Here is a 114,880-nt window from a genome sequence, read left to right as displayed (position 1 = left end):
TTGGACTTAGAAAATCCTGGTTAAAGTTTTGCGTGCAAGTATATACAGCTATTACTAAAAGGCATATGTATTTGAAACCTATTTATTCTTTTTCTAAATCAATTACCAACCTCACTGGTACAAGTCCCATAACTCTGACATGTATTTTGGGCAAATTATGCACCCTTTTGGACTTAGAAAATTCTGGTTAAAGTTTTACATGCAAGTTACTATCTCCAAAACTAATGCAGATATTGAATTGAAACTTCACATGTGTCTTCGGGGTTATAAAACTAGTTGATAGCAGCAAGTCCCATAACTCTGACCTTCATTTTGGTCAAATTATGTTCCTTTTTGAACTAAAACTCTTTTGATATTTAACCTTGTTGGGTAATATTTTCCTGCTTCTGGGACAATATTTCGAATAGTTGAGCTTGGCTGTCTTACGGACAGCTCTTGTTTAGAAAGATGCTAAATACTAATAAACGTAGCCAACTAGTACTTGCTAGAAATCTTAAAAATATCTTTTTTTTGCCGATATTCAAAGCAAACATTAATTTATGCTATATTGTGCACCCTTATACTTTATCCTACTACAATATGACCTATAATTGTGTCGGTGTGACGTTAACCACCCTTCAAAAATAAAACAAACACACATCTTTGACTTAATTGTTAAGGGCATTTTCAGCAAAATTTAATGCGCAGCCTATTGCGCAGCGTCCGATCCGTTATTTGAGATTCGGGTTTTCGTTTAAGTAATAGAAAGTTGCATTATTTTCAGACGGCATCGAACAATTAATGGTTGTGTACTTTAAGTTGGTAAAAAGCGAATTGGTCGATTTCGGAAGGAAAGGCAAATACATTGGAAAACAAGTAAGATGAGGGAAGGTAAAGAAAATGTAGCTTGTTCATACTTAAGTATGCTTAAGTGTTCCGTAGGAAATGTGTGTATAGTACAATATATCTGAAAACACACGCACACACATACACGGAATGAAACAATGCATGTGAATAATAGGTTATGGCCTCTGGCAAAAATGAACAAAAAAATCTAGAAATATCATTTAAAAATATCACAGAAAAAAGCATGGATACCCATGATTTTTTATGGTTCCTTTCTGATGTACATGTCATAAGCAACTTATATAGTTAAAAAGAGAAAAAAATTGTCCATTGAATGAAAAAATATGATAAAAAATGTGTAGTGCTGTATCCAAGAAATTTTCTAAAAAATAGAAATTAAAGAAAACATTTTCATGCAGATTTAGGAATTCATAGTAAATAATAATTATTTTAGTCAGTTACGCATTGATCCATTTACTGAAGGGAAAATTTAAGAAAATTCAATCATTACATTCATTTATAGTATCCTACAGTTCGTGGTTCTCGTATTTGAATTACAATTCCAAACTGATCATGCACTTATTCTGTTCATCACATAAAGAACGAGTACGGTGACACTCCCTTATGATCGCTAATAGAAGTGACAGAGCACATATTGAAGTAGATATAAGTAAAAAGAATCTGTCCACAGCAAAACATTCTAGGAAATGTCCTCGATTGCAATTGAAATATGGACTTTATTTCCATATCAACAACATTCTGTTGTATTTTCAAAACAGCTAAAATCAGTAAAGAGGATATGTATCAGCAGGTTTTAAAGAAGGTTCAATATCCTTGTACATAAAAATATAAATAATGAATCATAAACATGAATATGTGTGAAACGGATCCTCAAAGATAGAGCAATTTATGATGACAGAGCTTAAAGTGTCTTTCTATGAAATATGTATAAATCCCTAAACTTCTATTTAATGTCATTATTGGTGGTATGGCAAAGGCATTTGTTAAAGATATTTCTGTTTTTCCATGAAAGATAGTGAAATTAGTTTTCGAAACTTTGAATTTTCATAAATATTTGTTTACTATTTTATAAATCATAAATCTGGTTTCTAATGTGTTAAGCCTTTTCACTTAAATTGTGTTCATCACCAAACACTAATGCTATGAATTTTCACATAAATATTTTTATTGCTTTTATGTAAAATCTGTTTAAAAAGTGTCAAGGATTTTTGCAATAAATGTACATGTCCGAAATAAATGAAACCCACTTATGTATTAATTTTGTACATCTTCACATATTAATCATATACAACAGTCACACATTAATCTTAAACACATTCACGCATTAATCATATACACCTTCACACATTAATCATGTACAACATTCACACATCAATCATGTGCAACGTTCACACATTAAACATGTACAGCATTCACACATTAATCATGTACAACATTCACACATTAATCATGTACAACATTCACACATTAATCATGTACAACATTAATCATGTAGAACGTTCACACATTAATCTTGTACAACGTTCACACATTAATCATGTACAACATTCACACATATACTGCTGTGTTCGGTTTGGAGGTGGCTGCATTCTTGGAATGTAAATTTTCATATTAAAGTTTTATTTGTTTTAACGTTTGTTTGGATGAATGTTTAATTAATGTAGAACGTCTGCAGTGAAACCCATCCACATCTTTGGGATAACTCGCCCGGGATGCACATTAAAATCGGAAGGTGAACCGAGCTTTTCCAGATAATGCTAATCAGAAGATACATTCGAACTATAACTTAACCTGTACTAAAATTTGCTATTTTCAAACGGTTACCAACATTCCATTTCTTAGCATAGCAGACGCTACCATGGTTTCCAACTCAACGAATATGGGATAAAAAAAAAAGGTCACGTATTTCAAGAAATGCCCTTGGTTCAAAGTCAATGAAAAACATGAAAAAGTAAGTCAACCTACATGTTCATTGTCGTAATAGGCATAGATCTCTAGCAAAGTTGAAAGCCAAAAAGGTTTCTGTCGAACAAACCAAGGCTGCAGAAGGTTCAGGTAACTATATTGGTACAAGCATTAACCTCATTAGTGCAAAAGGTGCTTCTTTTTGCTTACCTAACTGATTTATGTAGTTTAAACGCGTAAAAACGAATTATTATCCCGGATCGGTGACGTATCTGAACACTGATAAGGATTCGTTAATTCTGAAACTGATGAAGGGGATTAGACATAATGAGATCTGAAGTACTTATTATTTGTTTTTTGATGAAATATTCTCAGATTTAATTATTATACAGAGGTAATAAAATACTAGCTATTTAGATGCAGTGAGTTCTGTATTGACGTTTGTCACGTTGAAGTTTTTGCGTTTTGTTTCAACCTCGATGTTGTTTTCATGCCAGTTTATATAATTGTCTGGAACAGTTCGGTTGATGAACTGTAGGCTGTTACTAAGGTGTATGTTATGTACTATTTATAGAAATAACTATATGAGATACCAAAGACGTATTTTGTTAAATGTCAAGGAAACATTCCTAGTTCTAATTCTTTCGTGTCAGTATAAAGTTTATTGTAGTAAAGATGTACATTATGGTCTACGATTTTATGCTATTTATTCATACTTTTTTACAATATTTATTTCGCTTATTGCGGCCACCACTGACAATTCTCCAAGCAACGTGTAGAATACAAGTTATTGAAAACAAGAACATAGAGGATATTTGTTTGTTTTTAGTGAATATGGAATATATCCCACTGAGAAGTGAGAAAATTTCAAATTTTTTCACGAGCGCGTAGCGCATGAGAAAATGTGAAAATTTTCTCACTTCGAGGTGAGATATATTCAATATTCACGAAAAACAAACAAATTTTCTTTTTATTTGATGCTCAATTACGTTGAGATGTGCATTTTGCAACTATTTTAATCTCAGCGCGAGAAACAGACGCGCGTAAACAGACATGACGTCAGACGTGCTGTGACGTTATAAAGACGCATGCAACATAAAGTTCCATTTTGTTTTATTTTTTGCTGCATTACGGTATGAAATTCTCTTTAAGTAAAATAATTTGAATCGAGAAATATATTATAAAGAACAAAGTGCGACTACAGTTTTCATCCTGTTTTAAGCAAATAATTTAAAATTCATACACAATGTAATGAGGGGGCGGAGCTATATCTCTCACAGTGTGAAAATATAGATTTCATATTTTCACAGTGTGGGTGATGAGATATGGAAATATTTAACTGATAGAATACAGTATTTCATTAGTTAGCATAAAATAAATAAGTTTACATAACAAAGTTTCATACATATTGACGGCTTCAAGAAGATTAGAGTATTGTGGTAAAATCCAGACTAGATTATAAATGCGGATAAGAGCAGTGTGCACTGCAGCTTCCGCAAACGTCAGTCTACTATTGAAACAGCCGATGCTGCGATTGTATTAAAACCAATACAAAATAAGCCAATATGAATGGTTGCATAATGTCTGAAAAGAGGTTGTACTTCATATTCAGAATACCCTGAATGCTTTATGAAGTCATAGGTCAAACAAAGGCACAATTTCTTGTCAGTCTTATATCTATTTACTCACACAGAGGAAGCTTTGATAACTTACCAAAAATGCTTGACATAAACCTGCCAGAAATGTTGGTTCAAACTCGAGGCTGTTTCATTTTTACGCCCCCACTTTTTTTTGTGGGGGGTATAGATTTGCCCTTGTCCGTCCTTCCGTCCGTCCGTCCGTCCGTCCTTCCGAGAATGTTGTGTCGCGCGCAGCTCCAAAAGTATTTGACGTAGAGTCACAGCACTTTACAGAAATGTTGGTCTGCATGTGTAGTTGTGCACCTGGGGTTTCGCGTCCGGATTCATTCAGTCGTGTAGGAGTTATGGCCCCTGACTTTGTAAAAAATTGTCATTTTAATGTTGTGTCGCGCCTAGCTCCAAAAGTATTCGACCTAGAGTCACAAAACTTTACAGAAATGTTGGTCAGCATGTGTAGTTGTGCCCCTGGGGTTTTGCGTCCGGATTCATTCAGTTGTGTAGTAGTTATGGCCCCTGACTTAGTAAAAGATTTGTCATTTTAATGTTGTGTCGCGCGTAGCTCCAAAAGTATTTGACCTAGAGTCACCAAAGTTTACAGGAATGTTGGTCAGCATGTGCAGTTGTGCAACTGGGGTTTCGCATCCGGTTTCGTTCAGTCATGTAGGAGTTATGGCCCCTGACTTAGTTAAAAAATGGTCATTTTAATGTTGTGTCGCGCGTAGCTCCAAAAGTATTTGACCTAGAGTCACCAAAGTTTACAGGCATGTTGGTCAGCATGTGCAGTTGTGCACCTGGGGTTTCGCGTCCGGATTCATTCAGTCATGTAGGAGTTATGGCCCCTGACTTAGTTAAAAATTGGTCATTTTAATGTTGTGTCGCGTGTAGCTCCAAAAGATTTGACCTAGAGTCACCAAAGTTTAAAGGAATGTTGGTCAGCATTTGCGGTTGTGCACCTGGGGTTTCGCGTCCGGATTCATTCAGTATTGTAGGAGTTATGGCCCCTGACCTAGGAAAAATTTGTGTCCTTTGTCATGTAGTGGGGGCATCTGTGCCCCATGGACACATTTCTAGTTTATTAAAACTTTTATTTTTTTCTATAAGAAATTACTGAACTTAGTGAGATCGGAGTAAAGATCAAATGTCAGCTAAACAATATGTCACGTTTGCTTGAAGTCTGTGCAGGTACAGGTAGATCAGGTCCGGGCTTCCGATTATTTTTCTGTCTGTTCCGCACTTTGAACTTATTCCGAATATTTTTGTTATAAAACAATGTAGCCATGGGAATCAAGTGCGAGAACACTGCGGAGCTGGTACATGGTGTTTTGGTACAAGAGAAATGGTGGCATTGCTCCTAAAATGTACAGTCTTGAGGTCAAGGATTTTCCTGAAGTACTGAGACTATATCACGTGAATCGTATCAGAACTGAAAACAACTGAATGAAAAAAAAAAAAAACCAATTATTAAAGTTGTTCCAATGTCCGATTTTTGAAGATTAGAAAAGCAGCTATTTCACGCGTATCTGAAATAACAGAAGGAAACATTTATAATTGTCGAGTTGATACCTGAAGTAAATTAACATGCAAGATTTTGAATTATTTTAAGCGCTAAAGTCTCTATAGGAACAGCAACGTTCCGGGAACTCATCCTCCATGAAACGAAACACTACAACGATGTATGTATGCATGTGTAAATGATAAATATTTGCACAAAATTCATAGACAGAAGGACAAAGCAAACACCTTTAAGAATAATAATTATGAAGAAAACACATTAGGAAAGCATATATAAAAAATTAAAAAAGAATAATAAAAGAGTCATAAGTATCATTTGTGGTACTTTGTCGGCGTCGAAATTGGCACTGACACCAGAATCTACGTCCGCGTGACAAAAGTTACCGGGACAAGTCCAGTCATGCTTTACCGTCACACAGTCTGACATATTTCACAAAAGCCTTAATACATATAACAAAGTTATTTCTCCTTTTTAACTCTTTATGAAAGTTTTGCATGTAAGCTGGTTTCTACGGTCACTAATATCCCTCGTTCAGTCACCCCCACCACAAAGACAGAACAATAGTTGTCTTTTTTGTAGTTGATTTTTGTCGTTTTGTCGTTCTTTGGCGACAACTACAACGAAAGAGGTCGACTTAAGAAACATCGAACTGTTGTCCTTTTGCGGGGTGACTTAACCAGACAGAGAAATAAAGATTTAGAGAACAATGTAGTGTTTTGCCCCCACCAACGCATTATTTTCTTATTTATCAGTATGTAGGTCTTTCGCCCCTGGGACAACACAAACCATCGACATTATGGGATGGCCTTATAGAGACAGGTGCAATAAATCTGCACACAATGGTAACTACGTTTTCTTGTCCTTGTGCCATGATAGTACAGGTGGGGTCTTTATGATTGACGGTGATGGCAGAGTCTTATTCTTACTTTTGTGTTGTTATTACTACACTCGTTTGTGTTAATGTGTAAATGTGCTCAGCCTTTGTATACTTATTATACATTTACACTTGCCGATATTTCCGTGAGGAGTGCTGTATGGGTAGCAGTATTCTTTGAATGTGTTTTTTTTCTGTTTGACTTTTGTTTTGTTTTTTATATTTTTGTGAACGTTCCGTGTTTAAGGTGATTTGTCATGAATACTTTTAACTTCACCCGCAAAGACGTAGCCAGGGGTGTTGCGACCGGTTCGAACGGTATCCACACTTTCAGTGAAGTTAGCAAGTTTTTGTATACTTTTGTGTATTTTTCCGACTCGCTTCGCTGACAATCTTGCATGTATTTTCTATGTACGTTGTCACCTGTGCAGATAATCTGCATGCAAACTTTCTGTCACTACTTTACAAAGACTTGCGGTAGAAGTTTGAAGAATCAGTGCATACAACAATATAATACAGGCCATTGATGGAAATAAAGAAGTCAACAATACGCCCAAAAGGTTTGCTATTCTGTCTTGTCATGGCGATGAAATGACGCCGGGAAGGGTATAATCGATGGTTCTCCCAAGCAGTTTGAATCATTTAAAGGTATTTTGCCTGACATGCGAATGATATATTAATTAACAGATACAATGTATTTGAGAGCGATTCTTTATCATAACCGAAACATATTCACTAATTAAAGAGATGTCACTTCACAGGTGGTCAGTCTATCTTAGAAACATTTAAAATTTTGTAATTTTTAGGCGTGCCGTATTAAGCACGATTTTATGACCTCGTATGACCTTATGCCGCCTGAATAATGTACCAATCGGATTGCTTGGTAAGGTATTCTTGGTATTTTCAGCCATAATGAGAGATTTTGTAAGAGTGGCGCTGATTGGAGGAAAGGCTGAAAATGCTTCACTCTGAGTCATGTGTGACACTGAGTGAAATGACAACGCGTTCGTCATCTATAACCTCTATAAGTACATCACCATCGGGTTGTATGCCGTATGCGTACCACTTGAACAGGTGTGCGTAACCAAATATTCATCTGCTCATCCGGACATATTTCTGTTTTGTTAAGTTTTCTTGTTAAGTTATTTCTGTTTTGTTAAGTTTCCTTTCCTTAAGTTTTGTTTTTACAAAAAGGTTATTTGTTTTATACAGTCATTAACTCTTTACCTGCATTACAACAACAATTTCTAACAAGTGCAAATCATTACTAACCTGCAACAACATGTCCGATACTGTTAAATCTTAAATTAATCTTTCCGTTGAAAACAGTGCTGTACATATTCTGAATGATAGACAAATTTGATAATAAGCTGAAGTAGGGTAAGGGTTCATGTTGCTTCCAACAATTCCAGAAATAAAGTATAGAACGTATTTCAATATTGTTTGCTTACTGTTACCATCTTTTAAGCACCAAAGGCTCAAAGTGAGCTTTTGTGATTGTTTGGTGTCCGTCGTGTGTCCCTCCACAATTTCTAAACACAGTCTTCTTCAGAACTACTGTCCTCATTTATACAAAACTTCAGAGGCCCCTTTCAACATTGCCAAAAGATTTAAAATACAGGTTTCTGCCCATATATATCTTGTGCTTCAGTTACATCACGCCGAACATCTTTTTAAAAGATATTTCTTAGTGAAACTCCTAATCCTATAAGGTCTCAGATATACGTCAAAATGCACGAAATACATTCCAGATCTTAAAAATACTCTTTGGGGAAGGCCCCACAGACCTATTTGCACCAGGGTAAACCCCCTCCTACCTACCATCACTTGCCCTTTCACGGCACATGTTCGCATCCTCCTATAAACAATTATGGCTACGCCTACGACACGAATGCAAGCTGTAACTCTGACTCAAAACGGACGAATGCTTTGTTTTTATTCACCGATTAAATATCGTTTACAAGCATACAAAGATGTAGATATTGAATTCTCACTGATATATATGCTGAAATATCAAACCTTTGCCAAAATATGGCCGAATAAAGAAGCTATTTTGTCTTTGTCATGTTTTTCCTTCTTACAACGAAATTCGCTCGTTTGAAAATTCTGAACATTTATGTGTATTATTGTGATTTTTTTAAATTAAGTTGAGACAGTAAATAATAATTATCATAAGAATTACATGGGTTTGTTGACATTGAGTATGTTATAATTAACAACACATAATTGTAAATGTCTCAGAACTTTCGATAAGTATATTTCGCGGAAAAACTTAAAAACTACAGTATACAGTGATGAGTAGGATGCTATTCTAATATTTTCTTTGACAATTCTTTTTTCTGTTGTAAAGAAAAGAAGTTAATATCTTTATTGTTGATTAAAACTGTATAGAGGATATACATAAATCAACTCGTTTTTGTTTTTGCCTGTTTTAGCCCGCTGTATTTATTTTGTACTTCAGCTTTGATCTTTGAAGTGTTCAGTTTGTTTGATTTGTATACAGTGAGTCATGTAACTTGGAATTTAAACATTCGACAGGTGCTTCCTCTTTCTGCTGACATATCAATTTACTTATTATAGCAATATATATGTACAAACTTAAGTGCAAAAAACCCAGATAGTTACGGATATAGATAGTAAGTCTAAGATTATTTTGTCCCATATATATCCAAGAGTAGATAACGTGAGAGGAAGGCAATATCAAAGTAGAGTGCAAAACGATTAAATGCAAATATTTACCTTTTTGTCACATTATTATATGTCATATTGTAACATACAAGGTATTTATGGTATGAAATAATTCTACAGTCCAAGAGAGGATCTGAACCCACAGCCATGAGTGGCAAGTCATCCGGGGCCGCTAACCCTAGTCGTTTGGCCATGGCTGAGTGTATCTTGCATATTATATTTATACTTAAACAATAGTTTGAAATCATTGTAACGTAATAAATTTAACTTAAAAAAAAAACGCGCTAGTTACATAAACATGGGTGAGTAACCAGAAGCACGACCACGTCCGTTCTTTAAAGTTATGACATCGTTAGATAAAATGTTTAACGAATGCACTGTATACACTGTAAATGTAAGTGTTAAGGAACTGAACACGCTTTGAACGCCAATTTGCAACAGATATTGAACGCGTCTTTGCGTTCAAAATCCTAATACTAGTGTTCAAATTTTTAACACTAGCTGCTCAAAGAAAGAACGCCCGGTGAACAGTTAGCTGTTCTGTTGTGGAACACCTTATGAACAGCCAGGTGTTCTTTTTTAACACCAGACATGTTCTATTTTTTAATGTTAGTGTTCAGATTGGTAACACCTACAGTTCCGTAAATGAACAGTCTGTGAACACCCAGGTGTTCTTTTGTTTAACTCCGGACGTGTTCAATTCCAATGCAACAGATATTGAACGCCTAGAACATGTTCAAAGACATGGACGTTAAGAATATGAGCATTAGTTGAACATACTGCATTCAGTTTTGAACACTGGATAAGAGACATGTTTTTGTAAGGGATATTTGTTATACATAATAACATTTACTGCTGAAAAAAAAACTTTATTTCAAAAAAACATTTTGAAGAAAAACTACCAACATCATGTGCAACTACTTAACCTGACAATTTTACAAGCTTTTTATGTACATGTATATTGTTCTTTCGTTGTATTTTAAACATACCTGAAAAAAAAACTGTCATAAAAACATAAAAGAAGATATTATGCTTTGAACATAATTTCCTGTAAAAGTGTTCCCTGTCCCAAAATTTTTTGAAACTGTGTAAAAAATTACCATAATGAAAAAAATATTGACAGAATTTTGTACTCCTGCAAATAGACGATGGTCAAAATCCAAGTTTCAAAGATAAAATGGTACTTAAGAAAAATTCAGAATATTTTTTTTAACAAAAAGACACTGGCACATGACTATGACTTTTTCCCAAAGCAAATAAATCAGGTAAGGTTGGAAATACTAGTTACAAAATTATTTCATCAGTGGCACAAAACCAGCATTTCAACCAGACATAACCTTGACAGACTTATACAATAATATAGAAAGATATACTATTATTTTATTCTTGCATACAGCTCAGAACATAAGAAAGTACACATTTATTTATGAATTACTGTAATATGCAATATTATATATATACAATTTCATTTGTAAAATGTTAAAAACCTGCTCAGTCCCAATTGCATTTAGAAAATACCAACATGTCTGCTCAGAACTAATAGTAACATTTTGAGAATGTCAATCAACTTGTTCGGTAACAATAAACTTGTCCATTTTGTAAAATATGTCCCTGCTCAGTACCAAAAACATTATTTTGAAAAACCCAGTAATATCATTTGAAAAATGTCAATCTATCTGCTGCAGCTCAGAAGAGACCAGTGGTATTAGCATTTAATACTGAAAACTATTCTCTATCTTGAACTGCTGCATTTGATTTCAGCAAAATACAAACCAGAATGATATTTCAGAAGGAGTGACTGCTAATTTTATTATCCTCCCAACACCTTAACCATGTAACTCATTTATTTAAATACTGTTCTATACTTCTCACAGAAAAAAATGATTTTCTTAACTTTCATTTGTATACTGTTCTTCAAATACAAATTGCTGCAAGAATCCTAAAGACATTGCTTAAGAATGATATTCAATGTCGAAAACACAGAATGTTGCAAATAACTGAACTGCAAATAACACTGTACTCTCCCTATTGCACCTAGTGGCAGTACAATTTCCTACTAAATAGGCTGTCTCTGCTTTGTCATTTCTGGTAAATATCACTAATTTTGGAGGAGTGTTTTCTTTTACCTCCAATATGACCTCAAAGTCCTGTTCTTTAACAACCTGGCAAAAGAAAAATGGATTTCATTATATAAACAGCATTTAAATTTCTCAATATTGGAGCATTAATAAAACTAATTGCTGTTTTAAAATAGGTACAGAGATGGATATTTGAATGTTGTATAAACCTATTAAATGCGAAATAATGCTTTATATTAAAATTAGGTATATATGCTGATGTAAAATATTATACACCTTATTCATGAAAATCAGTAATTCAACTCAAACTTCCAAAGGCCACGCACTGTTTTATAATAGCAGGTTCAAGTCCCAGCTAAAGGTTCAGAAAATCATACTAGCACTTAATGAGAGTATTGTTCAATCATTCTAGCGTACTAGATTGTTTAACAGAACAGAAATATCATCTAACTTTAACAAACAAACCTCAGTGATCACTTTAGGAGTCTGGAAATGACATATGCCCTTCTTATTCCGATCAAACTTTGTTTCAACTTTTGTTCGTTATACGCTTTATGTAGAGCTATCAGACAGTTTCATTGTTTGAATAAGCAGCCAATTGCACCTGCTCAAGATGTGACCTAAAATAAAAGTTAAAGTATTTCATGTTCTTTAGTTCAGCATTTGCAATACAGCGACAACAACAACAACATAAGTGCTGCCTGTTTGAATTTACATGGAATATCTATCTAGTAAACACTATAGATCTGGCGGGTGGAACTTAAACATAAATTATGAACAAAGTATCCAAGCAAAGAAGATATGCAAATAGCAGAAAAATTACTTCATAACACATTATTCCGGATTATCCTTCCAGTTTCCTGTTTCCGCCAAACTTGAGACGCTTGTTGATGACGTATTCACGGTACTGACAGACGCTTTCTTGAAAAATTCTATTTTTAGACATAACACCGGCGTTCTAAGATAGAACATGCAATGAATGCCCCTGTTCATATAAAATGTCCTGTCAATGTTTTTATATAGTAATTTCATTTTTATGCATTCACTGAAACTTCAATTAACAATGTATCGGTAAAATAACTTACCCCTAGTTCATTAAAACTCAAAACAGTAAAATATGTCTAGACTTTTCTTGGAAGGCGATCGAATATTGAATGCTGGCGTTCAAATCAAGCGTTCCAATCGTACACAGAACACTTGTACTAAACATCGGTGTTCAGAGTATAACACGTAGTGTTCCAAAATTGAATACAGATGAACGCGTCCGGTGTTCTCTCCATTTACAGTGTAGACGTTATGTTGAGGATAACTGTCTTATATAAAAAAAATAAATAAAAGAAAGCAAGAAATATCTTTAAAAATGATGGTCGGCGAATTGTAATAAGACAAGAAGTTTATGAAGTTTTCATATCATTTGTGTTATTCTATCATCTATCTAACATTTTTCAAAAAGCAAAACTAAACACCACACGTTTCGCAGGGGTGCAATTTTGTTTCGTTTATTCAAGGAGTTGTTATATACCATGTCTTATAGCTCCATGGTTTATCCTACGACGAATAATTACAGCAGTGGTCTTGAAGACACGAGACTAACGGCTAATCACACCCTTATTAATGCGCTTCGTCTGTCATTTCTCTTAGCGTTGCACAATAAGCAGAGTGAAAAGAAAAGTCAGGCAGAGTGTTGTGTAAATCGTTAAAGCATAGCAAAAGTTCCTTCTAGGGCACATCTATATAAATACATAATGATCATCTTGTAAAATTTTGGTTGCAATGTCTGTTTTAAGTATTGGTCATCAGTGTGTGGAACCCCAGGATCGGACACAAGGACAAGACCATTCTACCTTATTCCGTATCCCCACGTTTAAGCGCCCCCGGGGGCGTTACATTTTGCACCAAGGGTGCGTTTATTTCATTACCAAATACAAAAAAAAAAAAAATCTATAAAATGTTGAAAAAGAACTATGTTGTTTTCTAATACCGAAAACTGTCAAGTCCGCTATTTCCAAAGTATTTACGCAAATAAGTTGTTAAATCCTACAACAAAGTAAATTCGTTACCACTTTCAGTTGAGTGAAAACGGCAATTAAGAGTAAATACGGCAATTGTTTTCGCATATTGACCATGCATTCCAAGGTAACGACGTATGTTAACCTTTGTAACAAATAAGATGTTTAGCATGTTTAAAAAAAGTCACTTTTCCATCCTCGGGTTTAGTAATATGTAATCCGCGGAGCGCGTTCAGTCAGAGAGTCGCCTCAATCAGGAAAGAATGATTTTAGCGTCAGAGGTTATTTCTAAGGTCACGGAGTTTGATTGGCCAGCTTGTAATTACAACAGCTTTCTATGTCAGTTGCTCAGTCAAGTGTGACTTACCAATTCAAAGTGTTCCTTCAGAAGGAACAATAAATTATCTATAACGCGTTATCAAGTAGTCTGATTTGCAAACTTCAGTCACGTGGCATGGGTCAGTCCAGGTCACGAATTCGTTCTTGGACGGCGTTCGCCGAAAAATGCAACAAAAACTATCAGTTCTTAAGTATATGCTCATAGTGCGGCTTATAGCCGATATATGCATCTGTCGACAGCGTTATGAACAAAAGAGCTACTTAAAGAACGTTTTATATCTATTTACTGAACACATAACTTATTCTGCAGAGCCTTATTATAAAAAGTGAAAGGACACCGATTCTTTGATGTACACCATCGATAAAACCTTAAATGTTGCTGTCGGCCTACTGCATTTCTATACCCACGAGGTCAAAGACTCGAGAGGCATTCAGTGTTTGAACTGTGCGTTTTTCCGTCACAATATATTGTGTTCTCAACTCCTGCTACAACTTCCATCCATTTGAAACAGAACTTGGTATACACAATCTACATGAGGCGGATATAAACATTATTATTGAGACTCGGGTTATTTTGTCTGGACTTATTGCTCTTTTTCGGAGTTTGTAATGTTACAACTTCATCGGCCCCCATACCTTCCCCCTTCTTCTTCCACCTGTGTAAGCAAATCTCTTCAATAAAATAATATTAAATGGACTCGATGACCTCAGAAACATACGAGCTGAAATATTCTGATGTTAACACTCTGTGCAAGATAAATATGAAATTCATGCACCAAAAAAAACCCCCCAACACACAATAAAACTTCAATAAGAATTATATCAATAAAGACTTGACTCACACACACCATTACAAATATTTCCTATTTTCAACAATAAAAGGGCTTTACCCAAAGTTTGAATTGATAATCCAAATATCATTTGATAGACTATATTGCAAAACGAAAAGTAGAGGAAAAAATGAACTGTTTAAAAAGATAACGGACATTGCAGTGTAAACATATTCAAGATGAAAAATTCAAAATTGTGGTCACTATATCATTCACAAAGATAGGACCAAAGCAGACATACAAATCCGCCAATGTGAAATGAGATCTTATTCGATGTATCAGAATAGGAACAAAATCAAGCATTCTAGCAGATCTGTAAATGTTTACTCACCTGTACATTAAAATTAACATTTAGCCTGCTAAATTTCTAAATTGGACTGTTCAATCATTCAATTTGGGCAGTACCATTTATTATTCGAAGGGGAGCTCACTGAAAATTTACTGACTGAATAGCAAACAGTGCAGACAAAGATCAGGCTGGTCTTTGGTCTGCACTGGCCGCAGAGGCAGAATCACTTGCCGCCAGCAGGCTGAAGGTTAAGTACAATATGTACTTTCCTGGCGAAGGACACAAAAGGTGAAAGGCCCAAACTACATTTAGATAAGTACGTAGAACCTCATCAAATGTGTGCACACTACACATCACTTCAATATTTGGATAAACTGCAAATAAGTTTTGAACAAACAGACGGACATAATTTCTGACGGACAGATGTACGTAGCAAGAACACTATTTTCAAACAGTCATTTATCAAGTAAAATAAGTAAACAAGGAGCATATTTTATCATCATCACAATACATGTTATTCGACATGTCATGTTAGGTAAATGGGGAACAGATTTTAATTTAGAAGTACTTAAAATATCTCAAATACTTCCTCACTTGAATACTGGATTGCTCAACTAGACTATATGTGTGGCGGGGATTGTTTAACATCTGCAGTAATTGCACACCTACAAGGTCAAAAGAACAGCTTGGCTTGGCTACCTGAACGTGACAATGAATGTAATGATCTTGTTATTAAACGTGTTTTTTTGGTGAAACAATTTCTTTGTCTAATTTCCTCATGATTAAAAGGAATTTCTGACTGTAAACATTATTTAAGGGATGGACTCCGTTAAACACAACAAACTGTTTGGTATTCTGGTTTGCAAGTAGATCAAATAGATTTAGTTGGAAATCGTGTGTTGGCATATCAAAGTCATGGATATGACGGTTACGAGAAATGGTGTTGTTTTTATAATATCTTATGTTTTTCATTTTTAAAGTATTATACTACGAAAGATGCACGTAAAATCAACTATTTTACACCTTTTTAAATATTTCTTTAAAAATTAATTAAGTTCAAGAAACATTTTCATTACACAACATTACTGCATGATACCTTTGTAAAACTTGGAATTACTTCTCGTTAGGTGAACCATCTACCATTTACATAAACAAAAAATGCCATGTAACTGAAACCATAGGAATAAATTGTAAATAAAAAAATATGCGCAAATCAAATCATATGGAATCGTCAACGTTGAGCCTCAATGTCTTTGCAGAAAGGAGAACATTAAGAAAATACCATTAAGAGCCGATGAAGCATTGCAGTGGACAAATATCAAACAAGTCCATCATTTTGGGGTGGTTTTTTTTTACTTGATTATTAATAGAGGGCCCCACCTGCCCAGTCAAAAAAGGAAAGTAAAGTGACCAACGGTAACACCATGCAGTGAGTCGCAGAACATAAACCGCCATATTTTCTTCCACTTATACGATTGATAGTTTAAAAAACCTATTGATCGGAATTGGCAATGCTCAAACATTTTACGAAGACATCTCCATATCAAATCAAGTTATGATATACGTTGCTGCAAAAATGTCTTTTGATTATTGTTTAAATAATCCTAATTCAGAATAACGTTGGTAAAATTTAGCCAAAGATTTCCGAAAGCCTTTTGGCTGAAGAAGGTTAATGTCCTCAGTATGTCTGCAGGCTCTGGCAAATATCTTACAAGGGAACATCTTAACAAAAGATAGAAATTGATAATATCAGAATTAAAGTATCTTCTCTTGTCAAATATTCTGTACGTATAGTTCCACTATGAATGGAGAGCTTAAATATGTAAGCCGTGTTCGCATTATCCTCAGTAATCAGTTAGACGTGAGTAAAACTGAGATGGTCATGCAAACTGCTGTTGCAAGTGACATGTCTGTGACTGATGTCAACAGTACTTCAAAACACTTGGGTCTTAGAAGATTGGAGCATGAATTATAATTTATTTACTGTAAAAGTAGAATCTAGTTGACACTTGTAGTGCCTACAACGCAGAAATTGCAAACTACGTACATGACCAGTCATGTAATTTGTCTTCAGCTGCTAAAGTACCAATTTTATTTCAAGGTTCGACAGTAGCTTGCATTCTTTTATATCCTGAATAGGTAATAGTGGCCACAACCTCTTTACGAATTAGTTTTGTTTTATTTAGTTACAGGTTTAGTTTAGTTTAGTTTAAACAGTATTTATTAACATATCATGTACATAAATCAATGCATACATGACATGATGTTATTATGGTTTAATACTGAAAGAATATCTTCTTACTCTATTTGATTATTTACAATTTATGCATCGTAGTGTGTTTGTGCATCATTTTGATTAAACAATTTTGAGATACAAACAAGCCTTTGATGATTGTTAATCGACAAAAGGTTTTAGCTGTTGACTCTTTAAAATATCTTTATTGCTTAAATCTTGAACTATGAACTGAAGTAATATGTTAAGTTTTCAGCTGATAGAATAAGTTCACAATGAGTCATTAACATGGAACTTGTTTCTTCCTGTTTGTATTGCGGTTTTACCTTTTTAACTATTTTTGCTGATATGTCAGATTTAGTAGAATTAGTGTATCTGCATATAGATTTAGGATGATTTAGTACAGTCTGCTCTATGATCCGTGAGTCACATTATTTACAGGCACTGATCAGTGTAAGTAAATACTGCACACAAATAATAAAAATGATAAATGGGGAATCCGGATTTTCAGATATATTTTCATCAATGTGTATACCCAACTACAGCGGAACCCCTGATAATCAATGTAGTGTCGGATGAAAAAAAGGTAAGTGTTAAAAAGAAATTCAGATGTCACTGAAGTAAAGCGATTGACAATGGCGATGGCTTTGATGTCTGAGAAATTCTTTTTTGCTAGTAGTTCGTTTTCATTGCAACATCAGTCAGTAAAGTGACTTTCGTCGAGTACTGTTACTCATTTCCGTTTAGTGTGCGTTCGTTTTCTTTGATAAATTGTTACACATACGCACACGCACGCGCGCGCATGCACGCACGCACACACGCACGCACGATCAATATTAAATGCTAACTGAACGAAAAAAAAAAGATTAGCACTATTTATATTTGGACTACTTGTGACTAGACCAGCGGAGCCTTTACTGGTACAGCCTTACTCATTTGACTTATCGGGATGACTTATTTGATGATCTGGTATTTTATAGTTGTCATCCCTCTAAGCGACAGTCAAAAGTTATCACGCTGTCCTGAGACGTCCTATTATTTGGACTAATGTCAGACAAGCTGTATTTGAACCAGAATGTCTTAAAGGCAGTAGCAATAATTGAGAATGAAACAAAAATAGCATGGCTAGAATTATGAAAACTCTCGGATTCCCTAAGTATTGTTCTTGCGTGTAAATAATGTGACTCATTGGTCATACAAGCATACTAAATCTGTATCAACATACAATATGTTTCAGTCAGTTCGCAAGAGTTAACTGCCATGATAACAAAAATAAAATAGTAAAAAAAAAGTAAAATGCGAACACAAACGGGAAGTTTAAATTACTCATTGTATACATATCAAACAAACTTAACACTCAACAGATCACATTTGTTTCACAGTTCAATAGTTAAGCAATAAAGAGATTTTAAAGAGACAACAGATTCTCTTCATTTATTGAACAATGCAATATCGTCAAGTGCTTGTTTGTAGCTAAAATGTGTTTAATGAAAATGTAAAAGCACTCTTAGATACATACATTTACACCATAACGTAAACTAACTACTTTTGTGCTTGGTTGCATACGTTTGGTAAATGTAACTAAACAAAAAAAAGTGAGTCGCGCCATCAGAAAATCAACATAGTGCATTTGCGACCAGCATAGATCCAGACCAGCCTGCGCATCTGCGCAGTCTGGTCAGGATCCATGCTGTTCGCTTTCAAAGCCTATTGCAAATGCACTATGTTGGTTTTCTCATAGCGCGGCTCAAGTATGATTTCTGTTTTCATATGTTGGAAGTGTGGCTGGCCACTTCGGCCTATGTTCAGAGAAAAACTGAAACCATTGAATGGCATACAATCTGCCCATGTAATTAAAATGTTCTGGAAGCATTTTAGAAGCTAGATACAAACTACACAAAAAACATCTGAAGTCAATCGTAGACAGGGTTCTTGTACCATTTGAAACTACTTTAAATGTCATTTTTGTTTTCAATACGAATTTGAAATACAATATGACAGTTTTAGAATACACCGACATTCCTCGTTTGGTTTCCGGGCTCTCGGGAAATTTTGTTTTGAATAGAACATCGTCAAATATCTTTCAGAAAATTAATTTAAAGTGTCCGCCTTTAAAACATCATCTTGACAGATACTACAAGTTCATCGGGGTTTAGTTTATTTGTGGGCTGCCTTATTGTTGACAAGACGAAAAATTGTCACTGCCATAGTTTTACGACGACCATACTTAGGAACAAGAATGATTTGGGAAGCAATCAAATTTTAGATAATTTTCAGTTTCTTCAAGCAAATAATACTGTTATCAACATTTATATGTAATTGGTACCTAGTTTTTATACAGTTGTCTGTCCCATAAAAGCTCTTACATAGAAGTCTTTATATGATAATCAAAACAATACCGAATTTATGTATTGACTTAATTTACCAACTGAACTCTCGTGTAATCCTATCTTAGTGTATGTGATTAACTTAACAGGTTGTTTTCTTGGTTAAAGACCATCCCTTAAATATTGTGCCGTTAGAAACTCCCCAAAGTCATGAAAAAGTCTGACCAGTTACTGTGCCACTAAAACCGCATCATTTTGTATTTGTTATCACGTTCAAGTAGCCGAGCCTTAACCCTGTAACAGAGATCAAACAATTCCCACAACCAGATTTTTTTTATCATTTCCAGAATATGGCTTAATTGAACATTCGAAATTTACAGTGAGGTGTTATATCAGAATCTGATTAAAGGTCTATAATTTGAAACAATCTCTTCCCATATATACTGTACTTGACATCATAAATCGAATAACATTTGCAAAAATGTTATCGCAAAAAAAACTCAGAGTTGCAAACGGGTTCTTCGACACAATTTTCTTCAATTCCACAGACCCTGTGGTGCAAATACTCAGAGTACTCTGCAGATCTTTTACTAAAATGTTTTACAGGGACATGGTTCTAAAATCAGAAAACATTACTTAAACTTCGCCCACAAACTAGTTTACGAGGCATCTGCCTTATTCATGACAATGCATCTGCACACAAGAGCAATATTGTACATAATACTTGAGGACCAGCAGGTCAAGCAATCGCCATACCCTCTATCTCAAGTCCCTGACGTTTTTTTTCTCTTTCTTTTGTGAAACAAAATGCTGGTCGGGCGTCTTTGCAATTCAAGAAGCGCCCTTGGTAGCGTAGAGTATCAGAGTCTGTAAAGTATATTAAGGGCAGGCTACTCTGTGACTGATAGACGATGGAAAATGCTTTTCTGCTGAGGGTGACTATTTTGAGGGACTGGTGTAAGCAATATGTTTAAATATAGGTTTTTATATATTTTATCCCCTCGTAATATTGACTGCAGCTCATTTATCTTTAAACCGTCTCCATAGGTAAAATGTCATATTTGTTTCATAGTTTTTTTTAAAGTGTTCAATTTGTTTGATAAGTTTACAATGTGTCATTGCCTTTGGACATGCTTTGTTATGGACATTTTTTCGGTTTTTACTGACTTGACAGTTTACCCGTGTATATATCGAGATGGACAAAATGTTAGCAGGCCAAGCACTGAAAGCCACCTTTCAACTTAATAAATATTTGTATAAGTTCACATCTATCTCGCCAAAACATATATTGAATCTTTATGATAAATTAGTAACACCGGTAATGAATTATGCCTCAGAGATATGGGGTTTTAACAAGGGTATACATATTGAAAGAGTCCATCTTTGTTTCTGTAAAAAGTTGTTAGGAGTTAAAGTTTGTTGTCAAAATGCTTTTGTATATGGTGAAACTGAAAGAGTGACATATATTACGCACAGATATTTACATATTATAAAATACTGGTTAAAATTGTGTCAGTGCGAAGAGTTAAGATATGCACGACAGATGTATGTTCTATTAAAAAATGATATTGAATTACACCCTAATCATATAAATTGGGTACATAGTGTTAGAAATTTATTGTCAAGGTTAGGTTTTTATGAGGTGTGGTTAAACCAAGGAGTTGGGGACAATAATATATTTTTACAAACCTTGAAGGTTCGTCTTTATGATATAGTTAAACAAAATTGGAACGACAGCTTACAGGGATCCTCTCGTGCCTTATTTTACAGAACAATAGCTACTTTTACTTTTCAGAAATATTTAAATGATGTCATTGTTGAAAAACATAGAATAAGTATGTCTCGACTAAGAATGTCATCACATAGACTAGAAATAGAAAGTGGCAGATGAAGAAAACCTGTAAGCGTCCCTTTGGATCAAAGAAAATGTTTATTTTGTAATGTACTGGAGGATGAATACCATTTTATTATTGAGTGTTCTCTATATACAGATTTAAGGCATCAATACATTAAAAGATACTATTGGTTTCATCCTAGCTATATCAAATTTATGGAAGTAATTAAAACTGAAAATGTTACTGATTTAAGAAAACTTTCAGCGTATGTTTACAAGGCGTTTGAAAAACGAAACTTGATTTTTAATTCAATGTAGCAGTCAGTAATATATGTTAAAAAGTCTCTATTATGATGTAACACTTGATATTTGTCATAATGTTAAATAATGCTCTCACAGTCTCTCCCTCTCTCAAAGATATAACATGCATTTGGTATGAAGTGTTCATCTTTTGATATATTTATTGTCATCTTGCTTACACATCTTGTATAGCTGCATTGTTATTTCTTCTGTTATTATGTTATATTGATGCATGTACGTGGGCCAGAATTGGCTTAATACATAATAAAGTTATATATATGTATATATATATAAGACTATTGTGCGATCCGTGAGTCACTTTATTTGCATTAGTAAACACTGAACAAAATGTGATGCAATCTGCAATCAATAAACATGAAATGCTGTCCTAATTCCAGGACAAATTTTCATCAGCGCGTAACCAATGATTTACCCGTAGTGGCATTTTTTCACCCTTGAAATGCCTCACAGTTGAACATTCTATTGTCACTTAGCTGACAGGTCACAAAGTATGTTTACAAACGGATATTCCATATTGGATAAAAATATAGATTATCATGCCATTATTGTGAAAAATCGGTTTCTAGTCAGTGTCTATAGAAAGCATTTACGCTAGTGAAACATTTTAAGAGTAAATTCAGTAAGGTGTAACGACTAAATTTTGATAACAAAACTAAGTAGATTGAATTTATTGTTACGTATATTTTAATTCAAATATCATTTGATAACTTTTAAATAAATGATGTAATAGTATTAAAGCTGTCAAAGGGTCGATCAGGGGGAAATCGGTCATTCGGAATATGTAAAATATTTACTGAATTTATATGGCAAAACAACTGTTTAATTCCAGGTGACTCTCCGAGTCTTCAGGTTTAACATCATACACACACACACAGTACTAAATGCACTTGTCTTTCAGAAGTAATGATTGTTCAGTTCAAGGTTAGGGTCTGCAATACAGACAAACAAAATAAAAGGTAAGGGTAGATTTAGCACCCCAAACACAGCCATAGAGCCATGCATCGCAAAGTAGGCCCACAACGAAAAGAAACTAGAACGGAAAAATATAGTAGACAGGTTGCTTCAAAAATCCAACAAGTACATTTTAATTACAAAAATGTATATGCAAAATACAAAAAGGAGGCTAAGGGGTAGATAAAAGTGTGTAACCTATACATAGAGGATCGTAGACAGGATTTTTTTCTCTCAACCAGCTTATCTCATGTTTATGTACCTTTGCATTTATTGCAGTCGACTATTACAGTCAGTTACCGTATTGTTTATATTTCTGTAATTTCCGGTGACCTTTGTCTAGTTTCCAGACATCCTCAGGAATCGTTCATTATTAGGCTAATTGATATGTTTTGCTGTAATCTACTCCACGACTTTACAATTTGGCCATAGAACGTGAAATCTTGAAGTATGAAATTGTTAATCTTCAAAACATAATGGGTTTTTTCATACAACGTGAAATCTTGAAGTATAAAATGATTAACTTGACGACTTTCACGATTTCTAGCTCACCTGAGCACAAAGTGCTCGGAGTGAGCTATTGTGATCGCTGTCCGTCTGGCGTTCATGGACGTTCCTTGGATGGTCTTCTTTAAACAAAGAATTGAATTCCATACAGAACTCTGGTTGCCATGGCAACCAAAAGGAAAAACTGTAAAAATCTTCTTGTCCAAAACCACAGGTCGAAGGGCTTTGATATTTGGTATGTAGTGTCTAGTCGTCCTCTACCAAGATTGTTCAAATTATCCCCTTAAGGTCAAATATGGCCCGCCCTGGGGGTCATATGGTTTATATAGACTTATATGGGAAATACGACATATTCATACCCGCCAACACGTAAACTCGACAAATATATTTGTGGTGTCGGCGCCCTCTAAACGTCGTGTTTTCGTGACAAATGTGTCGAGTTTTCGTGTTGTCGTGTTTTCGCCTCGCCAACACGACATGGAAGAAATCATCCACGATAGTTTGGTCACCTCTCATCTATTGTTCATCTGTGACTGTCTGCCCGATGCGTTCACTTAGCTGAAGTGAAGCCAAAATTTTGTAAACATGAGTCAGATTACCGCTTGTGCAGGGATGAGACCTGGCGCTAACTGTAACAGTATGAAAGTCAAATAGAAACACGCTACATAAACAGGACTAATGCTGTTGCTGCTAGCCATTATACGAGAATACAGGTCAAAGATTAAGGAAATATTTGTGAAACAATGACAGTATTAAGTAAATATTGTTAAACATTGTTTGGTTGCACAGATATAATACAGTCTTGAACAAAGCTCACTTTATTTTGCGGGGTGCAGAAAAAAAAAAGATAAAAAGGCTTTATCTTATGCACTATATCTATAAAATGGCTCTAAATAAACAAAAAAGAAACGCTATTCCATAAAAAGCATTTAATATTTGCAATGTTGCAAAACAAATTACTTTATAACATAATTGTGGTAACGTATCACATGCTATATCAAGCAATGTAAACAAACACTCGGAATATGAGTCATATATAGTTTAAAAACACATGACTAACGCAACATCAAACATTAATGAATTTTCATAAAATGAGTGTACAATTAAAGTGATGCAACTATGTAAAAAATGGAAATTGTATATTGCACGCCAATTTAATGCGATTCCATTGCAAATGTAGAATGTAAATGTGGTATGGAAAAATGAGATTTCTACCTGTACATAGACAAACCTGTGATGAAGCAGCCAAAGAATAATCGAGATAGACTAAAACCTTAATGGAGCTTCTCAGGAAATCTTCCTGAACCAACTACACTCAAAAAATGTTCTTTAGAAGTTTTTTTTCTCGTCCGCGCTATAAATTTATTTTCTGGAATATGTTGAAATTAGATTGCCATAACGAACTGACTTGAATGACATGAACGGTCTGTACATAAGACATGTGTTCTGTTCGGTCGATGCATAATACACAATATTAAAGAAATATTTTCTTTTAAAGCGTAGGTTCTTTTTTTCAACATATCTCGTATTTGAAAGTGCAACGTCTTGAAAGAAACGAAATTGTATCTACTTAAGATATGTGTGCTGTATTACAAGGGAATGCCTGTACAATGTCTTTTTCATAGCTGTAAGTTAGACCAAGCTATACTTTTTTTGACGAAATATTATTGTGATTTGGTTGTATCTACCAGTTTTTCTGACTTCACAATAATCATACAAGTAAAATAAATATAGTACACATTACGTAAATAGCAAAGGTTGAGAAATGAATATAGAATTACATTTAACGACAAAAAATGACATTTGGAATATAGATTTGACTTCCTTATAGCGTCATATCATGCATTAAAAACATGCACTGATTCAGAAACGTTACATAAATGTCTATGGACGGATACAAAGGTTCACCGTGTGTTAAATTCAAACCGTTGCTCTAAAACGTTGTAAGGGTTTTACGGTAGAATAACAATATGACCGCTGACTATGTCTACAAGAATGTAAGTGCCGCATCTTTTCGGGAAGTCGCATATTTAGAATAGTTTGTTCTCTTATCTTTGGGAGGTACAGTGGCTTCCATGATAAAAACAGGAGTTCTAAAAGCACAGGGCTTGGCTCTACTGAAAACTCAACGAATGTGTCGCACAATAACTGCGCAGCGGCGAGTGACTGACCGCAAAATCGATGCTGTCAGTTGTGACTGTGTCTTGAGTTTTGTTTGTTTAGTTCTTTTTTTTATATCTCTTTCCGCACTTTCTCCGGAAAGAAAACGAAACGAGTTCTGCAAAAAGTCTTCATAATGTTCTTGTATTTCTGGGACGAGTCCCCTCTTCAATTACAGTCAGATACTGTTGTGTAGTGGGGAGGTGCGTCTATACCGGTACTGATCTGTACTTTACGTATGCATCCGTTCATCTGTCCGTCCTTGCTCTGTAAACAGAAGATACATCTACATGAAATTTTTATACTGATGTCCAGCCATAAAAGCACTATATTGTATAGTAAATCCGGTTTGTAAGGTAATTATATACGCAAACGTGTAATTATTTCACTCCTATATATGAGCCGCGCCATGGGAAAACCAACATAGTGAGTTTGCGACCAGCATGGATCCAGACCAGCTTGCACATCCGCTTTCAAAGTTCATGCAATTAGAGAAACTGTAAGTGAACAGCATGGATCCTGACCAGACTGCGCGGATGCGCAGGCTTGTCTGGATCCATGCTGGTCGCAAAGCCACTATGTAAGTTTTCTTATGGCGCGGCTCATATGTAATTGTGACCTAACGCTATTGAGATATCGATACAAAATGTCAGTATGAACAGAATAACAAAATTGGTCATATGTATAGAGAAAACGTGTGTTCTAAATCTTTTTATTAAATATCCATTAAAAAGTCGACTTAAAATTACGCAAACAGGACTTCATTAAGTAAGATCAGTAAATAATGAAAACCATTTGATGTACCACGCCCTATTTTATTCGATTTGCAATATTAAAGATATGTAAAAATATTATCTTAAATTACAGACATTAAATTAGGGCCGCGTTTAAGCAAACAGTACAAGTTAATTCTCAAATTATTTTTCACTGCAAAATAGGGTTTGATAGATGCAGCCTACTTTTTAATGACATTGAAGTACGTCCTTGTATTAATTAGATTATAGGCCTATCACACGTATAATATAATAGTTCGCCGTAATGTTATTTTATTTTCTTGAGAGACTTAAAAAATTCCAGTGTATTTTCCGACCTTTCTAAAATTGCCTTAGCACATGATCCATATGAAAATAACTAATCAAATATAAAATAACACAAACTCTCATGAACTAACTTGATCTATTAAATGCGGTTTTAATAAAAACAGATGTTTCACATTGTTTTCAAATGATTTGTAGACATCATTAACAAGTGTTTTAATATTAGGCCCCATTTGTTTTGTTTAATGAGATTATTTAAGGAAATTACTTCAATCTGTTAATTTATAATTTACGTTCTCTGCGAGGAGATTGGTAACTAACTAACTATATGTGTTTTCCCTTGTTTTCTTGCTATCAGAAAAGAACCCCAGCCAATTATAAAAAAAACTTAAAGAAATTACTCAAGAGCGCGTAAGGGTAATATCATATTTTGAGACCTTTATCGCACGTGTTTAACCTTTAGCCTGCTGGTGGCAAGTGATTCTGCCAAAATCAGCCTGCACGGATCATAGTCTGCACTGTTCGCTATTCAGTCAATAAATTTTAAGTAAACACCCCTCTGAATCATAAGTGGTACTGCCCAAATTTAATGATGGACCGGTCTATTTTCGAAATTTCGCAGGGTAAGCGTTAAACATACGAAGCTGAATCAGAGAATACTAGGAAAATGAAATTAATGGGGATAATAAGCCAGCTACTCGCTAGGTGGCGATGGTAAAATAAGGGGTAAACAATGCTGACCCAGATTCTTATCTCAAATGGATTCTTAGTGGACATCAAAATATTTTGGATGGAAAGTTATACAATTACAGAGAGAATTAATAAAAAGAAGGGCATCAGTCAAAGGCAGAAAGGAAGATTTGTTAACAAGGTATATTTTTATGTTGTTATAATTGAATAATTCTCAGACAAATAGTATTAATCCATTTAAACCTTGAGAAACCAGTACACAGAAGCAAATTATTATATCTTATATTAAATACACGTAGGCCATGGTGTGCATTGCAAGTTTTATTGGTGCTATCTTTATTGCATCTCATTATTTGTAGATTTAGTGATGTTAATATAAAGCAATAATACTGGAGAGTAGCCCTTTGGTTAACATTTTACAGGTTAATGATTTATGCTAGCACTATATCTTGTTTGAGGAATTTATGGTGTCTTTCTTTTTCTTACTTTCAGACTTGAAGCATATGACAGAAATCAAGATTTCCGGAATGAACCTATTCTCCTACCAGAACCTCAGGATTCAGACTGGTCCACTGAAGGGTTTCATCAACTGCAAGCAGACCATAGGATCCACTTCCCTAAATTGGGAAGCAATATGAAAAAAACAGCAATTAAGAAATTTGAAAAGCATACAGAATATAGTGTCAACAACTGCGGTTTATTTACATGTAGAGAAAGTCCATATCTGGCTGCAACACCCAGACAATAGTTGAGGTGAAATGTCCATATGCTGGGAAAGAGGCAATTATCCAACCTTGAAATTTTTTTCCATACTTGGATTATACGGACGAAAAAATGGAGCTAAAGAACTTCAAACTACTATTATCAGATACAGTGACAGATGTATATATATATTGCTTCTTCGTTGTGTATACATTCAAGGATATGTTTGTACAAAAAGTTGAACTAGATCATGAGTACTGTAACACACCATTTTACCAAAGCTAGAACTGTTCTACAAAATGTATCTGTGGAAATATATAGCTGAACATTTGTGAAATAACATTGATGATGATTAATGTAGACATTTGCAGTACAATATGATATTCAGTCTATGAAATGCTATTATGCATTTGATAAATAATTGTTTGTAGTTGAATTAAATATATAACAGTCCAGCATCAATAGTTCATATTTCTTGGTATTTCTGCACAAAACAATAATAGTTATGCAAGTTTACCAAAAATACAGTTACCGAAATTAGCTATGTTGAAGTACACAAATGTAATCCTTGATTAAGTTTTGTTTTTGGCAAGTTCAAGATCTTAATATTTTGAAACAATATCGTGTTTACTGGGTTGCCACAGTCTTGTCTTTTTCCCAGGATCTGCTATTTTTACCGCTACTCTCCATAAATCCTTTAAATGTTGTTCTTTTGGAAAATGAATTCCTCCATAACCCTTACATAGTGGTACACAACAATACTGAACCATAATCAAATTCTTATTAGTTTCATCTATGAACTACTCAAAAATCCTTTAAATAAATGTATTTAAGTACTTATTTGACTATTTTCTAAAATTTTATTTTGTTCTGGGTCAAATACCAAGGAAATTGCAAATTAATTAGTGTTTAGGGTCAAATACCTAGGAAATTACAAATAAATTAGTGTTTATTATGCAGAATCTCGACTACATTCTATAGTAAATCTAAGGTCAGACAAGATAATGTTTACCCTTTATTTCACCAGCGCCCTCTGTGGAGATATCCAGAGGTAACTCTGTTCTTATTATCCCCATTGGTATGAGGAAGCTGTGATATGTACATGAATTTTCGTCGGCATTCAGTTGGTGTTCCGTAAAATTATGTCAAATAGACGACGGAAAACACTTCAATGCCCACTGTGACCGAATTCTCAGGCTGCTGCTACAAACGGTCTTCAATAATTGACCAGTTAATATTTATATGATCACTAAAGTTTTTGTCTTAGATAAAGGACCAGACCTTTTAATGCATGTAGTTTTAAAAAATATCTGTTTATTTCCACAAATGTTACCTTGTTAGAACTCAAGCAGTGCGTGCTATGTTCTCTGAAGGTTATTTGATATAATGCCGTCTTTATGAATTGTTAAGTTTGCAATATTTGATTGATCAATGCCGTTTCAAAGATGGAATTAATTGCACTTGTACTGAAAGGATATCAATTAAGTGGCAAAGAAATACTTTTCTATAGTAATCAATACACTCAATTCATAAGTCAAAAATAATTAAATTATTTTATTCCAGTTTATTCAATGCGAAATGGTTTACTTTGAAACAGGAGTTCAATCGGATGTTTTGACATCTTTGAAAGTACACTGGGTATGACATTCTAATCAATATGTAATACGGTTACGAAAATGTTGTTGTTGTTCTTTTTTGATGTTGTTTTTCAATTAATATTTATTATTGCGTGGGCAGGTTATTGTGTCGATTCTGTTATGAACGTAAACTTGATGCGATTGCGCTTTGTTGTTTCATATTAAAGGTCTACAGTCTAAAGGTCTCTGCCACACGGGTTACAAATATTGGCACTGTCGCTTTTTCTTTACTGGTGCTGAGAAAAAAAACAGGGGAGAGAACAAGCGCGCGAGTTCTTTTTTATGTGATTGCGTGTGTAGTTGTTATGCTTCACCTTGTGTGTTTCAACTGAAAATTAAATTTTAAGATGTTTCGCTACATTTGTAAAGTATAGATGCATTTCACCTTTTTTGCACATTTTTCAATGTATACGTTCTGTAACTCTGAGTTGGAAAATGTAAACAAAATAATTATTCTCATTATTTTAATATTTAATTCCTTGGGTGCGTGCAGACGCACGCAAGTATCTGGAACAGTGCTTTAATGACACTTCCTGCCAGACATACATTCCTTTCAAGTCTCTCTCCTGCTGTGCTCGTATATTTTATAGTTCAAAGCAAACACGCCGACTGTTTCAAGGTTTGTGACCACCAATAAAAATTCCATCCGCAGACAAACAGAAAAATAACACTCTTAATTGAAAGAACAATTAAACTTATTGCACTGCTGTTACATTCTAATAGTCGGGTGCATATATATATACAACTAGGTCAAAGCCATTTATCTCTGGACAGTGTATCTTTGAGGACAGTTTTCTTTGAGGTACATTACAAATGAGGACGTTTTCAGACGTAAGCAATAAAGAACGACAAAAGCTTCTGTTTTATTAATATTTTTAACCAACAGCTAACGATGCCAAACAAAAAATGTGTTTATGTACGATTGGTCATTTATCTGCTTGAATTGTACTTTTTCTATATTTTTCAAAGTATGCATTATACATGTACGAAGAAAACCTCTTACACATGCTACTCGAAAGTAAATTACGGGGCTATTTATGTATGCTACAGCTTAGGAAAAAAATCAGTACTACGGTTTAGAAAAACAATTTCATAGAAGATTTTGGCAATACCTTGAAACATGTGTCGAAATGCATGTATTAAAATGCATAAACCGTTTACATTGACTCACCTTTAGTTCGTTTACGCTTACTGAAGAGTCATGTTCGGGATTAGTGTTGCCGAAGTTAATTGAAGTGAAACCCCCGCAACCAACATAATACTGTTCGAAGAACTCTATGTCATCAAGCATAAACAGTCCCTTCCTATGTTTCCTCTGAAACTTTATCTGAAAATAAGTAATTCCCAACCGTTATTGAAATATATATTGTATACTGACCATAATAATGTTATTATGTTGCAAACTCAAGTAACAAAACATGTAGAGCCTTCACGGTTCATTTTGATTCGAAATTTTGATTTGATATACACTCAGTTCCAAAAGAAAGTGTGCACTTAGTTTTCTGTTATTTTTTCTCGGTTATTTTCATGAAAACTTATAATGTTTGGTACCAAAATTTAAATCAGTTCGTAAACAAATTGGTGTGCATTTAAGATTTTGAGTTATACCTGAGTGTATGAAAAAATGAAACAAAAACGTCGGGGAATTTTTTGAAATATTTAAACTTAAAAAGTGCACACTTTCTTTTGGAACTGAGTATATGGAGGTCTGAAGTGGTTATGGTGGCTAACAGAAACGTGAAGTTTAAACGTGAAGTTTAAAGTTGAATGTTTAGATAAATTCTGTCCCCGAGTGTCGGAATTACAAGATTCCCTTCGGTGATTATTTCTAACAGTGTCTTTACCTTCGAGCTGATTTTTTAAAATAACATATTATCAAAGTTTTGTAATGTTCTTGTTTGTTTGTTTCAAACATTGTTAGCTTCTGTAAAAGGACACAGAGTCTCAAATTACATACTTTATGCCATTCCCCGTCATCAACCCTGAACGGAATGGTAAGATCCGCATATGACGACTTGCACCGTATCTTGAACTGCAGATAGCCGTCGTGGATACCACCGGACACCATGTCATACAGGTCATTCCGACGTACGGCGTAAAACAGTGTGGCGTTACCGGAAGTTGTCTTGAACTCAAACCTTAAAGCGTGTCTGAAATGGTTGATAATGAAAATATTCTTTAGCCTAGGATATTTGTTTAAAGAAAAACACATATTAATATATTTTTGAGAGCACTGAAGTCCAGCTTGGAAAGTATATTTTTCTAAGGTGTATTTATTCTACAGTTTCGAATAAACTTTCGTCTGTGTGTGTGTGTGTGTGCGTGTGTGTGTGTGTGTGTGTGTGTGTGTGTGTGTGTTATGTTGTAATGGTAGCTTACGGATCCAATAAATGCTTAAGAGACAAAATAAACTGACAAACTAGTGTTAGCTTCAGTTGAAAACAGACCGCATCAAAATTATTAGTTTCGTATATACCGTGCACATGTAACATTATTTCAGTAAGATTGTTCTACACGTATTTTCATTTTGTTGCCCTCATTTGAGTGCATGATTATATATGATGTACTATTTGTGAGTGTTTTTGTCTCATGTATTTGCAAATTTTACAATATGCAAACTGAGAGTATTTGAAATAAACTTGAAACTTTGAGCCTTCAACACTTTCGCAAGTTCAGTGCGTGTAATTCGCTATTCAGTATATGTCGTTACTTTTTTTAAAAGTCTTCAAAACAAAATTACAAAATTAAACTACAGGATTATCAGCGATTAATTTATAAAACTGGCGCCTTTTTACTATTATTTAATGAAATGTGTTTTCATCTCCAATCACACGACGTTTTTTAATAACTTCAATAAAATTATTAGTTTCGTATATACCGTGCACATGTAACATTATTTCAGTAAGATTGTTCTACACGTATTTTCATTTTGTTGCCCTCATTTGAGTGCATGATTATATATGATGTACTATTTGTGAGTGTTTTTGTCTCATGTATTTGCAAATTTTACAATATGCAAACTGAGAGTATTTGAAATAAACTTGAAACTTTGAGCCTTCAACACTTTCGCAAGTTCAGTGCGTGTAATTCGCTATTCAGTATATGTCGTTACTTTTTTTAAAAGTCTTCAAAACAAAATTACAAAATTAAACTACAGGATTATCAGCGATTAATTTATAAAACTGGCGCCTTTTTACTATTATTTAATGAAATGTGTTTTCATCTCCAATCACACGATTTTTTTAATAACTTCAATACCATTTCATCATTCAAAATCAAATAAAACATTGAAGAATTATGTCTCTCTTTTGACAACAAAATTGTTCCGCTTTTCGAAGGTTAAGTACTTAAAGATATAAAACATAAAATTGCGGTTTATGTACAGTTTATGAAGTGAAAAGATATAAAGGCGAACGACATACATTAGGTATCATTATACATTTGAAACAAATTGTCCGCAAAAAAGTAAAGGATGGGATGAAGAATTTTGGAAAAATATAATTTTCATTATTAGATCTAATCCTTAAAACTCGTATGACTTTGGAACAATTTTCATCAAAATTATGTTAATGTGTTTTTCCTGGATTTCTGTAATCGACGCTAAACCCGAACGAACCACAGCAGTCGGAAGTAGAAAACATTGAGACAAAATGTCGATTTTGTGAAAACTTTTATCAATTGTCGACACATATCGTTTCATAATATGTACACTTTTTTTTTTTTTTTTTTTTTTTTTTTGTTGTTTGTTGTTGTTTCAGAGAAAAATATTTGGTTCAAGAACACACTTACCCGTCATCGAAAGGTTCGGACAGAGAATCTATATACACATTGCTTTGTTCTATAGGCTCAATTTTCACACCATGTCCTGACTGAATGTCTATTTTTGAGGTCTGGAATGAAAAAGGGAAAGTTTGCCTGAGCACTGATTTTTTTTTCACAAAGTGATAAATCGGACAATCAGACACAAAACCCGCTTTAAATTTGCCAAAACGTTACTCTAACACAATATTTTTTGTCCCTCTTATTTGATTTTAAACTAAATCTACTTTATTTTAATGAAATGTGATGAAATCTTTTAAGCTTGAAAAAAAATCCCTCTTAAGTTCAATTCCCGGTTACTAGTATGAGGTGACACAAAGGTTCGAATCCGCGGACTTAGGAAAAGAGCAGTCAAACCAAGAGCTTTCAGACTGCCTGGCTCGGATTGCTCGGATGCGCAGGCTGGTCTGGATCCATGCTGATCGCAAACGCACTATGTTGGTTTTCTGATGGTGCAGCTCAATTATGAAGTTTTCATGTTACGTCACCATGTGCTCCAAATATCGTGAGTGACGTTTATACAGTCGCAATAATATATCCACTAAAATGTTGACTAATTTACAAATTTAAATAAAACGTTTTTATTCATTTAAGGAGTTTTTAACAAAAAGAAGTTATATTATATATTTTATATGATATATGTCATAAGTATAATTTAACCCCACGCGCAGTAGTAACTTAAGAATACTTTAGAAATTACGGATATAATATACAATAGGCCTTGTCATAAGTTTCATTCATTAACTGCGTCATTTTAAAATCAAACTTAAATGTTACACATATTAACGATAAATCGTTAAAAACAAATTATATCTTTTTGGAAGGCCTGATTTCCCATTTCAAAGAAATCGCAATCCTTAATTGTTCATGATCTAAAATAAGAATAATTACCCTCACGTTACATCGTATGACGTATTTTAATTTTGTAACAATATTATTTAACCTTCTTCCTCAACGGCAGTGACTATAGAAACTAAAGTAAACTTTATATTAGATTATAATCATGTGTCATTGCTATCTTTCAAAGTAATCAAGTAAAAAAACTTCTGACTAAAATTAAGATACTTTGTTTTAAACTAACGCTCGTCACCATCCGCTTGATTTGTAATTTACGAACCCAATCCACAGAATGATATTTTGCTTAATGCAACCTTGAATCCATTACACACCATTAACATTTTTCATTGATAAAATTGCCTAAAATTGCATATCTTTATTCAAGTGCACGTTTCAATTAAAACCGTTTAAGTTAATAGCCCCCTTTGATATTTGAGCCGAATTTAAAATAAAAACGATATAGAAATTATTGCAGCAAATGTTATACAATCGATAAATATTGTTGCAGCAAATGTTATACAATCGATAAATATACAAATATACAGAATAAGCAAAATGAGACATATATTCAAAACACATACATGTTCTTAAAGTCAAACAAACAAACAAACAAAAACTTTTTATTTGTAAATAATGTTAGATGGAATACAGTGACAGTGACCGTATCATATATATTCGCATAAAAAGGATTGAAACTGCAAAATATAATAATAAATAAATAGATAAACTGCAAAACAGAATAATAATATATAGATAAATAAGATGTGTAACTTTATTTATATATATAAATATAAAAATTATATGTATATGAGTTACGTGAACCGATACAATAACTGAGCAATACAGAATTTGCAGTAGATGAATATATAAACGAAAATGATGAATGCGTGGTTAAGACAAAAATAGAATAACCACAACTTGCGAGAATAACTTATTTTGGAAGTAAACAAAACAAAACAAAAGACTTACCCCGGTGCATTTAAATTTAAGCGAGCGGTCTCGACGAAAACTTCTGGCCTCACTGTACATGACGATGGTGAACAACAATATATATACAAAACGCCTCATTTCGCAGATACACGTGAAAATGTTCATATTCAGTTAACTGTAAATGTATCAAAGTCGGTAACTTCTGAATTCGAATAGTACCAAACGTTTAAAATTGATATTTCAAGTGTTATTTACTGTCAATATTGTACGTTGCTTCTGTCGTCAAAATATTAAATTTGATTGTCTTTTATTAAATAAGTCTTATATCGAATATCTAAATAAATGCAATATTTATTTATCTATTTTCCGATGTAATGTAACTAGCGACTACTGTTTTAAAGCTCAGCGTTTTCCACTTAAATACACCTTTCTTCACGCACCTGGTATTTCAAAATACTTCACTCATTCATAAAATTTACCTTATCGGTCGGGAATTACTACTATACTACGATAAAACTTGACGTTGTGTTTTTTTTTCTCATTTTGAGCATGCGCAGTGGGGTATTGTCTACCTTATATGGATTATCTATAGTTTTAATATACGTTAAATGATGTCATCAAAATGTATTAAATTATTCATAAAATGAGACAGAGTTTAAAGTGAATGACCCATAAGTTCACGATCAGATAACAAGGGCATGTAAATAATTTATTTACTTTAATGTACATAGGCAGATAGCAAGAATGCAATATACCATCCTTGTTTGGTTTATCAATCACATATGCATACAAATAACAGTATATCTATTATTACATTTTGTTAGACTAGTAGAGAGTAAAACATAATGTTTACAGGCAAGCAAAACAGATTGAACGGGAAAAAAGAGAGCGGAGCGAACGATGGTTTCCTTAAACTTTCATACTGGTTTGTGAAATTGCAGGAGTATTAAGTATAACAAGAGCTCCGCCAAGCGCGAAAGGGTTATATCAGAGGAGGACGGAAGCAAAATTTAAAGATTAGTTTTTGGGTGCGAGTTGTGTTGAGGAGGATGGGGATGGGGAAGCAAGGTGTGTGTGCGGTGGTGGTGACTGGATATTCAAGGTCAATAAACCAATAAACTAATGAGTGCGTGTGTGTGCGTGTGTGTGTGGGCGGGGGGGGGGGGGGGGGGTGTAGATTGTGGCAGTCTGCACATCGTGTAATCTCAACCTGCCTATACTCCAAGTTTAAAGTCAATACCTTAAATATTTATAAGTTATCCTCTGGACACGAAATATGGTGGGCAAATTTGACCTTGACCTACCGCCCTTGGCCATGCACTCTGCACGTCATCTCATCACGACCTACCTACATCCCAAGCTTGAAGTAATTACCTTGAATGGTTAATAAGTTATGCTCCGGACACTTAATTTGACGAACATATTTGAACTTTGAGCTCAAATTGTGATCTTGACCGCAACGATACAGACCAGGTTCATGTGCTCTGCATGTTGTCTCATCACTACCTACTTACCTACATGCCAAGTTTGAAGTCCATACCTTGAATGATTAAAAAGTTATGCTCCGGAACAGAAAAATCACGAACAGATTTGAACTTTGGCCTCAATTTGTGACCTTGACTTTTGACCTACGGACCTGGTACATGTGCTTTGCACATCGTCTTATTGCCACCTTCTTACATGCCAAGTTTAAAATCAGTACTTTCCATGGTTATTTAGTCATGCTACGGACTCAAATATGTTGACCTTTGAGGTCAGTTTGTGACTTTGACCTATATACAGAGCCGGTTTTAGCGCAGAGAGCAAATCGTCTCATCGCCAGGTACCTTGATGCCAAGTTAAAAGTCAATATCTTTAATGGTTATAGGGTTATGTTCCGGACACGAATTATAACGGACATGCACGCGCCATCAAACAGTACGTCTATTTTTTTTTTCAAAACGGGCGTTAAAAAATCGAAGTAAATAAGAATACATCGGAGAAAAAATCTGGAATTAAATCAGAACTTTTCATCAGAAATAATGAGTGTATTTTTCAACTGATTTGTTCAACATCGAGAGCTTTAATATCCAGTGAAACGTAATTAGAACAGATGCAAGTTGAATATCCTGTCATTGAACTGTCTCGATCGAGCTAATTGTTGATGGTTCAAATATCCATCACATTACAAAAGAAGAAAAAAAGATTCATTAAACCACACGGTCTTTTATCTTTTTATAAATAAAACTGAATTATAGTTAGAAGAGGTTGTGACGACGAATTAGCCTATATATTTCTGTGTGGACGTTGAATGGCGGAACTGAGAGAAACAACTGAATGCACTTATTAGACTTAACTATATAAAACAACATTGTTTACATGATACGTTTGCAGATGTATGACCCGCTTCAGAGTGCAGTTTTTGTGTTGGTTTGGTGCAACTTCTTTTGAATAATCCACAATGTCTTTTATAGTAATAAATGACTTGGTAATTAAAACAGATGAGAGGACCGAAATAGCTGCAAATAAGAATAAGTTCTTATGTTATGGGTAATGCACTTAGGTTCTCTTGTTACAGATAATGTACATAAGTTCTCTTGTTATGGTAAATGTGCATAAATTCTCTTGCTATGGGTAAAGAATACAAGTTCTAATGTTATAGGTTATGTACATAACTTCTCTTGCTATGGGTAATGTACGTAAGTTCTAATGTTCTAGGTAATGCACATAACTTCTTTTGTTATGGTTAATGTACATAACTTCTCTTGCTATGGGTAATGAACATAAGTTCTAATGTTATAGGTTATGAACATAACTTCTCTTGCTATGGGTAATGTACATAAGTTCTAGTGTTATACGTTATGTACATAACTTCTCTTGTTATGGTCATTGTACATAAATTTTCTTAATATAGGAAATGTACATAAATTCTCTTGATATCAGCTATGTACTTAGAGATAGATTCTTCGCCAAGTTTGACTCCTCAAAGAGATTCATTTTGGACATTTCCCTTTCTTTTGGTGGAATAACCAATTAGATGTGCAATTTTCCAGACAGTTCTTGCTATATTCTTCTGTTCATATTTTCTCCAGAAGATACCCTTCAATTAAGAAACTATAAGGTACGAGTCATTAACAGTGAATACGTATACGTAAAACAAGCGTGTATAAAAGGAGTTTCAAACCTGGTGAATCAGCTATCAGTGAAAAAACAAGATGGGTATGATCCCTAAACACAAACTAAAAAATTGATTACGTGGCATGTATTATCCCAATTAAATGAAGAATCGTTTCATTATATTGTTTTCTACTTACATAAACCTGCTGATTAAACACTCATAGATACTCTTCAACTATAAGTCACCTTTGATTATTAGTAATCAGTGAGGTTACTCACGTTGTACAGTAGTTCTACTTCGCAACACAGCCGTGTTTTGCAGTTCATTAGTTAATGACAAGAGACAAATTTTAATTGCACCATGGTTTGTTAACTTACCGCTCAGGTGTTGTTAACTTATTTCCTGAAGTCATCTGATTGATTTGATGAATCAGACAGATCGATACGTTTGTAACCAATACCCAATATACACTTGATGAACACTACAAACACAACAATGCATGTTGATGCAATAATAGTGGAACTTTATAGTTAGTGTCTATGACTAGAGATTGGATAACATATACGGTAAAACATTAACATCTGTGTGTTTCCGTAAGACTTGAAGCAGATGGCTAGACATTTTACAATATATTAGAAGGAATCATACAAAAATCAAGTTCTATATTTATAATACGACAGCCAAGACAGCTATAGAATATGTTTCTTACTTGAATTCCAATGTTAAGGAGGTTCCATCCTTTTGTATCACAACGGAGTTTTCTTCTCAATACTTTTGCATCCACAAATCCTTTTAGATTTACTAGTGTGGCATGTGGTTTATAGATATGCATTCATTGTAATATTATCATTTTCTCGTCCTTATTATCTTTTCAGACTTGTATAATGCTGGTATCATGGTAGGTCAAAATGTGGAAATATCAATTAAGTAAAATAATTTTTTTAACTAATTGAAATTAGAAGCAAAGCTCCAAATATTGCATTGTGATTATCAGTTTAATGATCTATAACACAACTACCTATATTCAGCACGCAAATTCATTTAAATGCCACACAATGTTTTATTGTAAATAACTGTACACTATATCATTCGGTCATTATTATCATAATAGTACCTTCATCTGCGGTATTGTATCCGGCTTAATTTAATAGTGGATTCGCTAGGCCGGATCAACGAGAGCCGACGACATTATTACAGATGGAAATACAGTTTTAATGACCCCTTGTGTGAGTAGTCCCACTAATGAATATATTTCTGTATCTTACGGGAGTTGCATAAAGGTTGTGTATTCGTTTGTGAAATACAAGCACTATTTCAGACAGAAAATTCGAGGGTATATAATAAACAGTAATACATACTACAAGCATACAAACTATACAAAAGGGTAGGACTATAAATTTTAATATATATACACAATATTCATAGACAAAATTGATAAACAAAAAGAAACATGAAAAAAAAAAAGAAACACAAATGCGCTTTCATGTAACGTCGACTGTATACAACTGATCAAAAACCACCTATATTATGTTACATAACAACTGGTATCTTTTTATGTCTTTTAATCTTTTCACTTCATACTACTAGTAAATTAGAGGACCAAAAAACCCGTTTCCAAGATTTTGTTTTTGTGTAAAATAACAATCACAATCCGCTCCCGAATGCAGGATTGAAATACATGTGAATTTGATATTTGACCATACGACAATATCCAGTACGCTGAACAGAATAGCTTATCCGCAATTTGATATATATATATTTTTTTTCGTATCAAGAGAAACATTTAGAAACATAGTGAATGATCAATTCAATTTAATTAGTTTATTATCTCAATTCATGAAAACATGACATAATGAGGCAGAATGCATACTGTACAATACTTACTTGCTCAGAATAATATTACTAAATAACGTATTATCGTGCCCTATCTGAAAAGAGCATTTAACATGTTTGAGATATTTAACCACATTATGTTATCCTCTGTATTCTTAAAGAACGTATTCACTTGTTTTCTAATATCAGAACTTTTATGTGCGTTTTCTAGGACTTGTTCCAATTTGGACAAGGTAGTATAATGAACAATATTATAATTTGAACGCTTTCTGAAATTTATTGTGTTGAATTTGTTCACAACACTTTGTCCTAAAGGTAGGCTAAAGATCAAAAATGTATTTTCCGAAATTTCTAATTTCTAGGATATTGGCAAAATAGCAAAGGGTGGCTTAGCTCTTTTTGTTTAGTATATCATCCATCACAAAAATATACCGACCATAATAACTATTTGAAAACATTAATCTTATAGCCTCATACATTTCGAATTTACTTTACAGCAGTACGTGGGATTTCGAGATCTATCACCACAATATTATTGTCACCGTAACAACCAACAATAAGTTTATCCTTCTCACTATCGTAACATAGATACTGTGGCTGGCTAACAGTTACTAATTCACCGAGACATTTGCCATCACTTTCAAACATCATGATATTATTTGAGGAGAATCCAGCCACAAATACGACATCGTTACTGGATATGCATGCAGCTCTTATCCCTTTAAGACTTGGATCTGCCAGCATCGCCTTCACATTCTCATCAGCGTCCAGACAAGCAACAATGTTATCAAAGTCTGACACGTACACGAATGTTCTATCACTGCAAACTGGGAATATCTTGGGTCTCACAGATGACGGAAACAAGTGTTTCCAAAAGGTGTCATCCTTGAGGCTTTTCAGCTTTGTGCCGGATGTGCTGAATATATTCAAGCCATGTACAGTGTAACTCCATAATGTATTAGCAAAATATATAAAACCAAGATAATCTCCATAGTCTATATCAAATGTACTAGTCTTTGACATACTTCTACCAACTGACACAAACTGTACCTTGTTGTTTACCTGTTTTATAGCTACCTCATTTGTACCAATACAACAAATTCCTGTAGGTTTGGAATCCAGGTCAAGGTGGTCACTGACTTTATACTGGTTGTCAAGCCTTTTTAGCCTGTAGTTCTTATAATCTGTCAAAACAATAGTTCCACCTGGTAGCTGACATATTCCATATATACAACATGTGTTTTCATCACCAGACACTCTCACGTTTACAACTTGTTTTGATTTAACACTAGGTGGTAGCTTCATGCTTTGTGTTGTCTGACATCTCTTTTCTTCTGTTTGCACCAGGGAAGTAGCTGTCAAAATTTGGTCGATCAAAACGTCATTCTCTTTGAATGTGATTTTCTTTGATTCATACTGCACTGCATCACCAAGAAGTGTTTCAGCTGCACGTAAAACTCCTTTTTGCAGCTTTTGTTGGACAAACTGTTCGCTTTTGTCAAACTGCTTCAAAGAACACAGTTGTCGTCTGCAGTTTTCTACCAATGAAATATTCTCATCAATGGTATCCCGCTCATTTTCTAACTCTTGTTTAAGATTAGTGCGTGCTGCGTTGACTTTTACTGTTGTTTCTCCAGCAAGTTTTTTAACATGCTTAATAAGCTTCTCTTTTGTTCCTTCAACATTAATTAGTATGTTATTACTTTCCATCTCAATACTTTTGACGTTTTCATTTTTGTTTTGTTTTGTTTCTGCCAATTTCTTCGCCACATTTTCAACTTTTGCAACTGTAATGTCGTCTGGCTGCACAGAAAAGCGTTCAACTGCTTCTTTGATTTCGAATACATTCGGACATGATCTGAAAGGTACACACGCAATAACTGTACAACTCTCTGATATGTATAGTATTAATAAACATCTTTCTTAAAATTATTGCAATTAACTAAACCGTTTAAATTAATCAATGACGAAATGAAATCAATTTAAAGTATAAAATATATCACATTTTACGTACATCAAGCTAGAAGTTATAAACCATTATTCATAAATTGCACAAGACTTTATAGAGGTCGTAATTAAAACGTTAATGGACATTGGCGCTTGAAGATAACAACACAGATTTCTGATGTATGTTTGAAAAAATCTTTATATACGGTGTGTATGACCATTTAATATGTTCCATTTTGAAGTAAACAGATTTGATAGGTAAATCGGTAAATGTTAAAAGTGACAACATTAAACTGAACAAACCTGTGATCTTTAGCAATGCACAGAGCACAGTAAACCATGTCATGTGATCCGCAGTACATCTCAATATCTCTTTCCACATGAGCTGCACACTTTTCTCTTTTCTTCACTACTCCCACACTGGTTTCAACAGTATGTTTGTGCTTCTGGAAGTCTTTTTCAAGCAGGATATGCTTCTTCGTTGCGGAAAACTTTTTATGACATTTTGTACATGCTGCACAAAGAAATTCCTTACATTCCGGGCAGTATTTCACTGCTTCTTGATTGCTGCCGTCTTCTGTGCACGGTGTGCACGTGTACTCAAATTCTGCATCAGAACCCCGCACTGAAACATTGTAACCACCTCCTTCTGCCATCAGAATACCTTCTTTTATCTTCCCAAATGTATACTGAAGTAAAAAGAAAAAACATAAGATGAATAACATATGCCTGGTACACACACGAAACAAGAAAGCTATTGTGAACCTAAATCGCTCATCTGAGTTCATTGTTACGAATTGCACGATAGACATTGCACTGTTTACTAGAGATTTTCGTATTGATTGTTTAGATGCAGAGGCCACAGCAAAGAGTTCTGAGTGTACTCCATAATCCCAACGGACCAGAAAATATAGCAACACTGAGTGAAATTTTTAACTTTCCTGTATAGCCATTTGGGAAAATTAGACCCATCGTGAAAATAACCACAAAAGCCGTTAATAAGTTTTGCCAGGTAAATTTAATCTGCTGTCGAGACTGCTCGCTAGTTTTCGGCCTACTCCGTATTTTAGGCCGATGTCGAACAAGAAATCCCTTCTTCGCCAATGTACCGTTACATAAATACTTTTGGATTTAAGGAATATTGTCAAGTCCAATTTACAGTGATTGTAAAGATCAATTAGAAAATAAATTGGAACTAATCGGAACCTAAATGTTATTTGGTGGATTAATCAGAATACCTTTATAACGCTATTCACAACAAACACATTATTATAAAACCGAATAATCACTTTGCAAAAATAATTTCTGCTATGCTTTTATAATACTATTTTTTGTGTAATCAAATAACTGTACATTTATAATTATGTCGTGAGCGGTGTCCATCTAGCTTAGAATATTATGCCAGAAGATCGAAATTCAACTTCATAACTTGTCGAATTTAATCCCAAGCTACCCCTGAAGATAGAAAAACGTCAAATTTCAAAATAGCTTTTAATTTCGGGCCAGTTCAATGACCGAAATTCATTATATTCCAACAAATTTCGCTTCCTCGAAAAGCCAGTACTGGTGTCATATGAGAAGTCATAGTCGTGACCCGAGTGGGGCTCGAACCCACGACCCCTGGGTTGAGCGACCGACACATTATCCACTAGACCACTGCTCCCCTCAAAATATTTAAATTTCGATCTTCCTGCTGGCTCTTATTTCATTTCTGCCTCGAAATTCATTGATTTCTTTTGATTTTAATTTTGATTTCCGAGTTTTTATGCGAAATTCAATGTAAGCGAAATGCAACGTCATTCTTTCGAAAATTTGAATTTCGATCTTCTACTTCTAACTTGCCCACAATATACCGCCTCAAATTTCAGAGTTTTGAAACTTAAGGTTTCGAAGTAGGCCTTGAGAAACAAAAATCAAACAACACCAAATCATGGAAAGAAAGAGTTGTTTGACATGAAAATTGAAAACTTTTTCCGATTATTTTAAGTACAAAAGGCACTCATTTTCGAAGGGAGACAACTTTTTCCGATTATTTTAAGTAATCGTCGAGAAAAAGTTCTCTCCCTTTGAAAATGAATGCCATTTGTAAAGAAATAAAGATAAACAATTGCTGAAAACTATGTTCCACCTTGTTATGTGAAGTTTCACCACTCGCACGCTATTGCAAATGCATCAAAACGAACATGTGTAACAGTTCTTTGAAAATGGTGAGTTTTTAAAGGCGTTTGACAGTACGGAAGTGGGGCCCCTATAGGCAGGCATTCTCTGAAATTCAAAGTTTATATCAGTATACTGACACTTGTTTCGTAAAGTAATATACATGTTTTTACATGCTGTTCAATTTTAATGTCAAACAAATGTTTCTTTCTATGATTTGGTGTTGTTGATTTTTGTTTCTCAAGGCCTACTTCGAAACCTTAAGTCTTTTTTCTTTTTACACGCTCGAAATTCAATCCAAGCTCGAAATCAGTTCCTTAAGATTTTCATTTTCGACAGACTCGATGTTCAATGCTAGCTCGAATAAAACTCTGAACATTTCAGTTTCGAGCTTCGAGCAAGATCCAATTTCGATGCAAACTCGAAATTCTTCTTTTTGAAATTCTGAATTTCGATCCTCAAACTGTGTAAAATTGACTATTGGCTGTAAACAAAATTATATTATGGAGCGTCCACTGATTTATAAATCCGTACATGTGTGCAGATTAGCGGGTGAGAAGAAATCAGTCTTTACCGTTAAGAAGTTTAAATCCCGTAAGAATTGACGGAAATATACGAGAATGTTCGAGTCTTTCCGATAACGAAAAAAAACCTATACTCATCTACAAAATGCTTAAAAAAGACCATTTTCTTCTTCACCTAGAAAACTGAAGTTAATATGAAACAATAGCTAAATGAATATAGATTACTAAGTCGTTTGCAATGGTCTTCAAGGGCAAATAAGAATCTATTTATTCTTTGTCAAACAGAAGAAATTTCAGCAAATTTTCCATATTTTACTATGTATCTAATTGCAGACAGACAGACATAAAGTATACGCAAAAAGACCATTTTCTTTTAAATTCATTTCAAAAATAAAATATTCATAAGAAAGATAATACATTAAATATTATCACATCGTTTGCAAAGCTAAAGTACCCATAATACTTTTTCCATAAATTTAAATAAAGTAAAGGGCTCCTTCTTTGCGCTATATAAAATATTTCCACTCGTGCGAAAAATCGATGGGTCTAATTTTCCCATATGCATACAATCGCGTGGTTCTGGTAGCTATAGTTTTGGCATGTAGAGAAACGTTATAGGACTAGGGTAGGATATTCTAACAACTACTTTGTGAAAATATTTGAATAGCCAAGCATTGTTAAGAATTAAATTATTAACTCTTTCTTTTAAACTCTAGAGAAAACCAATCGTCCTCACCGATGACACTTTTTGGGTGCAATGATTTAAATAGGGGTTCTATGAAATTATTTCTGCAGGGATGCATTTAAATTTCAATAGTTTGCTTCACAATTCTGTGTAATCCTACTCTATTGTGAAACGTTTTCTATATAACCGTATACTAGAGGAGAGGAAAATTTCCCCATCCTGGGCAGCTGCTTTATTAGAATCATATAGCATTTAATTGGTTTTTGGAAAAGAGAGTCACCTAGTGATTACTAGTATGTTTAAGAAGAAAAATATCTGCAGTTTTCTAAGTAGCTATTTCGATCGGTCAGTTGCAAATCAAGTCGCCTTTAACTATTTTGGACAGAGGTTCTATCGAAGTAAACCATTGTCTTTAATGGGTGATAAAATGATCGTCCTCATGACGTTGAAATAATACTGGCCCATTGGTTTGAGAGAAGAAGCAAGCGAAAGACTTGCCCCCCCCCCCCCCCCCGCCCCAACCATTTTAACAAATTTGAGATATGACATTATAATGATGCTATAGATCAAGTTTGATGAAAATTCAGCCAGTGGTTCATTAGAAGATTTTCTATTTTTAACTCTTAACTATCCTAAAATGGTCCAAGCAATTCCAGCTGAATTTGGGAGAGGACCTTACAATATTGATACAAAACAAGTTTGACGAAGATCCATGTGAAGAAGCTGTTTTAAAGATTTTCTATTTTTAGCTTTAGTGACCCCTTGAAGTAGCCAAGCTCACGAATTTTCACAAAACTGAACGGGGTCCTTATAACGAGGCTACAGACCAAGTTGTATGAAGATCTGTCAAGCGGTTCATGAAAGACGTCGTTTAAAAGTACTTCTGTTTATAGTTCTAGTGGCCCCTAAAAAGGGTCACGACCTTCCATTTGAAATTAATTTGGAGTAGACCTTATAATAATGATACAGACCAACATTATAAATAGGATCCATCAAGCAGTTCATGAAAACAAGTCGTTTAAAAGTATGTCTATTTTAAGCTTTAGTGGCCCCTAACAGGAGCGCTTATTGTCCACGTTTTAACAAATTTGGAAAAAGACCTTATAATGATGCTACAGATCAAGTTTGATGAAGATCCATGTGAAGAAGCTGCTTTTAGGTATTTCTATTTTTAGTTTAAGTGGCCCCTTGAAGGAGCCAAGCGCATGTATTTTCACAAAACTAAACGGGGGCCTTACAACGAGGCAACAAACCAAGTTCGGTGAAGTTCTGTGAAGCGGTTCACGATAGACGTCGTTTAAAAGAACTTCTGTTTATAGTTATAGTGGCTTTTAAAAAGGGTCACGACCTCTCATTTGAAATTAATTTGGAGTAGACCTTATAATAATGATACAGACCAACATTAATGAAGATCCATCAAGCAGTTCATGAAAAGCAGTCGTTTAAAGGTATGTTTATTTTTAGCTCCAGTGGCCCCTAGGAAGGGCTAATTGCCCACGTTTTAACAAATTTGGAAAAAGACCTTATAATGATGCTACAGATCAAGTTTGGTGAATGTCTAATGAGAAGAAGTCGTTTAACGGCTTTCTACATTCTAAGCTCTGGTGGCCTCTTAAAGATGTCCAAGCTAAGTTGTATTCAAGTTAAAGCATAGCAAAAGTTCCTTCTAGGGCACATCTATATAAATATATAATGATCATCTTGTAAAAGTTTGGTTGCAATGTCTGTTTTAAATATTGGTCTTCAGTTTGTGGAACCCTAGGATCGGACAGAAGGACAAGACCTTTCTATCTTATTGACATTCCGCATCCCCGCGTTTAATCAGGGAGTCAGTGGCGCAGTGGTTAGCAGTTTGGACTACAACGCCAGCGATCCGGGTTCGATTCCCGAACCCGTATCGATTCCCGGTTGCCGATATCCCGACTAGTGTTCAGTGCTGGGTGATTTACTTTAATTGGTATTGTTTCCAACAGTATCGGTCTTGACTGGATGCTGGGGAGGTAAGTATGACGTCTGCCGTGGGCTCGGCTGGAAATAAGTTGTTCCATCCATTCCATTTGGGGTCTTTCGTCGACTACCCACGTTAAACAAGAAACTTTACATATTTTAAGCGCCCCTGGGGGCGTTACATTTTGTACCAAGGGTGCGTTTATTTCTGTACCAAAATAAAAACAAGAGGGCCAAGATGGCCCTAGGTCGCTCAACTAAGAAACACACCATAACAGTGTAAAACATGTTTGACCTAGTGATTTCATGGAAACAAATATTCTGACCAATTTTCATTAAGATTGGACCAAAAAATTGGTCTCTTGCGATAAAACAAGCATTTTCTTAGATATGACCTAGTTTTTGACCCTAGATGACCCATGTTCAAACTCGACCTAGATTTTATCAAGGCAATCATTCTGACCAAAATTCATGAAGATCAATTGAAAAATACAGCCTCTATCACATACACAAGTTTTTTCTTTGATTTGACCAAGTGACCTAGTTTTTGACCTCAGATGACCCATATTCAAATTCGACCTAGATTTCATCAAGGCAATCATCCTTACCAAATTTCATAAAATCAATTGAAAAAAAAACAGTCTCTATCGCATACACAAGATTTTTCTTTAATTTGACCTAGTTTTTGATCTCAGATAACCCATATTCAAACTCGACCTAGATTTCATCAAGGCAATCACTCTGACCAAATTTCATGAAGATCAATTGAAAACTACATCCTCTATTGCATACACAATGTTTTTCTTCGATTTGACCTAGTGACTTAGTTTTTGAACCCAGATGACCCATTTTCGAACTCGGCCTAGATTTTATCAAGGTAATCATTCTGGCTAAATTTCATGAAGATCAGTTGAAAAATACAGCCTCTATCGCATACACAAGGTTTTTCCTTGATTTGACCTAGTGACCTAGTTTTTGACCCCAGATGATCCATTTTCGAACTCGGCCTAGATTTCATCAAGGTTATCATTCTGACCAAAATTCATGAAGATCAATTGAAAAATACCGCCTTTATCGCATACACAAGGTTTTTCTTTGATTTGACCTAGTTTTTGACCCGAGATGACCCATTTTCGAAGTCGGCCTACATTTCATCAATGTAATCATTCTGACCATTATTCATGAAGATCAATTGAAAAATACAGCCTCTATCGCATACACAAGGTTTTTCTTTGATTTGACCTAGTGACCTAGTTTTTGACCCGAGATGACCCATTTTCGAACTCGGCCTAGATTATATCAAGGCAATCATTCTGACCAATATTCATGAAGATCAATTGAAAAATACAACCTCTATCGCATACACAAGGTTTTTCTTTGATTTGACCTAGTGACCTAGTTTTTGATCCGAGATGACCAATTTTTGAACTCGGCCTAGCTTTCATCAAGGTTATCATTCTGACCAATATTCATGAAGATTAATTGAAAAATACAGCCTCTATCGCATACATAAGGTTTTTCTTTGATTTGACCTAGTGACCTAGTTTTTGATCCGAGATGACCCATTTTCGAACTCGGCCTAGAGTTCATAAAGGTAATCATTCTGACCAAGTTTCATGAAGATCAGTTGAAAAATACAGCCTCTATCGCATACACAAGCTAAATGTTGACGGACGACAGACGACAGACGACGGACGACAGACGACAGACAGACGACGGACGCCGGACATCGAGCGATCAGAAAAACTCACCTGAGCATTGCTCAGGTGAGCTAAAAAGAAAGAAAATTTTGAAAAAAACTATGTTGTTTTATACTGCCTAAAAATATCAAGTAAGTGTTTACGCTAAAATAAATTGTTAAATCCAACAACAAAGTAAATCCGTTACCATTTACAGTCCAGTGAATATGGCAATAAGAATACACTGGCTACACTGTATACACATTGACCCGGTCAGTCCATTTCCGCATGTACACTGTGGGGAATCACATGATCTAAATAATCTCTAAACCAAAACAAGCAAATTCGATTAATTGGTATCCCCCGCCGAAAGGGTTTGTGGTGAGGAATGGCAAAAAAATATATCCGGCAAAAAGTTAAGGATGTTAGTAAGAAGCAAATAATTTCATTAGTCAAAATCAATTTAACAGAAAATGAATGTTTCCTTTTTTTGGGGGTGGGGGGGTGGGATAGGGGGGGTGGGGGGGAGACAGCGGGGGTGACCGGGTGAGGGTACAAAACTTCACATGTTGATTATAAATATTGATGGAAAATTAAAAATTAAAAAAAAATGGGATGGGGGTGGGGGGGGTGCATGATCGGGGTGGTGGGCATGAATGGGTGGAGGAATGAGGTGGGGGAACGGTACAACTTTGCATGTTGATAAATATTCATGGAAGGTTTGAAAAAAAAATTAAAAAAGGAATGAATAAAAAATTATTTTTTTTGGGAGGTGGGGTGGGGGGGGGGGGGATGGGGTGTGACCAAGGCAAAGTTCTGACCAGGTGTGGGTACACAACTTCACATGTTTATAATAACTGTTCGTGGAAAAGACTGAGAGATGTTTAATGAAATTCTACCAATTGGTTTGTTTGTTATGTATAAATCTGTGGATTTTTAAACAATTAAAGGGCAATAACTCTAAGGAAAATTGACCAATTAAAAAAAATGACGGGCATCATCGAAGTATGTTAGTTCATATTTATTTCAAGTTTCATGAAATTCTACCAGCTTGTTACTGAGAAATGGCTGCAGACGTGGATTTTTCATTAAATCAAGGGCAATAACTCTAAGGGAAATTGACCAATCCAAAAAAAACTTGACGGGCATCATCGCAGTATGTTGATTCTTATCTATTTCAAGTTTCATGAAATTCTACCTGCTAGTTACTGAGAAATGGCTGCTGACGCACGCACGAACGCACGGACAACGTCATTTAAATACTCCCTCCCGATTTCATCGGCGGTGGATAATAAATTTATGAATATTATGGGATATTAATGAAGCAACTTTTGCTGTAAATCTAAAATATAGCCTATCGTATGGCAACATAGATGTATCCTAAAACTACATAGATTTCAATCACAATCACCTTCTGATTATCTGGAACACTTAAAGAAACTGAGTCTTCTTATTTTCCTTAAGTGTTTGTAATTACAGGAAATCTATTATTGTTGTCCACTACATAATAATTTAACAATTTTCATTAGTCATATGTTAGGCTATGTTTAAATTTCATATCTTATCATGATAGGAAATTTATTCATGTTCTTCAAAATATAACTTCGGTTTAGAGATTATTTTCAATAATGTAGTGAACAATTCAATGCGTGAATTTATTGCGCATAATTAGAGGGTCGCAATGGGGTTTGATTTCACATATTGACCATGCATTTGAAGGTAACGATAATATTTAGTTGTTTACGTGTAAATTTGTTGACACACGTCTATTTGTTTATACATATGTTATGCTCTTTCAAGAATGGAGGAAATAAAAGAATCAATCAATTCTCCTCTGGTTTAGTAATATGTAATCCGCGGAGCGCGTTCACTCAGAGTGTCGCCTCAATTAGGAAAGAATAATTCTAACGTCAGAGGTTATTTCTAAGGTCACGGAGTTTGATTGGCAAGCTTGTAAAGACAACAGCTTTAGAGGTCAGTTGCTCAGTCAAGTGTGACTTACCGACCCTATAATATATAATGATAGAGGTCCATCCTAGGATACTACGGACTAAGTTTGGTGTAATTCTAAACAGTAGTTTTAAAGAAGTAGATATTTAAGTACAAATGTTGACACAGGATGTGAGATGATGGCTGACGGACGATGAAGGAGTCCGTAGACGGGCGCCGGACCATCCACCTTTACTATTAGCTCACCCTGAACAAAGTTCAGTTGAGCTAAAATTACTGAAAATACGTTTTTTTTTTAAATTTATAGGCTAAATACATTTAGATCTTGAAACGTATTTTTAATAACGCATCAAAATGTCAAACATATCGAATCACACAAATATATGATTTTCTAACCACAGGCAATCAGTCATTGCACGTGTAAGCGTAACTGATGAAAAGCCAAACTTTACCTACTTTCCATGAACTTAAAGAAGCGGACTAAAACAAAATATAGCGTAACAGTTTTACGGGTGTAACTGCACAATTGAATACAAAGTTTTGCTTTATCACAAATTTCATCATAAGAATCTTTTAATGTTCAGACTTGTAGACTAACTTTCTTTTTCAGACATAAGTTAATTACAGAGAACATTTAGGACATCCACCATAGGCTTAAAAGGCAAAATCCTACTGTACGCAGTGATCTCCCTTGCCGCTACGCTCGTTATTAAGCGCCAATAATAGTCTAAGAACGGAATTTCGCTCGCTAATAAATTAAATAGATCCTGTAAGATGTATTATTATTTTAACACTAACAATTAAATTATTATTTTAACACTAACAATTAAAACGATCAAAGAAAGTAATAAAGCATTTTAAGCACTTACTTCAACGCTTTTATTCTCCAACTTTCGTTTTCGCCTACAGTATTTTCAACTCTAGTTATATGATACTCAGATTTGCTTCTTTTTACGTACTGTAAGCCTAAATTTACAAAACGCCCAAAGCAACATATCAGATCACCACTATCCACCAACTCTTCAGCGATTTTTTTGTCACTTTGGGAACAGGTCCGGTGCCAACTAAATTGGGAAAAATCGCTGCATTTTTTCTCAATTTGGGAATTGTTGGTGTCATTCTGTTTTTCTAATCAACAGTTATAAAAAAAGCCCCAGACAGGCCATAAAATTGCAAGCAATCATTAACATTTGCAAAGTTAGGATCTGTTTTGCATACAAGTCAATAAATTACCAAACCACTTAACAATCTGACAATTTTCCTGTGTCTTTTTTGGGGAGTTTTTAGATTGTAATTGGGAAAAAATATCACTTTTTAAATTGGGAAAATGTCCTTTTACGGGTACTTTATAATGGAGGGAAAAAATCGCTGCTCTTAAATCAAGAATATGTTTAGCCAAAATACATTAGAAATGCAAGTTTGTAACAAACTTTTCTACCTTCATTCGCCTCCAAAAATTGTATGTAAAAAAGATACTGTTGCCCAGAATGTAACCTCTGTGAGGTCATCAACAGTCACAGTGACAGCAGCCAGGAATGCAGTAGGCCAGAGTATCCCACCTTATTATGTATTTCCAGGCCAGAGGTGAAATAATGATTTCATGAGTGGTTCCTGTCTAGGTTCAGCTGGTGAGATGTCGAAGTCCGGATGGTCGAACTCTGCTGTATTTTTGAACTACTTAACGAAACATTTCATTTCATCTGTGACAACCAGTGATACAGATTGTCCTACCTTAATTCTGTATGATGGCCACAGATCGCATATTTCTCTTACTTTGACAGATTGGGCCAAAGAACACAACATTATTTTATTTGTGTTACCACCCCACTCCAGCCATTTACCCCAACTTCTTGATGTGGGAATATTTGGACCCTTTAAGAAAATGTATTCCCAAGAATGTCAGAAAAACATGAAACTAAATTCTGGAATTAACATTACAAAGTACAATATTGCTGAACTCGCATCAAAGCCATATCTAAAAGCATTGACACCTGAAAATCTTATATCTGCTTTCAGACGTACCGGTATATTCCCATTCAACAAGTTTGTAATAAGTGATTCACAAGTGGCTCCATTAACAATTTATACAGATAGCCATGAAGAAACTGGGTGTGCGACTACAGACACCCCTCCTGTTGAATCATCTGAAAAAGGTGCCACTGATTTTTTTCAAAGAGGAAAATAACAAAGGCAATGCCAGTACAACCAAAGAAAAGGAAATTTGTGCCATCATTTTAAGTGTCTGGAAACCTTTTACAAGAAAAGAACATAGAACTGCTGTCTGGGAAAACCAAGTCTTCAAAGCTACCGGTCACTGAGAAAAAAGTTCCTGTCAAACCTAGTGAGCCTAGACCTGGAACATATGGCATGAATAAAAGTGGAGGTCCAATTGATCTAGTGGCAGAAGACGCAGAATCTGATGACACAGAGGATGAAACAACAGATGAGGAGAAATGTTGTATGTGCAACAGATGGGAGCCAGCAGATATTGACAAATACCCCTTTGTTACTGTAGTGCCATGGGGTAAATGTGACAAGTGTTCCCACTGGACACATTTAAAATTCTGTTCAAGTGTACGTGTTCTACGTCGAGACAGTGAGTTCATGTGTCCGCACTGCCTGCCAAGTGAAAACTAAATTAAAAGGCAAAAACTCAAAATTGTAAATATTATTTGTTGTAATTAACAGTTGGTTGTCATGTTTTGGTGTAACATTTTCCAGAACTGTAGTTAAATTCGTTAACATTTTATATACTTATGACATAGAGTCTATACACAACTTTACTTACATTTGACAGTGCAGGCTTTCCATAGTTTGAAAAAAAAGATGAGTGATTCTCACAACAGCACGATATAATGTGGAGTGACCTATTTATTTCCCAGTTTCTACATGGCTACTTGTTGTTGACGATTTTTCGGCGATGCCGTCTAAATTCGTTTTCGTTACCTATGCCACGTGACTTCAGTTTGCAAATCAAACTACTTGATAACGCATTATAGATAATTTATCAAAATGGAAGATTTATGCAACACTCTTCCTGATTGGACGAGAGTGTCAATTTCTTTCACTCTGTTGATTGTGCTACGCTGAGTGAAATGTAGACAAAGCGTTTATCCTAAACGACGCTGTTCACAGTTTTAAAGCTAACTTTGGCTCAGTATATTTAGCAAGAATATTGATATATCTCAAAATGATAAGTAAGTTTAATAAATATGATAAAAACCTGTTCAAATACCAACATATATCAAATTAAAGAAAGAGCTGAATACGGTCTGTGTATCACATGAATAAGGGTGTGATAAGAGTCTTTTATGCAGAGAAGTGCTTTTTAAAAGATTTTCCTTGTTACAATTGTCGTCTGTATATGAAAAGGTTTCTTACTTTTGTGACTTATTCAGATTGCATATTAAAATGAGTACTTGTTTGCTTTGATATATTTGTTATAAATTATTTAACTGATTTATTATATATGACTATTTGTCTTTAGTATGGTATGCAAATATTGAACTCAGTTGAAATCTGTTTTATTATATATATGCTATATAATGACTGAATCTCATTACACTGAAATGAAGGTACGCTGCATACAGTTTATCTATGTGATATGACTACGGTCAGACTTTGCTTATGAAACAGAAATATTGAAATAATTACAATTGTATGTTTTGCTTGGCCTTCACTTTTTTATAGGTGTGACGTCATTGTCCAAAGATTCATGAATAGCGAATATGCTATTTGTTAAAGCGGGATCAGTTGGCCTATTTTAGAAATAAATAAAAATAATAAATAAAATCAAAGGCCTGAAGGGCCTGAGAGTCGGCTAATGAGTGTGTGTGTGTGTGTGTGTGTGTGTGTGTGTGTGTGTGTGTGTTCGGGTTTAACGTCTTTTTCAACAATTTTTCAGTCATATAAACGACGGTGTCTACTTGTAGCAGTGAGCACAATGCCCAACTTTATAGTGCTGCCTCACTGGAATATCACGCCGTAGACACGTGGCATGATACCCCACCCAGTCACATTATACTGACACCGGGCTGACCAGTCCTAGCACTATCCCCTTAATGCTGAGCGCCAAGCGAGGAAGCTAATGATTGATGTACTGGTAGTATAGTCTACCAGTTTCAGTTTGGTTTTAGTTTTTTTCCCCAACTGAACAGAGATTTTGTTACAATAGATGAAATGGACATTCAATCGATGCCTAGTAAAACTTTGATTGACATTATACAAGTATTTAAACCCAATAAATTTCTCTAAAATTGAAGAGTGGTTCGCAAAAATAAAAATGTTGAAAGTACAAACTACAATTTGACAGGTGACACTAAGATACTGCCCATGACTATAAATATTTTTTCCAGTAAACATTTGCCTCCGGCATTACCAAAACAGGCAATTATCGGCTGATATATATTCGCACATGATAAAATTTGAATATGAAAATTTATATATTGAAATTTTATAGCGCGGATTGCCACATACAATTTGTAACGGATGGACGAAAGAACTGTTAAGATATTTTACAGATAAGGGGCCTGGCAATAACCATGTCACACGCTAGGTATTGTTCAATCATATTATAAGGGATGTGAATTTAAAGTATACTTACTTTTGCGTTTAAAGATATGTAAATGTTGCTGAGTGTCAATATATAGTGTCATGAATGTTTACACTGACAGGAAAATTGCGCATTCGAAACTAAGAGAAGTTACTCGGACTCGCTACCAATTTCGGAAAAGATAACCAATATTAATAAATGCAGTTCTTTTTTAGTTAAAACCATCATTTATTCTATTTCAGACCTGTGAACTCCTTCAAAACCATGTCAGTAGTCCCCAAGTCTATGTACTTTCAATTATCCGTTTTGATTCATGTAGACAGACAGGCCCAGACTGGGCTGAAAAAATGTTTGAGCCATTTTTACGTGGTCGGTAGCAGGGTGGGTGTGGGGAGGGGTGTTCCTTCCCGCTTTGAACTGCAGTCAGATTTTGAAATGGGCATTGTGGCAGGTGGTAAAAGGGCAAATGTATCAAACTGTAAAGTGGCAATATGGGGGGAGGGTGTGGGAGGATACCCCCTTCTGCAAGTAGGGTTTGGGGTATCACCACAAGGAAATTTTGAAAATGTAGACCCTTGATACAACCTTTGGTGCGATTTCTAACTGAAAATTTTATGTTTTAATTTCTAAATATTACCTAGATTCTTTTTAGTATTACAATATTCAAAGTATGAATGACTGTCACTTCATATTTTTACTTTCAGGTCATGCCTCAGCACTAGAATATAAGTCTGATATTGATTCTATGTATGTATTATAAAAATAAATTCTAGAATCATTTCTGTTACAATAATATCTATCATGTCTGTTACTTTAATGTTTAAATTTCATAACACAGCTCGATATTTACCCAAAATATTATATCCGGATATGATTACACTTTCTTTTATACTGCCAAAATCTCCAGTTTCAACAATATGTTTTACAAATTGTGATGATATGAAGACAGTTTAGCAGCAATTGGCAGTATCTGACATTGAAGTTTACGGTGAAATTATTTTAATCATTTCATAAAAAAAATTGTTTCGTTTCGTCAAAGCACTCTAACAAAGACGATCTACTTTCGATTTCAAAAACTACAAAAAAATACAATTTAATGTTTCGCCGATTTGTTTATTTCTCGAAAAATAAGAAATAAAATCATTTTTAAAATCAGTAGTAATTAAACAAATCAGTAAGAGCTCTTTCTCAGGATAATTTATCCGCTTACTGACTGCAAAAATCAAGCCATGTGTCATCATGAAAAGCAGAATGGGTGACGGTTTCATTTTTTTGCGAACCTGAATCGTAAGCAAATTATCAAAACCAGTCAAAATTCCAGAAAGGTTACGATCTAGATTCTTTCTAGTATTACAATATCCAAAGTATGACTGTCACTTCATCTTTTTACTTTCAGATCATGCCTCAGGACTAGAATACGAGTCTGACATAGATTATATGTAGGTGTAATAAAAATAAATTCTAGAATCATTTCTGTTACAATAATATCTATCATGTATGTTACTTGAATGTTAAAATTTCATAACACAGCTCGATATTTACCCAAAATATTATATCCGGATACGATTACACTTTTCTCCAGTTTCAACAATATATTTTACAAATTGTGATGATACGAAGACATTTAGCAGCAATTGACAGTATCTGACATTGAAGTTTACGGTTAAATTAATTACCTCTTATTTAAATCTTTTCATAAAAAAGTTGTTTCGTTTCGTCAAAGCAGCCAAACATAGACGATCCACTTTCGATTTCAAAAACTACAAGAAAATACAATTTAATGTTTCGCCGATTTGTTTATTTCTCGAAAAATAAGAATTAATATCATTTTTAATATCAGTAGTAACTAAACAAACCAGTAAGAGCTTCTTCTTCCGATAATTTATCCGTTTACTGACTACAAAATTCAACCCACGCAAAGTCGTAGAAGCATTGTTATAAACAGGTCACGCGTGTTCGCCGAGAAGTGTCCAGAATGTAGTTAGGATTCATCCGCGAAGTCTCGCGGAAGAATTACAGTACTGCACATATCTTATTCGGGTCATTTAAAATGAAGCTGTCATAATTTAATTTCATCGATGTGGTAAACTCTTTGATAAGAGACATTCCAATGCTTTCTGAGGTACCCACTCAATAAAATACTAGCAGTATGTTCTGGAACTATATTTTGTCTTTCGCTGGATGTTACGCAAGCTTTGTAAGTCTGTGCAATTCATAAAATGCACAGCACAATAAATTTGTTCTTTGCGCAATGATTTTAAAGATTATTTTTTGAAACGGACAGGGTAACAAATGGATAATTTGGCTAATAAGTTAATATGCAGTTTTTATTTGAATTTGTGAACATCATATTTGCTATTTTGTTACAAAAGGGCATAAAATTCGTCACCATAATCATATACGCAAATGTATTACCAAATCTCGCAGAATCGTTATGCGTGTTTATGCTTAATGAGTTACCGCGGAAGAAAATACGTGGCTTTATTCGAGTATTGCACAATTACAAGTCATAAATATGACCGATTACATCGTATATTGGTCATAGCAAATAGGATTGACATAAATGAACTTCATTCGATCAATGAACTCTTTGAAATTAGAGACAATCCAATGGAACTACATCACTTCGCTGTGTTGTGAGTCCATTTAAGAATGAAAAATCGTGCGATAGCAAGGACTCGTCAAACGCTTGACAGCGTTTAGCCGACTCAAAAATTATTTAATTGATTTTTCGGCGACGCCGTCTAAATTCGTTTTCGTTACCTATGCCACGTGACTTCAGTTTGCAAATCAAACTACTTGATAACGCATTATAGATAATTTATCAAAATGGAAGATTTATGCAACACTCTTCCTGATTGGACGAGAGTGTCAATTTTTCTTTCACTCTGTTGATTGTGCTACGCTGAGTGAAATGTAGACAAAGCGTTTATCCTAAACGACGCTGTTCATAGTTTTAAAGCTAACTTTGGCTCAGTATATTTAGCAAGAATATTGATATATCTCAAAATGATAAGTAAGTTTAATAAATATGATAAAAACCTGTTCAAATACCAACATATATCAAATTAAAGAAAGAGCTGAATACGGTCTGCGTATCACATGAATAAGGGTGTGATAAGAGTCTTTTATGTAGAGAAGTGCTTTTTAAAAGATTTTCCTTGTTACAATTGTCGTCTGTATATGAAAAGGTTTCTTGCTTTTGTGACTTCAGATTGCATATTAAACTGAGTACTTGTTTGCTTTGATATATTTGTTATAAATTATTTAACTGATTTATTATATATGAATATTTTTCTTTAGTATTGTATTCAAATATTGAACTCAGTTGAAATCTGTTTCATTATATATATGCTATATAATGACTGAATCTCGTTACACTGAAATGAAGGTACGCTGCATACAATTTATCTATGTGATATGACTACGGTCAAACTTTGTTTATGAAACAGAAATATTGAAATAATTACAATTGTATGTTTTGCTTGACCTTCACTTTTTTATAGGTGTGACGTCATTGTCCAAAGATTCATGAATAGCGAATATGCATTTGTCAAAGCGGGATCAGTTGGCCTATTTTAGAAATAAATAATAAAAGGCAATAACGCTCGTCTGACTGACATAAATCCCGAATCAAACCCAAGGTGCACAACTTCACACGCTGAATAATATTCCTATCATGTTTCATGACTCAAGGTCAAATACGTTTTAAGATACGTGCGAAACAAACGTTTGTGTCATTTAATGCATATTTTTGACTAAGTCAAGGATCATAACTCTCGTCTGGCTGAATAGTAAAATCTCTAATAAAACCCAGGGTGCACAACTTCACATGCCTAACAATATTCCTGTAATGTTTCATAATCCTGGGTCAAATACCTTTTGAGATACATGTGGCAAAAAACTTAGGCCCTTTTTATGCATATTTTTGAATGACAAGGGCCATAAGTCTGGTCTGGCTGTGTGAGATCCCAATTAAAACGCCAGATGTACAACTCAATGTGCTGAATAGCAATCCTGTGAGGTTTGAAGTTTTCATACTTTTTTGGTTTGTCATTAAAAAAAACAAGCAAATTCAGTAAATTGGTATCCCCCGCCGAACGGGATAAATTTTTCACCCTTCTCTTCTTAAATGCAACTGAACTCCAGCCTTTTTGGAAGCTACTCATTCTAACTTATTGACTGAACCCCATTTTTCCATATTAAGTTACAATGACCTTGATCAAAGCTACCTTAAAAGATGTGTGTCCATAAGAGACAAGTGCACCCCACTGTGTCACTGTGCATAGTTTCATGACTCTAGGTGAAATATTTTTAAGATATATGCAACACAAACTTTTATGAACTTTATGTGTATTTTATACTAAGTCAAGGATCCCTGGTGCACAACTTCCCGTAATGATGAATAACAGTCCTGTGAGGTTAGATGACTCTGGGTCACATACGTTTTGAGGTATGCACGACACAATTTTGGACGAACGGACTGACATACTGACGGACACCGCCACCCCCACAAAAAACAACAACAAAAAAACAAATAAAAACAACATGGTTTTGGGGGATGGGGGCTATGAGAGCTACCTAATCTCCAGATCTGATCTGCTTACATTATTTCTAACTGAAGTTATCTTAAGAAAATCACATTTCCATTTCTATTTTAGTAACGACAATCATGACCTTGACCTAAGCAATCCAAAATACATCTAAAACCATGACCTCTATGCAAGTTTCCTGAATTCGTCGTTTTCTATTTTAAGTAACATCGACATTGACCTTGACCCCAGTGATCAAAACGCATACCGTACATCAGTTTCCAAGAAAGCTATATATGTACTAAGCTTTGTCACAATATCCCATTGCAAAAATGGACCTTAAAAAGATATTAAATTTGCAAAGAAATTTCCTATATAGTAAACATTATATAAATACTAAGGGTCATAACTCATGTGTTCCTGAAGCAATTTCACTGAATTTTGCAGGGCCACATTTTACAATTACATTTAACATAAGAACGATATTTTTATGAAATCTTTCAAACCATGTACAAGATATGACTTCAGAAAGACCTAAAATTGAATAAAAACGCTATATATATATAAGTACAAAGGGCCATAACCCTCGTTTGTTTCAAGCAATCTGCCTGCAGAGAGCATCTAACACTTCTAACTTGTGTTATTGAAATCCATTCAATCATGTCTGAGATATGACTCCGGATGGAAAGAAAATGGACTTAATACTACTATATACATAAAATGCACGATAATTTTAACATCTGCAGAATATCGAGGGCTTGGTTGGTGCTCGAGCCCTGTGGTGCGAGTAAAACATAATCTGAGGGTTCTGCAGATGTTATAAACACGAAATGAACATGCGCTAACGCTACGTGTAAATCTAATAAACGAATATATTGTCTTAAATGTCTTTAAATTTTCATGAAATGCACGAGAATGCCTGCGTTTTTCCAATCATGTTGATGTCATTGAATTATCCATTTTAATACGACTGTGACTAAAACAGATCTGGTGCGCCTGTGACTATATTACAGACTCTGGTATATACAGGATTCAAGCGATTTGATTTATTAGTATCTTTAATGTATATATATTTTTAACCATGGTTATCCTAACCCTTACCTTTAGTCAGTATATTATACATATTATCTACTAAATGCGTGCGGACATGCTAAAATTTGCATATTTTTACCATGCGCGCCGATGCTGATGATTTTGAGACATGCGCAGAACGACCGCACCAGATCTGTAATGAGAAACATCGAATACGTTTACGCTTTGCGATGAAACGCGCGTCATAAAAGGTGTTTTAACAGCACGTGAGCGCGAGAATCTCTGTTAATACACGTTTACTCTTCTGTTAAACTAACCCCGAAAACTGAATAGAACAGCGCAGTTTTATGCTAGAATACACTTTGACATGGAGCTTACCGAACACTTAAGCTTGAAATTGTACTGTTCGGTATTAAATGCTTACTTTATTGTTAAGGCGATTGCTTCTTGCTAATTTTAGTTTAATAACGTCATAGTAAAGGACATACGTCACTGTTATATCGGGTACACTATTACTTGCATTACCTAACAAAGCTTCTAAATCCGACTACACCTGCATCCTTTTCCGAACACCTTTGCATTTTCAAAGTGCATCATTTATTTCTTCTTTGGCAATATATTAATTTATAATACATAATTTTAAGCACACTTTATAGTACATTTATGCTTCAAGGGAAGGAAAATGACAACTGCTTTAGCCAAGAACTATCCCTGCTTAAAGAACGTCTCATAAAATTCTTGAAAGTAATATTATGTTTACCTTTCAGGTTAATATCAGATTCGCAATAAATGGCAATCTAAGTATCTACCATTCAAACTCTTTGCAATACTATATACTTATACCGATATATATTAAAAATGAGAACATATCCCATGATGCTATGTCATAGTTACTTTCAATGAGTGTGTTCCAACCAATTCATGACTTCAACAACTGTGTAGGCCCAAAGTACAATTAATAGATCTAATTGGATACATATGGCAAAATATTATTTTATGCATCATACGAGATATTTTTGTTGGTTTTAACGTCGCACCGACACAATCATAGGTCATATGGCGACTTTATATGACGTAGCAATTACAAAGTTTATAATGCATGATACATGAATGAGGATATTTTTTCATATGTTTTTTTTGTAACAAGTTGTTTTTTCTTTTTGACGTGACTGCAAAATTAATAATAGCAGTCCAGGCTCATATTATCTGTGCCAGAAATCGTATCATTTTTTAAACATATCAATTTTATAATACATGTACCTATTTTCATTCACTTTGTTGGCACACATCCGCAATATTCTAGATTCTATCATATCTGATTATATTCTAATTATGATAATGAGTGGATGTCTTCACTTCTGTAATTCTGTCACCGTCAAGGTATCATATAATCAATTAGGACACATTTAAGCCATTTGTATGTTGCGAAGATTCCTTAAACATTTTGCAAATCTCCTGAAATGAGTGTGATGTGGCCGGTTAGAAATTTTTCTCAGTGTATAGGATAACTAGTATACTAAATCTAGAAATGATTATCAGTTGAGACGAAGCATACTGTAAGGCAAACTATGATTACGTAGGAGGGTAATCTATTAAGTCATCGTACAAAATACAAAATCATTAGAATAACTAGATGCCCACGGGCAACATGTCAAGCCCGTCAGCTGCCAAAAGGACCGGGAGTTGCACACGACACTCAAACATTTATGCCAAATAAAAAAAAAGATTGCAAAAAGTTACAATATAAGTTATTTGTAGTAACGACAAAGGGAAGTAAATCTTAAAAAAAAATTCTAAGTCCACACAAAAATCATTACCAGTAGAGATAGGTCAAAATACACCTCAAAATTGGATGTAACATGCATGTTGTACTACAAAAAAGTGGTCTTGATTTTTCCCTAAGACCAGTAATAAAAAAAGTTACAATATAAGCTATTTATAGTAACAACAAAGGGAAGTAATTCTAGGTTCTTGCGCATGACACTCCGTCTCATGATGGTGAACAATTGTGCCAAGTTACATCAAAATCCCTCTATGCATGAAAAAGAAATGCTCCGGACAAAGTTGTCATTCTTGTATCCTTTGACCTCTAAGTGTGACCTTGACCTTAGACCTAGGGACCTGATTCTTGCGCATGACACTTCGTCTCATGATGGTAAACAATTGTGCTAAGTTACATCAAAATCCCTCCATGCATGAAGAAGAAATACTCCGGACAAAGTCATTTTTGAATTTGACGTTTGACCTCTAAGTGTGACCGTGACCTTTTACATAGGAACCTGGGGTTTGCGCATGACACTCTGTCTCACTGAGATTAACATTCATGCCAAATATAAACAAGATTGCTCCATGCATGTCAAAGTTATGGTCCGGACAAACAAATCCGGACGGACGCACAGACGGACGGACGGACGTTCTAACGAAACGGTATTTATTTGGCACCCCCATTGTTCTCTCTATTGTTCTATCAGTCACATAAAAAGAAAAAGGTCACATAGACAGAACGGAATGAATGACATCAAAGAGAAAGTACCGTTATGGAGTCACTTAACCATCATTTCGCGGGCACGGACGGACGCACGAACGCACATGCACCGAACAGTCATTTGGACAGCTATGTCTTCGCTTCCGCAAGCGGGCTCGACAAAAAACAATGTTTAGCTTTTATGATAACTAAAGCAATTATAAGGCCGAGGATCAAGGCATCAAACATCTATAGTCCCTCCTATTCAACAATCGGTTTTTGTGTCTTGGTATTGTAACACAGCTTGAGTCACTTGGGGTTCTATAATTATGTACTGTTCAATGGCTACCAGTTCAGACACCACCACAATCACTTTCAAACATGCTGGACAAAAACAGCTGCAAACACAATTCGATCACTTAAAATGCACATGTTTTATTGTTTCAGATTCACATTCTCACTCTCATCAGACAAGCAACTTTGTTCACTTATCTCCGACTGGCAATAAGTGTGTTTTCATAAATTAAATAAACATCTTTGAATAAACATTTCAGCAGGGCATCAAACACTGAGATCTATGACCGAAATAGAATTGACTTTATTACAACCAACAATCAGCTTTTGTTTTATCCTATCGTAGCACAATGACTTAGGGTTCTCGATGCCCTGGTCAGAAGCTATTATTTCACCCAGAGATTTGCCGTCACTTCCAAATATCATGATATTATGCGATGACCATCCAGCCACAAACACAATGCTATAACTGGATATGCACGCAGCTTTTACATGTTTCAGCTTTGGTTCTGTCAGCATCATTTTTACACTTTCGCTAGTGTTGAGACAAATAACTCTGCTACCCAAGTCTGACACATACACGGATGATTTATTACTAGCGACTGGGAATACGTATGTCGATGATGTTGATTTGAATAACCGTTTCCCGGACGAATCATTCTTCAGGGTCTTCAACAGCGTGCCAGATATGCAGTAAATGTCTGTACTGTATCCATTATAACTCCATAATGTATCAGCAAACCTGACGAATCCAATATGAATACCGCCTTTAATGTCAAATGTCCTAGTTTTTAACATCTGAGCACCAACTGACACAAACTGAACCTTATCGTTCCCCAGCTTCACAGCTACCTCATTCATGCCAATGCAACATATCCCATTTGGACGTGATTCTAGGTCACAGTGATCACTGACTCTGTACTGATCATCAAGTCTTTTAATTTTACTGTTCGCGTGATCTGCAAGAATAATGGTTCCGTCTGGAAGCTGACAGATACCCAAGATTTTACACTCTTTCGTATCCGAAGGTTCTTTTACATTCACTGTACTCATCGACTTGAAACTAGGTTGAACGTTCTTCTGAACTACGTTTCTTTCTACTTGTATCAGGGACGTAGCACTCATGATTTGATCAAGTAACACATCATTCTCTTTGCATGTGATTTTCTTTGATTCAAACTGACAAGTGTCATCAAAAAGGTTTTCAGCAGCAGACAAAATACCTTTTTGTAGCTTTTGTTTCACAAACCGTTCGCTTTTATCAAACTTCTCCGAGGAATTCAGTTGCCGTCTGCAGTTTTCTAACATTGTAATACTTTTAATGACAGTATCCCGCTCATTTGCTAACTCTTGTATAAGATTGGTGTGCAAAGTGTCGACCGTCTTTGTTGTTTCGGCAGCAAGCTTTTCAACGTGTTGAATAACCTTACGTTTTGTTTGTTGTACTTTCATCTGTACCTCTTTATTTTGCTCCTCGACCGTTTGGATGTTTTCATCTTTGTTTTGTTTCATCTCGATCATTTGCTTCAACGCGCTTTCAACCTGTTCAACCATAATCTCGCCTGGCTGTACATAAAAGCGGGTGACTGCCTCTTCAATTTCAAACACATCTGTACATGACCTAAAAGTATACGAGAATATTAAGATAAACAAGGATAGTTAGACCTGTAGGTTTTTAGCAAGCAAAATAATACGCCCGTAACACCGCCTTCCTGTATAAGATAAAGACCGTGTAAAATGTTTGTGGGGGCATAATGAATTCAATCCATTCATCCTTTCAAAAGTTATCGAATGGACATCAACACTTTCGAAAAGGGACCATTACTCCACCAAAAACTGAAACAGAACGTAAACTGCATTTTATATTCATGTGCCTGACTACAAAGAATGAATTCAACCCATTCATCTTTTAAAGAGATATCGAACAGACATTGACATTTCGCTGAATTTCAAGTCCAATAGAGGCCATAACTCCACAAAAGGTAATTAATTGTTTTTTCTACTGTTTTTGTACTTTATAATCATGTACCTGTCTTCCAAAAATGAACTCAATCCATTCATTCTTTCAAGAGTTATTTAAAGGGCATCGACATATTGTAGTTTTAAGTCACAAGGGGTCATAACCCTGGCAATCATACTTGACTGTACCTTATGACCATGAATCTGGGTATTAAAATGAACAATCTATCCGTTACTTAAAGAGTTATCACAGATACAGGGACGGACGGACTGACACATCAACATGGTAACAACAGTATACCACACTCGGGGTATAATCATAAAATATCGCTGTTACATAAAGTAAACACCACTATCTAACAAATTTATTGAAGTAAACTAGGATGATCAACAATGATAGAATTAAACGAACATTAAAAATCACTGCAATCATTTCTAACGAAATATTAAAAAAATAAAGAATCTTATATAGCTGCCAGATGAGTTTTAAAATGCGCATAAGCACATATTGGAATTTACAGATGTCAATACATGAATGTGTACGAGTGCGTTTGAGAACTTACTTTACAAAGTGATATGTCTGCTATTATTGTATGATCTGTCAGAGTGGTCTAGTACACTGGCACCAGAGCAGAAAGAAAATGCCTCTGTACATGTTATACCCTACCCCTAGGTATTCTATAAGAACCATGGTCATGAACGGGAAAATATACTAACCCATTTCAATCGCGTATTTCATAACTAAAACACGCAGTTCAGTAAATGTGTACTATCAATATTAAACAAGCGATAATTTATCTTCCATCGTGCACCAGTCACATCGTCTCAATATACCATATTGCAGAGATGCTCCATATATTTTATGCTTTAGTCAACGTTACAGGAAAAACTTGCGTGAACGCCCCTAATGAACATCCGGTCTAGAGGTCACGGCAGTGTGCACATGTTAAGCGAAATGTAAACAAACAAAAACAGAATGCAATATATTCACAGTTTTACGATAAGACTCGAAATGATGAATGAAATTCATCTTGTATATGATTTTGAATTTGGTATACATCTATTCTGTTTATTTAATTCATTTTGTACATTTATGCTGCATATTAAAGTGGAATTATACGTATTTTTCAAGTAAAAATCCAGCTGAAATAGATGTGTGTGTAAAAAGGGTGGAGGAAATTATAGCTTTTATACCAATATACCAAACTCATCCTGTTACCAGTACGATATAATAACTTTCCAAATATAACATTTCTTATTTTGACTGGGGCAGTTTTTTTAAGAAAAGCCAAACTGCCTGCAGGAGTTGTTTCCCTTCAACTTCAGAAAACTCTACCTATAGGTGAGGGAGATCACTGCGTAGAAGATTGAAGAAAATAACAACTATTTTATTAGTCTGATTTCTTTATTTCTAAAGCATCAACTTCAAATACTTATGCAGCATTATCGTTAATTTAACACATTTAAATGCATAGCAACCAACTATTGCTTTGATAAAACTTTCACCAGAAAGACACTATGTGCAATAAGATGCGCATAATGCCACTTTAACATTATAGCGTACACGTGTAGTAAAATGACGACTGACATACATTTTCATATCAGCCAATCAGAGTGTGTCTGTAATCTAGACCGGAACTTCACCAGGGAAGATTAAGCAAGTTTTTTTGTGTACCTTTGAAAAAACTGTAAACTACACGTTGTTTTTCTAAAATAAAAAGTATTGAAGAAATGTGACCGGTACACAACGGAAGATAAATTACCGCTTGTTTAATATCAATAGTACACATTTACTGAACTGCGTGTTTTAGGTATGAAATACGCGATTGAAATGGGTTAGTATATTTTCCCGTTCACGACCATGGTTCTTATAGAATACCTAGGGGTAGAGTATAACACGTACGGAGGCATTTTCTTTCTGATCTGGTGCCAGTGGTCTAGTACAAAAAAACACAGGTTTTTGATGTGCATATTCGGTAAATTTTCCGATTCCACAGGGGCGGTATTAATGACACGAGGAATGGCTGGAGGACGAGTACAGTACAGGTCTGATGACGATTAATTTCACGGTCATAAAACTGGCAACCAAAAGGCCACGAGTTCGATCCCCGGGCGGTCTTCTGAGATAGGATGATATAACTAGAAACTCGTTAGCAACATCTGAATCAATAGGGTAGGAAGGGTAAAGCTAAACTTTATTATAAGCCACAAAGCTGTTTTGCGACAAACATGGTATTCAGCTCGGTTACTTTGAGAAAACTTATCAGTAACGTTTGATCTCGGATCAATTTGAACGGATTTAGAGAATTATTTTTTCTATAATTTAGAAATAAGTGTTTATGATGGCATGCAGAGAAAAATGTGCTACCGACACTGCGGAATACTCGTCGTCCGAGAAATTCAATAAAAATCTTTTCGACAAAAACATGTTACAGGAATGTATCAGAGATATTATTGAAGTGAAAGTATTGTAATTTTCCGAAGAACGTTTCCGAAATAATATGTTTCTGAGTCACGTTGTTGTGTACCTGCTATTCCAGCATGATTTCCCGTAGTAATTGAGTAAAGTACTTAACTTGGTGGAAAATGAATAGCAACCAGTATTCCGCAGTGTCGTTGACACAAATTTCTAAATAACAGAAAACAGGCTCTATTTGATCCGAAATCATATGTTAAAGGTCACTGGTATTACGCGACCAGGAATCAAACTCGTGGGGACCGCACTCAAAACGGACACTCTAACATTGAATAACTGAAGCGGCAGGTGTTGTTAGATATTTGCGGATAACAAAACAACACTATTAAAACCAGCGAAACCTTACCACACATGCACATAAAACAATAATAAGCAATAGTTTTCTTATCATAATGAAATACATGATATGCATGTTTTTTTTTTGTTTGTTTTTTGCTTTCTAGCGCCTGCCGCACTTACGTCCTATATGTCATGATGTTTGATCAATCATAACTTGTTAAAGAGAAATTACTCAAATTACTCCAAGATTCAAGAATAATTTGCTTTAGATAATTAGAAAGTAGTTACGGATCTTTGTTAGTTTCAGGCGAACAATTTTCATGCGCTCACAAGATTACAGATGATGTGGAAATTAGCCTAAAGGAACGATTTGCCAAAGTTGATAAGAAGTATATTTGTGCCTAGCACATGTAGATTTTTTAAATCGAGTGAATAGGATATGGTTCAACGTGTTATTGTCCGGTAAGTCACACTTGACTGATATCGAAAGCTGCTGTCATTACAAGCTGGCCAATCAAATTCCGTGACCTTAGAAATAACCTCTGACGTTAAACCTATTCTTTCCTAATTGAGGCGACTCTCTCACTGAACGCGTTCCGTGGATTACATACTACTAAACCCGAGGATGGTTGATTGATTCTTTTATTTCCTCCATTCTTGAAGAACATCACATATGTACAAACAGATAGACATATATATCAGCAAATTTACATGTAAACAATTAAGTATTATCGTTACCTTCAAATGCATGGTTAAAATGTGAAAACAAACCCCATTGCGAACCTCTAATTATGCGCAACAAATTCACGCATCGAATCATAATGGATTGACCGGGTCAATGTCTGATTACCGTATTTACTCAACTAAAAGTGGTAACAGATTTAATTTGTTGTTTGATTTAACATTTTATGTTAAAACACTAGCGTAAATACTTACTTGACATTTTTGGCAGTATAAAACAGACAAAACAGACTTTACAACCAAAATTTTACAAGATGATCATTATATATTTATATAGATGTGCCCTAGAAGGAACATTTGCTATGCTTTAACTTGTAGCATTATAAAGGTTACATTACTTACTAGTATTTTAAGTGACAACATGAACTTGCACAAACCTGTGATCTTTAGCAATGCATAGAGCACAGTATACCATATCATGCGAAAGGCAGTACATCTCAACATCTCGTTCCGCATGTGTAGCGCATTTGTCTCTTTTATTCACTGCTCCTTCACTGGTTTCAGAAGTATGGTCATGCTGCTGGAAATCTTTTTCAAGCAGGTTGTGTTTCTTCGTTGCGGAAAACTTTTGATGACATTTTGTACATGCTGCACAAAGATATTTCTTACACACCGGGCAGTATTTCACTGCTTCTTGATTGCTGTCGTCATCTGCGCACGGTGTGCACGCGTACTCAAATTCTGCATCAGAACCCCGCACTGAAACATTGAAACCACCTCCTTCTGTCATTAGAATACTGTCTTCTGTTATCTTCCCAACTGTTTACTGCAGTAAAAAGAATAACATAAGATGAATCACATATGCTATGTACACACACGAAACCAGAAAGCTGTTATGACTCTAAATCGTTCATCTGAGTGCATTGTTAAGAATTGAACGATTGGTATTGCACTGTTTATTAGAGATTTTCTTATTAATTCTTTAGAAGTAGAGGCCACCGCAAAGAGTGTGACTATTTAAGAGAAGGTAACAGAACTGAATCACAAAACTCACGCTTCCTAGCTTCCACTTATGCCACACTGAATGTACTCCATAATCCCAAAGGACAAAAAATACAGCAACACTATTAAAGTGAAAGTTTTAACTTTCCTGTATATTTTCAATTCATTCTTTATTGTATAATAAGGCCTCCGGCCCATACACAAGAGTAATACAGAACATATAACATTTAATTTCATGTGTGAAGCAAAGGTCATTTACATTTACATAATAATATTATAAGGTACTTGTCAATTATGTATTATATAGTAAACACATGTCAGTATATTTTTTGACCTGTTACCTAATACATGTTCAAGTAAAGTCTGAAACTAGCCGACTTCTTTCTTTAAAAGCATAATATATATACATTGCTAGGTTTCTAATAATTTCATCACTTTCTGTTGACATTAGATCATAAAACCTTTGTACTGTAGCATTGTTAACAAAGTGACATGGAATGTATAATGACCGAATGTTTGAATACAAATGACATATAAGTACAAAATGAAATTCGTCTTCAATAACAGCTTCACAATATGGACAGTCACGATGTTCTCTATCTAAACCAATATGTCTACCTTTTCCACTCATGAGATTATGTGAAGAACTTCGAAAATTTGCCATGATACAGGATCGAAATTTTGCTATATCTACAACAGTAACATACTTCTCAACATTGTATATAGGTTTAAAATTAATATAGTGACAAAGTTTACTACTTTCATTGCATCTAGTCCTCCAGTTTTGAACATACTGGTCTTTCAACCTTTCTTCAAACTGAAACAGAAAATAGCGTGGGTTAGCGACTTCTTGGTGTTCCCAAATATATCCAGATCCGTTAGTATATAAATATTGTTTTACATCTGTAACCCAATTTATATAACCTAAATTATCATAACATAAAAGCATTTCATAGCACAATTTAATACATCTGTTTCTAGGCAAAGTTAGCAAAACGCATCCAATATTTGATACAACGTTTAGCTGAGTATATATACAAACGAACCTACCAACGTTCCAAAGAACAGCAACGATACATGCACTTCTGTTTACTTTAAGAAAGCATTTACACGGATATACCTGTATTGATTCGACACATCGCGTATGTTTAAGTCCCCATAGTTCTGAACCATATAGCAACTCCGCTGCAACTTTTGTATCAATTATTTTAAAGAACGTTTTATAAGGTAAACATTGCAAATTTTGTAGAGAAGTAAAAATATATATCAAAACATTTTTGGCTTTAACCGACATAGCTTCAGCCATTTTGTACAAAGACAGTCTGTTAGAAATATATATGTTAACATAGGTAAAACCATTCACAGTATCTAACATTTTGTTACCAATGTAGCCATGCAATTGTATGGTTCTGGCAGCTTTTGACATGTAGAGTAACGTAATAGGACACAAACAGTAACTGCCTACGGTGGGTGTATGATATTCTATAAAGAATAAATATTTGAATATCAAAATATTGTTATTTTTAAGAAAAAAATTATTAACTCCTTTTAATCACTAGAGAAAATCCATCATCCTCATCAGTGACACTTTTTGGTGCAATGATTTAAATTGGGGTTCTATGAAACTATTTCTGCAGGGATGCATTTTAATTTCAATATTTTGTTTCGCAATTCTGTGTAATCCTAATCCATTGTGAAAAGTTTTCTATATAACCGTATACTACAGGAGAGGAAAATGTCCCCATCCTGGGCAGAATCATATAGCATTTAATTGGTGTTAAAGAGAGTCACCTAGTGATTACTAGTATGTTTATGAAGAAAAATATCTTGAGTTTTCTAATTAGCTATTATGACTAGTCAATTGTGAATCAAGTAGCCTTAAACTATTTTTGACAGAGGGTTCTAGTTTATCGAATTAAACTCTGACCATTGTCTTTACTCAAAAACGTATCATTGGTGATAAAATGATCTTCCTGTGGACGTTGCCATGATACTGACCCATTGGTTTGAGAGAAAATGTCATCTGAAGCAAGCAACAGACTAATGACGACCGATCAGGTAAGCTTATCTAATAACTGACTATAATTCAACATTTAAAACACTTGCATATGCTAAATCTATAAAAAGTAGCATACACTTTTGATAGGACAAACAACGATATACGCTAACATCTGATCTGAGCAAAACAGCTAACATTATCATAACACGTCGCCCACCTAAAGAGGACCTTGAACACCTGACCAAGTTTTATGAACATCCTTTAAGCAGTTCATTAAACGTTTTTCTATATTTTACCGTGAATGCCCAAGAAATGCGTAGCAATAAAAGCAAACTTCTTGATAGGAAGTTGTTCGTGATAAGAAGTTGTTAAAAAACTGGAACAATTACAATGGTGCTACAGACCAAGTTTGATGAAGATCCAGTCAGTGGTTCAAGAGAAGAAGTCGTTTGAACAATTTTCTGTTTTTAACTCTAGCTGCCCGTAAAAGGGACCAAGTACTCCCGTCTGAACAAATATGGAAATGGACCTTACAATGACCGACGGGAAGTTAGCAGTAGAACAGTAACAGCAGTAACAGCAGTATTACTGCTATTACTGCTATAACGTTCTAGCAGTAATAGCAGTAATACTGCTGTTACTGCCGGAACGTTATAGCAGTAACAGCAGTATAACTGCTTCTACAGATGGAAGTTATAGCAGTAGCAGCAGTATTACTGCTATTACTGTTGTAAAGTTGTAGCAGTAACAACAGTATTACTGCTGTTATTGTTGGCAGTTTTAGCAACAACAACAATATTACTGATGCTACTATTGGAAGTTATAGCAGCACCAACAGTAGTTGGAAGTTGCGCAAAGTACAACATGAAATAAATTTTATCAATTTATGCATTATTGGCCATCGAAAAATTTTCAAAGCTGTTCTTTTTATAATGTTTTTGTCTTTTTATGTCTCAGGAAACGGGCTTCAAGCCCTCTTGCTGCTGTTATTCACAATTTTTATGCAGGCTTTAGGATGCATTTCACGATATCGATATATTGTTGGTATGTTTGTTCAAAAAATCCTACATAATTATTACATTGCCAGCGCATGTTCAGGATATCAATGGCATCAAATTTATAAAGCTTTTTTTAATGTCCGAAATGGGCTCAATTCTTTATTACTGCTGTAATTCACAGCGTCCAGTGAGATTTTGGGATGAAACAAAACATGTTGATATACTGCTTGTATGTATTTAAAAGTAACAGTACATTTAACATAGCCAACGGATATTCAGGATGCCGACGGCATACGTCCAAAGAAAGCCTCATCGCGAAATTAGAACATGTTTTCATACTCAGTTAATGCTTTATTCTGCACCGAAACGATGCCCTTAAGCCAATGTATGGTCATCTTAGGTCATTGTTGGGGTCTTTATAAGATACGAAATGAAATCAGTTTCAGCACTTTATGCATAATGTTTCGACAAAGAATAGTGAAATGTCCGGAAAATCTTAATTTAAAGCATTTTATAGGTGTACGGAAATGGGCTCGAATCCTTGTTACTGCTGTTATTCTCAGCGTCCAAGAGGACTTGAGGATGAACCAAACCAGGTGGATATATTGCTGGTATATATGTCCAAATAAAAATATATATTTCATTGCCGACGGATATTAGTTATATCGGCGGCATACGTCCAAAGAATACCACATCACGAATTGGAACATGCTTTGGTGGTCAGTTACTGCTGTTTTCTGCGCAGAAACGATGCCCTTAAAACAATATTTGGTCATCTTAAGTCATCATTAGGGCCTTTATGAGATATAAAATGATTTTCGTTTCAGCAATTTATGTATTAGTATGTGCCGACGTCGAACAGTGTAATGTGTTGAAAATCGTAATTTAAAGCATTTATCAGGTGTCCATAAATGGGCTCTAATCCTTATTACTGTTGCAAATTACAGCGCCAATGTGGACTAGAGGATAACTAAATACATGTGGATATATTACTGCTATATATGTCTAAACGATAGTATATATTTCATTGCCGACGGTGTTTCAGGATGCCGACGGCATACGTCCAAAGAAGACCTCATCAAGAAATCGATACACATGAGACACGATTTGGTCTCCTAAGGTCATTGATGAAGTCTCTATTATATACAAAATAAAATTAGTTTTAGCAGTTTTTGCTTTATATTACTGAAAAGAACGGCAAAATCTGTTGAAAATCGTAATTTTAAGCATTTTTCAGACGTCCAAAAATGGGCTCGAATCCTTTGTACTGCTGTAATTCACAGCGTCCTTAAGGACTTGAAGATAAATAAAACCGTGTGGATATATTGCTTCTGCATATATTCAAATGATAGTATATACAACACTGCCGGCGGATTTGAAGATTGCCGACGGCATACGTCTAAAGAAGACCTCATCTGTAATCTGGAACATGTTTTGGTGGTCAGTTACTGCTGTACTTTGCGTCGAAGCGATCCCCTCAAACAGTTATTTAGTCATCTAATGTCATTGTTGAGGCCTTTATGAGATATAATATGAATTTAGTTTTTAGCAATTTATGCAAAATGTGCCGACGAAAAACAATAAAATGTGTTGAAAATCGTAATTTCAAGCATTTTTCATGTGTCCGAAAATGGGCTCGAATCCTTGTTACTGCTGTAATCCACAGCGTCCAGGAGGACATGAGGATGAATCAAACTATGTGGATATATTGCTGGTATGTATGTGCAAATAAAAGTACATATTGCATTGCCGACCGATTTTCAGGATGCCGACGGCGTACGTCGAAAACACCCCTCATTACAAAATTGAGACATATTTTGGTGCTTAGATGCTGCTGCATTCTGCGCCGAAACGAGGCACATGAGGCACGATTTGGTCTCCTAAGGTCATTGATTAAGTCTCTGTTCTATACAAAATAAAATTAGTTTCAGCAGTTTATGCTTTATATTAACTAGAAGAACGGTAAAATCTGTTGAAAATCGTAATTTTAAGCATTTTTCAGATGTTTAAAAATAGGCTCGAATCCTTGTTACTGCTGTAATTCACAGCGTCCTGAAGGACTTGAGGATAAATAAAACCATGTGGATATATTGTTTGTGCATATGTTCAAAAGGTAGTATATACATCATTGCCAGCGGATTTGAAAAATGCCGACGGCATACGTCTAATGAAAACCTCATCTGTAACCTGGAACATGTTGTGGTGGTCAGTTACTGCTGTATTTTGCGTCGAAGCGATCCCCTCAAACAATTATTTAGTCATCTAATGTCGTCATTGTTGATGCTTTTCGGAGATAGAAAATGAATTAAATTTTAGGAATTTATGCAATATGTGCCGACGAAGAACAATGAAATGTGTTGAAAATCGTAATTTCAAGCATTTTTCAGGTGTCCGAAAATGGGCTCGAATCCTTGTTACTGCTGTAATCCACAGCGTCCAGGAGGACATGAGGATGAATCAAACTATGTGGATAAATTGCTGGTATGTATGTGCAAATAAAAGTACATATTGCATTGCCGGCGGATTTTCAGGATGCCGACGACATGCGTCGAAAAAATGCCTCATCACAAAAATGAAACATATTTCGGTGCTTAGATGCTGCTGTATTCTGCGCCGAAACGATGCATATGAGACACAATTTGGTCTCCTAAGGTCATTAATGAAGTCTCTATTATATACAAAATAAAATTAGTTTTAGCAGTTTATGCTTTATATTACTGCGAAAAACGGCAAACTCTGTTGAAAATCGTAATTTTAAGCATTTTTCAGACGTCCAAAAATGGGCTCGAATCCTTGTTACTGCTGTAATTCACAGCGTCCTGAAGGACTTGAGAATAAATAAAACCATGTGGATATATTGCTTGTGTATATGTTCAAATGATAGTATAAACAACATTGCCGGCGGATTTGAAGAATGCCGACGGCATACGTCTAAAGAAGACCTCATCTGTAATCTGGAACATGTTTTGGTGGTCAATTACTGCTGTATTTTGCTCCGAAACGATCCCCTCAAACCATTATTTAGTCATCTAATGTCATTGTTGAGGCCTTTAAGAGATATAAAATGAATTTAGTTTTTAGCAATTTATGCAGTATGTGCCGACGAAGAACAATGAAATGTATTGAAAATCTTGATTTTTAGGTGTCCGAAAATGGGCTCGAATCCTTGTTACTGCTGTAATTCACAGCGTCCATGAGGACTTGAGGATGAACAAACTATGTGGATATATTGCTGGTATGTATGTCCAAATAAAAGTACATATTGCATTGCCGGCGGATTTTCAGGATGCCGACGGCATACGTCGAAACAAAAACGTCTTATCACAAAATTGAAACATGTTTTTGTTCTTAGATTTGGTGTATTAGAATTGCGCCGAAACGATGCACATGAGTCACGATTTGGTCTTCTTAGGTCATCGTTGAAGTCTTTATTATATACAAAATAAAATTAATTTTAGCAGTTTATGCTTTGTATTCCTGCGAGGAAGAGTTAAATGTGTTGAAAATCGTAATTGTAAGCATTTTTTTCAGATTTTCAATAATAGGCTCGAATCCTCGTTATTGCTGTAATTTACAGCATCCTGAAGGAGGATAAATCATAATAATGTATATAATGATAGTTCATATCACATTATGAACTGCTAACCTATAAATTTGACAACGTCTAGCTAGAGCTCCAGTAATAATTAGGATGAATAATGAATACTTCTGAAAATGTTATTTGCAAAGTTCGTTTATTCATCAAAAACAGATTTCGCTTTCTTTTTTTTTGTTCTAAATACAACTGTACATTGCAACTGACCAGAAACAAAATAGTATGTTAATCGTTCATGACTATAAAAACACTATCGCTAATTTAATTGATTATTAATACCAATTAGCTACTGTGCGTAGTAATGTAGGCCTAATCTTTCATCAATTTTGTGTTTTTACATGATAAATGATTAAAATAATAAACTTATGCTTTTACTTTAATACTTAGACTGTTTTTGTGCTCATAAATTGCTGAATTCGTTGTACTGCTAAAGTAAGTAACAGTAACTTATGGAAATCGCCAAAATTATTTTATAATTTAATAGTCAATATATGTCCGGGCTAGAGCTGTTTACAAAAATATTTACAAAAAGTATTTGAAGGCAACTTCATGACAACAAATTATATCTTTCTTTGATCTTATACATTAATAACACAGTACATAACACTATAAGTATATCGGTTACCGGACCTCTAGACTCCGGGTCCGGTTACCGGACGCTAGCCAGTACCTTTATATAACTGCGGTCAACTACGATATTTTTATAAAGGCATTCTCGTTCAATGAATCTTTTTGAGAAAGTGTGTTTGCGTATAAGATTATAATATTTGTATCAGTCAATCATATTGAGTACAATACATAGATGAAATTCAAGCATTTAACCTGAACATCAGTCATATTTCAATTTATATTTCATCGCGTAAAAAGGACCGAACAGCGGAAAGCAGTAAAATCCGTTCCATGCCGTAATTTTCGGGTTCCATTTCGTTTTAACTCGGGTGTGGTTAAAACATCCAAATTTATTAATTAATTAAATTCTATTACCTTAAAATGATGAAAAAGGAGACAAATGTGCGTGTCGTATTGTTGACATCTTTTAAGGGATAAATAGACTAAAAAGTATTCATTCTACATGACGTTAATAAAATTGGAAGTACACAACAGGACATTTCAGAGCTAAATAAATAAAAGAAAAGTAAGATCTTGTTTCTTGATTATTCTTAATTCCTCCTTGAAGTTGTGAATTAAAGCACATAAAAAATAAATTGTTTAAAGTCAATTCATTTTATATCTCATAAAGGCCTCGAAAATAAGATGACCAAATATAGGTTTGAGGGCGTCGTTTTGGGGTAGAATGCAGATGTAACTGAGCACCAAAACATGTTCCAGCTTAAACATAAAGTCTTCTTTGGACGTATGCTGTCGGCTTTCTTCAGATCCGTCGGCAATAAGAAATGTATTATTATTTGAACATAAGTACAAGCAATATATCCACATGGTTTTCTCTATCCTCAAGTCCTTCAGGACGCTGTGAATTACAGCAGTAATAAGGATTCGAGCCCATTTTTGAACATCTGAAAAATGCTTAAAATTACGATTTTCAACTGCTTTTACCGTTCTTTGCAGTAATATAAAGCAAAAACTGCTGAAACTATTTTATTTTGTATATAACAGAGACTTCATCAATGACCTTAGGAGACCAAATCGAGTCTCATGTGCATCATTCGGCGCAGAATACAGCAGCATCTAAGCATCAAAATATGTTTCAATTTTGTGATGAGGCGTATTTTCGACGTATGCCGTCGGCATCCTGAAAATCGGTCGGCAATGCAATATGTACTTTTATTTGCAAATACATACCAGCAATATATCCACATAGTTTGATTCATCCTCATGTCCTCCTGGACGCTGTGGATTACAGCAGTAACAAGGATTCGAATCCATTTTCGGACACCTGAAAAATGCTTCAAATTACGATTTTCAACACATTTCATTGTTCTTCGTCGGCACATATTGCATAAAATTGCTAAAGCTAAATTCATTTTATATCTCAGAAAGGCCTCAACGACATTAGATGACTAAATAATTGATTGAGGGGATCGTTTCGGCGCAAAATACAGCAGTAATTCACCACCAAAACATGTTCCAGATTACAGATGAGGTCTTTTTTAAACGTATGCCGTCGGCATTTTTCAAATCCGCCGGCAGTGTTGTATATACTATCATTTGAACATATGCACAAGCAATATATCCACATGGTTTTATTTATCCCCAAGTCTTTCAGGACGCTGTGAATTACAGCAGTAATAAGGATTCGAGCCCATTTCTGGACGTCTGAAAAATGCTTAAAATTACGATTTTCAACAGATTTTACCGTTTTTTGCAGTAATATAAAGCATAAACTGCTGAACTAATTTTATTTTGTATATAATAGAGACTTCATCAATGACCTTAGGAGACGAATCGTGTCTCATGTACATCGTTTCAGCGCAGAATACAGCAGCATCTATGCACCAAAATATGTTTCAATTTTGTAATGAGGCGTGCTTTCGACGTATGCCGTCGGCATCATGAAAATCGGTCGGCAATGCAATATGTACTTTTATTTGCACATACATGCCAGCAATATATCCACATAGTTTGATTCATCCTCATGTCCTCCTGAACGCTGTGGATTACAGCAGTAACAAGGATTCGAACCTATTTTCGGACACATGAAAAATGCAGGAAATTACGATTTTCAACACATTTCATTGTTCTTCGTCGGCACATATTGCAAAAATTGCTAAAACTTAATTCATATTATATCTCAAAAAGGCCTCAACAATGACATTAGATGACTAAATAATTGTTTGAGGGGACAGTTTCGGCGCAAAATACAGCAGTAACTGACCACCAAAACATGATCCAGATTACAGATTAGGTCTTCTTTGGACGTATGCCGTCGGCATTCTTCAAATCCGCCGGCAGTGTTGTATATACTATCATTTGAACACATGCACAAGCAATATATCCACATGGTTTTATTTATCCTCAAGTCCTTCAGGACGCTGTGAATTACAGCAGTAACAAGGATTCGAGCCCATTTTTGGACGTCTGAAAAATGCTTAAAATTACGATTTTCAACATATTTTACCGTTCTTCACAGTATTATAAAGCATAAACTGCTGAAACTAATTTTATTTTGTATATAACAGAAGCTTCATCAATGACCTTAAGAGACCAAATCGTGTCTCATGTGCATCGTTTCGGCGCAGAATACAGCAGCATCTAAGCACCAAAATATGTTTCAGTTTTGTGATGAGAAGTTTTTTCGAAGTATGCCGTCGAAATACTGAAAATCGGTCGGCAATGCAATACTTACTTTAATTTGGACATACATACCAGCAATATATCCACATAGTTTGATTTATCCTCAAGTCCTCATGGACGCTGCGAATTACAGCAGTAACAAGGATTCGAGCCTATTTTCGGACACCTAAAAATTGCTTAAAATCAAGATTTTTAATACATTTCACTGTTCTTCGTCAGCACATTTTGCATAAATTGCTGTAACTAAGTTCATTTCATATATTATGAAAGTCTCAACGATGACCTTAGTTGCTCAAATATTGGCTTAAGAGCATCGTTTCGACGCAGAATACTGCAGTAACTGAGCACCAAAACGTGTTTCGATTTCGTGATGAGGTCTTCTTTGGACGTATGTCGTCGGCATCCTGGAACACCGTCGGCAATGAAATATATACTATCGTTTGGACATACATAGCAGTAATATATCCACATGTATTTATTTATCCTCTAGTCCATCTTGGCGCTGTGATTTACAGTAATAATCGATATCGTGAAATGCATCCTAAAGCCTGCATAAAAGTTGTGAATAACAGCACGAGGGCTCGAAGCCCGTTTCCTGAGACATAAAAAGACAAAAACATTATAAAAAGAACAGCTTTGAAAATTTTTCGATGGCCAATAATACATACATTGATAAAATTTATTTCATGTTGTACTTTGCACAACTTCCAACTACTGTTGGTACTGCTATAACTTCCAATAGTAGCATCAGCAATATTGTTGTTGTTGCTAAAACTGCCAACAATAACAGCAGTAATACTGTTGTTACTGCTATAACTTTACAACAATAATAGCAGTAATACTGCTGCTACTGCTATAACTTCGAGCAGTAGTAGCAATAATACTGCTGTCACTGCTGTAATGTACCGGCAGTAACAACAGTATTACTGCTATTACTGCTAGAACGTTATAGCAGTAATAGCAGTAATACTGCTGTTACTGATGTTACTGTTCTACTGCTAACTTCCCGCTGGTCTTACAATGGTGCTACATACCAAGTATGATGAAGAACCATGACGAAGTGGTTTAAATGCATTTCTATCTTTAGATCTAGTGACCTCTCAAAAATCCAAGCCCCACCCCCGCTCTATTTGAATAATACTGAACGGTGGCTTTACAATGATGCTACAGACCATGCGTGATGAAGATCCATGAGCCGGTTCATTAAAAAGGTCGTTAAAAGGTTTTTTTGTAAATATATAAATACCTCCTAGATTACGCTGTTTTCCATGAACTTAGAGATGCGGACTAAAACTTAAAATAAAGTAACAGATTTACGGGTGTAAACTGCACAACTGAATGCAAAGTTTTACTTTATTACATTGTGACAATCATAAGAATCTTTTAATTTTCAGACTTTTAGATTAACTTTCAGACTTATAGTATACATTTAAGAGACATCCGCCATAATCTTCATTACATAGAATGAGAAATATAAAAGGCTGTAAACTCTAATGACCTATATTCGAGTGCCACCAATAATAGTCTAAAATGTGTAATTTCGCTCAGTAATAAATAAACTAGATCCTATAAGGTGTATTATTATTTTAACACTAACAACTAAAACGGTCAAAGAAAGTAATAAAGCAGTTCAAGCACTTACTTCAACGATTTGATTCTCCAACTTTCGTTTTCGCCTACAGTATTTTCAACTCTATTTATGTGCTACTCCTATTTGCTGCTTACTACGTATTGTAAGCCTTAATTTACAAAACGCCCGAAAAGCAACATATCAGATCTCCGCGATCCGCCAAATCTTGATTGATTGATTTGAATATTTAAAGAAATCAAGATTATGTTTCGCCAAAATGCATTAGAAATGCAAGTTTAAAAAAATAACTTTTGTACCTCCTTTTTGACATTGTGCCTAAATTTCAAAACGATAAATGATAGATCTAATTTGTTATTAGATTTGTATCGAGAAATATGCACGAGGTCTGCAGCGAAAATAATACGCGAGTTTAGGAGAACGACACATTACTATGACGTCACAATTGATGTCACGCATCCGAAATCAAATTTGAACATTACTATGGAAATGCATTGACGTTTGAGGTTCTATTGTAACTTAAAGTAGTTTAAAAATGAATATAGATCTATAATAATATGAATTTCTCATGCCTACTCTATCTTATTATCTAAAAGAAATAAACTAAAGAAATTGTTTTTCGTAACCATATTATCGTATACAACTTAATATTTTCTAGCCTTACGATTTTCATTTTTTGACGAACCAATACCAAGAAAGCAATTATCTGAAATCCTGTCTACAGTGGCTTTAATTGCTGATGCACATAATCTTAAAATGCCAATGACTAGGCCTACCTTTGTTGCCAACTTTACGGTCATAGAGTCATAGATGTATCGTAAATAATGATTAACTGAGATTGGTCATGGTGTAACACACCTAACGTGCCTTAGCATCGTGTATAAATTGATCAATACAGATACTAAGTACATTGAATGGGCTCCATGGTCCAAAAGGACCAATTCGTTTATTCTATGCGTTTATAAACAGATTGACGCCAGTACCACAATACGTGTGCAGCATAACCAGATAATATATCAACACTGGGGCTTCTTATGGCATTTATAAGCTCTCTCTCTAAATGTTTTGTGTTTGAACACATTTACAAAACAAGAGCTGCCACAAGAGGCGGCGCGCTCGACTATTTCGATGCTGGATAGTGAAACTGGGCAAATCTGCGGAACCTGGAGCTGTCACTGGAGTGTTCAATGACTCCAACGGTGGATGAAAATACTGCACAATAGCTTGAATCTGTGTCAAAAATATTAAGTAATAAGAGAGGTCAAGATAAAGTGTATCAAAACACTATATAAGTATAATTCTAAGCAATAAGGGGCATAATTCATGAAAAATTGGTGTCAGAGTTATACACCTTGAGTCATATGATGTAGGTGATAAGGTGGAACAACTACTTCAAGTTTGAATCAAATGCATTTTGTAATAAATGATATATAGTAAAAATGCATCAAAATTAACCTTAAATTCTAAGTAAAAGCGGGCATAATTCATGAACAATTGGTGCCAGATTTATGCACCTTGTCATATGATGTGGGTGATATGTAGGAACAACTTTTTTAGTTTTAATCAAAGCCATTTAGACAGAGTGAAAGTGTATAAAATTATTAACCTAAAATTCTAAGTAAAAAGGGGGACAATTCATGAAATATTGGTGGGGGAGACATATTCGAAGAGTTATGACCTTTGTGTCATATGATGTGAGTGATGATGTTGAACAACTATTTTAAGTTTGGATCAAATCTATTTAGGAATTACTGAGATGAAGTGGAAGTGCGTCAAAACTTTAACCTGAAATTCTAAGTAAAAAGGGGATAATTCATGAAATATTGGTACCAGAGTTATGGGCCTTGTGTCATATGATGTAGGAGATGATGTGGAACATCTAAATTCAGTTTGAATCAAATCCATTTAGAATAACTGTGATAGAGTGGAAGTGCATCAAAACATTAACCTGAAATTCTAAGTAAAAAGGGGGATAATTCATGAATTATTGGCGCAAGAGTTATGACCCTTGTGTCATATGATGTGGGTGATGATGAGGAACAACTATTTTAAGTTTGAAGGAAATCCATCAAGTAATAACAGGATAAAGGGAAAGTGCATCAAAATTTTAACCAAAGAGCGGACGCGGAAGGACGCCGACGCCGACGCCGACGCGGGTCGAGTAGTATAGCTCTCCAAACTTCGTATAGTCGAGCTAACAACAACACTTTAAGCGGCATTAACTGACATACTTATAGAATGTTTAAATGACTATGTTCTATGCAAACGATACATTTTCCGTTTTTGTTACAAAATGCTAATGTCTGGGATATTCCTTTCCTGATACAATCATGTACAGTAACACTATTAACAAACACTCTTTCCATTGCTTAATTCCCGCCACACTGCACATGCAGTTAAATACTTGCAGATTTCCTTCATTTCTGATATACATGTTTATAAGTAATACAATATAACACGTGTCTTCAGTGATGGTAACTACAAAACGTGAATCTAAGCAAGATGTCTTGTCTAACAGTTCTCATAGAAAAACATAGATCAGTAATGCCAAAAAAGATGTATTTTCAGAATTATATCAGCTTATTATTTTAACATGAATACATATTTAAGTATTTCTTATTCACAGACGTCGCAATTAACGTCTCCGACATAGGAGGGGGAGACATATTCGAAATTCACAGGAGTGATAAGTACTAAGCCTAGTTGTGCATATCGCCGGCACGTTATACACGTTGCACAAAATAGCAACAAGAGCTAACAAGAGTGCCAGACTGTCACAAAGTACGCCCGTCTAAATATTCAGTTACATACCATAATTTTTTTCAAGTAATTAAAGGGTCATAATCCAAGAGTGCCTGGGGCGATTTGGGTTGTTATCGAACTTGGGCGAGATATTACGATCACAAACATTGTCACCAAGTCTGGTGAAGATCGGATGTAAACTGTTCGACTCAGACAGCAGACAAGGCTAAATTTGCAGTTTTTCGAGTAATTTAAGGGCCATAATCCAAGATTGCGTGGGGCGATTTTGGCTGGTTATCGAACTTGGCCGAGATATTATGCCCACAAACATTGTCGGCAAGTTTGGTGAAAATCGGAAGAAAACTGTTTGTCTTTCAGAGACGGCCGTATAAAAATAGAAAAATCTTGTCCGGCTTTCACAGGTCGAACTGCTAGCTTGATTCCGACGAAACTTAACAGGAGTGATCAGGAGCAAGCCTAGTTGTGCATATCACCGACACGTTTCACTTCGCTGCACAAAATGGCCGCCAGAGATAAAGGTATACATAGGGGAGGCATATGTTTTTGTGGAAAAAAAACACCTTTTAGTTTGTAGATAGTTTGCTCATTTTAAAGCTTATAAAGAAAAACAAATCGCAATTTAAAGATCTTACGTATAAATGTTTCTCTTGTATGCATACAGTTGATGCAAATTGAACGTATACTATGCTATAGATTACATTAACAACAAAAATATGTCCCGCTGTTCGATCCTCTTCCGTAACAATGTGTTTCCTTAATTTCTCTTCAAATTTATGGCATTGCCATTCATGTTATACATTTCAATGAGCCCCAATATGGTAACAAGAACTTTTTGAATTTTCAAAATGTCTGGATCCATTTTTAATTAGTTAAATATTTTTTGTATTAATTTTCATTGTAAATTACAGCCATCTAAAATTTCTACTGTGATTTTTCTTGTTAACAGACTGTTATAAAACTTCCAAAGTATCGTTGTTAATACCAAATTAAAAAAGTAATTTTTAGAAATTTATTCATTGGCCAGAATAGGAAAAATACATTTACGGTCATAAAATTTACAGTATTAAAGACATTGCAAAAATAATTTTAAAGATCTTACTTCCATCTCTAGATCGTTAGCATAGTGTATAACCTATATTTGGAACATGCAAAATAAATCCACAGTATAATCAAATAGTAATTTTTTCTCCGGTGATTCACATGCTGTTGCTGAATATATTTACCTTTGAAGAAAAAACACCCGTCTAACAGACTTGTTCTATTAGTATCCTAAATATCATTTTCTTTATTAGCGACTATAGGCTTTGTTTACACAAAAATGTAATAGCAAATGCTAACAGGCACGTACTTGTTTAAAAAGAAAAATGAATTTAAGACCCAAATATGTTATTAACAACTTTTATGGTACCAAAATGTAGTAGAAAAAGTTATTAGTTTAAGAGATTTTATGGTCAAACATGTATTTTACAGGAAAATTCGGACATTGAACGTTTCGAACAATTATTGTGTCTATGGTCAAATTTCATCATTGTAGCTTTGAAAATAAGAAAGTACACAGGCTTGTAACTTCACTGAGGCAAACGAAGTTAACAAACTTTGAAAGTCCAAATTAATTCATTAAAAAGTTTAACTAGTGTATAGTACGGAATAGTATTAGTGCAAGGTGTATGTTATTTATAAACTCGAAATTTAGAGTTACTAAGTCGAAATTCCTTTTAATATTTCGAAATTTCGAGATACTATGTCGAAATTTCGAGTAACTATGCCGACTTTCGAGTTATGAAGTCGTAATTTCGAGTAACGTATCTCGAAACTTCGAGTTATTAACTACAATAGTTTACGTTGATGTATAGGTCCTGGCCAAGATTAGGTACCTAGTGTATCCATCGGGTAGCCCTGCAGGGTGACCGGGAAGCATTTGCTAATAAAAATATATCACTATTTAAACCACGTTTAAGTCTGGAAGGTTTTCGACCTAGTTTGAGCCCATATGGTAAGGAAATATAGACATACCGTACATGAACGTGTAGTCTGACCAAGATTGGGTAAATGGGTAGATCTAGATTTTGAGGAGAGGTCATAGAAGGTGACCGGGAAGTATTCAAACTTAGAATATTTTACTATTTTGACCACATCTGGAAGGTTTTCGACATAGTTCGAGCCCCTACCATCTGAAAATACTATACATGTATTCTCGATACAGTTTGAAATCTGGAGTAGCTCCAGAGGTTATGAAGTAGGTCATACATTAAAGTATGGTAGTATATGTTCAAGTCGCTACATGTTGGGTACAATATATAGATGTTGTAGGTAGATGATTCCGCTTTGAATTGTCAAAAGCGTTCCATTACATTTTTGGCCTTTGACAGACGGACAGACGTTCAAATTTTGCGGATAAAAGGGCAAGAAATGAAGTCGAAATTTCGTGTTATCAACTCGAAATTTCCATTAACTTAAGATTATCATATCGCATATTTATATGGTTATACATCATTCATTACGGAGCGAAAATAAAATCAACGCGATTTACGTTGTGGCAACGTAACGACGTCGCATGAAAAACGGGGTTTACTGTTATTACATAGTCGTGCAAAATGTACTATTTTTACTTAGCTGTCATTTGAAAACAACACAGAACTTTATTTTCGGTCTAGAGAGATATTGGATTGTCAACTCTTAAAAAAAGAAAAAAAAATGATGGGCGGTTTTTCGTTAAAAACGAACCAAGACCTTTCCAGTAATTAACTTGAAATGTTTACTTAAGTCGAAATTTTGACTTATTAACTTGAAATTTAATTCGAAATTTCTATTCATAAACACGAAATTTCGAGTTACTAACTCGAAATGTTTACTTAACCCGAAATTTCGACTTTGTATCTCGAAATTTTAATTGATTATCTCGAAATTTTGAGTTAAATATATCGAAATTTCGAGTTAGTTACCCGAAATTTCAAAGTAATACCTCGAAATTCCAAGTTTATAAATAAAACGCACCTGGCACTAATCCTCTTCCGTAGTATAGAGAAAAACTATGGATCTAAATCGTATGAAAGAACATTAGTGCCAGGTGGGTTTTATTTATTAACTCGAAATGTCGAGATACTTACTCGAAATTTCGCTTTACGGTACTCGAAATTTCGACTTACCATCTCAAAAAAGCACCATAGATAAATAATTTGATATTCTGTGCTCAGCAGAAGACTTCCGCTGCCATGGGACCAAAGGCCAAGTAAACACATACTTAGTAGTCTGGGGTACCTCAGATAGGCTAGATCATACTGCGAAATCATTATACCCTCGCAAACGAAGTTTGAGGGCTTTATATGAGTGAGATAGTTACTCGAAATTTAGACTTACTAACTCGAACTTCCGGGATAGTAACTCGAAATTTCGAGTAAAGTATCTCAAAATGTCGATTTAGTATCTCGAAATTTCGAATTAGTAAATAAATCGCACCTGGCACTAATGCTCTTCCGTAGAATTGGGTCGAAATATATTGAGATTTCTAAATTAAAAAACTTTCTAGTGGCAGATTTCCCAAACCGTTATATCTCTTACACACATACGTTTGAGATATTTCATTCCTATTATTGAGAGGATATACATTATATTATTGAGAAGTTAACATTACACTTAATTTCCACAATATTCATTTGTTGAAGTAGGAGACTACAATTAGCTATTTAAAGTATGCCGACTGCCGTAATAAAACTATTGTTGCTCTCAGACATGACATGTCATATGAATACATCACTGATTGTTTCAGTCTTATTTCAGATTACAGTGACATAAAATACTCGCATAATACTAATAGTAACCTATAATTTTAAAATGAAATTACATTGATATGTAAGGATATAATGTTGTGTGTTTTTTTTTCGTACTATAACATCTGCAGAATACTAATGGATTGGTTGGTGTACCGTGTATGGTAGAGGAGGATACCAACGTTTCCAGAGGGATCTTCCGGATATTATAACATGAACTAAACTAAGCATACAAAGTGTGAAAAGCTAAAAATTGAATATTTTACCCTCAACCTCATGAAATGTACATTAAATGCACAGGAATGTTAGCGTTTTATGATCACGTTGACGCCATTTCTTATGAATTGTTCTAGTAAAAAAACTAGTCCCTCAGAAATGTGGTTGAGATGTTTGAAAAACAGACATCATGGCTCCTGAAGCCACTAAGTCTAATCGTCACGAAGCTATGACTTGAAAAAGGATCGACACATATTCCGATATTCTGCGTAAGGTGTTTAATGAAAACGACTTTGACAAATTTACGGCTCGAATCTGGAACTTGTGTAGTTTCTGTATAAACTTTCGTAATATAAATATGACAAATATTCAAAAGCTCATAAAGCAGGAAAAACAATTCCGTATCGATCCAACGGAGATACAATAATAAAGAAATGTTTTATTGGCGTTGTCTTGATACCTTTCAGCCATAATTATTTCGGATAACAGTGTATTATTCAAAATCTCACAAATGCAAAAAGACTATTAACACAGACCTATTTCTCAGACGTACATATAGGAAAACCCTGATGTATTTTTTAAGCTGCGCTACTATATTTTATCTATTGTATCAGAATAAGGACATATTGCAATCGAAATAATGTATAGGAAAATCGTGTTTTATTTAAATGTACTCAAAATCGGGTAAACGTCGCCAGAAAAGTTCGCTCGGTCTGCGCTCTCGTGAAATTATTCCGCGGATTTCCTGTATAAATAATGTAAAAACACGGCTAAAAAAGGTAAAGTTTCTTGTTTAACGTGGGTAGTCGACCCCACCTGGAATAGATGGAACAACATTTCCAGCCGAGCCCACGACAGCCGTCATATTTACCTCCCCAGCATCCAGTCTAGGCCGATACTGCTGGAAACAGTATCAATTTAAGTAAATCACCCAGCACTGAACACTAGTCGGGATATCAGCCGCGACCGGGAATCGAACCCGGATCGCTGGTGTTGTAGTCCAACCTGCTAACCACTGCGCCACTGACTCCCTGTCAGGTTTTCCTATAGATTATTTCTTAATTGAAAAAAAGGTTGTCTTTCTCATTTTCAAACACTAATTTATTCATTAAGAACGTGAGTGACTAATTATAAATGTGTGTTGCTATTTACACGTGTATAAGTGAAAAGCTGTGCTAGCTGGCTTTGACATTAAAATCAGATCTAAAAATCGTATCTAAATAATTCTTAAATCCAGTAATTTTATAAAGAAGCTTGAAGTTTGAACATTTTGCCATGTCCAAGTGAATGATTATGATTATCAGAGTTGTTATTCACACCTAATTTATCACAATTTAAATGCAAATGGTTTAGGGGGCACGACCCCACAGGCCCGGCCTTAGATCCGAACCCGTATAAAAAGAAAAAAAATACCTACACCGTATTACGCAAGGGCCTCAATGAACATTAACTTATATCAAATATTTATCCTAAAATTTCATGACAATAACAGTATCCTCCATAATAGTATGTGTATATATTAGCTTACAGCTAACCCGCCACTTTCGTACTCGAAATTATCTCCGCTGTAATACTGTGTGGAGTTATCAAAATTGGGGAAAAAACGTCAAAACGACAGCGCGCTCCATTATTCGGCGATTTGACAGTAAAATGAATATATGTCTCAATAAGAGACCTCTTCTTTAAAAGGAATATACACCAGGGCATAATTCTGTCAAATACAAAATAGTTATTGGGATTGTTACCACACATGCAGATGATGATGGTAAAGATATATTTTGAGTTTCAATTCATTATCTTATAAAGTACCAATATTATTTCTGGAAAACAAAGTTTGTCAAATAATTTAAGTATGAAAGGGGCATAATTTGGTCAAAAATACAAATCAGAGTTATGGGAATTGTTACCACACATGCAGATGATGATGATAAAGATACAGTTTAAGTTTCAGGTCTTTATCTTATACTGTACTAAAGTTATATCCAGGAAGTGAAGATTGCCAAAAACTAAGTATGAAAGGGGCATTATTCTGTCAAAAATACAATTAGAGTTATGGAGATTGTAACCACATGATTATAAAGAAATATCTTTAATTTCAAGTCATTATTTTTTTAAGTATCAAAGTTATGTCTATAAATGAAGCTTTCGAGAAAAAAAATAACATGAAAATAATTCCAAGTATAACAATTTTGTGACCTGGTCCTTGGGTATAATGGGCCCAGCCCCTGCATATACTTTGTTTGTATGCTGGACAATATTTATGTGAACTTACAGTAAGATATAACCAATAGTAACAAAGATATGACAGAAAAACAAAGATTGCCGAAAAACTTTAACCTTAAAAATAACCTAATTATAACACCCCGGTGACCTTGACCTTGTATATAATGGACCCAGTCCCTGCACATACTTTGTTTGTATGCTGGACAATGTTTATGTGAAGTTACAGTAAGATATAAGCAATAGTAACAAAGATATGACAGAGAAACAAAGGTGACCGAAAAACTTCAACCAAGAAAGCTCACGCCGACACCGACACCGACACCGACACCGGGGCGAGTAGAATAGCCCCAATTTTCTCTGAATAGTGGAGATAAAATGTACTTATCACTCTAGTAAGAAATTGCTTTGATACAAAATGAGAAAATACTTAAAATGTAGGTGAGGGGCAGAAGTAATTAGTTTGATATTCGAATTTTGTCTATTGATATTTTGTTATGTAACAAAATGGTATTCGGCCGAAATATACAAACAGTCTTAAACTTATACTTTCTAGTTGTTTTGGCATATTTTTGCATGCAGTTATATTGGTTTCAGTTTAGTAATTTTTGTGCGCAGGTCAACTAACGGAAGACGCCGACACGAAAATCGACGAATTAGTTATTTGTCGTGTTTTTGTGTTGGCAGGAGTGTTTTCGTGTCGACGGGGTGAAATCAAGACAACGTACGAAAAATAAGTGGCGCCAACACGACATATTCGTACCCGCCAACACGAAAACTAAAAGATAGGTCGTGTTGTTTTTGTATAAAATGTGTCGAGTTTTCGTGCTGTCGCCTCGCCAACACACCAAAATGGCAATAATCAACCACCATATGTACGTCATAATTTTCAATGGAAAACTAGGGCGAATGTAAATGTTATGCAACACACATTGTTTGTACGTCATAATTATTACGTGATAACGTCAAATGTCAAAGCAGACCCTTCATAAAACAGGCAAAGATTTGTTGATATCCTCAGAAATGTAGAGAATATCCTTGATAACGTGTTAAAGTCGAAATTACATATCTAACTTGGACAGTCACTGTCATGCACATTATTATATAACGAGGGCTAATTCGCTCGCATCTGAACTCTAATGCTTTAATTCAACGACAGATCTCTAAATGAAATAAATGTATACTATTTCTCAAATAAACCACCATATATGTACTTCCTGTTTACTGTCTTAAATAACACATTTTCATCCAGGATGGCTGGGTCTGATCAAAAGACAATAAATCAACCTGCTATAGTTACCTGCACTTTTAATGATATATGCTTTTATTTTAGGAATACAACAGAACATATGAACGTCAATTATTAGTATAATTCATATTGTAACAAATAAAAAGTATAATTAGTAAAATTTAACAATGAAAAGTAAAAAAGCGATGGACATAATGGAATACAGTACACTTAGCAAAAATTTTAATCGGCCGCTTTAACTCGCATATTTTAGAGGATATTTTTTTCATAATATTTTGCAACATAATATTTTGCTGCAAAATTATTACTTGCAACATAGGATCATATTATTTGTGACAGATCTCGTTTGTTTTAAAACAGATCGAATGGATAAAATCTATTTTCCTTCACTATGCTGCATACGAATGTCATATTAGATTGATTATAATAATGATTTGCAAGGTTTACTGTCTATGGCGTGGCTATCACCACTTCTGCAATTCTGTCATATAATCAACTTGTCGGGACATGTTAAAGCCATTTGTATGTTGCGAAGTTCAAAGTGATTCCATTTACATAATAGTGAAAACCACTTGAAATGATTTAGAGATGCCCAGTTATTAGAATGAACACACAATATTTCTTATCCTATTGAAGTGTTCGTCATTCTCTTCTCTTTACAAAGATATAATCAAAGGCCTGAATGGCCTGAGTCGGCTAATGATTGATGTACTGACAGTATAGTCTACCAGTTTCAGTTTGTTTTTAGTTTTTTTCTTAAAATTTCGTAACACAGCTCGATATTTACCCAAAATATTATATCCGGACACGATTACACTTTTCTCCAGTTTGAACAATATATTTTACAAATTGTGATGATACGAAGACATTTAGCAGCAACTGGCAGTATCTGACATTGAAGTTTACGGTTAAATTACCTCTTATTTAAATCTTTTCATAAAAATGTTGTTTCGTTTCGCCAAACATAGACGATCTACTTTCGATTTCAAAAACTACAAGAAATTACAATTTAATGTTTCGCCGATTTGTTTATTTCTCGAAAAATAAGAATTAAAATCATTTTTAATATCAGTAGTACATAAACAAACCAGTAAGAGCTTCTTCTTCCGATAATTTATCCGTTTACTGACTGCAAAATTCAACCCACGCAAAGTTTATAGAAATCATACGATGCGTGTTTACGTTCAATGTGGGAGAATTAAGGCTGATCGGCTATGTTACCTAACGCATCCAGACGATTCAGATTTGTTTTTAAAAAAGCATTGTGTACGTTTCTGTAATTTTATATACGTTTTTATACGCTTAGAAAGTATTAGACATGCGTATTTGCATTATTTCTATACGTAATTTACGCTAATACGCATCTTATCTGGAGCCCTGCTGGAACTATTTTTTGTATTTCGCTGGATGTTACCCAAGCTTTGTAAGCCTGCGCAATTCTTAAAATGCACATTTATGCTTAATGAGTTACATTCGAGAATTGCACAATTACAAGTCATAAATATGACAGATTACATCGTATATTGGTCATAGCAAAGGGAATTGACACAACTTAACTTCATTCATGCAGTGAACTGTTTGAAGTTTGAGAAATCTAATGGAACTACATCCCTTCACTGTGTTATTTGGTCCATTTAGAGAATCGTTGGATAGCAAGGACTCGTCAAAAGGCTTTCAGCCTTTAGCCGACTCAAAAATTATTTATCTAAAACGAAGAACTAAAGGTCCATTACTAAAACCCGAAGGAGTATTTTATGAAAACCAGAGTTTGTAGCTGAGACTTCCTATTTACTGAAAATATGGCCCACTGCATCGGATCTGACCAAATAGTCACGAATATGTTCAAGAATAACTAACAAATAAACAAAAAATGCAAAAAATTTTGCCTATGTCAAACCGAAAGTATGTTTTCCGACTGCTTACGAACCCGTCGAGCATCTTCGGATTTTTTCAGAAGAATCCTCCGAAACGAGGCTATAATTTATAAATAGCTGCAAAATATATTATATGCCCAAACGATAACGTGATTTGTACAAACTTAGCACATGGAATTCAACAATTTTATAACTCACAAAACCTTCATGAAAATCATTCTTATAATACAGGTAATAAACAATTATACTACAAGTTTGCGGGAGGACAATTCAGGCCCTTCCCGAATAAAAGTGTTTTTACAACTTCGTCTGCAAACTTTTTCAGTTAATCTCTTTTCAGTATAGTTTTAAGAATATAAATGAATAACTGTCGAAACAAAATGTGATTGAAATTTACCTAAATACACTGATTTATGTACATATGGCTACATTAATTTAATAAGATTTTAGATATTAAACACATTGTCTTGGCCTAATATATGTCACTGTCAATTTTAAACATAAATTTTGTACATTTCATATTTTTCGTGCAAGTCGTGTATAATTACCATCATGGAAATACAGTTATTTTGTCGCGCGTCTTTAAACGGATATTCGTTTGAAACAATTTTAAAATCACGTGATCCCGAAGAATTTCCGACCGATTACGAAAAAAAAGAATAACATGAAAGTAGGACAAAATGACCCCCCATGTCAGTCTAAGAAAATACAGAAACAATCATTTGTTTCTCTGTTTTTGTGTTAATTTCAAGGGAATATTGCACGATTATCATAATGTTTAGTACTATATTATAAAATGTGTAGTCTTTTGTTTAAGATTTATGTCTATTTATTTGTCTTTATTTTGCACCTTAATGCTTCCCTTGGCGAGAAAAAAATACCACTATCAGTCTCTGTTAACGGCATACAGTTACCAAATAAAATAAGCAAAAACCTGTGATACGTATCTTATTCTTTCCCCTGTAGTCACTTTATTCATAATTTGAGAATATTTATTATCCTATTGAAGTATTCTACAGACCATAAATGTTTTATATATGTTTTCATTTTGAAATTATTTTAATGTCTTCATGCTTCCCTAGACGTTTAAAAGTTGGTGATTTTTGTATTATTTTTTTATTTGCACGTGTCCGTGGTATTTCCGAACGCGTGTGGAAACGCACGAACAGTTAAGCTGTCGATGATACAGAAAGAGCTGGTTGTTACAACAGAGTATTATTATCAATTGGTAATTCTTACTGCATGCATCAATATAAAAGAAAAAAGAAAGAAAGGTAGAGAGAAGAGAGAACTTGAAGAGGGAAATGTACAAAGTAATCTTATCAAATAAAAAAATATAAGAAGATAAAACAACATTAAACTTTTACCATAACTTAACTAAATCAACTTTAAACTAGAGCTGCTTTTGAGAAAAGCGCATGTCTCCCATGTCTGCCTAATCATCTAAATTGTAAGTCAGTCTTTATACCGGCGAGATATGACCATTTTGTGTCGATTCGCCGTAAAACCCAACTCACTCACTCAGTCTTTATATACTGTTTATTCACTACAGATATACCTTTGAAGAGTGAAAAGGCTGATTTTGGGTAATTCAATAACCGTAATTCTGAAATGCCTGGGCGATTTGGCTAGTTAATGAACTTGGCCTAGGAGTTATGGTCAAAAACATTTGGTTCAAGTTTGGTAAAGATAAGATGAGAACTTTTCGACCTAGAGCACGGACGAAAGCAAAAAGGCGAATTTTCGGTAATTCAATGCCAACAACTCCAATGTGCCTGGACCGACTTGGCTAGTTATTAAACTTGACCGAGGACTTAAAAAGGCCGATTTTCGGTAATTCAAGGACCATAATTCCGAAGTGCCTGGGCTGATTTGGCTAGTTATCAAAGCTGGACGAGGACTTATGGTCAAACACATGTTGTTCAAGTTTGGTGAAGATCGGATGAGAAATGTTCGACATAGAGCGCGGACAAAATTTGTGACAGACAGGCAGGCAGCCAGGCACGCCGGCACGCACGCACACACGCGCACACACGCACACACAGAAGTAAGTCAATATGTCTCCCACACCACTGTGTGGTGCGAGACATAAGGCTGATTTTGGGTAATTCAAGAGCCATAATTCCGATGTGGCTTGGCCGATTTGGTTAGTTATCGAACTTGGCCGAGAACTTATTGTCAATTACATTTTGTTCAAGTTTGGTGAAGATCGGGTGGGAAATGTTTGACTTAGAGCGCGTACAAAAGTGAAAAGGCTGACTTTTGGTAATTTAAGGGTCATAATTCCGAGTGCCTGGGCCGATTTAGCTAGTTGTCAAACTTGACACATTTTGTTTAAGTTTGGTGAAGATCGGGTGGGAAAAGTAAATCGATATGTCTCCAACACCACCTTGTGGTGGGAGACATAACACAGGAATAACGGCATCAAATATTAAAAGTCTATCTATACATGCAATACCAGCTAACAATCTGTTACAGTTTCTTGGTATTGTAACGCTGACTTAGTTACTAGGGATTCTTCACTCCCTGTTCATGCGCTTTCAGTTCAGCTAGACCCTAACTGCAATCACTTTAAATCACGGTGATGTTGCTAGACAAAAGATCTGCTACAAACAAACCGATCACTTGAAATGCCCATTTTTGTTTTGTTTCAGATTCATATTCTCACTTTCATCAAGAAAAGCAACTTTGTTCGCTTACCACTTCCGACTGGTAATAGGTGTATTTTTACAGATTACCTAAACACTTTTTCATAAGCCTTTCAACAGGACGTCAAATGCTGAGCTCTATCACCGAAATATTGTTGCTTATAGAACCGACAACTAGTTTACGTTTTTTACTATCGTAACACAATGACTTAGAATACTTGATGCCCTGGTCAGAAGCTATTAATTCACCCAGATATTTGCCGTCACTTCCAAACATCATGATATTATGCGATGACCATCCTGCTACAAACACAATGCCATAATCGGATTTGCACGCAGCTCTTATCTGTTTGAGCTTTGGTTCTGTCAGCATCATTTTTACATTCTCACTCGTGTCGAGACAAACAACTCTGCTACCCAAGTCTGACACATACACGGATGATTTATTACTGGCAATTGGGATAACACATGTCGATGATGCTGATTTGAAAAACTGTTTCCCGGATGAATCATCCTTAAGGGTCTTCAACAGCGTGCCAGATTTGCAGTAAATGTCTGCCCCATATCCATTATAACTCCATATTGTATCAGCAAACATGACAAATCCGATATATATACCGCCTTTAATGTCAAATTGAACTGTTTTTAACATCTGAGCACCAACTGACACAAACTGAACCTTATTATTCCTCAACTTCACAGCCACCTCATTTATGCCAGTGCAACATATTCCCGTCGGACCTGCTTCTATGTCACAGTGATCACTGACTCTGTACTGATCATCAAGTCGCTTAATTTTACTGTTAGCGCAATCTGCCAGAATAATGGTTCCGTCTGAAAGCTGACAGATACCCACAATGTCACACTCTTTCATATCCGAAGATTCCTTTACATTCACTGTACTCATCGACTTAATAGTAGGTGGTATGTTCCAAGTTGACTTCTTCTGATCTACGCTTCTTTCTACTTTCATAAGGGACGTAGCACTCATGATTTGATCGAGCAAAACATCATTCTCTTTGCATGTGATTTTCTTTGATTCAAACTTACAAGTGTCATCAAAAAGGTTTTCAGCAGCAGATAAAATACCTTTTTGTAGCTTTTGCTTCACAAATTGTACGCTTTTATCAAAGGTCCCTGAAGAATTCAGTTGTCGTCTGCAGTTTTCTAACATTGTAATACTTTTAATGACAGTATCCCGCTCATTTGCTAACTCTTGTATAAGACTGGTGTGCAAAGTGTCAACCGTCTTTGTTGTTTCGTCAGCAAGCTTTTCAGCGTGTTGAATAAGCTTTTTTTTTGTTTGCTGTACTTTCAATTGCATCTCCTTATTTTGCTTCTCGACCATTTTGATGTTTTCATCTTTGTTTTGCTTCATCTCAATCATATGCTTCAACGCACTTTCAACTTTTTCTACCATAATCTCGTCTGACTGTGCAGAAAAGCGAGTGACTGCCTCATCAATTTCAAACACATCTGTGCATGACCTAAAAAGTGTACGAGAATATTTAGATAAAAAATTATACAAGGATAATTTGGCTATATAATACACCCGTAAGGGGCCATTACTCCACCAAAACCTGAAACAGGGAGTAACCTGCACTTTATTCTCATGAACCTGACTACAAAGAGTGAATTCAACCCATTCATTTTTTAAAGATTTATGGAACAGACATTGACATTCCGCTGAATTTCAAGACCAAAAGGGACCATAACTCCACAAAAGCTAATGAATTGTTATTGAAATCGATCTTAGCTTGTGTTTAATAATAATTTACCTATCTACTTAAAATGAACTCAATCCATTCATCCTTTAAAGAGTTATCAAATAGACATATTGCAATGTTTTAAGACAAATGGACCATAACCTAGGTAAAAATTAGTTGATTGTGACCAAAATCATCCTCGACTGTAAATGTACCTTATGACTATAAATTTGGGTATAACGTGAAAGAGGAGTTGTGCATAAGGTAGCACGCTCGACTTTTCTCAGTGCTTGACTCTGAATTAGAGCTTGGCCAGTAAAACTTTATAAAACATAAATTAACAAAAAAAATCTAAGTTAAAAGGGACATAACTCTGTCAAAATTCAATCAGAGTTATTGGGATTGTTTCTCCTGCTTTAGACTTTGATAGGTAATATCTATTTTAAGTTTCAAGTCAATAGCTTTGGTAGTAAAAGAGATATTTGATTTTATCAAAAACTTTAACCAAACGCGACGACTTTTTCTTCGAAACGTCGAGCTAAAAATGGACGGGCACATCAACATGGTAACTACAGTATACCACACCGGCGGTATAATCACAAATTATCGCCGTTACATAAAGGAAATAACACTATATATCAAATTTATTGAAGTAAACTAGGATCAACAATGACAGAATTAAACGAAAGTTGAAAATCATTGCACTCCTTTCTAACGAAATATAAAAAAAGAATATTTATAGCTGTCATATATCTATGTTTCAATACCAAGACAGAAATTTACACATTGTTATAGATTCTCTACTTTGCATGAAGTACGTTAAAGGTTGAGTTTTAAAGTGCGCATGCGCACGGATACGTCTGAAGTTAATACATGAACGTGTACAAGTGCGTTTGAGAACTTACTTTACAAAGTGATACGTAACGTCTGCTATTATTGTGTGATCTGTCAGAGTGGTCTTGTACAAATAAACTCACAGGAAGATGAGTACAGTATCGGCCTGATGACGATAAATGTCTCGATCACAAAACTGGCAACCAAAAGGTCAGGAGTTCGATCTGAATCAATAGGGTAGGTAAGGGTAAAGTTAAACCTTATTTAGCGTCGCATTTAATCCGCATATAAGCCACAAAGCTGTTGTGCAAAAAAAAACATGGTATCCAGCTCGGTTACTTTGAGAGACCGGATCAGTAACGTATAATCTCGGATCAAATTGAACGGATTTGATGACTTCTGGTAAGAATGTTTTTCTGTAATTTAGAAATAAGTGTTAATGACGCCATACAGTGGAAGATGTGCTCCAGACACTGCGGAATACTCGTCGTCCAAGAAATTCATTTACGACAACAACATGTTACAAGAGAGATAACATGAAAGTGATAATATTGTACTTTTTCTGAAGAACTTTCTGGAAATAATGTGTTTCTGAGACGTTGTTTACCTGGTATTTTTTGCATGATTTCCCGTAGTAATTGAGTAAAGGGCTTAGATTTGGTTGAAAATGAATTGCAACCAGTATTTCGCAGTGTCGGGAGTATACCGTCATTGACACTAATTTCTAAATAACAGAAAATAATGAATTTCTTACACATGATCCCCATACAGGTTCTATTTGATCCGAGATCATACGTTACTGATCCGCACATAAAATGGACTCTTTACCATTAAGCAATTGAAGCGGCAGGGGTTGTTAGATATTAGCGGATAACAAAACTGCACTATTAAAGAATCTGCGAAAACTCGCCACACATGCACATTAAACAATGTAAGTTTTTGTTTATTTTGGGTTTAACGCCGTTTTTCAACAGTATTTCAAGATTCTGTACCAGTAAAAACCTGTTCTCCGGAAGTAACTGCCAACTTCCCCACATGAATCAGACAAACGATTTCAGACACAATGTCTCTTATCAAATCGTCACGGAGAACATACGTCCCGCCCGAGGATCGAACTCACGACCCGACGCTCTCCGTATTGAGCTAAGCGGGCGGGTTAACAATAAAACGTATCTTATCATAATGGAATACATGACATGCATTTTTTTTTGCTTTTTAGCGCTTGTCGCACTTACGTCCTAAATGTCACGATGTGTTTGACCAATTTGCTTTAAATTATTAAATAAGTTATGGATCTTAGTTAGTTTCCTGCGAAATATTTCCTGTAATCACAAGATTACAAATGATGTACGAATTAGTCTAAAGAAACGATTTTTTTTCAGCTATTTATCCATGGTATCATACGGCTTAGTTTGCCGAACTCGTGGACCTTTATCACATGATAGAACATTATGTAACAATGCTCGTAAAAGTAAATAAATAAAAATGCCAAAGTTGATAAGAAGTATTTGTGCCTAGCACATGTATCATATTTTAAATAAAGTGAATGGGATATGGTTTAACGACGTGATACCGACGCCTCAGAATTAGACGGACATAAGTGGAAAATCATAATTTTCGGCAAAACGAAAAAAAAACCTGTCTATGACAGATACGCCCTTCTAGTTCTATAGCGCATTCTGGGGCGTCGATTAAATTAATTTAATTTATTACAGCATAAAGGTTACATTACTTATTTTAAGTGACAACATGAACTTGCACAAACCTGTGATCTTTAGCAATGCATAGAGCACAGTATACCATATCATGCGAACGGCAGTACATCTCAACATCTCGTTCCGCATGAGCAGCGCATTTGTCGCTTTTCTTCACTACTCCTTCACTGGTATCAAATCTATGTTCGTGTTGCTGGAAATCTTTTTCAAGCAGGTTGTGTTTCTTCGTTGCGGAAACCTTTAGATGATATTTTGTACAAGCTGCACAAAGATATTCTTTACACTCCGGGCAGTATTTCATTGCTTCTTGATTGCTGCCGTCTTCTGCGCACGGTGTGCACGCATACTCAAACTCTACATCAGAACCCCGCACTAAAACATTGAAATCACCTACTTCTGTCATCAGAATATTGTTTTCTGTTATCTTCCCAACTGTATACTGCAGTAAAAAGAACAACATAATATGAATAACATATGCTAGGAACACACACGAAACCAGAAAACTATTATGAACCTAAATGTCTCATCTGAGTGCATTGTTAAGAATTGGACGATAGATATTGCACTGTTAATTAGAGATTTTCTTATCAATTGTTTAGAAGTAGAGGCCACAGCAAATAGTGTGACTATTTAAGAAGAGGTAATAGAACTGAAGCACAAAACTCGCACTCCCTCGCTTCCGCTTAAGCCACATTATCCCAACGGGCCAAAAATACAGCATTAAGTGAATGTTTTAACTTTCCTATAAAGCCATGCAATTGTATGGTTCTGGTAGCTTTTTGACATGTATAGTAACGTAATATGACACCAACAGTAACTGTCTAGGGTAGGTGTATGATATTCTAACAACTACTTTGTGAAATTATTTAAAATCCAAACATAGATTTTTAAGAATAAAATTATTAACTCTTACTTTTAATCACTAGAGAAAATCCATCATCGGTGACACTTTTTGGTGCAGCGATTTAAACTGGGGTTCTATGAAACTATTTCTGCAGGGATGCATTTTAATTTCAATATTTTGTTCCGGAATTCTGTGTACTCCTACTCTGTTGTGAAAAGTTTTCCATATAACCATAGACAGGAAACTGTCCCCATCCCGGACAGCTGATTTCATATAGCATCTAATTGGTTTTTGCAAAAGAGAGTCACCTAGTGATTACTGGTATGTTTATAAGAACAAAATCTTTTTCTAATTACCTATCATGACTAGTTAATTGCAAATCAAATGGCCTTTCACTATTTTGGACAGAGAGTTCTAGTTTATCGAATGAATATCTGACATTTTTTTATCAATTTAAAACGTATCATTGGTGATAAAATAATCTTCCTGCGGACGTTGCAATGATACTGACCCATTGGGTTGAGAAAAGATGTCATCTAAAGCAAGAGACAGACTAATTACGATCGGTCAGGTGAGCTTATCTAATGATAGATTGTAGTTTAACATAAATACTATTACAAGCTATATCTATAAATAGTAGCATATAATTTAGATAGGACAAACCACGATACACGCTAACGGTCTAATGGTGCTACCAAATTTGATTTGAGCAAAACAGCTAATTTTATCATACCAAATCGCCAACCTGATGAGGACCTTAAACCTCTGACCTTGTTCCTGACCAAGTTTGATGAACATCCTTTATTAAGCAGTTCATTGAACGCTTTTCTGTGTTTTGCTGTGAAAGCCCAAGAAATACGTGGCCATAACAGCAAACTTCATGATAAGAAGTTGTTAAAAAAAACTGGAACCATTACAATGGTGCTCTAGACCAAATTTAATGAAGATCCAGCCAGTGGTTCAAGAGAAGAAGTCGTTTTAACTCTTTTCGCCCTTAAAAGGGACCAAGTGCCCCCATCCGAACATATGCGGGATTTGACCTTACAATAATGCTACAAACCAAGTATGACGAAGAACCATCGGGTAGTTCATGAAAAGAAGTCGTTTTAGTGTATTTCTAGCTTAAAATCTAGCAGCCTCTCAAAAATCTCCAACATCGCTGAATGACAGCATTACAGTGATGCTATAGACCATGCTTGACGAAGATCCATGAGCCAGTCCATGAAAAATCGTTTAAAGTTGTGCTTTTTCTCTTTTCAATTATAGTGGCCCCTAATAGGCCAAGAGTCATCATTGAACAAATTTGGAAGAAGACTTTATAATAATGCTAAAAACGAAGTTCAATGAAGATACACCAAGCGGTTCATGTAAAGTAGTTGTTAAAATGCGTTGGCTTTTTTTGTGTGTGTGTGTGTTTTTTGGGTTTATTTTGCTAAGTTTAGCTCTGACATTACAATGGTGCTACAGATCAAGTTTGACGAAAGTAATGTCAGTGGTTCATCAGAAGATTTTTCTATTCTTAACTCTTACGATCTTAAAAGGGGCCAAACAATCCCAGCTGAACAAACATGAGAAAAGACGTACAATGTCATTATGATGCTACAGACCGAGTTTGATGAAGATCCATTAAACAGTATATGTGAAGATGCTGTTTGATACAGACCATCATCAATGAATATCCATCGAGCAGTTCATGAAAAGCAGTTGTTTAAAGGTATGTATATTTTTAGCTCTGGTGGCCCCACGGGTGGCCAATTGCCCCTATTTTAACAAATTTGAGGAGAAGACCATATAATTATGCTACAGATCAAGTTTGATGAAGGTCTATTAAGCGGTTAATAAGAAGAAGTCGTTTAAAGGTTTTTAATATTTTATGCTCATGGTCCAAAGCTAAACTATAAAAAAATGACAGAGGTCCATCCTAGCATGTTACGGACCAAGTTTCGTGTATTTCTAGTCAGTAGTTTTAAAGACGAAGATATTTAAGTACAAATGTTGACACAGGACGCGTGATAATGAATCAGTCCGTAAACGGGCACTGGGCCAACCAACAACACTTTTAGCTTAACCTGAACAAAGTTCAGTTGAGCTAAAAATTACCGAATATACTTTTTTTTTAATTTATACATATATTTAGATCAAGATCTTTTTAATAACATATCGAAATGTCAAACATATCGAATCACACAAAGATAATATTTTCTAATGACCACAGACAATCAGTCATTGTACGTGTGAGCGTTATTGTTAAAAAGCTAAAAAGCCAAATCTACGACTGACTTGAGTAAATATCAGTCAGTTACTGCAAAATGTGTCCTCTGTTAGGTCAAAAAGTAAACATATAAAGCCATTTTGAACTGCAAACAGCATTTTCCTCGCCTAAAAAGCAGCAAAATGCAAAATACGTTCAACCCCCCCCCCCCCCCCCCCCCATCTGAAATATACCGGATCTAGATTACGTTGGCTTCCATGAGTTATACAAGCGGACTAAAATGAAAAATAGCGTAACAGATTTACGGTGTAAACTGCGCAACTAAATGCAAAGTTTTACTTTATCACATTGTGACAATCATAAGAATCTTTTGATATTAAGACTCGTAGATTAACTTTCAGACTTTCGTTATAGTACACATTTAAGGGACATCCGCCATAATCTCCATTATATAGACTGTGCTGTAAACTCTACTGACCTATATTGGTTAAGTGCCACCACTATTAGTCTAAACTGTGCAATGTCGCTCAGCAATAGATAAAACAAATCCTATAAGAGGTATTATAATTTTAACACTTACAACTAAAACGGTAAAAGAAAGTTATAAAGCAGTTTCAGCACTTACTTCAACGATTTTGATCCTCCGACTTTCGTTTTCGCCAACAATATTTTCAACTCTAGTTATGTGCTACTCAGATTTGCCTCTTACTACGTATTGTAAGCCTTACCGAAGCAACATACAACATTACGCTGTCCGCTAAATCTTATTAATTTGAATATTTAAAGAAATCAAGATTATGTCTAGCCAAAATGCATTAGAAAGGCAAGTTTATAACAAATTTTTCTACCCCCTGTTTTACATTGTGCCGAAAACGATAAATGATAGCTTTAATTGCACGGCCCATCAAGGCCGGGCATATAGAAGTGGTTTAAAAGGTGCCATGGGTTCGGATTTGACATTTTTTTCTCTTCGGGTCATGATTTCTGTTAAATTTTCAGAAAATAATGTAATTGATATTATTTGATTCTCTTCCTTCTGGTTTATATTTTGCAATATTTGCAGAATTTGCATTATATTGAATCGGATTTGATCATTTTCAGCCTTTCAAGTTATTCGCACAGGGCCATTCGCGCATGCGGAGTGAAAATTATGTCATTCTTGCTTTACATTTAAGTGTAGTCAGTGTAACGTCTTTTTTTTATTAAAATATTCTGAAGCGGATTTTGTCAATTTTGTTTTTGATAACAATGCATTTTTAGTGCAAATTCACATGCGTTGATCTAAATTTTAGAATAAACCAAACTCATAGCGAGTCACCCTAAGTGATGACCTACTTAACTATCAATAGGAAACATAAATAAATAGCATGCTTTAGAAGACCTTTTGCTAAGTTATGCATTTTAATAGGTTTATGGAGGCGAGTTGCAGTCAAAGTAACATTTCTTAATGCGTATTTATTATGTGAAGTGTTTAAAGACGGAATTGTGCAAACAATAGACCACGTGATTTTTGCGCGAATTTAGGGCCCGAATTTACTACACATACATACAATGATACATGTACATTATGCTACTTTTGGCAGGTGGCGCTGTGTAGGGTTTTTCCAGTTATTAATGAAGCTATATATGAACATATCCCTATGTCCTGCAGTTACTGAAACATTAGGCATAATTTAATTTATTAATTTGAGACCTAGACCTCGTCAGAACTTTTGACTCGGTGTCTTGGAGAGATTTTTTTCTTGTACATACTTCCACAGGCACCAGTATCGGACCTGGGACAAAAAAAAATATGGCCTTGTTTTCATCCTAAATGAAAAATATGTAATGAAATATGAGCCCCCTTCAAAAGATACATATGTCTACTGAAGGCCAGAATCTCGAGAATCGAGCCTGCGAGCAATGGGTTCACTCCTCGGACCGTTGTGAAATGAATTTTCTAGACAATTAAACAAACTACCTATCACATTTTCCCGTATACACTGAGCTACAAAATGAGACCGACCCCAAGTCTCTAGCCCTTCCCGTTCATGAAATATCTATCAGGAAACGAGTGCTTTCCTGCTGAAAGTCCCAGGTAGATAAAAATGCGGCACAAAGAATCGGTACGAATACATAGACTAAAGTATGGTTGTCCGACGAGTATGGCTCAAATTCAATAAAAAATACTAAATAGTATAAATAAATACATAAACAAGGGGCACTCACAATCGTCAGTAGCATCTCAAACACACGATATTGGCGTTTCAAATTTTTCCACGGTCTTTCAATAGAATACTACGCCATTGAACAGAATTCATTAGGTATTTTTAAACGCAATTTCTGATTGGCCAATAGCGACACACCTCCGACAGAATCGCAACGTTTCGCACAAAATTACTCGGATATTATCATATCGGTTTCAATGGCGGTGAATACACTTGAAAGACCAACGGAAAAATAAAAAAGTAAATATCACGTGCAGCAGATGCTACTGACGGTGGTGAGTGGCCATAATTTACATATTTAGTAATACTTGTTATTAATGGCAAATGAATTTGACCCTTGCTAGAATGACAAACATCTTTAGTCCGTGATTTCGTACCGTTTCGTTGTGCCACATTTCTGTCTACCTGGAACGTGCAACAGAAAGGCACTCGTTTTCTGACAGATATTTCATGAAATGGGAGGGCTAGAGACTTGGAGTCGGTCTCATTTTGTAGCTAAATGTACACATGAAATAGTGATAGGTAGTTTGTTCAATTGTCTAGAGAATTTATTTCACAACGGCCCGGGAAGTGAACCCATTGCTCGCAGGCTCGATTCTCGAGATTCTGGCCTTCAGTAGACATATGTATCTTTTGAAGGGGGCTCATACTTCACTACATATTTTTCATTTTGAACTCATTTAGGATGAAAACAAACATATTTTTGTCCCAGGTCCGATACTGGTGCCTGTGCATACTTCCTGATAATAAGAGGCGCGAGGCAGTATAAAGAGATAGATAGTCGAAATAATCCGACGTATACATTTTGTTTTATATTCTGACGGTTATGCTGTGGCTGCAAATGTCAGAAATTAAATAGCAGCTACTCAGCGACAGTAAGCTTGTCTAAAGAGATAGATAAGTTAACAGGTCTAGGATTTCGTTAGTCATAATTTCTATTCCGTCTAAACAGCTGATCGCATGTATTGACATGCTGACGTTTGACAGATCTGACTGAGGCCCGATAGGGGTAGCCGAATTCATAGCGCTATGTATAGATTTAGGATTTAGTATGTTCTGTAAAATTATAGATTGAAAAATCTTTGAATTCATGGAATTTCCATATATGTACTATATATATTTTAAAACGATGAAATCCTAGACCTGTTTCGTAGACACACTATGTACCCGGATAATCCTAACTCTGTTCAGCGACCCTAACTCAGTGCCAACATGGCTGACAGAAAGACGATGTATGTAGTTAATTTCTCCGTCTTTTATGTTAGTATGCAATGTTAGCGTAAAACTTTTGATAGCCATAATACGCTGTATTGATAACATGTTTTGTGTACTAAATATTTCAATCGACAAGTCACATTATGTGGCTGGAATTCATTAAAATGTACTCAAAGAAGTCTTCAAAATGAACATGTTTTATGTTTCTAACTGTTTTGAAGTACCAGAAATTGCAATAAGACCTTACTTATCAACTGTGTTTGTTCCATAAACATCTCTTAGACAATGCTTAACAGTATCAAAGTTTGAAATTCATTTTTATAGCTTAAAATCTGTATTGATTATGAGGTGGGTTTAGATTTGCGGATAATTCCTAACTGGTATAGGAAACAGTGCTGGATAAATATGAACTTAGAATGGATAAACACGTAACCAAACGAAAACATAGCTGTTCGTCTGTGCTTTATTTATGAATTATAGATGCTCGAAGTTCTTTGACCCACCCACCCCTGCAGGGATGTGGGATTCCTATATCCAACTTGTCCAACTCGTGATCTTTTGCCGGCAGACAAGTGCATTTTTCATTCTGTGTGTCTGCGGACAAGCAGAATTTTTCAGGTATAAAATGAGAAAACAAAAAATATCATTTAGATTGTGTGTTGCTTCAAGTGTATGGAGGTGATAAAGATAATTTAATATATGAAACTCGTGATGTACTTGCTGAGAGTCTCTCGATTGCTGCAGTTTTAGAAAAAAAACATGCATCTGTGTCTTTAAATTAAGCATCACTTTCCATGATCTGATTGGTTCTTTGGCTAGGTCTTGCGCACACTGTAACTCGGTGACTACGATAAAAAAATCAGAAACGTAAACAACTTAAAGTATTTCGACAAGTTTGTTAGTAGAATTCCAACTACTGAGACAATAAGTCACTGTCAAAGGAAATATGGGAGCAAGTAGTCAGCTAAATGAATATCAAAAGCACACAGAGATCGCAAGTATGACTAAAAACAAGTCGGAATGTTTTAAGAGTCTTTCTCCGAATTCATCTGGCTTTGTACCATTGCGTGGACAGTGTTTTGGGCATGGCATCAAAAGATGCCGAACCCCGATTTCAGACTTTTATAAACTTAAAGACACAAATATTTTAACAGCTTATTTTTTACCACAGTTACTGTGATATGCTTTTCTTTTCATTGTCCTAAATAAAGAACTCTCCAGTCTATTTGCAGTTTCATGAAGGTTTAATATTACAAAACCGAGCGAGTGAAATTTGACTATGGACAAGTGGATTTTTAAGTGTCCGTGGACAAGTGAAAAATGTGTGGATTTCCATACCCTAGCCCTGTCAGTCCATGATCACTCCTCCCCCGCCCTCCCCCCCCCCTCCACACACACGTACACACTTTTCTTCCCTTCTTACCGTCTGAAAAAATATCGTATTTAATAATTAATCATAAATCTAATCCCATTTAAACAATATCAGCATATTCCATTAGCACCTCTATAAAATCTCTTACACTATAAGATATACAAGATTTGAAAAAAAAAACGCAATTCTTCTGAAACAGTGTGTGTGTGTGTGTGTGAGAGAGAGAGAGAGAGATGGAGGGAGAGAAGGTTGGGGGTTACAGAACTTCGAACATCGGTGGTATTAAATAAGTTCTTATATAATTATATAATCATTTTGACTTTTATATTGAATTATTTTCGAGGGTTTATCCAGATTTTTGCAAACATTGCTATTTGCATAATATTAAAATTATGAAAAAATATTTGACTGTAGTGGGCATACATATAACATCTTGTAAAATTAATGACAAAGTTTGAAGACAATACCGCTTATAAAATAATGTTTACAATAATCAGACCATGTACATGTCAACTCATTCATTTCGATAGAATACTAGTCAGTTAGGTTTATATCCTTCCCGCAATTTCGTGAAAGTTAGGTTTTCATCCATTCCTCATGTAAGCTGAGTTCGGTTTTTATCAACTCGAAGTTAGGTTTTTATCCCTTTTCTCGCTGTCAGTACATTTGAACATGTATTGTGTCAACATGTAGTGGGTTAACAACATAGTGTAAACGGGCCTATAAAGCAGTTTATTTTTGCTTTCAAACAACAAAATAGTGGAGGCATCAATAGCATAATGGCATTTTTTAAGATTTTTTGTAAAATTTTTCATCGAAAAGTTTGCCTTGTTCGTCGGTATTCCACCTGAAAACACAAGGGTTGATACATTTAACATGATACATTTTGAAATAAATACACACTTGATCAATGGAGACAGATATAACAACCGAAACATTCCTTTATACATCGAAATTACACAGAAAACAAAGCTGTATTGGCTTTACATCCGCCATGTTGGCACTGAGTTAGGGTCGCTGAACAGAGTTAAGATTATCCGGGTACATAGTGTGATATACAGCCATTTAATAAATGTAAAGGCTTTTACAGTCTATAAATTTACAGACTGTGTATCTGAAGTCTGTTTTAATTACAATTTAAATCAAAACCACAGGTTTAAACCTATTTTCCTTAATTCTGCGTGGATAAATGAAAGATTTTTTGCATTTTTCTGCCAATATGGATCACTCAGAATTTTCGGAAAATATGAAAAAAATAGTGATCGATCTGTTTGAAATTGTCCTATTTGTTTTTTTTCTATGCAGTTTATAACTGGAAGGTTTCTTTTAACGTGGGGTCTTTGATTTCATAAAACAAGTTTTCTGGAATATTGTGTTAAAACAGATTGGGCTAATTCCCTTGACATCTGAATTTTATTAGCTTTGTTTGATATGTAATGCATTTGTAGTGCCAGTTGAATATTCACATGCGTGGATCTAAATTGTAGAATAAACCAAAGTCCAAGCAAGTCACCCAAAGTGATGAAGTGTGTGAAGTTGGCGAGAAGTTCGACATTCGACATTGAACATTGGATAAAAGAACGACATTGAACATTTAAAGCGTTAAGTTGGCCATAAGTTAAACATTCGACCTTGAACATTCGATTTCAGAATGACATTGACCATTTGAATCATAAACAACTTTGGACATTCGAATCCAAAACGACATTGGACATTCGATACCAAAACGACATTGGATGTTCGAACACAGAACGACATTGGACATTCGAATCCAAAACAACATTGGATATTCGATTTCAGAACGACATTGGACATTCGAATTATGAACGACATGGGACATTCGATACCAGAACGACATTGTACATTCTATTTCAGAACGACATTGGACATTCGAACCCAGAACGACATTGAAAATTCGAACCCAGAACGACATAAGACATTCGAACCCGGAACGACATCGGACATTCGAATCCAAAACAACATTGGACATCCGATTTCAGAACGATATTGGACATTCGATTTATGAACGACATGGGACATTCGATACAAGAACGACATTGTACATTCTATTTCAGAACGACATTGGACGTTCGAACACAGAACGACATTGGACATTCGAATCCAAAACAACATTGGACATTCGATTTCAGAACGACATTGGACATTCGATTTATGAACGACATGGGACATTCGATACCAGAACGACATTGTACATTCTATTTCAGAACGACATTGGACATTCGAACCCAGAACGACATTGAAAATTCGAACCCAGAACGACATTAGACATTCGAATCCAAAACGACATTGGACATTCGATACCAAAACGACATTGGACGTTCGAACACAGAACGACATTGGACATTCGAATCCAAAACAACATTGGACATTCGATTTCAGAATGACATTGGACATTCGATTTATCAACGACATGGGACATTCGATACCAGAACGACATTGTACATTCGAATGTCGAATGTCGTTCTGGGTTCAAAAGTCCAATGTCGTTTTGGTATACGATGTCCCATGTCGTTCTGGGTTCGAATGTCCAATGTCTTCTGAATTCAAATGTCCAATGTCATTTTGGATTCGAATGTCCAATGTCGTTTTTGGTTCGAATGGCCAATGTCGTTCTGGGTTCGAATGTCCAATGTCTTTCTGGGTTTGAATGTCCAATGTTCTGGCATCCAATGTCCAATGTCGTTCTGGTATCGAATGTCCAATGTCGTTTTAGGTTAGAATGTCCATTCTCTTTCTTGGCTCGAATGTCTCATGTCATTCTGGGTTCGAATGTCCAATGTCATTCTGGGTTCAAATGTCTAATGTCGTTCAAGTTTCGAAATTCCAGTGTCGTTTTGGATTCGAATGTCCAGTGTCGTTCTGGTTTCGAATGTCCAATCTCGTTCTGGGTTCAAATGTCTAATGTCGTTCACGTTTCGAAATTCCAGTGTCGTTTTTGGTTCGAATGGCCAATGTCGTTCTGGGTTCGAATGTCCAATGTCTTTCTGGGTTTGAATGTCCAATGTTCTGGCATCCAATGTCCAATATCGTTCTGGTATCGAATGTCCAATGTCGTTTTAGGTTCGAATGTCCATTCTCTTTCTTGGCTCGAATGTCTAATGTCGTTCTGGGTTCGAATGCCCAATGTCGTTCTGGGTTCGAATGTCCAATGTCGTTCTGGGTTTGAATGTCCAATGTCGTTCTGGTATCCAATGTCCAATGTCGTTCTGGAATCGAATGTCCAATGTCGTTTTCGGTTCGAATGTCCAATAATGTTCTGAAATCGAATGTCCAATATCGTTCTGGGCTCGAATGTCCAATGTCGTTCTGGGTTAGAATGTCAAATGTCGTTTTGGATTCGAATGTCCAATGTCGTTTTCGGTTCGAATGTCCAATGCTGTTCTGAAATCGAATGTCCAATATCGTTCTGGGCTCGAATGTCCAATGTCGTTCTGGGTTAGAATGTCAAATGTCGTTTTGGATTCGAATGTCCAATGTCGTTCAGGGTTCAAATGTCCAATGTCGTTTTGGATTCAAATGTCCAATGTCGTTCTGGTATCGATTGTCCAATGTATTTCCGGGTTCAAATGTCCAATGTCGTTTTATAATACAATGTCCAATGTCGTTCTTGGTTCGAATGTCCAATGTCGTTCTGAATTCGAATGTCCAATGTCATTATTGATTCAAATGTCCAATGTCGTTCTGGGTTCGAATGCCCAATGTCGTTCAGGGTTTGAATGTCCAATGTCGTTCTGGGATTGAATTTCCAATGTCGTTCTAGGTTCGAATGTCCAATGTCGTTCTGAAATCGAATGTCTAATGTCGATTTAGATTCGAATGTCCTATATCGTTCAGGTATCGAATGTCCAATGTCATTCTGGATTCGAATGTCCAATATCGTTCTGGGTTCGAATATCCAATGTTGTTCAGAAACCGAATGTCCAATGTCGTTTTTGATTCAAATGTCGAATGTCGTTCTGGGTTCAAAAGTCCAATGTCGTTTTGGTATACGATGTCCAATGTCGTTCTGGGTTCGAATGTCCAATGTCGTTCTGAATTCTAATGTCCAATGTCATTTTGGATTCGAATGTCGAATGTCGTTCTTGGTTCGAATGGCCAATGTCGTTCTGGGTTCGAATGTCCAATGTCGCTCTGGGTTTGAATGTCCAATGTTCTGGCATCCAATGTCCAATGTCGTTCTGGTATGGAATGTCCAATGTCGTTTTAGGTTCGAATGTCCATTGTCTTTCTCGGCTCGAATGTCTCATGCCGTTCTGGGTTCGAATGTCCAATGTCATTCTGGGTTCAAATGTCTAATGTCGGTCAAGGTTCGAAATTCCAGCGTCGTTTTGGATTCGAATGTCCAGTGTCGTTCTGGGTTCGAATGTCCAATCTCGTTCTGGTATCTAATGTCTAATGTCGTTCTGGGTTCGAATGTCCAATGTCATTCTTGGTTTAAATGTTCAATGTCGTTCAGACTTCGAATGTCCAATGTCGGTCTGGGTTCGAATGCTCAATGTCGTTCTGGGTTCGAATGTCCAATGTCGTTCTGGGTTTGAATGTCCAATGTCGTTCTGGTATCCAATGTCCAATGTCGTTCTGGAATAGAATGCCCAATGTCGTTTTGGGTTCGAATGTCCATTGTCGTTCTTGGCTCGTATGTCTAATGTCGTTCTGGGTTCGAATGTCCAATGTCATTCTGGGTTCAAACATCTAATGTCGTTCAAGGTTCGAATGTCCAATGTCGTTTTGTATTCGAATGTCCAATGTCGTTCTGGGTTCAAATGCCCAATGTCGTTCTGGGTTCGAATGTTCAATGTCGTTCTGGGTTTGAATGTCCAATGTCGTTCTGGTATCCAATGTCCAATGTCGTTCTGGAATAGAATGCCCAATGTCGTTTTGGGTTCGAATGTCCATTGTCTTTCTGGGCTCGTATGTCTAATGTCGTTCTGGGTTCGAATGTCCAATGTCATTCTGGGTTCAAATGTCTAATGTCGTTCAAGGTTCGAATGTCCAATGTCGTTTTTGATTCGAAAGTCCAGTGTCGTTCTGGGTTCGAATGTCCAATGTCGTTCTTGTATCTAATGTCCAATGTCGTTCTGGGCTCAAATGTCCAATGTCGTTTTGAATAAGAATGTTAAATGTCATATTTGATTCGATTGTCCAATGTCGTTCTGGGTTCAAATGTCCAATGTTGTTCTGGGTTTGAATGTCCAATGTTGTTCTGGTATCCAATGTCCAATGTGGTTCTGAAAAATAAAGTCCAATGTGGTTCTGAAATCGAATGTCCAATGTCGTTCTGATATCGAATGTCGAATGTCGTTTTGAAATCGAATGTCCAATGTCGTTCTGGTATCGAATGTCCAATGTCGTTCTGGTATCCAATGTCCAATGCGTTCTGGAATCGAATGTCTAATGTCGTTCTGGGTTCGAATGTCCAATGTCATTCTGGGTTCAAATGTCTAATGTCGTTCAAGGTTCGAATGTCCAATGTCGTTTTGTATTCGAATGGCCAATGTCGTTCTAGGTTCAAATGGCCAATGTCGTTCTGGGTTCGAATGTCCAATGTCGTTCTGTGTTTGAATGTCCAATGTCGTTCTGGTATCCAATGCCCAATGTCGTTCTGGAATCAAATGCCCAATGTCGTTTTGGGTTCGAATGTCCATTGTCTTTCTGGGCTCGTATGTCTAATGTCGTTCTGGGTTCGAATGTCCAATGTCATTCTGGGTTCGAATGTCTAATGTCATTCAAGGGTCGAATGTCCAATGTCGTTTTTGATTCGAAAGTCCAGTGTCGTTCTGGGTTCAAATGTCCAATGTCGTTCTTGTATCTAATGTCCAATGTCGTTCTGGGCTCAAATGTCCAATGTCGTTCTGAATTAGAATGTCCAATGTCATATTTGATTCGATTGTCCAATGTCGTTCTGGGTTCAAATGTCCAATGTTGTTCTGGGTTTGAATGTCCAATGTTGTTCTGGTATCCAATGTCCACTGTCGTTCTGAAAAAATAAAGTCCAATGTGGTTCTGAAATCGAATGTCCAATGTCGTTCTGGTATCGAATGCCGAATGTCGTTTTGAAATCGAATGTCCAATGTCGTTCTGGTATCGAATGTCCAATGTCGTTCTGAAATCGAATGTCCAATGTCGTTCTGGGCTCGAATGTCTAATGTCGTTCTGGGTTTGAATGTCCAATGTCGTTCTGGGTTCGAATGTCCAATGTCGTTCTGGTATCCAATGTCCAATGTCGTTCTATTATCCAATGTCCAATGTCGTTCTGGTATCTAATGTCCAATGTCGTTCTGGTATCCAATGTCCAATGTCGTTCTGGGCTCGAATGTCCAATGTCGTTCTGGGTTCCAATGTCCAATATCGTTCTGGATTCGAATGTCCAATACCGTTTTGGATTCGAATGTCCAATGTCGTTCTGGGTTTGAATGTCCAATGTCGTTCTGGTATTTAATGTGTAATGTCGTATTCGGTTCGAATGTCCAATGTCGTTCTGAAATCGAATGTTCAATGT

General features: G+C 35.2%; 3 protein-coding genes and 2 long non-coding RNA genes across 6 annotated transcripts; 1 reads left to right on the top strand and 4 right to left on the bottom strand.

Moving 5' to 3' along the window:
* Window positions 1–9,854: 9,854 nt before the first annotated feature.
* LOC123550311 (uncharacterized) lies at window positions 9,855–13,136 on the bottom strand. Of its 2 annotated transcripts, none has more exons than XR_006686230.2 (3): window positions 12,630–13,136; window positions 12,010–12,164; window positions 9,855–11,628 (listed from the first exon to the last, which is right to left on the bottom strand). It is a non-coding gene; the product is annotated as an uncharacterized LOC123550311 (long non-coding RNA). The 2 variants fall into 2 exon arrangements; XR_006686229.2 differs by lacking the exon at window positions 12,630–13,136 and adding an exon at window positions 12,368–12,609.
* An 11,663-nt stretch (window positions 13,137–24,799) lies between these two features.
* On the bottom strand, window positions 24,800–35,476 carry LOC123549611 (uncharacterized). The gene is made up of 5 exons (XM_045337834.2): window positions 35,036–35,476; window positions 33,200–33,300; window positions 31,368–31,560; window positions 30,582–30,737; window positions 24,800–25,611 (listed from the first exon to the last, which is right to left on the bottom strand). Exons 1-5 carry the CDS (start codon window positions 35,159–35,161, stop codon window positions 25,513–25,515), a joined length of 675 nt encoding a protein of 224 aa, XP_045193769.1. The 5' UTR covers window positions 35,162–35,476; the 3' UTR covers window positions 24,800–25,512.
* On the top strand, window positions 25,626–29,664 carry LOC128557609 (uncharacterized). The gene is made up of 2 exons (XR_008371264.1): window positions 25,626–27,252; window positions 27,564–29,664. It is a non-coding gene; the product is annotated as an uncharacterized LOC128557609 (long non-coding RNA).
* Window positions 35,477–39,478: 4,002 nt separating the features above from the next.
* On the bottom strand, window positions 39,479–81,614 carry LOC123549614 (uncharacterized). The gene is made up of 3 exons (XM_053545156.1): window positions 81,573–81,614; window positions 42,177–42,562; window positions 39,479–41,784 (listed from the first exon to the last, which is right to left on the bottom strand). Exons 2-3 carry the CDS (start codon window positions 42,527–42,529, stop codon window positions 40,413–40,415), a joined length of 1,725 nt encoding a protein of 574 aa, XP_053401131.1. The 5' UTR covers window positions 42,530–42,562; window positions 81,573–81,614; the 3' UTR covers window positions 39,479–40,412.
* A 14,025-nt stretch (window positions 81,615–95,639) lies between these two features.
* Window positions 95,640–104,241, bottom strand: LOC123549612 (uncharacterized). Its single transcript, XM_053545157.1, has 3 exons — window positions 104,192–104,241; window positions 100,561–100,949; window positions 95,640–97,742 (listed from the first exon to the last, which is right to left on the bottom strand). Exons 2-3 carry the CDS (start codon window positions 100,911–100,913, stop codon window positions 96,380–96,382), a joined length of 1,716 nt encoding a protein of 571 aa, XP_053401132.1. The 5' UTR covers window positions 100,914–100,949; window positions 104,192–104,241; the 3' UTR covers window positions 95,640–96,379.
* Window positions 104,242–114,880: the final 10,639 nt, after the last annotated feature.

The sequence above is a fragment of the Mercenaria mercenaria genome, chromosome 6, assembly GCF_021730395.1.
Source record: "Mercenaria mercenaria strain notata chromosome 6, MADL_Memer_1, whole genome shotgun sequence".
In the NCBI taxonomy this organism is placed as follows: domain Eukaryota; kingdom Metazoa; phylum Mollusca; class Bivalvia; order Venerida; family Veneridae; genus Mercenaria; species Mercenaria mercenaria.
This window is presented reverse-complemented; position numbering and strand designations above follow the sequence as displayed.

Bases quoted from the DNA above. Each gene is read 5' to 3' on its own strand.
- LOC123549611 (XM_045337834.2), bottom strand. From the start codon at position 35,161: ATGAACATTTTCACGTGTATCTGCGAAATGAGGCGTTTTGTATATATA. The intron at 30,738-31,367 runs GTATGTAATTTG...ACTTATTTTCAG, and splicing joins ATGACGGGGAATGGCATAAA to ATAAAGTTTCAGAGGAAACA. The intron at 25,612-30,581 runs GTGAGTCAATGT...TTCTGTTTACAG, and splicing joins TAAGCGTAAACGAACTAAAG to AGCAAGGACGGACAGATGAA.
- LOC123549614 (XM_053545156.1), bottom strand. From the start codon at position 42,529: ATGGCAGAAGGAGGTGGTTACAATGTTTCAGTGCGGGGTTCTGATGCA. The intron at 41,785-42,176 runs GTTTGTTCAGTT...TGTACCTTTCAG, and splicing joins TGCATTGCTAAAGATCACAG to ATCATGTCCGAATGTATTCG.
- LOC123549612 (XM_053545157.1), bottom strand. From the start codon at position 100,913: ATGACAGAAGTAGGTGATTTCAATGTTTTAGTGCGGGGTTCTGATGTA. The intron at 97,743-100,560 runs GTTTGTGCAAGT...TACACTTTTTAG, and splicing joins TGCATTGCTAAAGATCACAG to GTCATGCACAGATGTGTTTG.